Source organism: Capra hircus, chromosome 18, assembly GCF_001704415.2.
Source record: "Capra hircus breed San Clemente chromosome 18, ASM170441v1, whole genome shotgun sequence".
In the NCBI taxonomy this organism is placed as follows: Eukaryota; Metazoa; Chordata; class Mammalia; order Artiodactyla; family Bovidae; genus Capra; species Capra hircus.
In genome coordinates, this window is record NC_030825.1 from 52,284,877 (window position 1) to 52,424,928 (window position 140,052).

Consider the following 140,052-nt stretch of genomic DNA (forward strand, 5'->3'; position numbering starts at 1 on the left):
AAGTTTGTATTCTTTTACCAAGTTTTCCCTATTTCCTCCAACCCTAGCCCCTGGCAACCACTTTTTGAATCTCTGTTTCTACAAGTTCAGCTATTTTTAGAATTTCACAAGTGATATCAGGCAGTATTTTTTGTTGTTGTTGTTGCCTTTTTTCTTTTTTAATTGAAGTAAAGTTTGTTTACAATCGTGTGTTAGTTACTGCTGTCCCGCAAAGTGATTTACTTATGCATAGCTTTTCGGGTGGCTCTAGTGGTAAAGTACCCACCTGCCAGCGCAAGAGAGGTAAGAGACACGGGTTCAACCCCTGGGTCGGAAAGATGCCCTGAGGAGGAAATGGCAACCCACTCCAGTATTCTTGCCTAGAGAATCCCACGGACAGAGGAGCCTGGCGGGCTACAGACTACAGTCCATGGGGTCGCAAAGAGTTGGACATGACACACACACATATATGCATATATATACATATATATATATATGTTCTTTTAAAAATATTCTTTTCCATTTGGTCTATCATAGGACATTGAATACAGGTCTGTGTTCTATATAGTAGGACCTTGTTGTTTATCTGTTCTGTCTATTAAAGTTTACAACAGCTAACCCCACCTTCATTCCTCCCCTAACCCCGTCCCCCTTGGCAACCACCAGTCTGTTATCTATATTCTGTTTCATAGATAGGGTCATCTGCGTCATGTTTTCGCTTCCACGCAAAAGTGATACCATATGGTATTTGTTTTCCTCTTTCTGATTTACTTCACTTAGTCTGCTAATTTCTAGTTGCATCCATGTTGCTGCAGATGGCATAATTTCATTCTTTTCCTGTGGCTGAGGAGTGTTCCATTGTATACATGCATCACTGTGCTGTCCTGTGCTAAGTCGCTTCAGTCATGTCCTATTCTTTTTGATCCCATGAACTGTGGCCCACCAGGCTCCTCTTTCCATGAGATTCTCCAGGCAAGAATACTGGAGTGGGTTGCCATGCCCTCCTCCAGGGAACTTCCTGAGCCAGGGATGGAACCTGCGTCTCCTACGGTGCCTCCTGTATTCACAGGTGGGTTCTTTACCTCTAGTGCCGCCATTTTTATCCATTTATCTCTGATGGATATTTAGCTTGTTTCCATGTCCTGCCTATTGTAAATAGTGCTGGTATGAACATAGGGGTACATGTATCTTTTTGAATTAGAGTTTTATCTGAGGCTAGGGTTTTAAATACAGGATTTCATTCAACTCTCACGAAAGCCCAGTGAGATCGGTTTTATCCCCTTTTTGCAAATAAGAAACTGGCTCTGGAAGGTTAAGCGACCTGTCCAGCGTAGAATCCCTCTTGCCTCCTGGGAAGATCTCTGTCCCTACTGAGGGGATTTTGTTGAGACATTTGGAGATCTGGGAAGACTTCCTCTGCCAGCTAGTTGCTTTTTTGTGCGTGCAAGCTGGCAGATAGGAGGAAAGAGTGCTGGGGGTGGCTAGTTCTCACCTAAGGTTCAAGTTGTAGGCTCCTAGGAGAGGACTATGTAAGTCCCCTTTCTGGCCATAAGGGGGCGGCAGATACACCAGACCCTGCAACTTCGGGCCTTCAAAATAGGGTAGGGTTTTGTAGAGGAGGAAGCGGGTGTCCGAAGAAGCTGAGGGATAAAGAGTCCGTCTGCAATGCTGGAGACACAGGAGATGCAGACTCGATTCCTGAGTCAGATAGATCCCCTGGAGGAGGAAATGGCAACCTGCTCCAGTATTCTTGCCTGGAAAATTCCACAGACAGAGGAGCCTGGAGGGGCTGCCATCCATGGGGTCGCAGACGTGACTGAGCACAGGTAAGAAATAGTGATGGGAGACTCTGTGCTAGGCTATTTACCTGTGGAGTCTCAGTGTAACTCTGCACTCTGTTACGAGGTGGGGAGGTAGACACTTAGGGTACGTTTACTGTTCAGTTCAGTGGCTCAGTCGTATCTGACTCTTTGCCACCCCATAGACGGCAGCACTCCAGGCTTCCCTGTCCATCACCAGTTCCCTGAGCCTGCTCAAACTCATGTCCGTCGAGTCAGTGATGCCACCCAACCATCTCATCCTCTGTCATCCCCTTCTCCTCCTGCCTTCAATCTTTCCTGGCATCAGGGTCTTTTCAAATGAGTCAGTTCTTTACATCAGGTGGCCAATATATTGGAGTTGCAGCTTCAGCATCTGTCCTTTCAATGAATATTCAGGACTGATCTCCTTTAGGAGTGACTGGTTGGATCTCCTTGCAGTCCAAGGGACTCTCAAGAGTCTTCTCCAACACCATAGTTCAAAAGCATCAGTTCTTTGGTGCTCAGCTTTCTTTATAGTCCAACTCTCACATCCATACATGACTACTGGAAAAACCACAACTTTGACTAGACGGACCTTTGTTGGCAAAGTAATGTCTCTGCTTTTTAATATGCTGTCTAGGTTGGACACTTGCTCTTTGAAGGATCAAGTGTCTTTTAATTTCCTGGCTGCAGTCACCATCTGCAGTGATTTTGGAGCCCCCCCAAAATAAAGTCTGTCACTGTTTCCATTGTTTCCCCATCTATTGGCCATGAAGTGATGGGACCAGATGCCATGATCTTAGTTTTTTGAATGTTGAGTTTTAAGCCAACTTTTTCACTGTCCTCTTTCACTTTCACTGAGAGACTTTTTAGTTCTTCGCTTTCTGCCATAAGGGTGGTGTCATCTGTGTATCTGAGGTTACTGATATTTCTCCTGGCAATCTTGATGCCAGCTTGTGCTTCATCCAGCCCAGCATTTTACATGATATACTCTGCATATAAGTTAAATAAGCAGGGTGATAATATACAATCTTGACATACTCCTTCCCTGATTTGGAACCAGTCTGTTGTTCCATGTCCGGTTCTAAATATTGCTTCTTGACCTGTGTACAGATTTCTCAGGAGAGAGGTCAGGTGGTCTGGTATTCCCATCTCTTTAAGAATTTTCCAGTTTGTTGTGATACACACAGTCAAAGACTTTGGCATTAAGCATTTTCTGTGCCTTACCTCATTCATTCTTAGTACAATACTATGAAGAAGATATTGTCACTTCTGTGTTTCCATTTTGCAGTGGAAGAAATAGGTTTAACTACCTGAGGCCTCAAATCCTACCTCTGTTAATGACTTGGAGAAGTGAGATCTGAAATGCCTGCCATTGACCTCAGAAGTTGGACTGTCATGAGGACCTTGATTACTATGAATGAGTTTTGGAAGGGTGGTTGGGGAGCCAAAGGAGGTCATGGGAAGTGAGTCAGGTCTGAATGGAGACCAGAGAGAGCCTGTGGCAAGAGGCTGCGAGGTGACATTTATCCCTGGGCTTCTCCTCGTCTGTACTTCTGACCAGCTGAGCTAGTAGATCCTTTTAGAGGGCTGAGCCAGGGCGTGGGTGGGCCAAGGCGTATGTGTGTATATTCCCTCTCTCTTTTTAAAAATGATTTTATTTATTTTTGGCTGTGCTGGGTCTTTGTTGCTGCCAGGGTTTTTCTCTAGTTGTGGTGAGCAGGGGCTACTCTCTTGTTGCAGAGCATGGGCTCTAGGGTTTGCAGGCTTCCGTTGTGGCAGCAAGCAGCCTCCGTAGTTGCAGCTCCTGGGTTCTAGAGCACAGGCTCAGTAGTTGTGGCTCACTGGCTTAGCTGCTCTGTGGCGTGTGAGATCTTCCTGGACCAGGGACTGAACCTGTGTGTCCCACACTGGCAGGCAGATTCTTTATCACTGAGCCACCAGGGAAACCCCCATAGATTCTCTTATTTCATTAGGCCAAATGGCTTGAGAACATCAGTAACCTTCAAAGGGGACTGGTGAGTCAGAAGCATGGTATCTTTAGGTGGATGGGAGGCCAATCACGATGTGAGAGATGGGACATATTTACCGTGTACAGAAGATTATATGTAGCAAGACGACTGGCTATGGAGTGCAATTTAATGAACCCCGCAAACATATCACTCAACCTAAGAAATAGGCTATCAAGAGGAACTTGCATCTTACCTATATAGCGCTTCCTATCACGTCTCTTTGACTTCTCTCATGAAGTAACCACCGCCCTACATTTTACTTGGCTTGGGTTTTTAATACTTTGGTCATATATGCATAATATATATTTATTTTAAAATATTTATTTAATTTTTAGCTGCACTGGGTCTTCGTTGCTGTGTGAGGGCTTTCTCTAGTTGCCACAAGCAGGGGCTACTCTCTAATTGCAGTGTGCAAGCTTCTCATTGCAGTGGCTTCTCTTGTTGCGGAGCATGGGCTGTAGGGTGCTGAGGCTCAGTAGTTGCGGCTCACAGGCACTAGAGCATGGGCACAGCCTTAGCTGCCTGGTAGTATGTGGAGTATTCTCAGACCAGGGATTGAACCTATGTCTCCTGCATTGGCAGATGGATTTTTAACCACTGGAGCACCAATGAAGTTTAAGCAACAAATGTTAGAATTGTTTCCTTTTGTAAAATGGTTTATTATCGTAGTTTTCTGGAACTTTAAATAATGCATATATATAATATTCATCCATGTTCCAGTGTGTGGTTTTGTTCCTGCATTTTCACTGATATATTATCTCCTGTTGTGCTATTTGTATCACAATTTAATTCTTGTCAATTATGCTTGGATTTCCCCTCTCCCCACCCTCCCAGTTTTGGGACACTTACTGGTGCTATGAATGTTCTTGTACACGTCCCCTAGTGCTATGTGTAAGATTCTCCTGGGTGTACAACCAGGTATGGAAATACTGGGCTGTAGGTTTGTTTGGCTTTGGAAAATAATGCCAAATTGTTTTCCCAGGTGTTTGTAGCAATTATACATTACTGGTACAGAGTAAAGAATTCTTGTTCATCCACATGACCTCCAACTTTTCCAACTTTAAAACTTTTGCCAATCTGGTGGATGTAAAATGGCATCTCATTGTGGTCTGAATTTATATCTCCCTGATTACTAAGCTGTTATTGTTCAGATGGACTGCAGCACGCCAGGCTTCCGGGTCCCTCACTGTCTCCCCGAGTTTGCTCAAATTCATGTCCAGTGAGTTGGTGATACCATCCAACCATCTCATCCTCTGTCGTCCCCTTCTCTTCCTGCCCTCAATCTTTCCTAGCATCCAACCATCTCATCCTCTGTCGTCCCCTTCTCCTCCTGCCCTCAATCTTTCCCAGCATCAGGGTCTTTTCCAGTGACTTGGCTCTTCACATCAGGTGGCCAAAGTATCAGAGCTTCAGCTTCAGCATCAGTCCTTCCAATGAATATTCACGGCTAATTTCCTTTAGGGCTGACTGGTTTGATCTCCTTGCTATCTAAGGTACTCTCAAGTAGGTTGAGCATTTTTTCAGATGTGTATTGCCTGTGCTTCATCTGTAAAATGCCTATTTATTTTATTTTATTTTTTGTATTCTTTTTCTATACGATCGTTTAACCTTTTTGTCTGGATACATAGGATTTCCTTAGGTATGCATATATCTTATGTACTAATTCTTTGTCAGATGATTTGTCTTTATATCTTATGGTCTGTTTTGAAGAAAAGGATTTTAATGTTGAACTTATCAACCTTCCAGTTTTATGGTGATTCTTTTTGTGCTTTGCTTAAGAGATCCTTCTTGGTGATTCCCCAGTGGTCCATTGGTTAGGACTCAGTACCTTCACTGCCAGGACCCGGGTTCAATCCCTGGTCAGGGAACTAAGATCCTGTAAGACACAGAGTGGGACACCACCCCCCCCCAAAAAAAAATTAAAACAAAATAAAGGCTGCATGCTTAATATGACAGTACAGCCCTTGACAGTCTGATTCCATTCTTGTTTCAGACTGTCTTCCACAATAAGATACACTGTGTCTTATTAACTATCTCATGATGAAATAACATTAAAAAAAGAGATTCTTATTTATCCCAGAATCCAAAAAATGCTCTCCTTTGTTTCCTCCAAAAAAGTAAGTTTGAATTTTTGCATTTATGTTCTTAATTTATTTAGAATTGATTTTTGTATGTCTTTAAGATATTTGCATTTTTTCATATAGACAATTAATTGCCCAGCTCCTTTTATTGAATAATTCTTTCTTTCCCCATTTATCTGCAATGGCATCTTGGTTGTATTTCAAAGTTTCGTGTTTGCGTGAGTCTATTTCTGGAATTCCTATCTTCCCATCGATCAATTTATCTACTTTTGTGCCAACAGTTCACTGTATTATTTTTATAGCTTTTTAATAAGTCATTTTACCTGATAAGGCAAGTCATTCCCCCTCCCCACTTGTTCTTCATCTTCAGGAGAACCTTGGTTATTCTTGGACTTTTTGCACTTCCATGTAAATTTGGACCAACTTGTCAAGTTCCAAGAAATTCTTGTTGGGATTTTGGTTGGAATTTCATTGACTAACTGCTAATTTAGGGGAGAGTCTATATCTTTACGAAGCTGAACCCTTCTATCCATGAACATGGGACAACTCTTTATTTAGGTCTTCCTTAATATTTTTCAGGGGAGCTTAACATTTTTTGCATTAGGATCTTGCACATCTTTTATTAATTTATTCCAAAATAATCTATAGTGTTCATTGTTATAAATGATGTCATTTAAAAGTTACATTTTCTGTTTGTTTCTAACACGGAAATGCAATAAATGTTTGTACAGTTTATTGATCTTAAAGATAGACACGTTGCTAGACTATATTATTACTTCTAATAATTTGTTTACAGGGTTTTGGGCAGAGCTTTCTGTGTAGATAAAAAGCATCTGTGGATAATGACAGTCGATCTGTGCTGGTTGGGACATCCCAGGACAGTGACGGCGCTGGGCACTCTTGGGTTGTTCTTGACTTTCAGTGCAATACTGCCATTTTTCTAGAAAACAATGTTGCTGAGTCTTGTTTGTTTGCTTTTCTGAAGGGGATAGATAAAAAAAATTTTTTCTTCCCAGCCTTTTTGAGATATGTCTCAGTTGCTCAGTCATGGCCGACTCTTTGCAACCCTGTGGATGGTAGCCCGCCAGGCTCCTCTGTCCATGGGATTCACCAGGCAAGAATTCTGGAGTGGGTTGCCATTTCCTTCTCCAGGGGATCTTCCCAGACCAGGGATGGAAGCCGAGTCTCTTGCGTCTCCTGCATTGGAAGGCAGATTCCTTACCACTGAGCCACCAGGGAAACCCCATATGATGGAGAGGCGACGCTTATTCAGGTTGCACACTGTGGTGATTTGAAACACAAGTGTATTGCAAAACGGTTGCTACCATAGCATTAGCTAACACGTCGGTCTCACCACATAATTACCATTTCTTGCTTGTGGTGAGACCGTTTAAAGTCTACTCTCTTAGCACTTTCAAGTATACGAAACGGTTTTATTAACTATAATCAGCGTGCTGTACGCAAGATTCCTAGAACCTGTTTATTTTACCACTGGAAGTTCGTGCGCTTTGAGCAACATTTCCTCATCTCCCTACCCCTCAACTCCTGGTAACTGCCATCCTACTTTCTGTTTCTAGGCATTGGCTTTTTTTGGTACTCCACATGTAAGTGATATCATATAGCATGGGCCCCCCAAACTCTGAGATCTAATGCCTGATGCTGAGGTGGAGTTGATGTAATAATAGAAATAACATGCACAAAAGAGGTAATGTGTTTGAATCATTCCAAAATGATCCCCCAGCCCCCATCTGTGGAAAAATTGTCTTCCATGAAACCAGTCCCTGGTGCTAAAGAAGGTTGGGGCCACTGTCATATAGTATGTATCTTTGCCTGTCTGACTTATTTCCGTTAGCATGCTGCTACTGCTAAGCCACTTCTGTCGTGCCCGACTCTGTGCGACCCCATAGACGGCAGCCCACCAGGCTCCCTCGTCCCTGGGATTCTCCAGGCAAGAACACTGGAGTGGGTTGCCATTTCCTTCTCCAGTGCATGAAAGTGAAAAGTGAAAGTGAAGTCACTCAGTCGTATCCGACTCTTAGCGACCCCATGGACTCAGACCACTAGGCTCCTCCGTCCATAGGATTTTCCAGGCAAGAGTACTGGAGTGGGGTACCATTGCCTTCTCCATAGTCACTTCAGTTGTGTCCGACTCTGTGCTACCCCATAGATTGCAGCCCACCAGGCTCCACCGTCCCTGGGATTCTCCAGGCAAGAACACTGGAGTGGGTTGCCATTTCCTTCTCCAGTGCATGAAAATGAAAAGTGAAAGTGAAGTCACTCACTCGTATCCGACTCTTAGCGACCCCATGGACTGCAGCCTACCAGGCTCCTCCGTCCATAGGATTTTCCAGGCAAGAGTACTGGAGTGGGGTACCATTGCCTTCTCCATAGTCACTTCAGTTGTGTCTGACTCCGTGCGACCCCATAGATGGCAGCCCCCCAGGCTCCACCGTCCCTGGGATTCTCCAGGCAAGAAGACTGGAATGGGTTGCCATAATGCCATCAAAGTCCATCAACCTTTTTTTTGTGTTCTTGCAAATGGCAAGCTTTCTTTCTTTTGCATAGCTGAATGATATTTCACCTTTCTGTCTCGCATCCTCTTTCTAACTTTATCCAGTCATCCACCGATGGACACTTAGCTTGTTTCCAAGTCTTGGCTATTGTGAACAATGCTGCAAAAAACACGAGAAGGTAGATGTTGTTAGGTATTCTTAATCGGATTAAGGAGTTTCCCTTGTGTTCCTAGTGCAACAGTTTACAAATATAAGCTGATGGCAGATATTATCAAATTATTTTTCTATATCTGCTGAGATAATCAAGAGTTTTCCCTTTGATATTAATATGGCACACAATGTAGATTTTTTAAAACTTTAAAAAACTGATGTATTACATGCAAAGACACGTACAAGTCATATGTGTATTGCTTAATAACTTCTAAGAAATTCGACACCCCCATGTATCTAGCAGTTAGATCAGGAAACGAAACATTGCTTGCACCCTAGAAGCTCCTGCGCACTTCCATTTACAGATTTATAATGCTAAATAACCTTTACTTTTCTGGGGCCAACAAAACTTGGTCATGGTGTGTTATCTGTTTTCACATACTGCTGGATTTGGTTTGCTAAAACCTTGTTTAGGATTTTTGCCTCTCTGTTCATAAGTGTGACTGGCCTGACAGTCTCCTTTTGGTTCTGGTTTTAATCTCAGAATGAGTTGGGAACTGTATCTCTTTTTCTATTCTGTGGAAGAATTTGACGTGTGAACAGAGTCCCAGAGCCTTTGGCGGTACTAATAAAAAGATGTAACTTTTGTACCATTGAAATTCCAGAAGCAGAGGAGAAGAAAACAAGGACTGAAAAAATGAAACAATAATGGCTCACGAAGCTGAGTGAACTCAAAGCAGGACCAGTCTAAACAGATTCACACTCAGATACATGGTAAACTCGTGAGAACTGACACCAAAGGAAAACTGTCTTTACAACCTAGAGGAGTGGGTTGGGGAGGGAGGCGAGAGGGAGGATCAGAGGGAGGGGACATAGGGATACCTATGGCTGATTCATGGCAGAAACCAATACAATACAGTAAAGCAATCATCCTTCAATTTAAAAAAATTCAGAGAAACAACCCATTTCCTATTCAGGATTTTTTTTTTTCTTGGCCACGAGGCATGGAGGATCTTAGTTCCCTGACCAGGGATTGAAACCCTGCCCCTTGCAGTGGAAACTCAGACTCTTAACCACTGGACCACTAGGGAAATCCCAGAAACTCTAATTTAATTGACAGTAGATTTTGTACCTGAAAATATGGAAGGAAGTGGCGTATTTTTCAAGTACTGAAAGGAAAGAACTGTCAACTAAGAATTCTACATCTGGCAAATTTATCCTTTGGGAATGAAAGGAGAATCAGGAAATTCTCTGATGAAGGAAAACTAAGGGGATTTGCTGCTAACTGACCTTTCAAAGACTGGCCAAAGAGAAGAATGTCCAGTTCATCCTCTTTCATTGCTTAGGCTTGGTATCATATCTAAACTCTAACCAATGTAAAATAAAATAAAAATAATAAATAAAAATAAAACAAATCCAACAGAGTATGTTCTCTGACAATAATACAGTCACGGTAGAAATCAGAGACAGAAAGACAACATGAAAATCTCTGAAACATATAGAAAATAAATAACATATTTCTGAATAATCTATGGCCAGAGATGAAACCTCAAAGGAAATTAAAAAAAAGAATTGAGTTAACTACTGAATTAAAAAACCTCCAACCATTTGTAGAATGCAGCTTATGTAATGCTGAGAAGGGTACTTATGCAACAAAATGCTTATATTAGCAAACAGGAAACACCACCTAAATTAATAATCTAAGATTCTATGACAAGAAACTAGAAAAATGACAGCAAAAAGAATCCAACCCAAAGCAGAAGAATTAATAAAAATAAGAGCACCCGTGATCCTTACACTAGGTTCTGTGAATGGATGACTGGAGCCACTGGGAAGGGCAGGGCTGAGTCTGGAGGGTCAGATTTAGTTTTGTGAGTGTGAGGTGGATGGAAACAAGGAGATGGGATGACTGTGAGGGTCCCAGTCTTTTCTCTTCATCTAAGGGTTGCGGCAGATGGAACAGTTCTTTGGTGTTCTGCCCTGGAAAATATGTCTTCATGCTCCACTGTTCCCTCAGGAAAAATGTCTGCTCTGCTGGGAAGGACACCCGGCACAGGGCTCTCAGCCTGGAGTAGCTGGGAAAGTAGCCTAGAGCTCTGCTCAGCCTGCTGTCTGGGGAGCTCAGCTGGGGCTCAGGGAACAGAAGGCTGTGCTCAGGTGGTGCTCCAGGCTGGGTGATGGATGGGTGTGTTTCCAAGGTCAGGCACCAAGGTTCATAAGTTAATCATGAAATATTCCCTTAATGTTGTAGGCAAGACAGTTGCCTGACTCTCATGGGTGGGAAGATTCCCTGAGATGCCAGAGTCAAGTTCTCAGCCTCCCCAGGGCCATACTGTGGGTGCAGGGTCAGCAGGATTGTGGCGAGCTGTAAAAGATGTGCCAATAAGTACTGTCCAGACATGCGCAAAATGTTCACAGCTCATAAACTGGAGCAAAGCAGGCTCTGCCTTAACTGTTCTGCCTCGTTGCATCTTTCTCATAGAAAGAATAGAAATGGGCTGGGTTTCCAGTCATTCCTTTTCGTTGGGTCCTTTCTGTGCAGCCCCTGGGATGAGCACAGTGAAGCCCCTGTCCATGGTGCTGACCATCACTGGCTACCCAAAGGAGCTGCATCTGCTTTCTTTATAGTCTTAACACAGCGTTCTAACAAGAAAGAGGTGGAGAGGGCTTCAGGGAGTGTTGACTGGCTTCTGTTCCATGGCTAAAGGACAGTGAGGGTGCTGTGCACATCAAATCAGGAACTAACCCCACAGTCAGGAAGACCAATTCCAGATTGCCCGTGAGTAGTGGTTTTGTAGATCAGTTGGTAAAGAATCTCCCTGCAATGCAGGAGACCCAGGTTCGATTCCTGGGTTGGGAAGACCCCCTGGAGAAGGAAATGGCAACCTGTTCTAGTATTCTTGCCTGGAGAATCTCATGAACAGAGAAGCCTGGTAGGTTCCCAGTCCACGGGGTCGCAAAAGTCAGACACAACTTATTGACTAAACCACGATAAGGAGTTTGCAGTGAGAGAAGATGATGACCACAACCTTGAGAGATGTGATAGAGAGAACAATGGCCCCTCAAAATTGACACATATTTTTTAAAATTTTATTTATTTGGCTGCATTGAGTCTTAGTTGTGACATGCAGGATCTTTTGTTGCAGTGCACTGACTCTCTAGTTGTGGTGTGTGGGTTCAGTAGTTGAGGCATGCTGGCTTAGGTGGCTTAAGTGGGATCTTAAGTTTCCCAACTAGGGATTGAACCCATGTCCTTTGCATTGCAAGGCAGATTCTAAATCAACTGGGCCACCAGGGAAGTCCCTGTCCACATCTTAATACCCAGAATCTTTGCAGATGTCCCAAGATAAAGGGAATTTATAAATTAAGGCTCATGTGATTAGGAGATTATGGTGAGTTATCTGATTGGGCCCAACATAATCAGAAGGGTGGTCCTTATAAAGAAAAAGGAAGGCAGGAGAGGCAGAGCCAGAGAAAGACATGTGATGATGGAAGCAGAGCATGAATTTAAGATAGTCCACTGCTGACTTTTGAAGATGGAGGAAGGGGCCACAAGCCAAGGAAAACAGGTAGCCTTTCACAGCTTGGAAAGGCAAGGAAACAAACTCTCTCCTAGACTATCCAGAAAGAACAGAGCTGTGTTGACATCTTGATTTGTGTTGTTTTATACCACAGGTTTGTGGTAAGTTGCTACAGCAGCAATAGGAAACAACAAGAGGTGTCACCTTCTCTAACCCAACATTGTGTGCATACGAGATAAGGAGTATCTTAGAGCCCAATCAGGATGTGAAACTTGGCAGGTTTTGTAACTGTCTCTTATCTCATAACAAACAACACTCAGGCAATGGCCAGACATCCTCCTGAACTCTGGGCTCTGTGCCTTAGTGCACAGACCACTTTTGTTTGGGTGAATGTGGGTAAACTGACCCATGTGAACTTACATGGGAAGATCACCCTTCCCAGGTGACCTCAGTTCTTCAGGTGTGTGGAGGGGGCTGCAGATGAGGCCCAGGTGGGAGGAGGCCCATGGGCCACATCAAGGAGGAGACAGTTTGTCCCACTGCTGTGGAACCTGAGTGAGTTTAGGTGGGAGGAGCCCACGTGCACAAAAAGAGCAAACGAGAGGAAAGTCCTCTTTATTCAGACCTCTCAGGTGGTCCACAGTGGGTCACAGGCCCAGCCACTTTCCTTGGAAGCCCTCAGTTCCTTGGGGAATGGAAGTCCTTGTCTTCATCCATCCAGGGCTCAGGGCAGCCTTGTCAGGGCCTCCAGAAGGCCAGAAGGGACACTAAGGCTGAGCCCAGGCCCCCCAGTATCTTCAGGGGTCACAGCTGTTTCTCTGCTTTGGGTGTCTGACCTCACTCAGACTCTGGGGTCTCAGGTGGGCTCTTCACACCCATTAAGGGGAAGTTCCTGGAGCAAACTAAGAAACCACATCTACTTTGGGGTTGATCTGGCAGTAGATATCTGTGTTGGGATAGAGTAATTCCTGTAGAGAAAGAAGAGGCCTTTGAGCCCCTGTAAACTTCTCAGAACAGGTCCCAGGATCTCCCTGGCCCAGGGTCCACGGGGCTCCTTCGTGGGGGGCCCGGCTGTGCTGGAGGCTTTCTGGGTCCAGATACATCACTCCTCTTCATCCATTTTCCCATTTTTGCTGCTGTTTCCTGGAAAGTACCCTTAAAAGTGCAGGATCAGACCATTCATCCCCAACACTCACCTCATAGATGGGAACAGCTGGCTTGGGGCTGGGTAGGGAGGCCTGGGTAGGGGAGAAAGTGGGTGTCAGGGGAACAGGGAAGAGAGTCATTTCTCCTCAGAAGTGACCAGCCCTGCCTCCCAAGCAGCCACCTCCAAGCCTGAAGCCCTCACCTCAGTCCCCATCTGGCTGCATGCTCCACCCTCGATAGCCCGAGACCCCTGTCTGAAGCTCCTAGTGCCCACTCTATTCCTGGCTGGACTCCAGGGTTAACTGTGAAGGGACCAGGCAGGCTCAGGGCAGGGCATGGGGGTGTCCTGCCCCTGAAGTGAGTCCCAGTCCTGACCAGGATAGGGTTCATATTGCTGGCTACCCTGGAGTGAAGGGTGTCTGTACTGTGAAATGTTGGACAGTCCCACTGCCCTGAGTCTGCACAGCTGGGACCACAGGGAGAAGAGACAAGGAAAGAATGTGCTTACCGGGGAGACAGAGCTGCCAGAGGGACCATGTCCTAGGAGCAGAGACAGCAGTTAGCACCAGGGGTGTGAGGAAGCTTAGCCCACCCTCCAGGAGAGGCTGGGGGTCCTCAGCTTCCAGAGAACCATGGGAGAAGGGGCATCACCAGGGAGAGACCTTCTGGGCATTTAGGGTCCAGTGAGGTGACCCGTGACTCAGAACTCGCACATCTAGCAGACCAGTCAGTGCGGATCCCCTGTGATGAAGCCCCAGCGGGCAGCTGGCTGGAGCAGATGCTGGAGGATAGGACCAGGGTGTCCCAGCTGCACCCAGGCTGAGAAGACACTCACCCAGGGTGGTTGCTGGAGGCCGGTGCTCTCTGAGGTCATTCTGGCCACTGGCCCTAGAAAAGGTCAAGATTATTTTTGAGGGTTGCAGGAGGCAGGAGGAGGTCACAGCTTTGGTGTCAAAACAGGGAACAAGGAAGGTTCCCTTTTCTAAACAGGGAGTGTGTACATATGCGGTCAGATGCACAGTCGTGTCCAGCTCTTTGGGATCTCGTGGACTGTGGCCCTCCAGGCTTCTCTGTCCATGGGGTTCTCCAGGCAAGAATACTGGAGTGGGTTGCCATTTCCTTCTCCAGGGGAATCTTCCTGACTCAGGGATCAAACCTGCGTCTTCTTCGTCTCTGCATTGCAGGTGGACTCGTTACTATGGAGCCACCAGGGAAGCCCAATCAGGGAATGGAGAGACCTCCATTCTCCACCAATGCTGTTTAGGGGGAGAGGGCCCAGCAGAGAGGAGCTAGGGAAAGTCCTTAAGAAGCCACATCCATCCTGGGCTCAGAGAGGAAGGACGTGCAGGTCAGTGGCAGTCTGGGAGAAAGTGACCTGAGAAGGGACAAAGGACCCAGTAAAGGAATCAGCCCAAAGGCTTTGAGCGGAAGGGTCAGGTCCTCAGAGGAGAGCAGGGCCAGAACACACGGAGGATGCCTGGAGAGCCGGTGCATCTTGGGTCCTGTGACTTGGGGGGGGGGGTGCTCTGCGGTGGCCAGCCTAGCCCCTCAGGCTGAGAGATGCTGAAATTAGACAATGGCCTCTTTCTCTACCTTCATCTGCCTGGAAAGAGGCATAAAGCTCATCTCCCGACCTGCTGTCCTGGCCAGGTCCATGTTCTCCCATCTCACATATCACAGGCTGTGGTTAACGCATCTGCCTCCTGGGAGACTCTGACCCGACCTGGCCTGTCCAGGTGGCTTCAGTCTCTTTGGTCACGATGACGCTCAGGTTCTGAGGCTGTCAACCTCTCCTTTCAGGGTGACTGGATTTAAATAAACTGCAGGATGTACTGCTTACTGAGCATTTACTGCCTGCCAGCACGCCTGCAGGTCTGCTCCGGGAGCTAGGACAGCAGTGGGCTGTTCTTGTTGTTCAGTCGCTCAGTCGTGTCCGATGCTTTGTGACCCCATGAGCTCTAGCCCGCCAGGCTCCTCTGCCCATGGGATTTCCCAAGCAAGAATACTGGAGGGGGTGCCCATTTCCTTCAGGGGATCTTCCCGACCCAGGGATTAAACCCACATCTTCTGCATAGCAGGCAGATTCTTTACCACTGAGCCAGCGGGGAAACCCTGGACAACAGCAGTGGGGAGTGTCTAATTTACTGATGCAGAAGGTGTTGGGAAGCTACCCCAGGTCAGCATCTGGTGAAGGAGGGGCCGATGGATGAGAGGGAATGCCCTTGGGGGAAGTGGAGAGGCTGTGGAGAGCCAGGCCCAGAATCCAAGGGTAGGATGTCTCTCTTCCTGGCTTAGCATCAGCCTGGGGGACAGGATTAGCATCGGGCATTGCCATTTGTACCTTCTAGTCATCTTGAGGAAAACAAAGCACCCCACAATGGTCACCAGTGCCAGCCTAACCAGGATCCCAATCATGATGACGATAACGATCTCCCTATTGAGGGCTGGGCTGTTTTCTCCGCCTGAAAGGAGAAGACAGAGAGGGAGATGAAGGCCTGAGTTCACCTGACCAGGAAAACCACAAGAGGTCTCACAGGGGAGAGGGCCTGTTAGGGAGGAAGGGGATGCTTTGAGGTCTGTGTGGCTGTGTGTTTGGTCATCACAGTATCTTCCCAACCCTCCTGCTGCAGGGGGTTGCATCTCTCTCTCTATTTTAATCACGTTTGAAACCTCGGACTTTCTCTAACTCAACACTCTCTCACTGTAGCCAGCTCCGTGTCCTATCGGTATTCCTGTTAAGGACTCTTTCCTCTTACATTATGCACTCCCGCCCTTGTTTTTCCTTCCCATCCCCATTGTCAGTCTTAGAGGGAAGGTCTGCTCAACTCCTGCCCAGTAATAATAATATTAGCCAACTGTTTCCAGTTCATTCTGTGTGGCTGGCACTGTGGGAAAATCCTTTACGTCCATCTGTTCTGATCCTTCCCTCCCCATGACGGAGGGGGTGTCATCCTTGCTGTGTGTACATACATCTGAGACCCACGGCGCTTAAATAAATCAACAGAGTTCATAGAACTTCCCTGCTGGCTCAGATAGTAAAGAATCTGCCTGCAATTCAGGAGACCTGGCTTTGATCCCTGGGTTGGGGAAGATCCCCTGGAGAAGGGAATGGCAATTCATTTCAGTATTCTTGCCTGGAAAATTCCATAGACAGAGGAGGCTGGTGGGCTACAGTCCATGGGGTTGCAAACAGTCGGACACAACTGAGCAACTGAGTACGTAGCATATTTCATCTGGTAAGAGATTAATACCCATTTCTTCAGTTCAACAACAACAAAAGGCACTTGGCCCTGGGGACCCTTCTTTGTTTCCTGTCTCCCCCTACATGAGGCTGTCAGGAGCTCAGAGAATCCCCTCCCCGCATTCCAGGCTGGACCCAAGGTCTGCCAGGAGAAATCAGGCAGCAGGGGGAAGAAGGGTCTGCTGAGATGTAGTGGGAGGGTTCAGGGGCTGATTCGCAATTTGCTTGTAACTTCTGGGAAGTTAGGAGGTAAGTTCTTTCAGATTTGTTTCTGAAAACCTACAGGCTCTACCACAAAGCTTGGTACTGATGGGCCAGGGGCCATTTACCAGAGACTGTCATAGCCTTGACTGTGGTTTTACTGGGACCAGTGATGAAGTTATGGACAAGGCAGTTACAGGGTCTACTCTTATCTGCAGTGATATCGGGGATAAAGAGCTCCTGTATGGATTGTGGGGGCCTGCCAGTGATAAGCCAGGGACACGGTGTGGCTGGGGTTAGAGGCTGTGTGGTGGGAGAGGTTGAGCCCAACAGGAAGTGGTGGGGGTGTCCGGGCCATCTGAAGCAAAGAGCATAAAGCCACACGTGATGCAATCAGAGGGAAAGGAAATTCCTGGTCTGTATTAGGGCCCCAGCGTCCTTCTGTCTGGATCACAGCCTTGTTGTAGAAAGTCTCAACCATTACCTCTCATGTTCACTCATCCTGAGTCTGAGATATTAACCTGTTTCTTCCGTCACAGGCTGGTGACCCTGAGCCTCTCAAGACACAGCAGCCCATCCCCTCCTAGTCTTGGTTCAAGGTGGGCCTGCCTGGGCTTGCCTGGGATAGGAAGTCATGGCCAGCCTGGGTGTCCAAAGGTGAGGGTCCATGTACCTGGACCTGAGAGGGATGGGTACGGCCTGGCCTCTGGCACTGCAGATTCAGCCAGGAGGCCTGGACCATGTAGGAACAGAGGTTACTCACTGAGGCCATTCTGGGTGGATGGGTCATCATGGGTGACATTCTCTGGATCCCCAGCTTCACGCACACAGGGTCCTGTGTCATGCCTTTTCACATTGAACACAGTGAGAGTCCTGTTTCCCTTGCACAGTTCCAGCTCCATGCTGTTGGGGAGGCTCTGATTGTTGACTGAACACATGTAGAAGACGTCGCAAGTCTCAAACCTACACGTTAACACCACAGTGTCCTCGTGCTGCCTGGGGTTGGAGTTGTTGCTGGTGATGACGGGTGTAGGCAACAGCGCTGTGCAGATAACAGAGAGAACATTGCCCCTTTTCTACCTTTGGCTTCTCTACAAGCATCTTCAATCAGAATTGGCGTCTCTCACCTCTCAGCCAGACTGAGCCCTTCAATAAGGCAGGTCTGTGCATCGAAGACAAATGCATGGGGACCTGAGCCCAGAGAGTGTGAGGCCATGTGCTCTACGTCTGGGAGAAGCACAGGCTTCCTCGGGGGTCGATTGTGCAGCAGCGTTTAGTGCTGGACAGACCTGGGTGGGATTCAGAGACCACCTGGCGTCTGTCCTGGTTTTTATCAACCAGCCTCGGGAGAGAGCTCCCTGGGTGGCACTCTGGGGAACGAGAAACTTCTAGGAGTGTCTTCCTTCCTCTGCTCCTCCCTGGGGGTGCTGAGATTTCTCTGGAGTCTCCAGGTCCCCCAGGGCAGTTGACTGACGGCCTGGGGACCTTGTACCTGTGTGCTCTCCATGCCGAGTCTCAGGAGTGGGACCAGGCTGTGCCCCTGTGCGGATGTGGCTCTCGGGGCTGAGCCCTGGCTGGTGACCAGCTTGGCAGCCTCGGGATTTGGCTCAGTGTTACTGGAGGCAGGAGCCCTGGGACAGGGTGTGGGAGGGGCTTCCTGGGGCTGAGCTTCTCTGTGAGGATCCCTGGGGCCCTCAAGCCGGGGTCTTCCCTGAGTCCTGCAGGGTCTTCCTCAGGGTCCTGGTCATGGGGAGGGGCCAGGGGGCTGGACTGAGAGTGCTGTCCCTCTGCTGAGTCCCTCCATCAGCCCGTCCTTCTCTCTACAGTGTCTGCAGGGCCTGGCTTCCTGGGAGCATTTCTGACCCTTTGGAGTTTGTCTCCACAGCGTGTGTCCTGCACTGAATGTTCAAACCCCGACACGGGACATAATGCAGAGGAGGATGGGGGCAACATCCGGGGCTGTAAGTCCTGCAAATGTGAACAGAATTCATCCCGACCCATAGCTCAGTTGGTAAAGAGTCTGCCTGCAACGCAGGAGACCCTGCTTTAGTTCCTGGATCAGAAAGATCTGCTGGAGAAGGGATAGGGTACCCACTCCAGTATTCTTGGGCTTCCCTGGTGGCTCAGCCAGTAAAGAATCTGCCTACAGTGTGGGAGACTTGGGTTTGATTCCTGGGTTGGGAAGATTCCCTGGAGAAGTGAAAGGCTACCCACTCCAGTACTCTGGCCTGGAGAATTCCATGGACTGTGTAGTCCATGGGGTCACAAAGAGCTGGACACGACTGAGCGACTTTCACTTTCACTTTCCCACCCAGTACGCCGAGGTCAGAGAGGAAGCACTCACTGTATATGCAGAGATGTCCAGTTAGTCTTTCTGTCTGTAAATCCTTCTTTGTAACGAGCAGGGTGTAGGATCCTGTGTCTTTCTGGGTGACGTTCTGGATCAGCAGGGTTCCGTTGGGGTAAAGTGTCTCCCGTCTGCTGTACACAGCCCCATTGGTAGTTGCATTAGTGGCTACCCTATATGATGCAATTAGCTGGGTGTTGTCTACACTCTCTCCTCTGTACCAGGCATAGCCTAGAGGATTTTCTGATATGTTGTGGGCAAGTAGAACATGCGACCCTTCTGCAGCAAGGAGGGGCAACGTTTTAACAGCGAGCTGGGCAGTGGTGGGCGGGGTCCAGAAAGTTGAGAGTGAGACTAAGAGAGAAGAGAGAGAAACCAGTTAATTTCTGACCTGTGTGGGGGATGGGAAAATGGTGCCCTGGGTCCCGAGCAGGTCTCTTCATCCCTCAGCCTTGGTGTGTGTGTGCACGTGTGTGCATGTGTGTGTGCTTATGTGCATGGTATCTAGGTATATGTATGTGTGTGTGTCCTACTGGTTCAAGATCAGCAGCATGACCCCCGTCACTTCAGCGCCTCTGGGCTCCTTTTTTCCTCTGCTTCCCCAGCTGTCCCCTGGCTCACCCCCTCGCTGCCCTCACACGCCTGCTCACATTCAGGGCCTCTTGGGAGATGCCCCTCCCCTTGACCAGCGGCTGTAAAGACCCTCCGTGCTCACTGCTGACCCTTCCCGGCTCCGGTTCCTGCGTGATGCCTAAAGACCTGCCAGCACACTCTCCATCTCTCTGCTTGTGTGTCTTCCTCCCCACAGAGTGCGGGCTCCGTGAGGGCAGGGGCTTGTCTGATCCTGCTTGAAACCTAGGACCTGGACCAGGCTCCAGACATTAGTACCTGGGGATGAAGGAAGGAGAGTTCCCAGGAATTCCACAGTCTGGTTTTATTTGTCAGTTTCTAAGGGTGCCGGGTAAAGACAGTGTTTACTGTCCTGGTTATGTCTTTTTCTGTAGTGACATAATAAATTGTTATTATTGTCATCACTTAGCAACAAACTGCTCAGTGAAGAATAACTGATAAAACCTACAGCAGTTGAGTCCTCCCGCCCCTCGCCAGCTCTAGCTCATGCAGAGTCTCCTGTGGCTGAGCCCCTCCCTCCCCCGTCCCCTGCCCTCTGCCCTCAGGTCTGAACGGCAGCCCCCTGTCCCCTCTCAGAGCCCCGTCTCCCCCAGAGACCAGCCAGGCTCTTGTTCTCCAGTCCCCGCCCCCTCCCTGAAAATTGTCCCCTCTCACCTGCCAGCAGGAGCCTGCTCCAGGGCACATGCCACCTGCTTGCAGAGCCTGATGGGGGCTCCATGGTGCCTGCGGTCTGCTGTGTCCCTCTCTCTGTGAGGAGAACTTTCTCTCCAGAAACGCTCACAAGCCCTGCAGTCCTTGCAGGAGCTCTGCTGTCCTTTCCCCTGTGTGCTGGGCCTGCCCCGGGGCAGGAGCACTTGGCTGGGTCACGTGGCCCAGGGGCGGGGTCTCTGCCCAGGCCCCACCCTCTGCCTCCCCTCTCCTCCTTCCCTCCCTCGTGGCCCCCATCCCCCTTCCCCCTCTGTCTGTATTTCTATTCCCTGAACTCTGCTGAGTCCTCTGCCTTCTAGAGCAGGGATTCTCCACCTACACACACACACACACCCCTACACACCCCTACACACACCTACACACAACACCCCACACACACATACCTACATCTCAGCTACACACAGACACCTAGATACACACACATCTATACACACGCACACACACACCCTTGTCTGGAAAAGCACAACCTTGGGGTGTCCAGGTCCGGGGTCCCCACTGCTTTGGATCAGATGCACACTCAGCCTCCCCGACGGCCCTCCCTCATCCCCTTCTGGCTTTTCCCTTCAGAGGAGGAGCCTGAGGGTGCGGGGTGCATCAGGAATGCTTGTCACAGGGACGTCCTCCCCACGGTGCATGGGAATCACCTGTGGAGCTTCATGAAGACTGCGAACCCCCTGGTGACACCTTAGAAATGCTGTTTCAGCAGCTGCCAGGTCACACGCTGTCCCAGCCTGGCTGAGACCCCAGAACAGCAGTTAGCCCGCCCCACACACCCCAGTTTTGGCCTCTGCTGGGTTTTGGTCTGGGGTCTCTCAGCACAATCACAGATCCAGGGGTTTCCAAATTTTGGTGGTAATTGTTCCTGTGACACAGAAACCCAGCTGGATGCCCAGGGTCTTCCTGTTGTTCTCAAATATCTGGGAAGATTGCAGATATTTGACCTGCCTGAAGGTCACACTGACTCTTGAGGAGAGAAAGGGGTCACATGAGTGATGACTGGAGAGGGGACCTGACCTCTACTTTAGCTTGTCACCAGCCTGGCGTCTGTTCTCAGGGACTGCTGCTGTTGCTGCTGCTAAGACACTTCAGTCGTGTCTGACTCTGTGGCACCCCATAGACAGCAGCCCACCAGGATCCTCCCTCCCTGGGACTCTCCAGGGAAGAGTACTGAAGTGAGTTGTTATTTCCTTCTCCAATGCATGCATGCGTGCTAATTCTCTTCAGTTGTGTCCGACTCTGTGCGACCCTATGGGCAGAAGCCCATCAGGCTTCTCCATCCACAGGGTTCTCCAGACAAGCATACTGAAGTGGGTTGCCATTGCCTTCTCCAGGAACAGAGACCCAGAATCGGGTGTCAGGAGGAGCTGCAGTTGGTAGGTGAGAAGGGAAAGGTTTCCTGTGTGTCCTGGGAATAGAGGAACCTGGTGCTGAGGGTGGGCTGACTCTGGGCTCCCTGGTCCTCAGGGCAAGTTCTGGGAGACTCTTCCTCTGTGTGTCTCTTGCCTGAGCCTTGGTTCAGAAACTGTCCACGTCCTCCTTGTCATTCCAGGGCCTCCTCTGTCACCCTGGCTGATCTTTCTGTGGTCACTGTGATCTTTCCCATGGGTGCTTGCAGGCAGGGATGGGAGCTGGCATGGGTGCCCATAGGCCCCTAGAAGGTTGGGCATGGTAGTGTGGGCACCCCGGAGGGGCTCTGAGGGTCTGTTAGAGGAGGGGTCCCCTGGGGTCTAACGCCTAATGACCTGAGGTGAAGCTGATGTAATAATAATAGGTATAAGTGCACAGTAATTGTAACGCACTTGAATTATCCTCAAATCATCTCCACCACTCCGCAGTTGTCTTCCATGAAACCGGTCCCTGGTGCCCTTAAGGTTGGAGACCGCTGTATAGAAGGAGGGATGGAAATCAGGCTCCTTCTCCACTTCCTTAGGGAAAACAAAGTTCACCTGTTAATTTCCTGTTAATTTTCTGTTTGGCCCAATGTTTTACCCTGGAGGTCATGAGCAGACCTGGGGACAATGTAACTGGCTGCACAGGGATGCCAACGTCAAAGGGTGTGAGCTGGCTCTGCGCCCTGGGCAGAGGTGGGCGCTGACCTCCAGACTAGAGGCTATCAGCCGGAGTTAAGGTCACTGTGGGTCCCCAGGCTTCCCGACCTCATCCCAGTGCAGGGTGAGCCCAGGGAGACGATGGGCATTGTTCAGTGGCAGGAGAAGCATCCATCCAGGTGGACGTGTGCTCAGGAGGAGCTCTCAGTCCCTGAGGCTCCAAAGGAAGGGCCGACGGGGGGTCTCTGGGGCTTTGGGGAGAGGGTGGCGGCCTGTGGGCTGGACCCCAGAAGGCCCTGTCCTTCTCCACCTCACGGCACTGGGCCTGCACCCTAGTTCTCTGTGTCCCCATCAGTGGTCTGCTCTCAGCCTCCCCACAGTGCCAGGACCTGGGGCAGCTCCACCTGGAGACTCTGACAGGGGAGGGGTGCTGGCGACAGAATGAAACACCAACACTGCAGAGTGGTTTAAATCTTTATATTTTTAACACTTGCTTCTTACAGCTGCTTTATTTTATATCCCTTGCACAACAACCTACAGGGCAAGCTGCCAAGCACTATGATTCAGAGACTATACAGTGCGCAGGTGCAGGGCGAGATAACCTTTACCTTGACTTATTTACTGCAGCTAAGACTTTGTTTTGGGGAACTTCCTTATCAACTTAGAATCTGTTTTGTCCCAGGGTCTGTTCCTTTTGAGGGATCAGAGAAACATCCTTGTGTGCAAGCAATGTTCTTTTCCCATGGGAACAAACAGGATTCTTAGCTGAACATCTCGTTTGCAAGAATGTTCAGCCCTGGTTGAGAGTCTCGTTTGCAAGCACTTCTCAAGCTTCCTTAAACCTAGTTCCCTACACTGGGCAGAACATCTCGTTTGCAAGAATGTTCAGCCCTGGTTGAGAGTCTCATTTGCAAGCACTTCTCAACCTTCCTTAAACCTAGTTCCCTACACTGGGCAGAACATCTCGTTTGCAAGAATGTTCAGCCCTGGTTGAGAGTCTCTTTTGCAAGCACTTCTCAACCTTCCTTAAACCTAGTTCCCTACACTGGGCAGAACATCTCGTTTGCAAGAATGTTCAGCCCTGGTTGAGAGTCTCGTTTGCAAGCACTTCTCAAGCTTCCTTAAACCTAGTTCCCTACACTGGGCAGAACATCTCGTTTGCAAGAATGTTCAGCCCTGGTTGAGAGTCTCATTTGCAAGCACTTCTCAACCTTCCTTAAACCTAGTTCCCTACACTGGGCAGAACATCTCGTTTGCAAGAATGTTCAGCCCTGGTTGAGAGTCTCTTTTGCAAGCACTTCTCAACCTTCCTTAAACCTAGTTCCCTACACTGGGCAGAACATCTCGTTTGCAAGAATGTTCAGCCCTGGTTGAGAGTCTCGTTTGCAAGCACTTCTCAACCTTCTTTATACCTTGTTCTCTACATCTCCCCCTTTCTTTTCTTGTAGATGCTGAATAAGCGCTTGAATACGCAAAGCTTTTTCTTTCAATTGTTTCCCTTTTCGCCAGCGCTGGTAGACTATAAAAGCAATAAAACATAAAGCAACAATTAACAAAGTATTCACAAAGGATGTTGTTAACAATGTAGATACATGCCCTAAAGGATTAAGGTTATCTAATCCTTCTTGAAGACTCTTCAGTATATCAGAACCAAGAATATCAGGCAGCGTCTTACTAAAAGTTGACAATATAGTTTGTTCCAATTCCATAATTTCAGCAGTTAAATTCTGGTGTCCCACTAAAGACCTTTTCACCTTTTCTTAACCCTCACTCATATTAAAGGGAACAGGGGTTACACATAGGTGAGATGAGTTCCAATCACATTTTAACACACTCTTTGTAGCTAACACAGTCACTTGATCTCCTAACCAGGAAACAGTGTGCTGTAAATTCAATACATCAGTAGCCAATTGAGCGTCCAAATCATGCTGTTGTTGCCACAATAAATGAGCATCTTTATGCCACTCCCTGACAAAATCAGCCGTCTGTATGCCCTGATGCAAAGCAAGAGCTGCTACAGTTGCTGTTGCTGTTACTGAAGCCACGGCGGGAACTGATGCGATGACGACGCCAAGCATTCTTGGGGATCGATGGAGAAGAGTGTGAACAGCGTTCACAAGAGGAGCGGCAGCACAAGAGCCCGACCACGGCCGAGTGAGGTTCCCAGGCAACCAGAGCCCAGCCCGTGCTTTCACAGTGACCGAAGAGCGATTACTGGAATGGACCATCTTGTTTTCAACATTTTCCCACCAAGAACGATTTATACACTGAGTCAAGTTACAATCAGAACATGATATAACTCCCAAAATTTCATTCCAAATCCATTGCCCATACAGTAAAGAATAAGGAAATTTTACACATGCTATAGCAGAGTAAGATTTATTAATATGCAAATGAACTTGAAATGGCCCCTTAGGATCATTAATATTTAAAGTAAAGTTTCCTGTCCATATAGTAAGGTCACCTGACACTGCCCATAATTTCCATATATCTCCTTGTAATTGAGGGTGCCCATCCATTTGTAATTGAGGTGGAACCAATGCAAAATGTTGCCATATTACAGCTTCATTTCCTTGACCACTCAAGGTACCATTTATGCGAAGCCATTTTAAAGATCGATTAGACCATTTTTCTAAAAATTCTCCATGAGTAGGACTCCAATCTACAATTACATGATTTGAAAAATTCATAACTAGACGAGGGTCATGATCCCTGCAATGTTTTCTCAGCTTCTTGAGTCAGTTTCTTCAACTGTCCCCATGTCGGTGGACCTGCCTCTCTTGTCACAAAGGTGAAAGTCCTCTGCATTGACAGTTCCTGAAACTGGCACATGATTGGGTCGCTCATCCTGCAACTTCACCAATCTCAATGGAACCCGGATCCTGGAATTATTCACAGAAATAAAAGCATACCCTCGCCCCAAGAAGTGAAGTACTGCTGGAATCCATCCCTTTATCTCATCCTTATACCATACCTGGGAATGTTCAAAGCTTTTTGTCTTCTTTTCTGAATTGCCAAAATGCTGTTCTGCTGGAGTAATCTTACTTTTTCCCCAGACGTTCAAAAAGTTAAGAGTTAATAGTGTTTTATTTAATACATCCCTTGGTGATATCACACCTTTTCCCCCCTTTCTAATTTTTTTCAATGTATTCTCGAAGAGTCCGATTAGGTCTTTCAATTATAGCTTGTCCTTGACTATTATAAGGAATACCAAAAGTGTGCTTAATATGATACTGTTTTAAAAATTGAGTTAATTTAGAGGATTGATATGCGGGAGCATTATCAGTTTTTAATTCTATAGGCATGCCCATAATAGCAAAACAAAATAGTAAATGAGTAATAACAGAATCTGCCTTTTCTGAACTTAAAGCTGTAGCCCACTGAAAGTGAGACTAAGTATCTATAGTATGATGAACACATTTCTGTTTACCGAATAAGGAAATAAAAACAACATCCATTTGCCAGATTTGGTTAGATTGTAGTCCCCTGGGATTTACTCCAGGAGGGGCAAAGGGCAAAATAAACGGTGCACATATGGAACAGGAACGAACAATGCGTTGAGCTTGCTTTCGTGTTAACGAATAAGTTTTTTGTAACCCTTTAGGATTAGTATGATGTAAGCAATGTTCTTGTGTTGCAGACTGTAAAGGATAAAGTAAGGCATCTATATTTGCATTTCCTTGAGATAATGGTCCGGGGAGAGAAGAATGAGCTCCAATATGAGTAAAAAAGACAGGGTTAGTTCGCCTAATTAATAATTGTTGAACCTGAAAAAATAATTTATCAATATTAGTTTTTAAAGTTACCGGTAGAGTGGCTTCAGGAAGATAAATACATGAAAAGACTGCATATTTAGAATCAGAAACAATATTAATAGGAATATTAAAAAAATCCTGTAATGCCAAACAAATGGCCCGAAGTTTAGCAGGCTGCACAGAAGAAAAGGAATGTGGAACAACTTTAGATGTAGTATCAGTCCAATAGCCAGCAGTATTTTTATTGCAATCTGTAAAAATAGTTTTTCCTTCAACTGGAATATTAGATATAGGAGATTTACAAACCATTGATGTATGTCGAAGAAAATCTATCATTTTAGATTGAGGATATTGATTAGAAAAAGTCCCTGAATAAGATGCAAGAGCTATCTGCCAAATTTTATTAAACTGTAAGCAATTAGAAATTTGGGTGGAAGTAAGTTGAGTAATAATTGTTTGAGGGTCACTTCCAATTAACTGAGTAATACGGCCTCGACCTTTCAAAATAAGGAAAGCAATTCTATCTATATAAGTAGTAAGCTTTTTTGTATAGTTTTTGGGTAAAAATACCCACTCAATCAACCCTGCAGATTGAGCAATAACTCCAGTAGGAGAATAGGGAGTATGGAACACTATGAAATATATAGGTTGATCCTGTTGTAGATAAGTAAGAAACCCTTCATTCAACCGTTGCTCTACAAAGTGTAATTCCTCTTTTGCTTGAGAAGTAAGAGATCGAGGACTGTTAAGAGCAGTATCACCCTCTAAAGTAGAAAATAAATGACGCAATTGATGTGTAGGAATCCCTAACATGGGACGTAACCAGTTAATATCACCCAAAAGCTTCTGAAAATCATTAAGAGTTTTCAAATTATCTCGTCTAATTTGGACCTTTTGAGGTTTTATTCTTTGTCGTTCCAAAATAGCACCTAAATATGAAATAGGAAATTCAGTTTGAATTTTTTCAGGAGCAATTTGAAGATTAAAATCACTTAAGGCTTTCTTCACATGAATAAAAAATTATCTCATTCCTCTTTACTAGGAGCTGCCAATAGAAGATCATCCATATAATGATAGAGAAGACAATTAGAAAATTGTTGTCTCACAGTAATAAGAGCACGATCAACAAACTCCTGACAAAGTGTAGGGCTATTAATCATTCCTTGAGGCAACAACTGTCCATTGATAACGTTTTACGGGCTGCCTATGATTATACACTGGAATAGTAAAAGCAAATTTATTTCTATCTTTTATTTGCAAAGGAATATTAAAAAAACAATCCTTCAAATCTAAAACCATCAAAGACCAATCCTGTGGAATCAAAGCAGGAGAAGGGAGACCTAATTGCAAAGCTCCCATAGGTTCTATACATTTGTTAACTTCCCTTAAATCAGTCAACATTTTTCATTTACCAGATTTTTTCTTAATGACAAAAACAGGAGAATTCCAAGGAGACGTAGAAGGTTCAATATGGCCAGATTGAAGCTGTTCTTTTACTAATTGTTCTAAAGCCTCGAGCTTCACTTTTGGAAGCGGCCACTGCTCAACCTATTTAGGGACATCAGTTGACCATTTCAATGGGAGAGCTCGAGGAATCTGAGCAGTGGCTACAAGTTTTCCGACGAGATGGTGAGCGTTGTTCCTAAAGAAAATAAAAGATCTCTTCCCCAGATAGTAATAGGTATATTAACAATGTAAAAAGAAATAGATACTTTCTTTCCATTAGACAATTGGCATGACAAAGGTTGAGCGCTTCTCCACACATCTGCTATTGATCCTAAGCCTGTTAAAACAAGAGGAATTTTTTTCTTTTTTCCAGTCATTAGGCCACTGCTGGAGAGAAATAACTGAAACATCTGCTCCTGTATCCACTATTCCTTCAAACTGTTTACCTTCAATAATCAGTGACATTAAAGGACGAGAGTCATTAATAAGCATTCCCCAAAATATACTTTTTCCCATACTTTTAAAACTATTGACTCTCCCTATCTCAGCCTTGTCAGCAGCTACCAGAAATAGGGATGCGTAAGGTGGTGCAGGATTAACAGCCTTGGAAGTTTGTTTTTTATTTAATAAAACCTTTCAAAAGGCAGCAGTCATTGCCTCTACAGAATCTGAATCCTCCCCAGAACTCACATCTCTATCTGACTCAGTGGATGAATTTTTACTATCACCCGGAGGTTTGGGCAGAGGCCGAGGTGAAGCCCCCTCCTCAAGATAACATGAGGCGGCCTCACTATCAGCAGCCATTAATTTTAAAACCTGTGTTATAGCGCTACATAGAGTCCACAGCCTTAAAGGAATCACATTTCCTTTTTGATGCTGCCTTCTTAACTCTTTCTGCACCGTTTTCCATTCTTTCAAATTTAGCTGTACTTTTGTTTAATACTGAAACCAATAGCAATGCTGCTCTATAAGACAGAATAACTCACTCAAACGGCAAGTAGACGTTTTAATTCCTATAGAATGCAGGAGCCCCTTAACCAGCTCCATATATTGTGACTTTAAAGACGGGGAATTCCCCATAGTTTTTTCTTTTTCTTTTCTCTTTTCTCTGTTCTTTTTCTCTTATTTTTCTTTTTCTCGAAAGTCCCCCTTTCAGCGTTTCGCTCCGGGGTGCTCTCCCTTTTGGATTTTTATTCTTTTCTCTTTTTCTCGAAAGTCCCCCTTTTAGCCTTTTGCTCCGGGGTGTTCACCCTTTCGGATTTTTATTCTTTTCTCTTTTTCTCTATTTCCTGAAAGTCCCCCTTTCAGCCTTTTGCCCTGGGGTGCTTACCCTTTCGGTTCCGTCGAGCCCCGCGCTGGGCGTCAGATGCTGGCGACAGAATGAAACACCAACACTGCAGAGTGGTTTAAATCTTTATATTTTTAACACTTGCTTCTTACAGCTGCTTTATTTTATATCCCTTGCACAACAACCTACAGGGCAAGCTGCCAAGCACTATGATTCAGAGACTATACAGTGCGCAGGCGCAGGGCGAGATAACCTTTACCTTGACTTATTTACTGAAGCTAAGACTTTGTTTTGGGGAACTTCCTTATCAACTTAGAATCCGTTTTGTCCCAGGGTCTGTTCCTTTTGAGGAATCAGAGAAACATCCTTGTGTGCAAGCAATGTTCTTTTCCCATGGGAACAAACAGGATTCTTAGCTGAACATCTCATTTGCAAGAATGTTCAGCCCTGGTTGAGAGTCTCATTTGCAAGCACTTCTCAGGCTTCCTTAAACCTAGTTCCCTACACTGGGCAGAACATCTCGTTTGCGAGAATGTTCAGCCCTGGTTGAGAGTCTCGTTTGCAAGCACTTCTCAACCTTCTTTATACCTTGTTCCCTACAGAGGGGAGACCCCCATGGGACCCCAGTCCCCCTGAGTTGGAGCAACTGCAGAAGCTGGGTTCCTCTGTTCTGGAAGTTCCCCTCATTTCCCAGGATGCCTTAGGGGGAGGGGCTGAGATGTCTCCAGGGACCAGACCCAGGTGTCCCCACAGATGAAGGGCCTTGGGATGAGGAGCTGCTCCCCAATTCCTGAGTTCAGCTGGGGCTCCCGCCTCCCCTGTGACGACTCCCTTGGGATGGAGGATCGGGAGTCTGAGCCAGCTCAGGTCTCTGAGAGAAGGGGAAGGACTCAAGCTGCCAGCCCAGGCCCTCCAGGGAGACTAGAAGATTCTCCTGAGTGGAGACGGGAGGGGGTGTGATTATCTGGGAATGAGCCAGAGGTCTGACCCGTCACAGTTAAGAGGCCCCTGTCCTCACTCCTGACTCCAGGAGGAATAACGTCCCACCCTGGAGCAGCTGTGGGCTCTTGCAGGTCTCCACCCAGTCTGAAGCCAGGGCCCCTCTGTCCACAAGGAATATTCTCTGACCCCTCGGTGTCACACTGGGTGGGGGGTGGGGTGGTTTCTGTTATGTAGATTCCCTTATCTATTTCAGTTCAGTTCAGTTGCTCAGTCGTGTCCGACTCTTTGCAACCCCATGAACTGCAGCACACCAGGTCTCCCTGTCCATCACCAACTCCCTGAGTTTACCCAAATGTCCATTGAGTTGGTGATGCTATCCAATCATTTCATCCTCTGTTGTCCCCTTCTCCTGCCCTCAATTTTTCTCAGCATTAGGGTCTTTTCAAATGAGTCAGCTCTTTGCATCAGGTGGCCAAAGTACTGGAGTTTCAGCTTCAACATCAGTCCTTCCAATGAACACCCAGGACTGATGTCCTTTAGGATGGACTGGTTGGATCTCCTTGCAGTCCAAGGGACTCTCAAGAGTCTTCTCCAGCACCACAGTTCAAAAGCATCAATTCTTCTGTGCTCAGCTTTCTTCACAGTCCAACTCTCACATCCATACATGACTACTGGAAAAACCATAGCCTTGACTAGACGGACCTTTGTTGACGAAGTAATGTCTCTATTGTTTAACATGATGTCTCGGTTGGTCATAACTTTCCTTCCAAGGAGTAAGTGTCTTTTAATTAGATGGCTGCAATCACCATCTGCAGTGATTTTGGAGCCCCCCCAAATAAAGAGTATTTATTGAGCATGTGTGACCTGTCCGACCTGGGTTGTGTCTTGGTCTCCAGAGAATAGGATAGACTTGGACTCCGGGCTCACACACCTGACCTTGTGACAGGGAGACAGACACTCAGAGAAAATCCTGGAAATAAGGAGCTAATTATGATGGAGGGATGGCCTGAAAGGGAAGCGTCTGGTGCATCCGGAGTCTGTCACGGAATCTCAGCTGGACTGGGTGTCATGGAAGGCACCCCTGAGAAAGTGATCTTTTGACTTAGATGTGAAGGGTCAGCACACCCTCAGCAGAGAGGGACAGGGGGCTCAGAGGGCAGAGCTACCTGAGGGGAGTCTGGCCTTCAGGTGGGCCTGGCTGGGAGGAGCGGCTGACAGAGTCCAGTGTGGGGAACTGGGAGACTGGGGAGGACTGTGGACGGAGTCGGTTGGTGAGGGTCAGAGGCTGCTGGGCGGTGCGAGCTGTTAAGTGGGACGGAGGTGGGCAGCCCTGTGGAGGCTCCGGACTGTGGAGGAGCTCTGCCGCCCTCTGGTGGCCATGGAGGGGAGTGTCGAAGGGAAAGTATCTCAAGGAGGTTTTCTCCTGACAACTCAAGCATATGTCAAGAGTTTACATATCATTTTAGGAATCCCAGTGACAGAGGATGCTGGCAGGCTACAGACGTGAGGTCGCAAAGGATCGTATACGACCTAGCGACTCACCCTTTCCACACTGCATATCATTAATGCTGAATCGTGTCCCACTCTGAATTTCCAACATCTCTCATCCAAGATCTCCTCTTATACACCCCACTCCGAGATTTCATCCGGTTGAGATGTGTGTTGACACCAGGCCTGTTTCTCTCTGTGGAAGAAGATGCAGACGCAACATTCTCAGTCCTTGGGCAGGACTGGAGCATCTGTGAGTAGGAGGAGGGTGAGGAACGTCCGTGTGTCCTGCCTGTGCTGGAGGGTCCATGCCGACATGAAAAGGCTGCATTTCCCTCCCCCGTGCCCCTCAGTGTCTTCATGGGGCAGGGCCAGGTGGAATCGGAAGACCAGGGTGGTGCAGTGATTCTGAACCTCGTCTTCCCGCCTTCTCTGTGTCTGCCCCCATCAGGGGACCTGGTCTTCATGGAGGAAGGAAGGTGGGGCGGCTCCATAGGCCCCTGATCAGAGATTCTTTCAGCAAAAGGGACACAGGGGTCATACCCGCTAGCTCTGTCCTCAGTGTCCCCTCACCCTGTGTGATTGTAGGAACTGAATTATTAGGGTCTAATGGCCTATTTTGTATTCTAATTTATTAGATTGCTTTTACTTCTTTTTACCTTTTGATATTTGAAGTTTCAATGGTGAATTTCCATCTTCCTTGAACATGAGCAGGGTTGGTGCCAGGGTAGTTCAGTTGTCTTAAAGGTTATTTTTTATTGTAGCTTCAGTTTCACACTAAAAGTGAGGATAAGGGATGAAACCCATGTTCCGTGCTTTGGCAGGCAGATTCCTATCCACTGAACCATCGGAAAAGTCCTCTAAACAATGCTGAAATCGTAGGAGACACTGGTTCATCAGGTCACCGCACACACGAGGTTTCTGTATTTGAGCATGGGTAAATAAACAAGCGATGTATGTCATCCTTTTTGAACTTACAGGCACAGAACCATCAGCTCCGTGCTCACTAGCCCTTCAGACTCACAACCACCTGCGCTGGGCTCACTAGCCCTGCAGACTCACAACCACCTGCTCTGTGGTCACCAGCCCTGCAGACTCACACTACCTGCTCTGCGCTCACTAGCCCTGCAGACTCACACCACCTGCTCTGCGCTCACTAGCCCTGCTGGTGTGACTTGGGCAGCAGGACTCTTCCTGACCTTGCGGTTGTTCTAGTTGCTAAGTCAGGTGCAACTCTCCCGTGACCCCATGGACTGGAGCCTGCCAGGCTCCTCTATCCATGGGATTCCCAGGCAAGAACACTGGAGTGGGTTGCCATTGGTTCTCCAGGAGATCTTCCTGAGCCAGAAATCACACCTGGGTCTCCTGAACTGGCAGGAGGATCTTTACCACGCGCCACTGGGAAGCTCATGCTGCAGCTGATCACTTGCTCAAACCCACGCAAGTTACGGTGCCAAGTGTGAGCCTAATGGAAGCTATGGAAGCTGGGTCATGTTCATGTATTCACGTGGGTTCATCAATTGATAAAATGTACACGTCGGGTGGAAAATGTTGAATATTGAGGAGGCCCTACACTTGTGGGCGGCACGTATCTAGGAAAACCTCATGTGTGAGGCGGCCATGATGAACCAGTGTCTACCTACAAGTTAAGCATGGTTTACAGGATTTTCCCGGTGGCTCAGTGGATAGAAATCTGCCTGAAAAAGCGTGGGACACGGGTTTGATCCCTGGTCAGGAGGATTTCACATGCTTCTGAGCAACTAAGGCCATGCGTCAGAACTGCTGAGTCTGTGCTCTAAAGCCCATGAGCGGCAACGACTGAAGTGTGCTTGCCGAGCGCCCATGCTCGGGAAGAGAGAAGCCCCCGTGATGAGCAGCTGGCATATCGCAGCGAAGAGTAGCCCCTGCTCACCGCACTAGAGGAAACTGGTGGAAAACAGTGAGGACCCAGTGCAGCCAGAAATAAAAAATAAACAAAAATGTTTCCTAAGAGAAGTTCAGAATTAAATGTTATTCCCGAAGCTGTCATGTCTTCTTTTCATGTCCTTCTTTCTCAAGCATCCAGAACACCATTGAAACATTGATTTTCCACAGGCTGAGGACATGCTCTGCCACTGGGGTGACTTCACTACAAATTTGTTTTCAGTCTGGAACAGCCACTAGCGAGCATCCCGCCTTTCACATTGACCATCTGCTCTGCAGTGAACATCCTCACCACAAATCTCGGCCCCCATGGAGTATGATCCAGGGGCTCATTCATTCGACCCGCAGGTATGCAGCTCCCTGCCCCAGATCTGGAGCTGGCCAGTGGACTCAGCAGGATAGGTGAATCCTTGCATGTCCGAGCTCCCAGCTCAGGGATCCTCTTAGAACTGGAGTCCTGGTCAACCTGTGTGTACACTGAATGCCACTGTATCCACTAAACTGCGTTTGCCTGGGAAGTATAGGAAAATGTTAACTTCCAACATCCTCACCGTTTACGGAAAAATCCTGTGAGGAGACAGCACCTGTGTCCATATGTCCATCCCTCTGCCACACCCCATCCCTCCTTTATCCCCTACCCGTCCTTTTATCCATCTTTTCATGAAGTCCTGCGGCTGTGCCTCTGTGGTTGGCCAGATGCCAGGACCCCTGAGATACCCTCAGTAGCTCCCTCTGCGGCTCCCTTTAGACACCGTGGTTCCACAGGTGGTGCACCTGAGCCCAGGTGATTCCTGCAGAGTCTGTCCCCATGGAAGGTAAGGGAGGCCCCAGGTAACCCGGTGACCATTATACTGGGTATCTCAAGCCTTTTGCATGACTGTTAAGGATGCTGGATGGGTTAGACCCGAGTCGATGACAAATATAGTGCTGGGTTTCGGTGTCAGGGTTACCCCTGTCAATGGTATATTTATGGAGAAGAGGAAGTTTGGGGAGACTGTGGAGCCCTAGTTCCTTCTCTCCCTGGGGTTCACAGGCAGATGGATGAGCCCTCAGGTGACGGATTGTACCCTGGAGACTGGTCTTCAGGCCCCACTTGTTTTCAGCAGGACCCTTGCTCTGTTGGAAGCATGGAGACATGGCAAAAGCTCTCACACTAGGCTAGGGGCTTGGCATGGAGGAGCTGGGAGGGTAGCCCAGGCATTCTGCTCAGCCTTGCTCTGTGGGGGAGGGGGAATCATTTTGAGAATGAGGGAAGAGGAGGCTGTGCTCAAGGGGCCTTCAGGCCAGGTGATGGCTGTCTCCAAGGTCAGGTACCAAGGGTCAGGACCTAATCATGAAACGTTCCCTCCAAGTTGTAGACAAGCCAGTTATCTGACACTCAGCGGTGGGGAGATACTCTGAGAGGACAGAGTTAGCTCCCAGCCTCCTTGAGGACCCCCTCCGGGTGCAGGATCATTCACCCGGGAGTTATCATGGGTGTAGCTACAGCTAATACACAGACAGGAGAAAGTGCTCCCGATTCATAAACTGGAGCAAGTGGGTTATCCCTGGACACATTCTACCATGTTCCTCTTTGTCATAGAATAGAAATGGGCAGGATATCCAGCCGTCCCTTCCCATTGAGCCCTTCTTGCTGCAGCCTGGGGGCTGAGCACAGCAGAGACACTGTCCATGGTGCTGATGAACACAGGCCACCTGGAGACTTGAGAGTTGTGGTTTTTGAGTCACATCTGCTTCCTTTTCATTCAGAAAAATTGGGCATTGCTAGAAAAGAAGAGGCTTCCATGGTGGCTCAGACAGTAAAGAATCTTCCTGCAATGCCAGAGACCTGGGTTTGATGAGCCCTCAGAGATGGCAATGGCTACCCACTCCAGTATTCTTGCCTGGAGAATCCCATGGCAGATGTGCCTGGAGGGTTACAGTCCATGGGGTTGCAAAGAGTTGGACAAACTGAGCAACGTTCACTTCACAGGAAAGAAGAGGTGGGGAGAGCTGCAGGGAGTGAGGACTGGCCTCGATCTCCAGGGCTCAGGGCCAGTGAGATTGCTGTGGATGTCATGGCAGGACTTGACCCCACATCAGCAAGACAAAGTCCAAGCTGCCCAGAGCAGATTGGAGTGAGGGAAGATGATGACCCCAGCCTTGAGAGGAGTGGTAGGCAGAGCACAGAACCCTAAGACATGTCCACAACCTCAAGCCCACAATCCGAGAAATGTGTCCCATGATGAAGGAAACCTACAGACGAAATCCAGATCACGTGACTGGGAGATGATGGTTGGGAATGTTCGGGCTGAGTGTAATACTTTCACAATATTCCTTATAAATGAAAGAGGAAGGCAGGAGAGGCAGAGCCAGAGGAGATGGGGTGATGGAAGGAGAGCTTGGGGAGCTTTAAGACGTTCCACTGCTGGCTTTGAAGATGCAGGAAGGGGCCACGAACCCAGGAAAGCAGGCAGCCTCTCACAGCTTGGAAAGGCAAGCAAATGAATCGTCTGTAGAATCCAGAAAGAATGGGGTCATATTGACACCTTGACTTGGGTAGATTTGTGCCAGTAAATTTGTGGTCATTTGCTACAGAACAATAAGGAACATCAAGAGGTGTCACCTTGTCTCATCCGAGGCTGTGTGCAGGGGGATGAGGAGTAATGTAGACCTCAGTCATGACCGGAAGTTTGCAGGTGGTCTCTTCTGCTTCACGTCTCATCTCAGCACACACGAATCTGGCCACTGGCTGAGCACACCTGTCTTCTGTGGGCTCTGTGCCCTGTGCACACGCCTGCTGCATGTGTGTGAGTGTGGCACCTATCACAGTGGGCCTATGTAAGAGCAGCACCTATCGCAGGGGCCTCAGGGAGAGACTGAGAACTGCTAGCCCAGGTGTGTGGTGGGGGCTGCAGGTGAGATCCGGGTGGGGAGGCCCTTGGGACACTTTGAGGAGGGGACAGGTGGGCCCTTTGCCGTGGTAGCCAGGTTGAGTTTTAGGTAGAGGCTCGTGTATGCGTGTGTGTGTGTGTGTGTGTGGTGGGGGAAGACTCACAATTCGCACTGGAGAGCAAAGTGGAAACCAGCAGGAAGTGGAGAGAGGTCACAGGAAGTTCCCAGGAGGACCTTGCTCAGAGCATGGCTTCTCGGTCCCTCTTACTTTGGTGACTCTGATTGCTCCTCTGTCCCCCCGAGAGGGAATGATGTCCTCAGGGCTTAGGCCCTTAGGGAAGCAACAGAAACCCATGGAGAGAGAAGGCATTCTGGATCTTAGATCTGGGGACAGACAAAAGTTCCTGTGCCATCGCTGACTCAGCGGAGATTAGTTGAAGCAAACTCCAGGGGATAGTGAAGGACAGGGAAGCCTGGCGTGCTGCAGTCCACGGGGTCCCAAAGACTCAGACACAACTTAGCAACTGAACAACAAAAACTCATTGGAGGCAGCACCATTGGGGCCAGCAGGGCCTGGACAGGAGGGCCAGAGGGCTCAGGACACCAAGAGGCTGCAATGGGGCCTCACCCATAATAGCTGTCTCACCCACGCCTCGTCCTTCCTGACTTGGGTTCTAGTGGGTCTCAGATGGTCCCATATTCTGTGCTCCAGAGACCCCATGCCAGGTGAGCAGGCACTGGGAGGTGCTGGGACCCCAGGGCACTGTGAGGACTGCCGATGCCCACGTGGCTGCGAAGGGTCTGGTGACCTTCCTTTCCTGTTAGCATGCTCCCTCCCTCCATTCTCACAATCTTCCCCTTCGTTTCCTCCAGGAAATAGATGGGGAGGTCAGGTAACTAGAGCTAATGCATTCCCTGAGGAACCATGGAGAGACCGGAGCACAGATTCAGGTGAATTTTTTGCTGGACAGGACGCAAGGGCAGTACATTTTCCAGCCAGAAGGAAAGTGCTCTTTATTCAGACCTCTCCGGTGGTCCACAGTGGGTCACGGGCCCAGTCACTTGCCCTGTTGAAACCTCCCCCAACTGCGGGAATCGCAGCCTGAGTTCTGGTCCATCCAGGGTTCAGGGCAGCCTGTCAGGGTCTCCAGGAATAAACCCTGAGCCTGGGCCCAGGTTCCTGAATAGCCGCAGGTCCCAGAGCTGGTTCTCTGCCTCAGGCTCTCCCTCTTGACCTCACTCGGGTCTTGGGTCTCAGGTAAGGTCTTTCTCAAGTCTGTTAAGGAGACGTGTCTGGAGGAACTAAGATCCAGATCTGTGTGGCTGTTATCACAGTAAATGTCTGTGTCGGCGCGTAATAATTCCTGCAAAAGAAAACCGATGCCTCCAAGCTCATGTAACCTTCTCAGATGACTTCCCAAGGACTTCCCAGCCCTGGGTCACCCAGGGTCTGTTTGTGTCAGAGGTATCTGGTCCAGACCCACCTCCCCTTCACCCCCTTTACATCTTTCCTGCTATTCCTTGGACCTTCAAACACAGCCTGGGGGCATTTCCTTTGCCCCTTGGGCTTATGGGACCAGAACTTGGATCCCCACACTCAGCTGGTAGATGGGAGCTGGTGGCCTGGCATCACGTAGGGAGGCCTGGGCATGGAGGAAGCAGGCATCAGAGGAGAGGGAAGGAGAGTCATTTCTCCCGAGCAGCCATCTCCAAGCCTGCAGCCCCCACCCCAAATCCTGTCTGGGCTGTTTCCCACCCTTGTTAGCCTGGCTCCCCTGACTGATGATCCAGTGCCCACTCTCCTCCTGGCTCGACTCCAAGGTTCTCCTGAGGTCAAGTCAGGGGACCAGGGCAGCCCCAGGATAAGGTGGTGGGTGGTCATGTTCCTGAAGTGGATCCAGCTCCCAGCTTGGTGGGACTTGCCACGTCCTAACTACTCTTACGAGCCTCCCTGGTGGCTCAGAAGGCAAAGAATCTGCCTGCAATGCAGGAGACCAAGGCTCGATCCTGGGTCAGGGAGATCCCCTGGAGAAGGCAATGGTGACCCAATCCAGTATTCTTGCCTGGAGAAATCCATGGACAGAGAAGACTGTCAGGCTACCGTCCCTGGGGTCTCATTAGTCGGACACGACTGAGCGACTGTCAACTACCCTCGAGTGAAAGGGGTCTGCACAGTGCATCAGGGTTGGACAGGCCCCCTGCCCTGAGCCTGTGAAGCGGGGATGCTGGGGAAAAGGGATGTACTCACCTGGGACACAGAGATGCCAGAGGGACCACGTCCTGGGAGGAGACAGGAGTTAGCACCGAGCATGTCAGGAAGCTTAGCCCATTCTCCTAGGAGAGGCTGAGAATCTACCTTCCAGAGAACCATGGGAGAAAGAGCCCCACCAAGGGAGAGACACTGGTAATTTCAGTCCCCAGTGAGGGCGAGGGAGCCTCCCAGGATTATAAGCCACAGGACAAGCAGACTAGCCAGTCGGGGTCCCCTGTGCTGAAGCCCCAGAGAAAGGGCCAGAGATCCTGGGGGAGCCAGGCAGGAACAGACACGGCAAGGCCTGCCTGGGGCTCCCCACTGTCCTGGGCTGAACAGACACTCACCTGAGGTGGACACTGGGGGCCGCTTCCCTCTGTTGTGCAGGCAGCAGGGGGTAGGAAAGAAAACAGGCTTATTTGTAAGGAATGTAGAGAAAGGTCAAGGCTTTGGTGTTAGAACATGGGACAGGAGGATCCCCATGTCCAAGCAGAGGCTGGACACCTCCTTTCTCCACCAAGGCTGCTTAGAGGGGAGGGCCCAGCAAGGAAGCTGAGGGAAGTCCTTAAGAAGCTGTATCTGCCCTGAGTCCAGAGGGGCAGGACCATAGGCTAATAGGGTTCAGAAGGAAGTGGCCACCGAAGGGACCAGGGCTCTGGGAAAGGCATCCATCCATCCAGAGCTTTGTCTGAGTGGACGCATCATGCTTATGGGGAGAGCAGGGCCAGTGCGTGGGGAGGAAAGGGAAGCCAGCGACTCTGGGGTCTCACTGAGGGCAGTGTCGCTGCTGTGGCCCCCTGCCCTCACCCAGGAGCTGCTGAAATGTGACAGCGGCCTTGTCCTCTGTCTCCATCACCTGGACCTGAAGTGTAAAGACATCCCCCCCCCGCTGACCCGGCACGATGTTCTGTCTCGTGCGCCAGGGGTGTCGCTAATGCATCTGCCAGCTGGGGGCATTTGACCACACCTGGCCTGTCCAGACTTCCACTCTCTGGCCAAGCATGACCTTGGTCAGGATGCCCCTCAGATCCTGGCCCTGTGACTGCCCCTCATAGAGTACCTGGATTTGAATATACAGGAAGAGATACCTTTTCTCTGAGTACTTACTACCTCCAGCGTACATATAGGGAACTAGGACATGGAGGGGTCTTAGTTGTTTTAACTGATAGATGAGGCTTCCCTGGTGGCTCAGAGGTAAAGAATCCGCCTGCCAATGCAGGAGACGCAGGTTTGATCCCTGGGTCAGGAAGATTCCCTGGAGAAGGAAATGGCAACCCACTCCAGTATTCCTGCCTGGAAATTCCATGGACAGAGGAGTCCATGGAGTGGCAAAGGAGATGGACACAACTGCGCAACTAAATAACAAAATAAATGAGGATGGTGTTAAGGAAGCTGCCACAGGTCAATACCAGGTGAGGCAGGAACTGAAGGACGAGAGAGAGTATCCGTGGGGAAGTGGGGAGGTCCTGGAGATCCAGGCCGGAAATTGGAGGAGGGGTGTCCCTCCTCTAGGACTAGGGTCAGCCTGGGGCAGGAGCAGCATCTGGGAATGCCGCTGTACCTGTGAAGGAAAATGAAACGCCCCAGGCCAGCCAGCGGCGTCAGCACAAGCAGGACCGCAACCATGATGCCAATTACGGCCCCTACACCGAGGGCTCGGCTGTTTTCTTGCACTGAAAGCAGAAGAGAAAGAGAGAGGGGAAATGGGGTCCGAGTTCACTGGGGGGGATATCCAGAGGAGTCTTACAGGGAGAGGGCCTGGTTAGGAGGAAGGAAGTGCTCTGAGCCCTGTGTGGTTGTCTGTGTTTTCATCACGGCGTCTTCCCGACTCTCTCACCGCACGTGGTTGCATCATTTTACTCTTTATCAGATTTCAAACCCTGGACTTGCTCTAACTCTCCATTCTCTCACTATAGCCATTTCCATGTCCTGTTCATTTTCCTTTGAAGGACTCTTTTCTTCTCACACTATGACCCCGCCCTCTGATTTTTTGTTTCCATCACAATTGTCGGCCTTAGAGGGCAGGTCCTCTCCAGTCCACTAACACTGATTCGTAGTAATCATATTAGTGAACTGTTTCCAGGTCCTCCTGTGGGACTGGCACAGGGGGAAATCCTTTACACCCATGGTTTTCTGATCTTTCCATCCCCACGAGGGAGGGGTTGTCCTCCCCGCTGTGCATACATAGATTTGAGACTCACAGTTCTTCAGTAAAGGATTGGAAGCCACAGAACTAGGACCAGCTGAAACAAAGATGGAACCAAGTTGTCTGACTCTACAGCCCAAACCCACAGTGTTGGAAACTAAAATATCACCTGTGAACATTTCTTGCATGCTGACTCTGTGTAGGTAAGAATTTTACCTACAGGAAGAATTTTAATCTCATTCACTTCCTAGTGAACATCCTCACAGCAGCCCTAAGATCCAGCTCTTCTCCAGTTTTACAGAAGGGGAAATGGAGGCAGAAGATCCAGTGCCTTGCCTGATGCTGCTGCTAAGTTGCTTCAGTCGTGTCCGACTCTGTGTGACCTCATAGACGGCAGCCCACCAGGCTCCACCGTCCCTGGGATTCTCCAGGCAAGAACACTGGAGTGGGTTGCCATTTCCTTCTCCAATGCATGAAAGTGAAAAGTGAAAGTGAAGTCGCTCAGTCGTGCCCGACTCTGTGCGACCCCTACAGTCAAAAAATTCTCACACACAATAACCAAACTATGACAAAATTAGCTAAGTTTTGCATAATTAATTAACACATTGTTCTACAGCCTCTGAAAGGAGACTACCCACGTCCTCATTATTTGCATTCATTACGCACCCACTTCCAGGGAAATTACAAGGGATGGTGTAAAGGTGTTGAAGGTCACTCTAGTGCTCAGCTGGGGAGTTGGGGTCTCATCTGCAGACTCTGACTGGGAGGAGACCCTACACTGATGGGACCCTGCATCCTCCGTCCTGACACTGTTGCTTGTCTGGGACAGCATCGCCTTCTCAGTGAGCCGTAAACTCTGCTCATTGATTCACTGACCATTGGATGCATGTCCCCATATCACTTGGCCTGTTTGCACCCAGATTGGAAGGCTCATGGGATTTCTAAGAGGGAGGGACTGACTACCAAAGAGCACCACCTTTGTCTGTGGTTCCAGATCATTTGGACTGGCCCCTCTGTCCACGGAATTCTTCAGGCAAGAATACCGGAGTGGATTGCCATTTCTTCCTCCAGGGGATCTTCCTGACCCCCAGGGATCAAACCTGCATCTCAGTCTCCTGCATTAGGACTGGCAGGCAGATTCTTTACCACCAGCTTCACATGAGAAGCCCCTAGAGAGGGAAGAGAGTACGTCCAACTTGAGGAGATGTCCAGTTCCTTGACTGATGCCATCTGAGAGCTCCGTGGGATAAGCCTTCCTTCTCAGGGTCCAAAAGTAGCCTCCTCTCTGCTGTGGTTTCTGCTCCTAATGTGCTTGTCTGAGATTGACCCAGGAGCTACAGAATCAGTGTCCATGTCTAAAGCACTGGAGTCCAGAGTGTGAGGGGATGGCTGGCTCCATATTGGGGAGGTCTGAGGAGAACCTGCTTCTCAAGAAAGATGTGTTCGTCCTCATTTCTAAAGAATTTAAACAGGGTTGAAGAAAATCTGGAGCTGAAGTATAAGAAGTGGAAACAATAACTGAGAAGGGTGATTCCTCAGCACGTTTGAGCAGGTAGAAGAAAGCATCAGTGAACATGAGGATAGAAAAAAAAGAAGCTATTCAGACTGGGGAGTAGAAAGGGGGAAAAAAAAATGGCATATAGTGTCTCCAGGCAAAGTATTATGCAGAACTCCATCAAGTGGACAAACATGTGCAGTATGGCAGTTCTTGAAGTAGAAGAGAGAGGAAAAAGCAATGAAAAAAAATATATAAATTAATGGTCAAAAACTTCCGAAACTAGATGAGATCACATACTACAGATGGTTAAGGAACTCCAAAGATATAGACATTGAATAGAGTCAAATTGTTGATAGACCGAGGGAAAGAGGAAGTGAAAAACGCAGCAAGAGAGAAGTGACTTAGCATGCACAGTGCATTTTCAACAAGGCGAAAGCGAATTCGACATCAGAAGGTATTGGGATGACCGACTGAAGTCCTAAAAGGAAGACTGTCAACCAGGAAAGCAATGCACAGAGAAACTCCTTCAGTGAAGCTCCAATTAGGACTTTCCCAGATAAACAACAGTCGAGGGAGCTTACTCCTTGGAGACACGGCATATACGAAGTGTGAAAGGAATCCTTTAAGATGACCGAAGAAGCATTACACGGCAACTCAGAGCCACAGGCACACACAGAGAGAGTGGTCAAAAGGACACAATAGGCAGCTATCTTATTTCAGCTGGTATCATTGTCTTCTACGTAATCACTTGTTTTTGTCTTTCATTCAAAGGCATTACATAAAACTAAATCTATACAGCGGGCATATATTGTACAAGGATGGCTGAAATGTATGACAATAAGTGTATAATACGGAGGGGATGGAGAGGCATCGGAGCGCCTTGTCTCTATTCCACATCATAGAATCTAGTTGGTGTTTCAACTCGATAGTTATATCTTTAAGATGTAACTGTCATCTTCAAGTCAGGCACTAGAAAAGAACTGAAATACATTGGGGAGGGGAACACGAGAAGCAAAACGACACATATGAAAGGAAATGACCTAAACAGGAAAGAGGAAGTAATAGAGCAATTAATGAATGAAGCATGTAAGAGAAATAACAAATGCTAGATGGCAGAAGCTCTTTCTTATCAGGAAGTATCTGACTCATAGATAGCCTCAACCTTCAAATTAAAGGCCGAGGTTGACAGAATGGATTAAAATTATGACCCATCTCTATAGTCTCGTCAAGAGACTCACTTTAGATACAAAGACATAGAAGGTTGAAGTAAGGTTGGAAAAAGATATTCTATGCAAATAGTAATAAAAGAAGAATTGTGGTGGCTGTATGAGTGTCTAATATAATAATTTCTAAATCAAAAAAGCCTGCAAGAGACATTAGGACCTTGCATATCAAGAAAAGTTTCCATTCACCAAGGAAATCGAAGAATTATAAGCATCATGCACCTAACACCACCAGATTTGTGAATCAAAATGGACAGCATCGAGGGGAGAAACAGCTCGGTCACACAGTGACACGACAACACCCAGCTTTCAATGATGGATGCGGCAGTCAGAGGGAATTTCAGTGAGAAACTAGAGGCCGTGAGAGAACTGCAAACCAGAGACCTAACCGGCCAACAGACAACACACAATCCTAGGCGTTTATGTTGCCCAAATTACAGTCCTCACGGCCCCCATCTCTCACCACACACGACCACCGCCCATCCTGGGGAGAAATGGTGTCAGTTCCACTGTAGAGACGACGGCGCAACTAAGAAAGACAGGGGGAGGGACGTGGGGTCGAGTGTGCCAGCAAGCCCTCAGTCACAGCAGTGCCAGCTAGCATGCGGACACTTCCTGCCTGAACACGGCTGCTGTGTTCCCACCTTCACTGGGTGCGTATTCACAAAGCTCTATAGAGTGCATACCAAACACCACGGTACACATAAGGAAAAGGAGGTTTAGCCTTTCTGACCCACCGGGGCTTCCCAGCAGGCACTAGTGGTAAAGATGTCACCTGCTAATCAGGAGACATAAGAGACACCCAGTCCCCAGATGGGGAAGATCCCCTGGAGGAGGTCACGGCAACCTCTGCAGTGGAAGGTGCAGTCTTCACGGCTGGGCTGCCCAGGAAGTCCCAGGGACTGATTTTAGTGCTGCTTCCAGCGGTCCTGGCCACGAGGCTTCACAGCAGAGGGCCAGGAGAACTCAGGGGGTGAGGAGGGGAGAGACAGCACACGTTCCAATTGCTTGAAGTGGAGGAAATGAGAGGACAGGCTAATCGTTGGTGGAATTAATAAAGGAAGGTTGTCCAGGTTAGAATGGGCTTCCCTGGTGGCCTATACGGGAGGAGCGCCTGCAGTGCAGCAGACTCGGGTTCCATCCTTGGGTCGGGACGATCCCCTGGAGTAGCGAATGGCACCCACTCCAGGGCTCTTGCCTGGGAAATCCCATGGACAGAGTAGCCTAGTGAGCTCAAGTGTGTGGTGCCACAAAGAGTCGGACACCACTGAACGACTAAGACAGGAGGCGATGATGGCCACTCACAGGTCACACGCAGCCTGAGGGGGTCGCTTCTGCTGGAGTTGCCCCTGTTGAAGGCCTCACACTGATAATCCCCGGCGTCCTCTCTGCTGACGGGGTCTATGGTGAGGGTGCTCTTGTCTGAGGACAGTGTCATCCTCTCTGCGAGGAGGAGACTCTGGCCTTTGAAGAACCAGCGTATGGAGACCCCAGTCTCATCTGCGAGGCAGGTCAGGACCACAGGGCCCTCGTGTTCTGTGACTGTGGCGTTGCTGGCTTGGAGGGAGGGCTGTGCCACTGGGGCTGTGGAGAGAGAGTGGGGTGACTGCTGAGAGTGGATCGGGGGCCTGGGCCTTGCTCCCTCCGCAGTCTCGGGGCCCAGGGACCTCTGTAAAGGCGACTGTGAGGAAGGCCCTGGGTCTTTGTTCAGGTGACAACGGGAAAGAGACGAACGTACATCTCCTCTGACCCCCAGATCACGCCAGGGGGACCCTTGCCTGGTCGCTGGGACAACACTCTAGTACTGGAGAGCTCTGTGCTATCAGCCCTGGGAACCTTGGTGCTTTCCAGGCCAGACAGGGAGTGCAGGACCTGAGAGTACTTGTTGTGATTGGGGATAGAGAGCCTGGGCGCATTGCCGGGGCCTCACACTGAGAGGCCGGGAGCGCTGTGTGGCTGGGTGAGAGGCTGTGTTGCAGGAGAGCTTGAGGTTCCCCTCTGGATGGTCAGAGGAGTCTGAGGGGGACGTGGTGGGGTGTCCGGACCATTTGGAGCATAGAGCAGAAAGCCACACATGGTGCAATCAGAGGGAAGGGAAGTTCCTGGTCTGTACTGGGGCCCTGGGTCCTTTATGCTCACTCACTGTGAGTCTGACGTTAATTTGTTTGTCCCATCATATTCTGGTGATCCTCAGCCACCAACACAGAGCAGCCCATCCCCTCCCTGGCTTCATTCAAGGTGGACCTGCCTGGACTTGCCTGGGACCGGAAGTCATGGCCAGTCTGGGTGTCCAGGGGTGATGGCCCATGTACTTGGACCTGAGAGGGATGGGTGTGGCCCGGTCTCAGGCACTGTAGATTCAGCCAGTCAGCCTGGACCACACAAAAACAGAGGACTTCCAGGGTGAATGGGTCACTGCGGCTGACACTCGCTGGGTTCCGGGCTTCACACACATAGGGTCCTGTGTCATTCCTTGTCACACTGACTATAGTGACAGTCCTCTTGTCCTCGGACAGTTCCAGCCTGGTGCTCTTGGGGAGGCTCTGACTGTTGATCCACCACATGTAGGAGGTGTTCTGAGTCTCAGCTCCACATGTTAACACCAAAGTGTCTTTGTGCTCCCTGGGGCTGGAGTTGCTGCTGGTGATGACGGGTGAGGGTAGCACCGCAGTGGAAATAACAGAGAGTACACACCCCTGAGCCTCCCTGGTGGCTCAGACAGTAGAGAATCAGCCTGCCCGTGCAGGAGCCCTGGGCTCAATCCCTGGGTCAGGAAGATCCCCTGGAGAAGGGAACTGCCACCCAGGCAATACTCTTGCCTGGAGAATTCCATGGACAGAGGAGCCTGGTGGGCTACATACAGTCCATGGGGTAGGAAAGAGTAGGACACGACTGAACGACTAACACTCTCACTTTCTTTATACCTTTAGCCCCTCTAACAGCATCTTTCAACAAAACTGGCATCCTTCACCTCTCAGCCAGACAGTCTTTGAAGGCATGCTTGTGTATGGCAAGACGAATGCATGGGGATCTGAGCTCAGAGAGTGTGAGGCCCCCTGCTCTGTGTCTGGGAGAAGCACAGGCTTCCTCCGGGGTTGATTGTGCAGCAGCGTTTAGTGGTGGACAGACCTGGGTGGGATTCAGAGACCACCTGGCATCTATCCTGGTTTCATCAACCAGCCTGGGGAGAGAGCTCCCTGGGCGGCACCCTGGGGTCGAGGAGCTGCCAGGAGAGTCTTCCTTCCTCTGTTCCTCTCTGGGGTGCTGAGACTTCTCTGGCGTCTCCAAGTCCCCCTGGGCATTTGGTTGATTCCTGGGGACCTTGTACCTGTGTGCTCTCCATGCCGAGTCTCAGGAGTAGGACCAGGCTGTGCCCCTGCACGGATGTGGCTCTCGGGGCTGAGCCCTGGCTGGTGACCAGCTTAGGAGCCTAGGGATTTGGCACAGGCTTCCCGGTGTCACTGGAGGCAGGAGCCCTGGGACAGGGTGTGGGAGGGGCTTCCTGGGGCTGAGCTTCTCTGTGAGGATCCCTGGGGCCCTCAGGCCAGGGTCTTCCCTGAGTCCTGCACGGTCTTCCTCAGGGTCCTGGTCACGGGGAGGGGCCAGGGGGCTGGACTGAGAGTGCTGTCGCTCTGCTGAGTCCCTCCATCAGCCCGTCCTTCTCTCTGCACACTGTCTGCAGGGCCTGGCTTCCTGGAAGCATTTCTGACTCTTTGGAGTTTGTCTCCACAGCGTGTGTCCTGCACTGAATGTTCAAACCCCGACCCGGGACATAATGCAGAGGAGGATGGAGGCTCCTTCCGGGGCTGTCAGTCCTGTGTGAACAGAATTCAACCGCAACACTCCACCCCCGGCCCCGCCTGCAAAACATCCCGTGGTCTGACAGGAAGTACTCACGGTGCACGTGGAGGTGTCCAGTTTGTGTTTCTATCCATAAATCATTCTTTTTAACGAGCAGGGTGTAGGGTCCTGTGTCTCTCTGGGTGACGTTCCGGATCAGCAGGGTTCCATTGGGGTAAAGTGTCTCCCGTCTGCTGTATGCAGGCCCTTTAGTAGTTGTATTAGTGTCTCCCAAATATAATATAATTAGCTGGGTGTTGTCTACCCTTTCTCCTCTGTGCCAGGCATAGCAGAGAGGATTCTTTGTCACGTTGTGGAGAAGGAGAAGAACATCCGAGCCTTCTGCAGCAAAGGGGGGCACCGTTTCAATAGTGAGCTGGGCAGCGGTGGGCAGGGTCCGGAAGGAAAAGAGTGAAACTAGGAGGGAAGAGAGGGAAAGCAGTCAATGTTCTGACTTTTGTGTTGCGATGGGAAAATGGTGCCCTGGGTCCCGAGCAGGTCTCTTCATCCCTCAAGCTTGGTGTGTTTTTATACTGTGTAGGGTGTGTGTGTATGTGGTGTGTGTGTGTGCATGTGTTTGCATGTATGTGTGTATGTTTGTGTGTCCTACAGGTTCAACATCAGCAGCATGACCCCCATCACTTCAGCCACTCTGGGCTCAGTTTTCCCTCTGCTTCCCCAGCTGTCCCCTGGCGAGGCCTCTTGGGAGATGCCGCTCCCCGCTCCCTGTAAAGACCCTCCGTGCTCACTGCTGACCCTTCCCCACTCTGGTTCCTGTATGACGCCTGGAGCACCCGCCAGCACTCTCTCCATCTCTCTGCTTGTGTGTCTTCCTCCCCACAGAGCGCGGGCTCTGTGAGGGCAGGGGCTTGTCTGATCCTGCTTGAAACACTGGGCCTGGACCAGGCTCCAGACATTAGTACCTGGGGATGAAGGAAGGAGAGTTCCCAGGAATTCCACAGCGTGGTGTTTATTTGTCAGTTTCTAAGGGTGCCGCGTAAGGACAGTGTTTACTGTCCCGGTTATGTCTTTTTCTGTAGTGACACCCAGATAGAAATTGTTATTATCATCATCAGTCTTCAACAGTTACTGCTCAGTGAAGAATTGCACATAAAACCTACAGCAGTTGAGTCCTCCCGCCCCTCACCAGCTCTAGCTCATGCAGAGTCTCTGTGGCTGAGCCACCTCTCCCCTGGTCCTCTGTCCTCTGTCCTCAGGTCTGAACAGAAGCCCCCTGTCCCCTCTCAGAGCCCCGTCTCTCCCAAGGACCAGCCATTCTCTCGTTCTCCAGTCTCCACCCCCTCCCTGAAAACTGTACCCTCTCACCTGCCAGCAGGAGCCTGCTCCAGGGGACATGCCGCCTGCTTGCAGGGCCTGACGGGGGCTCCATGGTGCCTGCTGTCTGCTGTGTCCCTCTCTCTGTGAGGAGAACTTCCTCTCCAGAAACGCTCACAAGCCCTGCGTCCTTGTGTGAGCTCTGCTGTCCTTCCCGCTCTGTGCTCTGTGCTGGATCTGCCGCGGAGCAGAACTTCTCTGGGTCACGTGGCCCGGGGGCGGGGTCTCTGCCCAGGCCCCTCCCCCTCCTCTCCTCCATCCCTCCCTAATGCCCCCCTCCCCCTTCCCCCTCTGTCTGTATTTCTGTTCCCTGAACTCTGCTGAGTCCTCTGCCTTCTAGAGCAGGGATTCTCCACCTACACACACACACACACACACACACACAAACCTACACCCAACAGCCCCCTACACACACCCCTACTCACACATACCTACATCTCAGCTACACACAGACACCCAGATACACACACATCTACACACACACACACACACACACACACACACACACACACACACACACCCTTGTCTGGAAAAGCACAACCTTGGAGTGTCCGGGTCTGGGGTTCCCACTGCTCTGGATCAGATGCACACTCAGCCTCCCCGACAGCCCTCCTTCATCCCCTCTGGCTTCCCCTTCAGAGGAGGAGCCTGAGGGTGGGGGTGCATCAGGAATGCTTGTCACAGGGACGTCCTCCCCACGGTGTGCGGGAATCACCTGTGGAGCTTCAAGAAGACTGCGAACCCCCTGGTGACACCTTAGAAATGCTGTTTCAGCAGCTGCCAGGTCACACGCTTGCCCAGCCTGGCTGAGACCCCAGAACAGCGGTTAGGCCGCCCCACCCACCCCAGTGTTGGCCTCTGCTGTGTTTTGACCTGGGGTCTCTCAGCACAATCACAGATCCAGGGGTTTCCAAATTTTGGTGGTAATTGTTCCTGTGACACAGAAACCCAGCTGGATGCCCAGGGTCTTCCTGTTATTCTCAAGTATCTGAGAAGATTGCAGATAATTGACCCGCCTGAAGGTCACACTGACTCTGGAGGGGAGAAAGGGGTCACATGAGTGATGACTGGAGAGGGGACCTGGTCTCTACCTTAGCCTGTCACCAGCCTGGCGTCTGTTTTCAGGGACTGCTGCTGTTGCTGCTGCTAAGACACTTCACTCGTGTGTGACTCTGTACGACCCCATAGACAGCAGGCCAGCAGGATCCTCCCTCCCTGGGACTCTCCAGGCAAGAGGACTGGAGTGGGTTGCCATTTCCTTCTCCAATGCATGCATGCATGCTAATTCTCTTCAGTTGAGTCCGACTCTGTGCGACCCTATGGGCAGAAGCCCACCAGGCTCCTCCGTCCGCAGGATTCTCCAGGCAAGAATACTGAAGTGGGTTGCCATTGCCTTCTCCAGGAACAGAGACCCAGAACCGGGTGTCAGGAGGAGCTGCAGTTGGCAGGTGAGAAGGGAAAGGTTTCCTGTGTGTCCTGGGAAGAGAGGAACCTGGTGCTGAGGGTGGGCTGACTCTGGGCTCCCTAGTCCTCGGGTCAAGTTCTGGGAGACTCTCCCTCTCTGTGTCTGTTGCCTGAGCCTTGGTTCAGAAACTGTGCAAGTCCTCCTTGCCATTCCAGGGCCTCCTCTGTCAGTCTGGCTGAACTTTTTGTGGTCGCTGTGATCTTTCCCGTGGGTGGTTGCAGGCAGGGATGGAGGCTGGGATGGGGGCTTGCATGGGTGCCCATAGGCCCCTAGAAGGTTGGGCAGGGTAGTGTGGGCACCCAGCAGGGGCTGTGAGGGTCTGTTAGAGGAGGGGTCCCCTGGGATCTAATGCCTAATGACCTGAGGTGAAGCTGATGTAATAATAATAGGTATAAGTGCACAGTAATTGTAACGCACTTGAATTATCCCAAAATCATCTCCACCACTCCGCAATTGTCTTCTATGAAACCATTCCCTGATGCCCTTAAGGTTGGAGACCGCTGTTTAGAAGGGGGGATGGAAATCAGGCTCCGTCTCCACTTCCTTAGGCAAAACAAAGTTCACCTGTTAATTTCCTGTTAATCTTCTGTTTGGCCCAATGTTGCCCCCTGGAGGTCATGAGCAGACCTGGGGACAATGTAACGGGCTGCACAGGGGTGCCAATGTCAAAGGGTGTGAGCTGGCTCTGCGCCCTGGGCAGAGGTGGAGGCTGACCTCCAGACTAGAGGCTATCAGCCGGAGTTCAGGTCACTGTGGGTCCCCAGGCTTCCCGACCTCATCCTAGTGCAGGGTGAGCCCAGGGAGTCGATGGGCATTGTTCAGTGGCAGGAGAACCATCCATCCAGGTGGACATGTGCTCAGGAGGAGCTCTCAGTCCCTGAGGCTCCAAAGGCAGGGCCGACGGGGGGTCTCTGGGGTTTTGGTGAGAGGGCGGCGGCCTGTGGGCTGGACCCCAGAAGGCCCTGTCCTTCTCCACCTCACGGCACTGGGCCTGCACCCTAGTTCTCTGTGTCCCCATCAGTGGTCTGCTCTCAGCCTCCCCACAGTGCCAGGACCTGGGGCAGCTCCACCTGGAGACTCTGTCAGTGGAGGAGAGACCCCCATGGGACCCCAGTCCCCCTGAGATGGAGCAACTGCAGAAGCTGGTTCCTCTGTTCCGGAAGTTCCCCTCCTTTGCCAGGATGCCTTTGGGGAGGGGCTGTCTCCAGGGACCAGACCCAGGTGTCCCCACAGATGAGGGGCCTTGGGATGAGGAGCTGCTCCCCAATTCCTGAGTTCAGCTGGCGCTCCCCCCTCCCCTTGGTGACTCCCTTGGGATGGAGGATCGGGAGTCTGAGCCAGCTGAGCTCTCCGAGAGCAGGGGAAGGACTCAAGCTGCCAGCCCAGGCCCCCCAAGGGGACTACAAGATTCTCCTGGGTAGAGACGGGAGGGGGTGTGATTATCTGGGAATGAGCAGAGGTCTGACTCGTCACAGTTAAGAGGTCCCTGTTCTTACTCCTGACTGTAGAAGGAATAACGTCCCACCCTGGAGGAGCTGTGGGCTCTTGCAGGTCTCCTCGACTGTGATGCCAGGGCCCCTGTGTCCACAAGGAATATTCTCTGACCCCTCGGTGTCACACTGGGTGGGGCATGTGAGTTCTGGCTTCTGTTATGCAGATCCCCTTATCTATTTAAAGAGTATTTATTGAGCATGTGTGACCTGTCAGCCCTGGTTTTTGTCCTGGTCTCCAGAGAATAGGGTAGACTTGGACTCCGGGCTCACACACCTGACCTTGTGACAGGAAGAAGGACATTCATAGAAAATCCTGGAAATAAGGAGCTAATTATAATGGAGGGATGGACTGAAGGGGAAGCGTCTGGGGCATCCGGAGTCTGTCACGGAATCTCAGCTGGACTGGGTGTCATGGAAGGCACCCCTGAGAAAGTGATCTTTTGACTGAGACGTGAAGGGTAAGCAGCCCCTCAGCAGAGAGGGACAGGAGGCTCAGAGGGCAGAGCTACCTGAGGGGAGTCTGGCCTTCAGGTGGGCCTGGCTGGGAGGAGCGGCTGACAGAGTCCAGTTGGGGAACTGGGAGAGTGGGGAGGACTGTGGACGGAGTCGGTTGGTGAGGGTCAGAGGCTGCTGGGCGGTGGGAGCTGCCAAGTGGGAAGGAGGTGGGCAGCCCTGTGGAGGCTTGGGACTGTGGAGGAGCTCTGCCGCCCTCTGGTGGCCATGGAGGGCAGTGTCGAAGGGAAAGTCCTCCAGGAGGTTTTCTCCTAAGACAACTCAAGCATATGTCAAGAGTTTACATATCATTTTAGGAATCCCAGGGACAGAGGATGCTGGCAGGCTACAGACATGAGGTCGCGAAGGTTCGTATACGACCTAGCGACTCACCCTTTCCACACTGCATATCATTAATGCTGAATCGTGTCCCACTCTGAATTTCCAATGCCTCTCATCCAAGATCTTCTCTTATATACCCCGCTCCAAGATTTCATCCGGTTGAGATCTGTGTTGATGCCAAGCCTGTTTCTCTCTGTAGAAGAAGATGCAGACGCAACATTCTCAGTCCTTGGGCAGGACTGGAGCATCTGTGAGTAGGAGGAGGGTGAGGAACGTCCGTGTGTCCTGCCTGTGCTGGAGGGTCCATGCTGACATGAAAAGGCTGCATTTCCTTTCCCCCGTGCCCCCTCAGTGTCTGCATGGGGCAGGGCCAGGTGGAATCGGAAGACCAGGGTGGTGCAGTGATTCTGAACCTCGTCCTCCTGCCTTCTCTGTCTCTGCCCCCATAAGGGGACCTGGTCTTCTTGGTGGGAAGGAAGGTGGGGTGGCTCCATAGGCCCCTGATCAGAGATTCTTTCAGCAAAAGGGACACAGGGGTCATGCCCGCTAGCTCTGTCCTCAGTGTCCCCTCACCCTGTGTGATTGTAGGAACTGAATTATTAGGGTCTAATGGCCTCTTTTGTATTCTGATTTATTAGATTGCTTTTAGTTCTCTTTACCTTTTGATATTTGAAGTTTCAAAGGTGAATCTCCACCTTCCTTAAGCCTGAGCAGTGTTGGTGCCAGGGTGGTTCAGTTGTCTTAAAGGTTATTTTTTATAGTAGCTTCAGTTTCAGAGCAAAAGTGAGGGTAAGGGATGAAACCCATGTCCTGGGCTTTGGTAGGCAGATTCCTATCCACTGAGCCATCGGGAAAGTCCTCTAAACAATGCTCAACTTGTAGGAGACACTGGTTAATCATGGCCACCTCACACATGAGGTTTCCATATTTGAGCAAGGGTAAATAAACAAGCGATGGATGTCATCCTTTTTGAATTTACAGACACACAACTACCTCCTCTGTGCTCACCAGCCCTGCAGACTCACAACCACCTGCTCTGCACTCACTAGACCTGCAGACTCACAACCACCTGCTCTGCGCTCACTAGCCCTGCAGACTCACAACCACCTGCTATGCTCTCACTAGCCCTGCAGACTCACAACCACCTGCTCTGTGCTCACTAGCCCTGCAGACTCGCAACCACCTGCTATGTTCTCACTAGCCCTGCAGACTCACAACCACCTGCTATGTTCTCACTGGCCCTGAAGACTCACACCACCTGCTCTGTGCTCACTAGACCTGCAGACTCACAACCACCTGCTCTGTGCTCACCAGCCCTGCAGACTCACAACCACCTGCTCTGGGCTCACTAGCCCTGCAGACTCACAACCACCTGCTCTGGGCTCACCAGCCCTGCAGACTCAAAACCACCTGCTCTGTGCTCACTAGCCTTGCAGACTCACAACCACCTGCTCTGGGCTCACCAGCCTTGCAGACTCACAACCACCTGCTCTGGGCTCACCAGCCTTGCAGACTCACAACCACCTGCTCTGTGCTCACTAGCCCTGCAGACTCACAACCACCTGCTCTGTGCTCACTAGACCTTCAGACTCACAACCACCTGCTCTGTGCTCACCAGCCCTGCAGACTCACAACCACCTGCTCTGTGCTCACCAGCCCTGCAGACGCACAACCACCTGCTCTGGGCTCACCAGCCCTGCAGACTCACAACCACCTGCTCTGGGCTCACCAGCACTGCAGACTCACAACCACCTGCTCTGGGCTCACTAGCCCTGCAGATTCACAACCACCTGCTATGCTCTCACTAGCCCTGCAGACTCACAACCACCTGCTCTGTGCTCACTAGCCCTGCAGACTCACAACCACCTGCCTGCTCACACCCTGCAGACTCACAACCACCTGCTCTGTGCTCACTAGCCTGCAGACTCACACCACCTGCTCTGGGCTCACTAGCCCTGCAGACTCACAACCACCTGCTCTGGGCTCACTAGCCCTGCAGACTCACAACCACCTGCTCTGGGCTCACCAGCCCTGCAGACTCACAACCACCTGCTCTGGCTCACCAGCCCTGCAGACTCACAACCACCTGCTCTGGGCTCACCAGCCCTGCAGACTCACAACCACCTGCTCTGTGCTCACTAGCCCTGCAGACTCACAACCACCTGCTCTGTGCTCACTAGCCCTGCAGACTCACACCACCTGCTCTCCACCCCTGCAGACTCACACCACCTGCTCTGTGCTCACTAGCCCTGCAGACTCACAACCACCTGCTCTGTGCTCACCAGCCCTGCAGACTCACAACCACCTGCTCTGGGCTCACTAGCCCTGCAGACTCACAACCACCTGCTCTGGGCTCACTAGCCCTGCAGACTCACAACCACCTGCTCTGGCTCACTAGCCCGCTCACAACCACCTGCTCTGGCTCACTAGCCCTGCAGACTCACAACCACCTGCTCTGGCTCACTAGCCCTGCAGACTCACAACCACCTGCTCTGGGCTCACCAGCCCTGCAGACTCACAACCACCTGCTCTGTGCTCACTAGCCCTGCAGACTCACAACCACCTGCTCTGTGGCTCACCTAGCCCTGCAGACTCACAACCACCTGCTCTGTGCTCACTAGCCCTGCAGACTCACAACCACCTGCTCTGGCTCACTAGCCCTGCAGACTCACAACCACCTGCTCTGTGCTCACTAGCCTGCAGACTCACAACCACCTGCTCTGGCTCACCCCAGACCCCCCCTGCTCTGCTCACGCCCTGCAGACTCACAACCACCTGCTCTGGCTCACCTAGCCCTGCAGACTCACAACCACCTGCTCTGTGCTCACTAGCCCTTGCAGACTCACAACCACCTGCTCTGTGGCTCACTAGCCCTGCAGACTCACACCACCTGCTCTGCTCCCAGCCTGCAGACTCACAACCACCTGCTCTGGCTCACTAGCCCTGCAGACTCACAACCACCTGCTCTGTGCTCACTAGCCCTGCAGACTCACAACCACCTGCTCTGTGCTCACTAGCCTGCAGACTCACAACCCACCTGCTCTGCCTCCACCAGCCCTGCAGACTCACAACCACCTGCTCTGGCTCACTAGCCCTGCAGACTCACAACCACCTGCTCTGTGCCTCACTAGCCCTGCAGACTCACAACCACCTGCTCTGTGCTCACTAGCCCTGCAGACTCACAACCACCTGCTCTGGGCTCACTAGCCCTGCAGACTCACAACCACCTGCTCTGGGCTCACTAGCCCTGCAGACTCACAACCACCTGCTCTGGCTCACTAGCCCTGCAGACTCACAACCACCTGCTCTGGCTCACTAGCCCTGCAGACTCACAACCACCTGCTCTGGCTCACTAGCCCTGCAGACTCACAACCACCTGCTCTGGGCTCACCAGCCCTGCAGACTCACAACCACCTGCTCTGGGCTCACTAGCCCTGCAGACTCACAACCACCTGCTCTGTGCTCACTAGCCCTGCAGACTCACAACCACCTGCTCTGTGCTCACTAGCCCTGCAGACTCACAACCACCTGCTCTGTGCTCACTAGCCCTGCAGACTCACAACCACCTGCTCTGTGCTCACTAGACCTGCAGACTCACAACCACCTGCTCTGTGCTCACTAGCCCTGCAGACTCACAACCACCTGCTCTGTGCTCACTAGCCCTGCAGACTCACAACCACCTGCTCTGTGCTCACTAGCCCTGCAGACTCACAACCACCTGCTCTGTGCTCACCAGCCCTGCAGACTCACAACCACCTGCTCTGTGCTCACTAGCCCTGCAGATGCACAACCACCTGCTCTGGGCTCACCAGCCCTGCAGACTCACAACCACCTGCTCTGCCCGGCCTCCCCCCCCCTCACTATATCCCCTGCAGACTCACAACCACCTGCCTCTGCGCTCACTACCCTGCAGACGCACAACCACCTGCTCTGGGCTCACCAGCCCTGCAGACTCACAACCACCTGCTCTGGGCTCACCAGCCCTGCAGACTCACAACCACCTGCTCTGGGCTCACTAGCCCTGCAGACTCACAACCACCTGCTCTGGGCTCACCAGCCCTGCTGGTGTGACTTGCGCAGCAGGACTGTTACTGACTTTGCGGTTGTTCTAGTTGCTAAGTCATGTGTAATTCTCTTGTGACCCCATGGACTCTAGCCCGCCAGGCTCCTATATCCATGGCATTTCCCAGGCAAGAACACTGGAGTGGGTTTCCATTTCTTCTCCAGGAGATCTTCCTGAGCCAGAAATCACACCTGGGTCCTCTGAACTGGCAGGAGGATCTTTACCACGGCGCCACCGGGGAAGCCCATGCTGCTGCTGATCACTTGCTCAAACCCACGCAAGGTACGGTGCCAAGTGTGAGCCCCAGTGAAAGCTGTGGAAGCTGGGTCTTGTTCATGTATTCACATGGGTTCATCAGCTGATAAAATGCACACCTCGGGGGTGGAACGTTGAATAGTAAGGAGGCCCTACACTTGTGGACGGCAGGTATCAGGAAAACTCCATACCTTCCCTCACTTTTGCTGTGAAACTGAAGCTACTATAAAAAATAACCTTTAAGACAACTGAACAGCCCTGGCACCAACCCTGCTCAAGCTCAAGAAAGATGGAGATTCACCTTTGAAACTTCAAATATCAAAAGGTGAAAAGAAGTAAAAGCAATCTAATAATTAGAATACAAAAGAGGCCATTAGACCCTAATAATTCAGTTCCTACTGTCATGGGGTGTCAGGGACAATGAGGCCAGAGCAGGCGGGCTTGATCCCTGTGTCCCTTTTGCTGAAAGAATCTCTGATCAGGGGCCTATGGAGCCGCCCCACCTTCCTTCCCACCAAGAAGACCAGGTCTCCTGATGGGGGTAGAGACAGAGAAGGCAAGAAGACGAGGCAGAATCAGTGTACCACCCTGGTCTTCTGATTCCACCTGGCCCTGCCCCATGAAGACACTAAGGGGGCACGGGGGAAAGGAAATGCAGCCTTTTCATGTCAGCATGGACCCTCCAGCACAGGCAGGACACTGGACATTTCCTCACCCTCCTCCTACTCACAGATGCTCCAGTCCTGCCCAAGGACTGAGAATGTTGCATCTGGATCCTCTTCGACAGAGAGAAATTGGCCTGTCATCAACACAAATCTCAACCGGATTAAATCTTGGAGTGGGGTATATAAGAGGACATCTTGGATGAGAGACATTGGAAATTCAGAGTGGGACATGATTCAGCAAAAATGATATGCAGTGTTGAAAGGGTTAGTCGCTAAGTCGTATACGATCCTTCGCGACCTCAGGTCTGTAGCCTGCCAGCATCCTCTGTCCCTGGGATTTGTAAAATCTTATGTAAACTCGACATATGCTTGAGTTGTCTTAGGAGAAAACCTCCTTGAGGTACTTTTCCTTCGACACTGCCCTCCATGGCCACCAGAGGGCGGCAGAGCTCCTCCACAGTCCGGAGCCTCCACAGGGCTGCCCACCTCCTTCCCACTTAGCAGCTCCCACCGCCCAGCAGCCTCTGACCCTCACCAACCGACTCCGTCCACGGTCCTCCCCAGTCTTCCAGTTCCCCACACTGGACTCTGTCAGCCGCTCCTCCCAGCCAGGCCCACCTGAAGGCCAGACGCCCCTCAGGTAGCTCTGCCCTCTGAGCCCCCTGTCCCTCTCTGCTGAGGGTCTGCTCATCCTTCACATCTCAGTCAAAAGATCACTTTCTCAGGGGTAATTCCATGACACCCAGTCCAGCTGAGATTCCGTGACAGACTCCGGATGCACCAGACGCTTCCCCTTCAGTCCATCCCTCCATTATAATTAGCTCCTTATTTCCAGAATTTTCTCTGAATGTCTGTCTCCCCGTCACAAGGTCAGGTGTGTGAGCCCGGAGTCCAAGTCTATCCTATTCTCTGGAGACCAGGACACAACCCAGGGCTGACAGGTCACACATGCTCAATAAATACTCTTTATTTGGGGGGGCTCCAAAATCACTGCAGATGGTGATTGCAGCCATGAAATTAAAAGACACTCCCTCCTTGGAAGGAAAGTTATGACCAACCGAGACAGCATGTTAAAAAGCAGAGACATTACTTTGTCAACAAAGGTCTGTCTCGTCAAGGCTATGATTTTTCCAGTAGTCATGTATGGATGTGAGAGTTGGACTGTGAAAGCTGAGTGCCGAAGAATTGATGCTTTTGAACTGTGGTGTTGGAGAAGACTCTTGAGAGTCCCTTGGACTGCAAGGAGATCCAAACAGTCCATCCTAAAGGACATCAGTCCTGGGTGTTCATTGGAAGGATTGATTTTGAAGCTGAAATCCAGTACTGTGGCCATCTGATGCAAAGAGCTGACTCATTGGAAAAGACCCTAATGCTGGGAAAGATTGAGGGCAGGAGGAGAAGGGGACAACAGAGGATGAAATGATTGGATAGCATCACCAACTCAATGGACATTTGGGTAAACTCAGGGAGTTGGTGATGGACAGGGAGACCTGGCGTGCTGCGGCTTATGGGGTTGCAAAGAGTCGGACACGACTGAGCAACTGAACTGAGCTGAACTCAAATAGATAAGGGAATTTACATAACAGAAACCACCCCACCCCCCACCCAGTATGACACCGAGGGGTCAGAGAATATTCCCTGTGGACACAGGGGCCCTAGCTTCAGACTGGGGGGAGACCTTCAAGAGCCCACAGCTGCTCCAGGGCGGGACGTTATTCCTCCTGGAGTCAGGAGTGAGGACAGGGGCCTCTTAACTGTGACGAGTCAGACCTCTGCTCATTCCCAGATAATCACACCCCCTCCCGTCTCTACTCAGGAGAATCTTCTAGTCTCCCTGGAGGGCCTGGGCTGGCAGCTTGAGTCCATCCCCTTCGCTCAGAGAGCTGAGCTGGCTCAGACTCCCGATCCTCCATCCCAAGGGAGTCACCAAGGGGAGGGGGGAGCCCCAGCTGAACTCAGGATTTGGGGAGCAGCTCCTCATACCACGGCGCCTCATCTGTGGGGACACCTGGGTCTGGTCCCTGGAGACATCTCAGCCCCTCCCCCTAAGGCGTCCTGGGAAACGAGGGGAACTTCCAGAACAGAGGAACCCAGCTTCTGCAGTTGCTCCATCTCAGGGGGACTGGGGTCCCATGGGGGTCTCCCCTCCCCTGACAGAGTCTCCAGGTGGAGCTGCCCCAGGTCCTGGCACTGTGGGGAGGCTGAGAGCAGACCACTGATGGGGACACAGAGAACTAGGGTGCAGGCCCAGTGCCATGAGGTGGAGAAGGACAGGGCCTTCTGGGGTCCAGCCCACAGGCCGCCACCCACTCCCCAAAGCGCCAGAGACCCCCTGCCGGCCCATCCTTTGAAGGCGCAGGGACTGAGAGCTCCTCCTGAGCACACATCCACCTGGATGGATGGTTCTCCTGCCACTGAACAATGCCCATCGTCTCCCTGGGCTCACCCTGTACTGGGATGAAGTCGGGAAGCCTGGGGACCCACAGTGACCTGAACTCCGGCCGATAGCCTCTAGTCTGGAGGTCAGCCTCCACCTCTGCCCAGGGCGCACAGCCAGCTCACACCCTTTGGCCTTTGCACCCCTGTGCAGCCCGTTACATTGTCCCAAGGTCTGTTCATGACCTCCAGGGGACAACATTGGGCCAAACAGAAAATTAACAGGAAATTAACAGGTGAACATCGTTTTGCCTAAGGAAGTTGAGTAGGAGCCTGATTTCCATCCCTCCTTCTAAATAGCGGTCTCCAACCTTAAGGGAACCAGGGACCGTTCTCATGGAAGACAATTGCGGACTGGTGGAGATGATTTTGGGATAATGCAACTGCGTTACAATTATTGTGCACTTATATCTGTTATTATTACATCAGCTTCACCTCAGATCATTAGGTGTTAGGTCCCAGGGGACCCCTTCTCTAACAGACCCTCAGAGCCCCTCCTGGGTGCCCACACTACCCTGCCAACCTTCTAGGGGCCTATGGGCACCCAAGCCAGCTCCCATCCCTGCCTGCAGCCACCCATGGGAAAGATCACAGCGACCTCACAAAGATCAGCCAGGTTGACAGAGGAGGCCCTGGAATGGCAAGGAAGACCTGTACAGTTTCTGAACCAAGGCTCAGGCAACAGACACAGAGAGGGAGAGTCTCCTAGAACTTGACCCGAGGACCAGGGAGCCCAGAGTCAGCCCACCCTCAGCACCAGGTTCCTCTCTTCCCAGGACACACAGGAAACCTTTCCCTTCTCACCTGCCAACTGCAGCTCCTCCTGACACCCGGTTCTGGGTCTCTGTTCCTGGAGAAGGCAATGGCAACCCACTTCAGTATTCTTGCCTGGAGAATCCTGTGGATGGAGGAGCCTGGTGGACTGCTGCCCATAGGGTCGCACAGAGTGGGAGAATTAGCATGCATGCATGCATTGGAGAAGGAAATAGCAACACACTCCAGTACTCTTGCCTGGAGAGTCCCAGGGAGGGAGGATCCTGCTGGGCTGCTGTCTATGGGGTCGTACAGAGTCACACACGAGTGAAGTGTCTTAGCAGCAGCAACAGCAGCAGTCCCTGAAAACAGACGCCAGGCTGGTGACAGGCTAAGGTAGAGACCAGGTCCCCTCTCCAGTCATCACTCACGTGACCCCTTTCTCTCCTCCAGAGTCAGTGTGACCTTCAGGTGGGTCAAATATCTGCAATCTTCTCAGATATTTGAGAACAACAGGAAGACCCTGGGCATCCAGCTGGGTTTCTGTGTCACAGGAACAATTACCACCAAAATTTGGAAACCCCTGGATCTGTGATTGTGCTGAGAGACTCCAGACCAAAGCACAGCAGAGGCCAAAACTGGGGTGGGTGGGGCGGCCTAACCGCTGCTCTGGGGTCTCAGCCAGGCTAGGCAAGCGTGTGACCTGGCAGCTGCTGAAACAGCATTTCTAAGGTGTCACCTGGCGGTTCACAGTCTTCAAGAAGCTCCACAGGTGATTCCCGCACACCGTGGGGAGGAAGTCCCTGTGACAAGCATTCCTGATGCACCTCCCACCCCCAGGCTCCTCCTCTGAAGGGAAAAGCCAGAGGGGATGAAGGAGGGCTGTCGGGGAGGCTGAGTGTGCATCTGATCCAGAGCAGTGGGGACCCCGGACCCGGACACTCCAAGGTTGTGCTTTTCCAGTCAAGGGTGTGTGTGTGTGCATATGTGTGTGTGTATAGATGTGTGTATATCTAGGTGTCTGTGTGTAGCTGTGTGTGTAGGTATGTGTGAGTAGGGGTGTTGTGTGTAGGGGTGTGTGTGTGTGTGTGTGTGTGTGTGTGTGTAGGTGGAGAATCCCTGCTCTAGAAGGCAGAGGACTCAGCAGAGTTCAGGGAACAGAAATACAGACAGAGGGGGAAGGGGGAGGGGGGCCACTAGGGAGGGAAGGAGGAGAGGGGAGGCAGAGGGCGGGGCCTGGGCAGAGATCCCGCCCCCGGGCCACGTGACCCAGAGAAGTTCTGCTCCCTGGCAGGCCCAGCGCAGAGCACAGAGCGGGAAGGACAGCAGAGCTCACACAAGGACGCAGGGCTTGTGAGCGTTTCTGGAGAGGAACTTCTCACGGAGAGAGGGACACAGCAGACCGCAGGCACCATGGAGCCCCCGTCAGGCCCTGCAAGCAGGCGGCATGTCCCCTGGAGCAGGCTCCTGCTGGCAGGTGAGAGGGGACAGTTTTCAGGGAGGGGGCGGAGACTGGAGAACGAGAGCCTGGCTGGTCCCTGGGGGAGACGGGGCTCTGAGAGGGGACAGGGGGCTTCTGTTCAGACCTGAGGGCAGAGGACAGAGGACCAGGGGAGAGGGGGCTCAGCCACAGAGAGTCTGCATGAGCTAGAGCTGGGGAGGGGCGGGAGGACTCAACTGCTGTAGGTTTTATGTGTAATTCTTCACTGGGCAGTAACTGTTGAAGACTGATGATGATAATAATTATTTCTATCTGGGTGTCACTACAGAAAAAGACAGAACCAGGACAGTAAACACTGTCCTTACCCGGCACCCTTAGACACTGACAAATAAGAAGCAGGCTGTGGAATTCCTGGGAACTCTCCTTCCTTCATCCCCAGGTACTAATGTCTGGAGCCTGGTCCAGGCCCAGTGTTTCAAGCAGGATCAGACAAGCCCCTGCCCTCACGGAATCCGCGCTCTGTGGGGAGGAAGACAGACAAGCAGAGAGATGGAGAGAGTGCTGGCAGATGCTCCAGGCGTCACGCGGGAAGCAGAGCGGGGAAGGGTCAGCAGTGAGCACGGAGGGTCTTTACAGCAGCTGGTTGTTGTGGGGTCATCTCCCAAGAGGCCCTGAATGTGAGCAGGCGTGTGAGGGCAGCGAGGGAGTGAGCCACGGACAGCGAGGGGAGCAGAGGGAAAAACAGCCCAGAAGGGGCAGATGTGACGGGGGTCAGGCTGCTGACCTTGAACCACACACACACAAACATACACACACACACACCCACACTAAGGCTGAGGGATGAAGAGACCAGCTCAGGACCCAGGGCACCATTTTCCCATCCCCCACGCAGGTCACAATAGTAACCGATTTCTCTTTCCCTCCCAGTCTCACTGTTAACTTTCTGGACCCCGCCCACCACTGCCCAGCTCACTATTGAAATGGTGCCCCCCCTTGCTGCAGAAGGGTTGGATGTTCTTCTACTTGGCCACAACGTGACAAAGAATACTCTAGGCTATGCCTGGCACAGAGGAGAAAGGGTAGACAACGTCCAGCTAATTGCATCGTATAGGGTAGATACTAATGCAACTACCAATGGGCCTGAGTACAGCGGACGGGAGACACTTTACGCCAACGGAACCCTGCTGATCCAGAACGTCACCCAGAGAGAAACAGGACCCTACACCCTGCTCGTTACAAAGAATAATTTACAGACAGAAATACAAACTGGACGCCTCCATGTGCACCGTGAGTGCTTCCTCTCTGACCTCGAGGTGTTTGGCAGGCGGGGGCGGGGGTGGAGGGTTGCAGTTGAATTCTGTTCACACTCGAAGGACTGACAGCCCCGGAAGTTGCCCCCATCCCCCTCTGCACTATGTCCCGGGTCGGGGTTTGAACATTCAGTGCAGGACACACACTGTGGAGACAAAGTCCAAAGGGTCAGAAATGCTTCCAGGAAGCCAGGCCCTGCAGACAGTGTGCAGAGAGAAGGACGGGCTGATGGAGGGACTCAGCAGAGGGACAGCACTCTCAGTCCAGCCCCCTGGCCCCTCTCTGTGACCAGGACCCTGAGGAAGACCCTGCAGGACTCAGGGAAGACCCTGGCCTGAGGGCCCCAGGGATCCTCACAGAGAAGCTCAGCCCCAGGAAGCCCCTCCCACACCCTGTCCCAGGGCTCCTGCCTCCAGTGACACTGGGAAGCCTGTGACAAATCCCTAGGCTTCTAAGCTGGTCACCAGCCAGGGTTCAGCCCTGAGAGCCACGTTCGCTCAGGGGCACAGCCTGGTCCTACTCCTGAGACTTGGCATGGAGAGCACACAGGTACAAGGTCCCCAGGAATCAAGCAAATGCCCTGGGGGACTTGGAGACGCCAGAGAAGTCTCAGCACCCCCAGAGAGGAACAGAGGAAGGAAAACTCTCCTGGCAGCTCCTCGACCCCAGGGTGCCACCCAGGGAGCTCTCTCCCGAGGCTGGTTGATGAAAACCAGGAGAGACGCCAGGTGGTCTCTGAATCCCACCCAGGTCTGTCCACCACTAAACGCTGCTGCACAGTCGACCCCCGAGGAAGCCTGTGTTTCTCCCAGACATAGAGCAGGTGGCCTCACACTCTCAGCTCAGGTCCCCATGGATTCATCTTGCCATACACAAGCATGCCTTATCTTTAAAGACTCTGTCTGGCTGAGAGGTGAAGGATGCCAGTTTTGTTAAAGGTGTTTCTAGAGGAGGCTAAGGTATAAAGAAAGGGAAAGTGTTAGTCGCTCAATCACGTCCCACTCTTTGCTACCCCATGTGCTATAGCCCAGCAAGTTCCGCTGTCCTTGGAATTCTCCAGGCAAGAATGCTGACTGGGTAGCAATTCCCATCTGCAGGGGATCTTCCCAACCCAGGGATTGAGCCCAGGGCTCCTGCACTGGCAGGCTGATTCTTTACTGTCTGAGCCACCAGGGAGGCTCAGGGCAATGTTCTCTCTGTTATCTGCACAGCGGTGCTACCCACACCCGTCATCACCAGCAACAACTCCAACCCCAGGGAGCATGAGGACACTGTGGTGTTAACATGTGGATCTGAGACCCAGAACACCTCCTACATGTGGTGGATCAACAGTCAGAGCCTCCCCAAGAGCACCAGGCTGGAACTGTCCAAGGACAAGAGGACTCTCACAGTAGTCACCGTGACAAGGAATGACACAGGACCCTATGTGTGTGAAGCCCGGAACCCAGTGAGTGTCAGCCGCAGTGACCCATTCACCCTGGATGTCCTCTGTGAGTAACCTCTGTTCCTAGGTGACCTGAGCTGCCCACCCAAATGCACGTTGCCAGAGGCCAATCCACACCCATCCCTCTCAGGTCCGAGTACATGGGCCATCACCCCTGGACACCCAGACTGGCCATGACTTCCTGTCCCAGGCAAGTCCAGGCAGGTCCACCTTGAATGAAGCCAGGGAGGGGATGGGCTGCTCTGTGTTGGTGGCTGAGGATCACCAGAATATGATGGGAGAAACAAATTAACGTCAGACTCACAGTGAGTGAGCATGATGGTAATGATTGCAAGTTTTTCAGACAAGCGTGTGAACAGCCCAGAAGGACCCTGGGGCCCCAGTACAGACCAGGAACTTTCCTTCCCTCTGATTGCACCACGCGTGGCTTTCTGCTCTTTGCTCCAAATGGTCCGGACACCCCACCACTTCCCCTCAGACTCCGCTGACCATCCAGAGGGTACCTCAAGCTCTCCTGCCACACAGCCTCTCACCCAGCCACACAGCGCTCCTGGCTTGTCAGTGTGAGGCCCCGGCAATGTGCCCAGGCTCTCTATCCCCAATCACAACATGTACTCTCAGGTCCTGCACTCCCTGTCTGGCCTGGATAGCACCACAGTCAGGAAACCAAGGTTCCCAGGGCTGATAGCTCAGAGCTGTCCAGTACTAGAGTGTTGTCCCAGCGACCAGGCAAGGGTCCCCCTGGCATGATCTGGGAGTCAGAGGAGATGTGTGTTCGTCTCTTTCCAGTTGTCACCTGAACAAAGACCCAGGGCCTTCCTCACAGTCGCCTTTACAGAGGTCACTGGGCCCCGAGACTGCGGAGGGAGCAAGGCCCAGGCCCCCGACCCACTCTCAGCAGTCACCCCTCTCTCTCTACACAGCCCCAGTGGCACGGCCCTCCCTCCAAGCCAGCAACACCAATCACAGAACACAAAGGCCCCGTGGTCCTGACCTGCCTCGCAGATGAGACTGGGGTCTCCATACGCTGGTTCTTCAAAGGCCAGAGTCTCCTCCTCGCAGAGAGGATGACACTGTCCTCAGACAAGAGCACCCTCACCATAGACCCCGTCAGCAGAGAGGACGCCGGGGATTATCAGTGTGAGGCCTTCAACAGGGGCAACTCCAGCAGAAGCGACCCCCTCAGGCTGCATGTGACCTGTGAGTGACCATCATCGCCTCCTGTCTTAGTCGTTCAGTGGTGTCCGACTCTTTGTGACACCACACACTTGGGCTCACTAGGCTACTCTGTCCATGGGATTTCCCAGGCAAGAGCCCTGGAGTGGGTGCCATTCGCTACTCCAGGGGATCGTCCCGACCCAAGGATGGAACCCGAGTCTGCTGCACTGCAGGCGCTCCTCCCGTATAGGCCACCAGGGAAGCCCATTCTAACCTGGACAACCTTCCTTTATTAATTCCACCAACAATTAGCCTATCATCTCATTTCCTCCACTTCAAGCAATTGGAACGTGTGCTGTCTCTCCCCTCCTCACCCCCTGAGTTCTCCTGGCCCTCTGCTGTGAAGCCTCGTTGCCAAGACCACTGGAAGCAGTGCTAAAATCAGTCCCTGGGATTTCCTGGGCAGCCCAGCGGTGAAGACTCCACCTTCCACTGCAGAGGTTGCTGTGACCTCCTCCAGGGGATCTTCCCCACCCGGGACTGGGTCCCTGTGTCCTATGTCTCCTGATTAGCAGGTGGGATGTTTACCACTAGTGCCTCCTGGGAAGCCCCGGTGAGTCACAAAGGCTAAATCTCCTTTATCTTATGTGTCCCGTGGTGTGTGGTATGCACTTTATAGAGCTTTGTGAATACGCGCCCCAGTGAAGGTGGGATCACAGCAGCAGTGTTCAGGCAGGAAGTGTCCGTATGCTAGCTGGCACTGCTGTGACTGCAGGCTTGCCAGCACACTCGACTCCACGTCCCTCCACCTGTCTTTCTTATTTGCGCTATCGTCTCTACAGTGCAAGTGACACCATTTCCCCCCAGGATGGGCGGTGGTCATGTGTGGAGAGATGGGGCCTTGAGGACTGTTAATTTGTGCAACATAAACGCCTACGTCTGTGTGTTGTCTGTTGGCCGGTTAGGTCTCTGGTTTGCAGTGCTCTCACGGCCTCCAGTTTCTCACTGAAATTCCCTCTGACTGCCGCGTCCATCATTGAAAGCTGGGTGTTGTCGTGTCACCGTTGTGACCGAGCTGTTTCTCCCCTCGATGCTGTCCATTTTGATTCACAAATCTGGTGGTGTTAGGTGCATGGGGCTTATAATTGTTCGATTTCCTTGGTGAGTGAAACTTTTCTTGATATGTAACGTCTTACTTTATCTCTTGTAGGCTTTTTTGATTTAGAGATTATTGTATCAGACACTCATACAGCCACCACAATTCTCTTTTTATTACTATTTGCATAGAATATCTTTTTCCAACCTTACTTCAACCTATGTCTTTGTATCTAAAGTGAGTCCCTTGAAGAGAGTTAGAGATGGGTCATAATTTTAATCCATTCTGTGATTCTGTGCCTTTAATTTCAAGGTTGAGGCTATATATGAGTCAGATACTTCCTGATAGGAAAGAGCTTCTGCCATCTCACTACTTGGTATTTGTCCTATGAATTCCTCTATTTCTTCCTCTTTGGTAGTTAAGTGATTTCCTTTCTTAGGTGTCATTTTGATTCTATCTTTCCCTTTCCACATACATTTCAGTTCTTTTCTTAGGGGCTAACTTAAAGATGACAATTAATATCTTAAACATGTATCTATCTAGTTGAAATATCAACCAGATTCTATGATGTATAAAACAGACGAGGTGCTCCTATACATCTCCATCCCCCCGATTTTATACACGTATTGTCATAAATTTCAGCCACCCTTATACAATGTGTGTCCATTATATAGATTTATAAATATTGTTCCAAGAAATACCTTTGAAATGAGAAAGAAAACCAAGTGATTGCAAGAAAGACAAAAATATTGGCTTAAATGAGCTAGCTACCTTGGATCACTCTTAGCACTGTCCTTTTTTCTTTAATTAGTTTTTTATTGGAGGATAATCGCTTTACAGAATTCTGTTGTTTCCGTCAAACCTCAACATGAATCAGCCATAGGCGTACATTTACCCCTCCCTTTGGAACCTCCCTCCCCATCCCCTCTAATCTGATACACAGCGGCTGTCTGAGTTTCCTGAGCCATACAGCAATTTCCCGTTGGCTATCTGTTTTGCATATGGTAATGTCAGTTTCCATGTTACTCTTTCCACACATCTCACCCTCTCCTCCTCTCTCCCCGTGTCCATAAGTTTGTTCTCTATGTCTGTTTCTCCATTGCTGCCCTGTAAGTAAATTCTTCAGGACCATTTTTCTAGATTCCGTATATATGCGTTAGAATACGGTATTTATCTTTCTTTTTCTGACTGACTTCCCTCTGTATAATAGGTTCTAGGTTCATCCACCTCATTAGAACTGACTCAAAGGCGTTCCTTTTTGTGGCTGAGCATATTCCATTGTGTCTGTGCACCACAATTTCTTTATCCATTCATCTGTCAATGGACATCTAGGTTGCTTCCATGTTCCAGCTCTTGTAAATAGTGCTGCAATGAACAATGGGTTACAGGTGTCTTTTTCAGTGTTGGTTTCTCGGGATATGTGCCCAGCAGTGGGATTGCTGGGTCACATGGTGGTTTTATTCCTAGTGTTTTAAGGAGTCTCCATTCTGTCTTCCACAGTGGCTGTATCAATTTACATTCCCACCAACAGTACAAGAGCATTCCCTTTTCTCACACCGTCTCCAACAGTTATTGTTTGTCGACTTTTTGATGATGGCCATTCTGACTGGTGTGAAGTGATGTCTCATTGTAGTTTTGATTTGCATTTCTCTAAGAATGAGCCATGTTGAGCTTCTTTTCATATGTTTGTTAGCCATCTCTATGCAACCTAGATAGCATATTCAAAAGCAGGGACATTACTTTGCTGACTAAGGTCTGTCTAGTCAAGGCTATGGTTTTTCCAGTGGTCATGTATGGATGTGAGAGTTGGACTGTGAAGAAAGCTGAGCACCGAAGAATTGATGCTTTTGAACTATGGTGCTGGAGAAGACTCTTGAGAGTCCCTTGGACTGCAAGGAGATCCAACCAGTCCATTCTGAAGGAGATCAGTCCTGGGATTTCTTTGGAAGGAATGATGCTACTGTGGCCACCTCATGAGAAGAGTTGACTCATTGGAAAAGACTCTGATGCTGGGAGGGATTGGGGTCAGGAGGAAAAGGGGACAACAGAGGATGAGATGGTTGGATGGCAACACTGACTCGATGGGCGTGAGTTTGAGTGAACTCTAGGAGTTCGTGATGGACAGGGAGGCCTCGCGTGCTGTGATTCATGAGGTCGCAAAGAGTCGGACACGACTGAGCAACTGAACTGACTGACTCATGTCTTCTTTGGAGAAGTGTCTGTTTAGGTCATTTTCCCACTTTTTGATTGGGTTGGGTGTTTTTTTTTTTTTTCTGGTATTGAGTTGTATGAGCTGCTTGTATATTTTGGAGATTAACCCTTTGTCAGTTATTTAATTTGCTATTATTTTCTGCCATTCTGACAGCTGTATTTTCACCTTGCCATCAAAGGTCTGTCTAGTCAAGGCTATGGTTTTTCCTTGGTCATGTATGGATGTGAGAGTTGGACTGTGAAGAAGGCTGAGCGCCGAAGAATTGATGCTTTTGAACTGTGGTGTTGGAGAAGACTCTTGAGACTCCCTTGGACTGCAAGGAGATCCAACCAGTCCATTCTGAAGGAGATCAGTCCTGGGATTTCTTTGGAAGGAATGATGCTAAAGCTGAAACTCCAGTACTTTGGCTACCTCATGCGAAGAGATGATTCATTGGAAAAGACCCTGATGCTGGGAGGGATTGGGGTCAGGAGGAGAAGGGGACGACAGAGGATGAGATGGCTGGATGGCATCACGGACTCGATGGACGTGAGTCTAAGTGAACTCCGGGAGTTGGTGATGGACAGAGAGGCCTGGCGTGCTGCGATTCATGGGGTTGCAGAGAGTCGGACATGACTGAGCAACTGAACTGAACTGAACTGGTATTTTTCTTTGCTGTGTAAAAGCTTTTAAGTTTAATCAGGTCCCACTTTTTTGCTTTTGTTTTTATTTCCATGACTCTAGGAGGTGGGTCATAGAGGATCTTGCTTTGGTTTATGTCATCGAGTGTTCTGCCTATATTTTCCTCTAAGAAAATTATAGTTTCTGGTCTTATATTAAGGTCTCTAAACCATTTTGAGTTTGTGTGTGGTGTTGGGAATTGTTCCTATTTCATTCTTTTACCTGTAGCTGTCCAGTTTTCTCATCACCGTTTATTGAAGAGGCTGTCTTTGCCCCATTCTATATTTTTTCCTTCTTTTTGAAAAAACAAAACAAAACAAAACAGGGTACCCATAGTTGCCTGTGTTTATTTGGGGGCTTTCTGTCTTGTTTCATTGGCCTATGTTTCTTTCTATGTATGGTACTGGCACACAAAAAATCATGTCTTTTTGTGTGCCAGTACCATACTGTCTTGATGACTGTAGCTTTGTAGTATAATCTGAAGTCAGGAAGGTTGATTCCTCCTGCTCCATTCTTCTTTCTCAAGACTGCTTTGGCTATTTGGGGTCTTTTGTGTTTCCATATGAATTGTGAAATTTTTTTGTTCTAGTTCTGTGGAAAATGTCATTGGTAGTTTGATAGGGATCACATGGAATCTGTAGATTGCATTTGGTAGTATCATCATTTTCACAGTATTGGTTCTTCCTACCCAGGAACATGGAGTATCTCTCCACCTGTTTTTGTCGTCTTTGATTTCCTTCATTAGTGTCTTATACTTTTCTGGGTACAGTTCTTTTGTCTCCTGAGGTAAGTTTATTCCTAGATATTTAATTCTTTTTGTTGGAATGATGAATGGGATTGATTCCTTAATTTCTCTTTCTGAGTTTTCAATGTTAGTTTATAGAAATGCAAGTGGTTTCTGTGTATTGATTTTTTATTTGCAACTTTGCTAAATTCACTGATTAACTCTAGTAATTTACTGATAGTGTCTTTAGGGTTTGCTATGTACATTATCCTGTCATCTGCAAACAGTGAGAGCTTTACTTCTTTTTCCATCTGTATTGTCTGTTTTAACCTCTCCTTTTTCATTTCTAATTTTGTTGATTTGGTTCTTCTGTTTTTCCCTTGATCAGTCTGGCTAAAAGTCTGTCAATTTTATTTTCTCAAAGAACGACCTTTTAGTTTTATTGCTCTTTACTATTGTTTCTTTCATTTCTTTTTCATTTATTTCTGCTCGGATCTTGATGATTTATTTCCTTCTACTAATTTTGGGGGTTGTTTGTTCTTATTTTTCCAGTTGTTTTAGGTGTAATGTGAGGTAGTCTATTCAATGTTTCTTGTTTCGTGAGGTAGGATTGTATTGCTATCAACTTCCCTCTGAGAACTGGTTTTGGATTATAAGAGACTATTATGAAAACTATATGGCAATAAAATGGCTAACCTGGAAGAAATGGACAGATTCTTAGAAAAGTTCAGTCTTGGACTGAACCAGGAAGACTGGTTCAGTCTTCCTGACTCAACCAGGAAGAAATAGAAATCACAAACAACCCCATTACAAGCACTGAAATTGCAGCTGTGAAAATCTCCCAAAAAAGAAAAGTCCAGGACCAAATGGCTTCACAAGAACATTCTATCAAACATTTAGAGAAGAGCGAATGCCTATCCTTCTAAACCTCTTTCAAAAAATTGCAGAGGAAGGAACACCTCCAATTTCATTCTATGAGGCTACCATTACTCCGATACCAAAACCACACAAAGACAACACTAAAAAAGAACACTATGGCCAATATCACTGATGGGCAGAGACGCAGAAATCCTCAACAGAATTTTAGCAAACAGAATTCAGCAACACATCAAGAAGTTTGTAAGCCATGATCAGGTTGGGTTTATTCCAGTGATGCAAGGATTCTTCAATATATGCTAAGCAGTCAATGTGATATATCATAGTAATAAATTGAAAGATAAAAACCATGTGATCATCTCAATAGATGCAGAAGAAGCCTTTGACAAAATTCAGCACCCATTTATGATGACAACTCTTCAGAAAATGGGCATAGAAGGAACCTACCTCAACATAGTAAAGGCCACATATGAGAAGCCTACAGCAAACATTATTCTCAATGGTGAAAAACTGAAAGCATTCCCCCTAAGATCAGAAACAAGACAAGGGTGTCCACTTCCACCACTATTATTCAGCATCGATCTGGAAGTCCTAGCTACAGCAGTCACAGAAGAGAAAGAAATAAAAGGAATCCAGATGGGAAAGGAAGTAAAGCTCTCACTGGAATGTATTTTTCCATCCTCTCCCTTTCAGTCTGCCTGTGTCTTTAGGTCTGAAGTGGGTTTCTGGGACCGCGTATATATGGGTCTTGTGTTTGCATCCATTCAGCCAGTGTGTCTTTTGGTTGGAGCTGCCAGCGATCAGCTGTTTCGCTGTCCGCGTCCGTGTTCTGCGTAGATCTGTATATTCTTCTCCGCTGGTCAGGTCCTCCTCTCCACTCTCAGCTGGTGTTGTGCATGCACTCCTGTCTCTGAAGGTGAGTTCCTGATGCATCTGTGCAGAGAGACGTACTCCACGTCCCCCACCTTGGTCTTCTCCTGACCACTGTTCTTTATACATTCCTATGGCTTTGAGTTACTGTCCAGTGTTTGAACAGTCATCTTAAAGGATCCCCTTTACGTTTCATATGAGGCACGTCTCCAAGGAATAAACTCCCTTGACTATTGTTTATCCACGGAAGTCTTAATTTGAGCTTCATTGAAGAAGACTTTTTCTGTGCATTGCTTTCCTGGCTGAAATCTTCCATGTAGGACTTAATTCAGTCATCCCAATATCTTCTGGCCCCCAGTCTCTGATGTGAAATTTGCTTTTCACCTTGTTGAAGATCCATTGTAAGTGATGAGCCACTTCTCTCCTGCAGCTTTAATCATTTCCTCTTTCCCTCAGTATTTCAGCAATTTGACTAAATTGTGTCACAACATCTGTATCGTGAAAGATCCTTTCGTGGAGTCCTAAACCACCCTTGATAGGTAATCTCCCATCTAGCTTGGAAAGTTTTAAGCCATTAATTTTAAACATTTTTTTCAGTGCTATCCTCTCTCTTCTACCTCAAAAACTGCCATTCTGCACATGTTTGTCCACTTGATGGAGTTCTGCATAATACTTTGCCTGGAGTCACCAGTCCTCATTTTTTTTTTCCTTTCTAATCCCCAGTCTGAATAATTTCTTTCTTTTTTTTTTGTTTTTTTGTTTTTTTCCCCTACACGTTCATGGGTTCTTTCTTCTACCTGCTAAAATGTGCTGAGGAATCACCCTTCCAAGTTACTGTATTCACTTGTTATACTTCAGCTCCAGATTTTCTTCAACCCTGTTTAAATAATTTAACAACAAGGAAGAAAACATCTTTCTTGAGAAGCAGGTTCTCCTTAGACCTGCCCAGTATGGAGACAGCCATCCCCTCACACTGAGGACTCCAGTGCTTTAGACATGGACCTTGATTATATAGCTAGCTGAGTCAGTCTCAGACAAGCACATTAGGAGTGTAAAAGCAGAACAGAGAGGAGGCTAGTTGTGGACCCTGAGAAGGAAGGCTCATCCCACGGAGCTCTCAGGTGGGATCAGGCAAGGAACTGGACTTGTCCTCAAGTTTGATGTCCCCTCTTCCCTCTCTGGGGCTTCACAGGTGGGGCTAGTGGTAAAGAACCAAAGAACCTGCCTGCCAGTGCCTATCCCTGAGACTAAGAGATGCAGGTTCAGTCCCTGGGTTGGGAAGATCCCCTGGAGGAGGAAATGGCAACTCACCCCAGTATTCCTACCTGGAGAATTCCATGGACAGAGGCATCCGTCCAAGAGATCTGGAACCACAGGCGAAGGTCATGCTCTTCGGTAGTCAGTCCCTACCTCTGAGAAAGCCCATGAGCATTCCAGGCCAGGGGCAAACAGATCAGGTGACATGGGGACACGCATCCACTGGTCAGTGAATTGATGAGCGGAGTTTACGGCTCCCTGAGAAGGCGATGCTGCCCCACACAGTCAACAGTGTCAGGACAGAGGATGCAGGATCCCCACAGTGTAGAGTCTCCCCACGTCAGAGTCTGCAGAGGAGACCCCAGCTCCCCAGCTGGGCACTCTAAGTGACCCTCAGCACCTCTACACCTTCCCTCATGATTTCTCAGGAAGTGGGTGTGTAATGAAAGCAAATGATGAGGATGTGGTCTCCATTCAGAGCCTGTAGAACAATGTGTCCAATTAATTGTTCAAAACTTAGCTCATCTTGTCCTAGTTTGGTTGCTATTTGTGAGAGTTGTTTGACTGTGGGCAGCACACTGGATCTTGTGCCTCAGTTTCCTCATCTGTAAACCTGGAGAAGAACAGCTGGATGTTAAGGCTGTTCAGAGGCTGTTCACCAGGAAGTTGATGAGATATAAAATCCTTCCCCGTGTCCTTCCACAGAGTCAGCATGCAAGAAACATTTTCACTGGTGATATTTTGGTTTTCAACACGGTGGTTTTTGACTGTAAAGCCAAACAACTTGCTTGCATTTTGTCGCACCCGCTACTAGTTCTGTGGCTTCCGATGATCTACTGAACTACTGTGTGTCTCAGATCTGTGTGTACAGTGGGGATGACAGCCCCTCCCTCATGCGGACGGAAAGAGCTGGGTGCGAAGGATTTCCCCCTGTGCCAGTCGCACAGGAGGAGCTGGAAACATTGGCTCGTATGATTAACCAGTCAGTGTTAGTGGACTGGAGAGGACCTGCCCTCCACCACCCACAATAGTGACGAAACGAAAAAATCAGAGGGCGGGGGCATAATGTGAGAAGAAATGAGTCCTTCAGAGGAAAATGAACAGGACATGGAAATGGCTACCGTGAGAGAATGGAGAGTTAGAGCAAGTCCAGGGCTTCAAATCTGAATAAGAGGAAAATGATGCAACCACGTGCGGTGGGAGAGTTGGGAGGACACCGTGATGACAAAACATGCACCCACACGGGGCTCAGAGCATTTCCTTCCTCCTAACCAGGCCCCCCCATCAGACTCCTCTGGGTGTTCCCTCCAGTGAACTCGGACCCCATTTCCCCTCTCTCTTCCTCTTCTGCTCTCAGGGCAAGAAAACAGCCGAGGCCTCGGCGTGGGGGCCATTACTGGCATCATGGTTGCGGTCCTGCTTGTGCTGACGCCGCTGGCTGGCCTGGGGCGTTTCATTTTCCTTCACAGGTACAGCGGCATTCCCAGATGCTGCTCCTGCCCCAGGTTGACCCTAGTCCTAGAGGAGGGACACCCCCTCCTCCAATTTCCGGCCTGGATCTCCAGGACCTTCCCACTTCCCCATGGATATTCTCTCTTATCCTTCAGTTCCTGCCTCACCTGGTATTGACCTGGGGGAGATTCCTTAACACCGTCCTCATTTATTTTGTTATTTAGTCACGAAGTTGTGTCCATCTCTTTTGCCACTCCATGGACTCCTGTGTCCATGGAATTTCCAGGCAGGAATACTGGAGTGGGTTGCCATTTGCTTCCCCAGGGAATCTTACTGACCTAGGGATCAAACCCGCGTCTCCTGCATTGGCAAGTGGATTCTTTACCTCTGAGCCACCAGGGAAGCCTCATTTATCAGTTAACACAACTAAGACCCCTGCATGTCCTAGTTCTCTATATGTAGGCTGGCAGGTAGTAAGTACTCAGAAAAAGGTATCTCTTCCTGTATATTTAAATGCAGCTACTCTATGAGGGGCAGTCACAGGGCCAGGATCTGAGGGGCATCCTGAACAAGGTCACGCTTGGCTAGAGAGTGGAAGTCTGGATAGGCCAGGTCGGGTCAAATGCCCCCAGCTGGCAGATGCGTTAACAACAGCCAGGATCATGAGACAGAACATCGTGCCGGGTCAGCAGGTGGTGGGATGTCTTTATGCTTCAGGTCCAGGTGATGGAGACAGAGGACAAGGCCGCTGTCACATTTGAGCAGCTCCTGGGTGAGGGCAGGGGCCCTCAGCAGCGACACTGCCCTCAGTGAGACCCCAGAGTCGCTGGCTTCCCTTTCCTCCCCCCGCACTGGCCCTGCTCTCTCCATAAACATGATGTGTCCACTGAGACAAAGCCTTGTGTGGATGGATGCCTTTCCCAGAGCCCTGGTCCCTTCAGTGGCCACTTTCTTCTGAACTCTATTAGCCTATGGTGCTCCCCCTCTGGACTCAGCCAGATACGGCTTCTTAAGGACTTTGCTCAGCTTCCTTGCTGGGCCCTCCCCTCTAAGCGGCCTTGGTGGAGAAAAGAGGTGTCCAGCCCCTGCTTGGAGGTGGGGATCCTCCTGTCCCATGTTCTAACGCCAAAGCCTTGACCTCCATCTACACTCCTCACAAATATGCATGTTTTTCTTCCCTAACCCCGGCTGCCTGCACAACAGAGGGAAGTGGCCCCCAGCGTCCACCTCAGGTGAGTGTCTGTTCAGCCCAGCACAGCGGGGCGCCCGGGAAGGCCCTGCCCTGTCTGTTCATGCCTGCTTCCCCCAGAGTCACTGGCCCTTTCTCTGGGGCTTCAGCACAGGGGACCCTGACTGGCTAGTCTGCTTGTCCTGTGAATTATAATCCTGGGAGGCTCCCTCGCCCTCACTGGGGTCTGAAATTACCAGTGTCTCTCCCTTGGTGGGGCTCTTTCTTCCATGGTTCTACAGAAGGTGGACTCTCTCAGCCTCTCCTGAGAGAATGGGCTAAGCTTCCTCACATGCTCGTTGCTAACTCCTGTCTCCTCCCAGGACGTGGTCCCTCTGGCAGCTCTGTCTCCCTGGTAAGTACATTCCTTCCTTGTCTCTTCTCCCCAGGGTCCCCGCTTCACAGGCTCAGGGCAGGGGGCCTGTCCAACCCTGATGCACTGTGCTGACCCCTTTCACTTGAGAGTAGTTGAAAGTCGCTCAGTCGTGTCCAGCCTTTGTGACCCCATGGACTGTAGACCGCCAGGCTCCTCTGTCCATGGATTTCTTCAGGCAAGAATTCTGGAATGGGTTACCATTGCCTTCTCAAGGGGATCTCCCTGACCCAGGGATCGAGCCTGGGTCTCCTGCATTGCAGGCAGATTCTTTGTCTTCTGAGCCACCAGGGAAGCTCGTAAGAGTAGTTAGGACATGGCTAGTCCCACCAAGCTGGGAGCTGGATCCACTTCAGGGACGGGACCACCCACCACCTTATCCAGAGGCTGCCCCGGTCCCCTCACTGGACCTCAGGAGAACCTTGGGGTCGAACCAGGAGGAGAGTGGATACTGGATCATCAGTCAGGGGAGCCAGGCTAACAAGGATGGGAAACAGAGCCCAGAGAGGATTGGGGTGGGGGCGGCAGGCTTGGAGATGGCTGATCGGGAGAAATGACTCTCCTTCCCTCTCCTCTGATGCCTGCTTCCTCCATGCCCAGGCCTCCCGACCTGATGCCAGGCCACCAGCTCCCATCTACCAGGTGAGTGTGGGGATCCAGGGTCTGGTCCCATAAGCCCAAGGGGCAGAGGAAATGCCCCCTGCACAGCTGGCTGTGTTTGAAGGTCCAAGAAATAGCAGGAAAGATGGAAAGGGGACGAAGGTGAGGTGGGTCTGGACCAAAAGCCTCTGATACAAACAGACCCTGGGTGACCCGGGGCTGGGAAGTCCCTGGGAAGCCATCTGAGAAGGTTACATGAGCTTGGAGGCATCGGTTTTCTTTTGCAGGAATTACTACGCCCCGACACAGACGTTTACTGTCGTATCAGCCACAAAGCAGATGTGGGACCTTAGTTCCTCCAGACACATCTCTTTAACAGACTGTGGGAAAGAGCTTACCTGAGACCAAAGACCTGAGTGAGTTCAAGAGGAAGAGCTTGAGGCAGAGAACCAGCTCTGAGACCTGAGGCTATTCGGGAACCGGGGCCCAGGCTCAGGGTCCTCCTGGATTCCTGGACACCCTGACAGGCTGCCCTGAACCCTGATGGACCAGAACTCAGGCTGCGATTCACACAATGGGAGGAGGTCCCAACAGGGCAGCTCTGGGCTTGTGACCCACTGCAGACCACCGGAGAGATCTGAATAAAGAGCACTTTCCTTCTGGTTGCAAAATATAGTGCCCTTGGGTCCTGTCCAGCAAGAAATTCACCTGAATCTCTGCTTCGGTATCGCCATGGTTCCTCAGGGAACGCAATAGCTCTAGTTACCTGACCTCCCCATCTATTCCCTGGGGGAAAGGAAGGGGAAGATTGTGAGAATGGAGGGAGGGGGCATGCTAACAGGAAAGGAGGGTCACCAGACCCTTCGCAGCCACGTGGGCATCGGCAGTCCTCACACTGCCCTGGGGTCCCAGCACCTCCCAGTGCCTGCTCACCTGGCATGGGGTCTCTGGAGAATAGAATATGGGTCCATCTGAGAGCCCCTAGAACCCGAGTCAGGAAGGACTAGGCGCGGGTGAGACCATATTATGGGTGAGGCCCCTTTGCAGCCTCTTGGTGTCCTGAACCATCTGGCCCTCCTCTCCAGGCCCTGTTGGCCCCCACTGGTGCTGCCTCCAATGAATTTTTGTTGTTCAGTTGCTAAGTTGTGTCTGAGTATTTGGGACCCCGTGGACTGCAGCACGCCAGGCTTCCCTGTCCTTCACTATCCCTGGGAGTTTGCTTCAACTAATGTCCACTGAGTCAGCGATGGCACAGGAACTTTTGTCTGTCCCCAGATCTAGGATCCAGAATGCCTTCTTTCTCCATGGGTTTCCATTGTTTCCCTAAGGGCCTAGGCCCTGAGGACACCATTCCCTCTCAGGGGACAGAGGAGCAATCAGAGTCAGCAAAGTAAAAGGGACTCAGAAGCCATGTTCTGAGCAAGGCCCTCCCGGGAACTCCCCATGACCTCTGTCCACTTCCTGCTGGTTTCCACTTTGCTCTCCATTGTAAATTGTGAGTCTCCCCCCATCACACAGACACACATGTCAGCCTCAAGTCAGAGTTGCAGGCTCTACCTAAAACTCAACCTGGTTACCACGTCAAAGGGCTCACCTGTCCCCTCCTCAGTGTGTCCCGAGGGCCTTCCCACCGGGATCTCACCTGCAGCCCCCACCACACACCTGGGCTAGCGGTTCTCCGTCTCTCCCTGAGGCCCCTGTGGTAGGTGCTGTTCTCACATAGGGCCCTGGGGTAGGCGCCACACTCACACACATGCAGCAGGCGTGTGCACAGGGCGCAGAGCCCACGGAAGACAGGCGAGCTCTGCCAGTGCCAGTGCCGTGTGTGCTGAGATGAGACGGCAGGCAGGAGAGACCGCCTGCAAAGCTTCCGGTCATGACTGAGGTCTACATGACTCCTCATCCCCCTGCACACAGTCTTGGATGAGACAAGGTGACACCTCTTGGTGTTCCTTATTGTTCTGTAACAAGTGACCACAATGTTAGTGGCACAAATCAAGGTGTCAGTATGACCCTGTTCTTTCTGGATTCTACAGACAGTTCATTTCTTTGCCTTTCCAAGCTGTGTGAGGCTGCCTGCTTTCCTGGGTTGTGGCCCTTTCCTCCATCTTCAAAGCCAGCAGTGGAGCATCTTAAAGCTCCCCAAGCTCTCCTTCCATCACCCCATCTCCTCTGGCTCTGCCCCTCCTGCCTTGGAACATCATGAATGTATTGGACTCAGCCCAAACATTCCCGACCGTAATGTCCAAGTCACCTCACCATATCTCCCATATACCCCACCATAATCTCCCAGTGACATGATCTGGATTTCATCTGTAGGTTTCCTTCATCATGGGGCACATTTCTTGGATTGTGGCTGGAGGTTGTGGACATCTCTTAGGGTTCTGTGCTCTGCCCACCACTCCTCTCAAGGCTGATTTCATCATCTTCCCTCACTGCAATCTGCTCTGGGCAGCAGAGACTTTGTCTTGCTGATGTGGGGTCAAGTCCTGTCATGACGTCCACAGCAATCTCACTGGCCCTGAGCCCTGGAGATCGAGGCCAGTCCACACTCCCTGAGTCTCTCCCCACGTCTTCTTTCCTGTGAAGTGAACGTTTCTCAGTCTGTCCAACTCTTTGCAACCCCATGGACTGTAACCCTCCAGGCACATCTGCCATGGGATTCTCCAGGCAAGAATACTGGAGTGGGTAGCCACTGCCATCTCTGTAGGCTCATCAAACCCAGGTCTCCCGGATTGCAGGAAGGTACTTTACTGTCTGAGCCACCACAGAAGCCTCTTCTTTTCTAGCAATGCCTAATTTTTCAGAATGAAAAGAAAGCAGATGTGATTTAAAGACCACAGCTCCCAAGTCTCCAGGTGACTTGTGTTCATCAGCACCATGGACAGTGTCTTTGCAGTGCTCAGCCCCTGGGCTGCAGCAGGAAGGGCTCAATGGGAAGGGACGGCTGGATATCCTGCCCATTTCTATTCTATGACAGGGATGAACATGTTAGAATGTGTCCAGGGATAACCTACTTGCTCCAGTTTATGAATCGGGAGCACTTTCTCCTGTCTGTGTATTAGCTATAGCTACATCCATGATAACTCCCGGGTGAATGATCCTGCACCCGGACGGGGTCCTCAAGGAGCCTGGGAACTAACTTTGTCCTCTCAGAGTATCTCCCCACCGCTGAGTGTCAGGTAACTGGCTTGTCTACAACTTGGAGGGAACGTTTCATGATTAAGTCGTGACCCTCGGTACCTGACCTTGGCGACAGCCATCACCTAGCCTGGAGGCCCCCTGAGAACAGCCTCCTGTTCCCTCATTCTCCAAATGATACCCCCTCACTCACGGAGCAAGGCTGAGCAGAATGCCTGGGCTACCCTCCCAGCTCCTCCAGTCTGAGCCTCAAGCCTGGTGTGAGAGTTTTTGCAATCTCTCCATGCTTCCAACAGAGCAAGGGTCCTGCTGAAGAACAAGTGGAGCCTGAAGACCAGTCTCCAGGGTAAATCGATCACCTGAGGGCTCCTCCATCTGCCTGTGAACCAGAGGGAAGAGAAATCACAGTCACCCCAAATTTCCTGTTCTCCATAAATGTACCATTGACAGGGGTAACTCTGACAGCCAAACCCAGCACTATACTTCCCAAGGGCTCAGGTCGAACCCATCCATCATCCCTAACACTCATGCAAAAGGCTCGAGATACCCAGTATAATGGTCCCCTGGGTCCCAGGGGCCTGCCTTATCTTCCATGGGGACAGACTCTGCAGGAATCACCCGGGCTCAGGTGCACCACCTGTGGAACCATGGTGTTTAAATGGAGCAGCAGAGGGAGCTACTGAGGGTATCTCAGGGGTCCTGGCATCTGGTCAACTACAAAGGCCCAGCCACAGGACTTCGTGAAGAGATGAATAAAAGGATGGGTAGGGGATAAAGGAGGGATGGGGTGTGGGCAGAGAGATAGACGTATGGACACAGGTGCTGTAATCTCACAGAATTTTCCCGTAAAGGGTGAGGATGTTGGTAATGAACATTTTCCTATACTCCCCATGCAAACGCAGTTTAGTGGATACAGTGGCATTGAGTGTGCACACAGGTTGACCAGCACTCCAGTTCTAAGAGGATGCCTAAGCTGGGAGCTCGGACATGGAAGGATTCACCTGCCCTGCTTCTGCTGAGTCCACTGGCCAGCTCCAGGCCTGAGGCAGGGAGCTGCGTACCTGTGTGTCGAATGAATGAGCCCCTGGATCATACTCCACGGGGGCCGAGATTTGTGGTGAGGATGTTCACTGCAGAGCAGATGGTCAGTGTGAAAGGCGGGATGCTCGCTAGTGCCTGTTCCAGACTGAAAACAAATTTGCAGTGAAGTCACCCCAAAGGCAGAGCATGTCCTCAGCCTGTGGAAAATTAGTGTTTCAATGGTGTTCTGGATTCTTGAGAAAGAGGGACATGAAAAGAAGTGCTGACAACCTCGGGAACAACATTTAATTCTGAACTACTCTTAGGCAACATTTTTATTTATTTATTTATTTCTGGATGCACTGGGTCTTCATTGTTTTCCACCAGTTTTCTCTAGTGCAGTGAGCAGGGGCTACTGTTCGCTGCGATGCACCAGCTTCTCTTCGCGGTGGTTTGTCTCCTCCAGAGCATGGGCGCTTGGCAAGCACACTTCAGTCGTTGCAGCTGGTGGGCTCTAGAGCACAGACTCAGCAGTTCTGATGCATGGCCTTAGTTGCTCAGAAGCATGTGAAATCCTCCTGACCAGGGATGAAACCCATGTCCCATGCTTTTTCAGGCAGATTTCTATCCACTTAGCCACCAGGAAAGTCCTCTAAACAATGCTTAACTTGTAGGTAGACACTGGATCATCATGGCCGCCTCACACAAGAGGTTTTCGTAGATACCTACTGCCCTTAATATTCAACATTCCACACCCGAGGTGTGCATTTTATCCATTGATGAACCCACGTGAATACATGAACATTACCCAGCTTCCATAGCTTCCATTAGGGTTCATACTTGGTGCCATAACTTGCATGGGTTTGAGCAGTGACCATCAGCAACATGGGCTTCCCCGGTGGCGCCGTGGTAAAGATCCTCCTGCCAATTCAGGAGACCCAGGTGTGATTTCTGGCTCAGGAAGATCTCCTGGAGAACAAATGGCAACCCACTCCAGTGTTCTTGCCTGGGAATCCCATGGATAGAGGAGCCTGGCGGGCTACAGTCCATGGGGTCACGGAAGAGTTGCACCTGACTTAGCAACTAGAACAACCACAAAGTCAGGAAGAGTCCTGCTGCGCAAGCCACACCAGCAGGGCTAGTGAGCGCAGAGCAGGTGGTGTGAGTCTGCAGGGCTAGTGAGCACAGAGCAGGTGGTGTGAGTCTGCAGGGCTAGTGAGCACAGAGCAGGTGGTTGTGAGTCTGCAGGGCTAGTGAGCGCAGAGCAGGTGGTGTGAGTCTGTAAATTCAATAAGGATGACATACAGCGCTTGTTTATTTACCCATACTCAAATACAGAAACCTCATGTGTGGGGCGGCCATGATGATCCAGTGTCTACCTACAAGTTAAGCATTGTTTAGAGGACTTCCCTGGTGGCTCTGTGGATAGGTATCCACTTGCCATAGCGCAAGACATGGGTTTCATCCTTGGTCAGGAGGATTTCATATGCTTCTGAGCAACTAAGGCCATGCATCAGAACTGCAGAGTCTGTGCTCTAGAGCCCACGAGCTGCAACGACTGAAGTGTGCTTGCCAAGAGCCCACGCTCGGGAGTAGAGAAGCCACCGCGATGAGAAGGCAGCGTATCGCAGCGAAGAGTAGCCCCTGCTCACCGCATTAGAGGAAACTGGTGGAAAACAATGAAGACCCAGTGCATCCAGAAATAAATCAATAAATAAAAATATTTCCTAAGAGTAGTTCAGAACTAAATGTTATTCCCGAAGTTGTCAGGTCTTCTTTTCATGTCCCTCTTTCTCAAACATTCAGAACACCATTGAAACACTAATTTTCCACAGGCTGAGGACATGCTCTGCCATTGGGGTGACTTCACTGCAAATTTGTTTTCAGTCTGGAACAGGCACTAGCGAGCATCCCGCCTTTCACACTGACCATCTGCTCTGCAGTGAACATCCTCACCACAAATCTCGGCCCCCGTGGAGTATGATCCAGGGGCTCATTCATTCGACACACAGGCACGCAGCTCCCTGCCTCAGGCCTGGAGCTGGCCAGTGGACTCAGCAGAAGCAGGGCAGGTGAATCCTTCCATGTCCGAGCTCCCAGCTTAGGCATCCTCTTAGAACTGGAGTGCTGGTCAACCTGTGTGCACACTCAATGCCACTGTATCCACTAAACTGCGTTTGCATGGGGAGTATAGGAAAATGTTCGTTTCCAACATCCTCACTCTTTACGGGAAAATTCTGTGAGGAGACAGCACCTGTGTCCATACGTCCATCTCTCTGCCACACCCCATCCCTCCTTTATCCCCTACCCATCCTTCTATCCATCTCTTCACGAAGTCCTGTGGCTGTGCCTCTGTGTTAGGCCAGATGCCAGGACCCCTGAGATACCCTCAGTAGCTCCCTCTGCTGCTCCATTTAAACACCATGGTTCCACAGGTGGTGCACCTGAGCCCGGGTGATTCCTGCAGAGTCTGTCCCCATGGAAGATAAGGCAGGCCCCTGGGACCCAGGGGACCATTATACTGGGTATCTCGAGCCTTTTGCATGAGTGTTAGGGATGATGGATGGGTTCGACCTGAGCCCTTGGGAAGTATAGTGCTGGGTTTGGGTGTCAGAGTTACCCCTGTCAATGGTACATTTATGGAAAAGAGGAAGTTTGGTGTCTCTGTGGGAGCCCTAGTTCCTTCTATTTCCTGGGGTTCACAGGCAGACAGATGAGCCCTCAGGTGACAGATTGTACCCTGGAGACTGGTCTTCAGGCCCCACTTGTTCTTCAGCAGGACCCTTGCTCTGTTGGAAGCATGGAGAGATGGCAAAAGCTCTAACACCAGGCTTGAGGCTCAGACTGGAGGAGCTGGGTGGGTAGCCCAGGCGTTCTGCTCAGCCTTGCTCTGTGGGGAAGGGTGTATCATTTGGAGAATGAGGGAACAGGAGGCTGTGCTCGGGGGGCCTCCAGGCTAGGTGATGGCCACGAGATTTTGCCACGAGAATCCCATGGCAGATGTGCCTGGAGGGTTACAGTCCATGGGGTTGCAAAGAGTTGGACAGACTGAGAAACGTTCACTTCACAGGAAAGGAGAGGTGGGGAGAGACTCAGGGAGTGTGGACTGGCCTCGATCTCCAGGGCTCAGGGCCAGTGAGATTGCTGTGGACGTCATGGCAGGACTTGACCCCACATCAGCATGACAAAGTCCAAGCTGCCCAGAGCAAATCACAGTGAGGGAAGATGATGACCGCAGCCTTGAGAGGAGTGCTCAAACGAGCACAGAACCCTAAGAGATGTCCACAGCCTCAAGCCCACAATCCGAGAAATGTGCCCCATGATGAAGGAAACCTACAGACGAAATTCAGATCACGTGACTGGGAGATTATGGTGGCGTATATGGGAGATATGGTGGGTGACTTGGAGATTATGGTGGGAAATGTATTGGGCTGAGTCAGTACATTCATAATGTTCTAAGGCAGGAGAGGCAGAGCCATAGGAGATGGGGTGATGGAAGGAGAGCTTGGGGAGCTTCAAGAGGTTCCACTGCTGGCTTTGAAGATGGTAGAAGGGGCCACGAACCCAGGATAGCAGGCAGCCTCTCACAGCTTGGAAAGGCAAAGAAATGAACTGTCTGTAGAATCCAGAAAGAACAGGGTCATACTGACACCTTGATTTGTGCCACTAACATTGTGGTCACTTGTTACAGAACAATAGGGAACACCAAGAGGTGTCACCTTGTCTCATCCAAGACTGTGTGCAGGGGGATGAGGAGTCATGTAGACCTCAGTCATGACCGGAAGCTTTGCAGGCGGTCTCTCCTGCCTGCCGTCTCATCTCAGCACACACGGCACTGGCACTGGCAGAGTTCGCCTGTCTTCCGTGGGCTCTGTGCCCTGTGCACACGCCTGCTACATGTGTGTGAGTGTGGCGCCTACCCCAGGGCCCTATGTGAGAACAGCACCTACCACAGGGGCCTCAGGGAGAGACGGAGAACCGCTAGCCCAGGTGTGTGGTGGGGGCTGCAGGTGGGAAGACCCTTGGGACTTTGAGGAGGGGACAGGTGAGCCCTTTGCCGTGGTAGCCAAGGTTGAGTTTTAGGTAGAGCCGGCACCTCCGCCCTGAAGCTGACGTGTGTGTGTGTGTGTGTGTGTGTGTGTGTGTGTGTGTGAGGAGCAGGATCACGATCCGCACCAAAAAGCAAAGTGGGAGCCAGCAGGAAGTCGACAGAGGTCACGGGGAGTTCCTGGGAGGACCTTGCTCAGAGCATGGCTTCTGAGTCCCTTTTACTTTGCTGACTCTGATTGCTCCTCTTTCCCCTGAGAGGGAACGGTGTCCTCAGGGCCTAGGCTCTTAGGGAAACAATGGAAACCCATGGACACAAGGCATTCTGGATCCAGTATCTGGGGACAGACAAAAGTTCCTGTGCCATCGCTGACTCAGTGGACATTAGTTGAAGCAAACTCCAGGGGATAGTGAAGGACAGGGAAGCCTGGCATGCTGCAGTCCACGGGGTCCCAAATACTCAGACACAACTTAGCAACTGAACAACTAAAATTCATTTGAGGCAGCACCATTGGGTCCAGCAGGGTCTGGACAGGAGGGCCAGAGGGCTCAGGACACCAAGAGGCTGCAAAGGGGCCTCACCCATAATAGCTGTCTCACCCACGACTTCTCCTTCCTGACTCGAGTTCTAGTGGGTCTCAGATGGTCCCATATTCTGTGCTCCAGAGACCCCATGCCAGGTGAGCAGGCACTGGGAGGTGCCTGGGACCCCAGGGCACTGTGAGGACTGCCGATGCCCACGTGCCTGCGAAGGGTCTGGTGACCCTCCTTTCCTGTTAGCATGCCCCCTCCCTCCATTCTCACAATCTTCCCCTTCCTTTCCCCCAGGGAATAGATGGGGAGGTCAGGTAACTAGAGCTAATGCGTTCCCTGAGGAACCATCGAGAGGCCGAAGCAGAGATTCAGGCGAATTTCTAGCTGGACAAGACCCAGGGGCAGTACATTTTGCAGCCAGAAGGAAAGTGCTCTTTATTCAGATCTCTCCGGTGGTCCGCAGTGGGTCACAGGCCCAGTTACTTGACTGTTGAAACCTCCTCCAACTGTGGGAATCGCAGCCCAAGTTCTGGTCAACCCAGGGTTCAGGGCAGCCCGTCAGGGTCTCCAGAAATCAACCCTGAGCCTGGGCCCAGGTTCCTGAATAGCCTCAGGTCTCAGAGCTGGTTCTCTGCCTCAAGCTCTTCCTCTTGACCTCACTCGGGACTTGGGTCTCAGGTAAGCTCTTTCCCACAGTCTGTTAAGGAGACGTGTCTGGAGGAACTAAGGACCCACATCTGCTTTGTGGCTGATACGACAGTAAACGTCTGTGTCGCGGCATAGTAATTCCTGCAAAAGAAAACCGATGCCTCCAAGCTCATGTAACCTTCTCAGATGACTTCCCAGGGACTTCCCAGCCCTGGGTCACCCAGGGTCTGTTTGTGTCAGAGGTTTTTGGTCCAGACCCACCTCCCCTTTATCCGCTTTCCATCTTTCTGCTATTTCTTGGACCTTCAAACACAGCCAGGTGTGTAGGGGGAATTCCTCTGCTCCTTGGGCTTATGGGACCAGAACGTGGATCCCCACACTCACCTGGTAGATGGGAGCTGGTGGCCTGGCATCAGGTAGGGAGGCCTGGGCATGGAGGAAGCAGGCATCAGAGGAGAGGGAAGGAGAGTCATTTCTCCTGAGCAGCCATCTCCAAGCCTGCAGCCCCCACCCCAATCCTGTCTGGGCTCTGTTTCCCACCCTTGTTAGCCTGGCTCCCCTGGCTGATGATCCAGTGCCCACTCTCTTCCTCCCTCGACTCCAAGGTTCTCCTGAGGTCAAGTCAGGGGACCAGGGCAGCCTCTGGATAATGTGGTGGGTGGTCACGTCCCTGAAGTGCATCCAGCTCCCAGCTTGGTGTGGCTTGCTATATCCTAACTACTCTTATGAGCTTCCCTGGTGGCTCAGAAAGCAAAGAATCTGCCTGCAATGCGGGAGACCCAGGCTCGATCCCTGGGTCAGGGAGATCCCTGGGGAATGCAATGGGAACCCATTCCAGTATTCTTGCCTGGAGAAATCCAAGGCCAGAGGAGCCTGGTGGTCTACAGTCCCTGGGGTCACAAAGGCTGGACACAACTGAGCGACTTTCAACTACCCTCAAGTGAAAGGGGTCTGCACAGTGCATCAGGGTTGGACAGTCCCCCTGCCCTGAGCCTGTGAAGCGGGGACACGGGGAGAAGAGACAAGGAAGGGATGTACTCACCTGGGAGACAGAGCTGCCAGAGGGACCACGTCCTGGGAGGAGACAGGAGTTACCACTGAGCATGTGAGGAAGCTTAGCCCATGCTCTCAGGAGAGGCTGAGAGTCCACCTTCTGGAGAACCATGGGAGAAAGAGCCCCACCAAGGGAGAGACACTGACAATTTCAGGCCCCAGTGAGGGCGAAGGAGCCTCCCAGGATTATAAGCCACAGGACAAGCAGACTAGCCAGTCGGGGTCCCCTGTGCTGAAGCCCCAGAGTTAGAGCCAGAGACCCTGGGGGAGCCAGGCAGGAACAGACAGGGCAGGGCCTGCCTGGGGCGCCTGCTCTGCTTGGCTGAACAGACACTCACCTGAGGTGGACACTGCAGGCCAGTTTCCTCTGTTGTGCAGGCAGCCGGGGTTAGGGAAGAAAAAAAAAAAACACAGGCATATTTGTGAGGAGTGTAGAGGGAGGTCAAGGCTTTGGTGTCAGAACAAGGGACAGGAGGATCCCCATGTCCAAGCAGGGGCTGGACGCCTCCTTTCTCCACCAAGGCTTCTTAGAGGGGAGGGCCCTGCAAGGACGCTGAGGAAAGTCCTTAAGAAGCCGTATCTGCCCCGAGTCCGGAGGGGCAGGACCATAGGCTAATAGGGTTCAGAAGGAAGTGGCCACTGAAGGGACCAGGGCTCTGCGAAAGGCATCCATCCATCCAGAGCTCTGTCTGAGTGGATGCACCACGCTTATGGAGAGAGCAGGGCCAGTGCATGGGGAGGAAAGGGAAGCCAGCGACTCTGGGGTCTCACTGAGGGCAGTGTCGCTGCTGTGGCCCCCTGCCCTCACCCAGGAGCTGCTGAAATGTGACAGCGGCCTTGTCCTCTGTCTCCATCACCTGGACCTGAAGTATAAAGACATCCCACCACCCGCTGACCTGGCACGATGTTCTGTCTCAAGCATCAGGGGTGTTGTTAACGCATCTGCCAGCTGGGGGCATTTGACCCCACCTGGCCTGTCCAGATTTCTTTCTCTGGCCAAGCGTGACCTTGATTATGATGCCCCTCAGGCCCTGGCCCCGTGAATGCCCCTCATAGACTAGCTGGATTTAAATATACAGGAAGAGATACCTTTTCTCTGAGTACTTACTACCTCCAGCCTACTTATAGGGAAATGGGACATGGAGGGGTCTTAATTGTGTTAACTGATAGATGAGGCTTCCCTGGTGGCTCAGAGGTAAAGAATCCGCTTGCCAATGCAGGAGACATGGGTTCGATCCCTGGGTCAGGAAGATCCCCTGGGGAAGCAAATGGCAACCCACTCCAGTATTCCTGCCTGGAAATTCCATGGACACAGGAGTCCATGGAGTGGCAAAAGAGATAGACACAACTTTGCAACTAATTAACAAAATAAATGAGGATGGTGTTAAGGAAGCTCCCACAGGTCAATACCAGGTGAGGCAGGAACTGAGGACGAGAGAGAATATCCATGGGGAAGTGGGGAGGTCCTGGAGATCCAGGCCTGAAATGGAGGATGGGGTGTCCCTCCTCTAGGACTAGGGTCAGCCTGGGGCAGGAGCAGCATCTGGGAATGCCGCTGTACCTGTGAAGGAAAATGAAACGCCCCAGGCCAGCCAGCAGTATCAGCACAAGCAGGACCCCAATCACGATGCCAGTAATGGCCCCCACACCGAGGGCTCGGCTGTTTTCTTGCCCTGAAAGCAGAAGAGAAGGAGAGAGGGGAGATGGGGTCCGAGTTCCCTGGAGGGAACACCAAGAGGAGTCTTCCGGGAGACGGCCTGGTTAGGAGGAAGGAAATGATCTGAGGCCTGTGTGGCTGTCTGTTTTGTCATCACGGTGTCCTCCTGACCCTCCCACTGCATGTGGTTGCATCGTTTTCCTCTTTATCAGATTTGAAACCCTGGTTTTGCTCTAACTCGCCATTCTCTCACTGTAGCCAGTTCCATGTCCTGTTCACTTTCCTCTGTGGAGGGACCCGGAGAAGGATTTTAATCTCATCAACACCCTGGTGAACGGCCTCTGAACAGCCCTAAAATCCAGCTGCTCTTCTCCAGGTTTAAGATGAGGAAACTGAGGCACAAGATCCAGTGTTCTGCCCACAGTCAAACAACTCTCACAAATAATAACCAAACTACGACAAGATGAGCTAAGTTTTGCATAATTAGACACATCGTTCTACAGGCTCTGAAAGGAGACCACATCCTCATCATTGGCATTCATTACACACCCACTTCCTGTGAAATCACAGGGGAAGGTGTAGAGGTGTTGAGGGTCACTTAGAGTGTTCAGCTGGGGAGTTGAGGTCTCATCTGCAGACTCTGATGGTGGGGCGACTCTACACTGATGGGATCCTGCATCCTCTAACCTGACATTGTTGATTGTGTGGGGTAGCATTGCCTTCTCAGGGAGCCGTAAACTCCGCTCATCAATTCAGTGACCAGTGGATGCGTGTCCCCATGTCACCTGATCTGTTTGCCCCTGGCCTGGAATGCTCATGGGCTTTCTCAGAGGTAGGGACTGACTACCGAAGAGCATGACCTTCGCCTGTGGTTCCAGATCTCTTGGATGGATGCCTATGTCCATGGAATTCTCCAGGTAAGAATACTGGAGTGAGTTGCCATTTCCTCCTCCAGGGAATCTTCCCCACCCAGGGATCAAACCTGCATCTCTTAGTCTCAGGGATAGGCACTGTCAGGTAGGTTATTTGTTTGTTTACTACTAGCCCCACTTGTGAAGCCCCTAGAGAGGGAAGAGGGGACATCAAACTTGAGGACAAGTCCAGTTCCTTGGCTGATCGCATCTGAGAGCTCCGTGGGATGAGCCTTCCTTCTCAGGGTCTAAAACTAGCCTCTTTTCTGTTCTGGTTTTTTATTCGTAATGTGCTTGTCTGAGACTGACTCAGCTAGCTATATAATCAAGGTCCATGTCTAAAGCACTGGAGTCCTCAGTGTGAGGGGATGGCTGTCTCCATACTGGGCAGGTCTAAGGAGAACCTGCTTCTCAAGAAAGATGTTTTCTTCCTCATTGTTAAATTATTTAAACAGGGTTGTAGAAAATTTGGAGCTGAAGTATAAGAAGTGAAAACAATAACTTGGAAGGGTGATTCCTCAGCACATTTGAGCAGGTAGAAGAAAGAATCCATGAAAGTGGAGGAAAAATACAAAAGAAATTATTCAGACTGGGGATTAGAAAGGAAAAAAAAATGAGGACTGGTGACTCCAGGCAAAGTATTATGCAGAACTCCATCAAGTGGACAAACATGTGCAGAATGCCAGTTTTTGAAGTAGAAGAGAGAGGAAAGCACTGAAAAAAATGGTTAAAATTAATGGCTTAAAACTTTCCAAGCTAGATGAGAGATTACCTATCAAGGGTGGTTTAGGAACTCCACGAAAGGATCTTTCACGATACAGATGTTGTGACACAATTTAGTCAAATTGCTGAAATACTGAGGGAAAGAGGAAGTGATTAAAGCTGAAAGAGAGAAGTGGCTTATCACGCACAATGGATCTTCAACAAGGTGAAAAGCAAATTTCACATCAGAGACCAGGGGGCCAGAAGATATTGGGATGACTGAATTAAGTCCTACATGGAAGATTTCAGCCAGGAAAGCAATGCACAGAAAAAGTCTTCTTCAGTGAAGCTCAAATTAAGACTTTCCTAGATAAACAATAGTCAAGGGAGTTTATTCCTTGGAGACGTGCCTCATATGAAACGTATAGAGGATCCTTTAAGATGACTGTTCAAACACTGGACAGTAACTCAAAGCCATAGGAATGTATAAAGAACAGTGGTCAGGAGAAGACCAAGGTGGGGGACGTGGAGTACGTCTCTCTGCACAGATGCATCAGGAACACACCTTCAGAGACAGAAGTGCATGCAGAACACCAGCTGAGAGTGGAGAGGAGGACCTGACCAGCGGAGAAGAATATACAGATCCACGCAGAACACGGACGCGGACAGCGCAACAGCTGATCGCTGGCAGCTCCAACCAAAAGACACACTGGCTGAATGGATACAAACACAAGACCCATATATACGCGGTCCACCAGAAACCCACTTCAGACCTAAAGACACAGGCAGACAAAGTGAGAGGATGGAAAAATACATTCCAGTGAGAGCTTCACTTCCTTTCCCATCTGGATTCCTTTTATTTCTTTCTCTTCTCTGACTGCTGTAGCTAGGACCTCCAGATCGATGCTGAATAATAGTGCTGGAAGTGGACACCCTTGTCTTGTTTCTGATCTTAGGGGGACTGCTTTCAGTTTTTCACCATTGGGAATAATGTTTGCCTTAGGCTTCTCATATGTGGCCTTTACTATGTTGAGGCAGGTTCCTTCTATGCCCATTTTCTGAAGAGTTGTCATCATAAATGGTGCTGAATTTTGTCAAAGGCTTCTTCTGCATCTATTGAGATGATCACGTGGTTTTTATCTTTCAATTAGTTAATACGATATATCACATTGATTGCTTAGCGTATATTGAAGAATCCTTGCATCACTGGAATAAACCCAACCTGATCATGGTTTATGAACTTCTTGATGTGTTGCTAAACTCTGTTTGCTAAAGTCTTGTTGAGGATTTCTGCGTCTCTGCCCATCAGTGATATTGGCCCATAGTGTTCTTTTCTAGTGTTGTCTTTGTCTGGTTTTGGTATCAGAGTAATGGTGGCCTCATAGAATGAGTTTGGAAGTCTTCCTTCCTCTGCAATTTTTTGAAAGAGTTTTAGAAGGAAAGGCATTAGCTCTTCTCTAAATGTTTGACAGAATTCTCCTGTGAAGCCATTTGGTCCTGGACTTTTCTTTTTTGGGAGATTTTTTTTATCACAGCTTCAATTTCAGTGCTTGTAATGGGGTTGTTTGTGATTTCTATTTCTTCCTGGTTGGGTCAGGAAGACTGAACCAGTTTTCCTGGTTCAGTCCAAGACTGGACTTTTCTATGAATCTGTCCATTTCTTCCAGGTTATCCATTTTATTGCCATATAGTTTTCATAATAGTCTCTTATAATCCAAAACCAGTTCTCAGAGGGAAGTTTATAACAGTACAATCCTACCTCAAGAAACAAGAAAAACATTGAATAGACTACCTCACTTTACACCTAAAACAACTGGAAAAAGAAGAACAAAAAAACCCCCAAAATTAGTAGAAGGAAATAAATCATCAAGATCCGAGCAGAAATAAATGAAAAAGAAATGAAAGAAACAACAGTAAAGGAGAATAAAACTAAAAGGTCGTTCTTTGAGAAAATAAACAAAATTGACAAACCTTTAGCCAGACTCATCAAGAAAAAAAGAGAGAAGAATCAAATCAACAAAATTATAAATGAAAAAGGAGAGGTTAAAACAGACTTTACAGATGGTAAAAGAAGAAGTAAAGCTCTCACTGTTTGCAGATGACAGGATAATGTACATAGCAAACCCTAAAGACACTATCAGAAAATTACTAGAGTTAATCAGTGAATTTAGCAAAGTTGCAAATGAAAAATCAGTACACAGAAAGCACTGCTGCTGCTGCTGCTGCTGCTGCTGCTGCCAAGTCGCTTCAGTTGTGTCCGTCTCTGTGCGACTCCATAGACGGCAGCCCACCAGGCTCCGCCGTCCCTGGGATTCTCCAGGCAAGAACACTGGAGTGGATTGCCATTTCCTTCTCCAATGCATGAAAGTGAAAAGTGAAAGAGAAGTCACTGAGTCATGTCCAACTTTCAGCGACCCCATGGACTGCAGCCTACCAGCCTCCTCCGTCCATGGGATTTTCCAGGCAGGAGTACTGGAGTGGGGTGCCATTGCCTTCTCCCAGAAACCACTTGCATTTCTATAAGCTAACATTGAAAAATCAGAAAGAGAAATTAAGGAATCAATCCCATTCATCATTACAACAAAAAGAATTAAATATCTAGGAATAAACTTACCTAAGGAGACAAAAGAACTGTACTCAGAAAAGTATAAGACACTAATGAAAGAAATCAAAGACAACAGAAACAGATGGAGAGATACTCCATGTTCCTGGGTAGGAAGAACCAATACTGTGAAAATGATGATACTACCAAATGCAATCTACAGATTCCATGTGATCCCTATCTAACTATCAATGACATTTTCCCCAGAACTAGAAGAAAAAATTTCATAATTCATATGAAAACACAAAAGACCCCAAATAGCCAAAGCAGTTTTGAAAAGGAAGAATGGAGCAGGAGGAATCAACCTTCCTGACTTCAGATTATACTACAAAGCTATAGTCATCAAGACAGCATGGTAGTGGCACAAACAAACATAATTTTGTGTGTGCCAGGACCATACATAGAAAGAAACATAGGCCAATGAAACAAGACAGAAAGCCCCCAAACAAACCCAGGCACCTATGTGTACACTTTTTCTTTTACAAAGAAGGCAAGAAGATAGAATGAGGCAAAGACAGCCTCTTCAATAAATGGTGCTGGGAAAACTGGACAGCTACAGGTAAAAGAATGAAATTAGAACAATTCCTAACACCACACACAAAGACATACTCAAAATGGATTAAAGACCCTAATATAAGACCAGAAAGTATAAAACTCTTAGAGGAAAACAAGGCAGAACACTCGATGACATAAACCAAAGCAAGATCCTCTATGACCCACCTCCTAGAGTCATGGAAATCAAAACAAAAATAAACGAGTGGGACCTGATTAAACTTAAAAGCTTTTGAACAGCAATGGAAACTACAAGCAAGGTGAGAATACAACTCTCAGAATGGGAGAAAATAATAGCAAATTAAATAACTGACAAAGGGTTAAGTTCCAAAATATACAAGCAGCTCATACAACTCAATACCAGAAAAAAAAACCCAACCCAATCAGAAAGTAGGAAAAAGAACTAAACAGACAATTCTCCAAAGAAGACATCAGTCAGTCAGTCAGTTCAGTTGTTCAGTCATGTCCGACTCTTTGCGACCCCATGAATTGCAGCATGCCAGGCCTCCCGGTCCATCACCAACTCCTGGAGTTCACTCAGACTCATGTCCATTGAGTCAGTGGTGCCATCCAGCCATCTCATCCTCTGTCGTCCGTTCTCCTCCTGCCCCCAAATCGCTCCCAGCATCAGAGTCTTTTCCAATGAGTCAACTCTTCGCATGAGGTGGCCAGGTACTGGAGTTTCAGCTTTAGCATCATTCCTTCTAATGAACACCCAGGACTGATCTCCTTCAGAATGGACTGGCTGGATCTCCTTGAAATCCAAGGGACCCTCAAGAGTCTTCTCCAACACCACAGTTCAAAAGCATCAATTCTTCGGCGCTCAGCTTTCTTCACAGTCCAACTCTCACATCCATACATGACCAAGGAAAAACCATAGCCTTGACTAGACAGACCTTTGTTGGCAAAGTAATATCTCTGCCTTTGAATATGCTGTCTAGGTTGCATAGAGATAGCTAACAAACACATGAAAAGAAGCTCAACATGGCTCAGTCTTAAAGGAATGCAAATGAAAACTACAATGAGACATCACTTCACACCAGTCAGAATGGCCATCATCAAAAAGTCGACAAACAATAACTGTTGGAGACGGTGTGAGAAAAGGGAATGCTCTTGTACTGTTGGTGGGAATGTAAATTGATACAGCCACTGTGGAAGACAGAATGGAGACTCCTTAAAACACTAGGAATAAAACCACCATGTGACCCAGCAATCCCACTGCTGGGCACATACCCCAAGGAAACCAAAACTGAAAAAGACACCTGTAACCCATTGTTCACTGCAGCACTATTTACAAGAGCTGGAACATGGAAGCAACCTAGATGTCCATCGAGTGATCAATGGATAAAGAAATTGTGGTGCGCAGACACAATGGAATATACTCAGCCACAAAAAGGAATGCCTTTGAGTCAGTTCTAATGAGGTGGATGAACCTAGAACCTATTATACAGAGTGATGTAACCCAGAAAAAGAAAGATAAGTACCGTATTCTAATGCATATATACGGAATCTAGAAACATGGTCCTGAAGAATTTACTTACAGGGCTGCAATGGAGAAACAGACACAGAGAATCGACTTATGGACATGGGGAGAGGGGAGGAGAGGGTGAGATGCATGGAAAGAGTAACATGGAAACTTACATTACCACATGCAAAATAGACAGCCGACGGGAATTTGCTGTATGGCTCAGGAAACCCAGACAGCGGCTGTGTATCAACCTATAGGGGGTGGGGAGGAGGTTCCAAAGGGAGGGGTAAATGTACACCTACGGCTGATTCATGTTGAGGTTTGACAGAAAACAACAAAATTCTGTAAAGCAATTACCCTTCAATAAAAAAATTAATTAAAGGAAAAAGAACAGTGCTAAGAGTGATCCAAGGTAGCTATCTCATTTAAGCCAATATTTTTGTCTTTCTTGCAATCGCTTGCTTTTCCTTCTCATTTCAAAGATATTTCATGAAACAATATTTATAAATCTATATAATGGACACACACTGTATAAGGATGGCTGAAATTGATGACAATAGGTGTAATAAAATCGGGGGGATGGAGATGTATAGGAGCACCTTGTTTGTCTTATGCATCATAGAATCTAGTTGATACTTCAACTAGATAGATACATGTTTAAGATATTAAGTGTCATCTTCAAGTTAGCCCCTAAGAAAAGAACTGAAATATATGTGGAAAGGGAAAGATAGTCTCAAAATGACACCTAAGAAAGGAAATCACTTAACTACCAAAGAGGAAGAAATAGAGGAATTCATAGGACAAATACCAAGTAGCGAGATGGCAGAAGCTCTTTCCTATCTGGAAGTATCTGACTCATAGATAGTCTCAACCTTGAAATTAAAGGCAGAAGTTGACAGAATGGATTAAAATTATGACCCATCTCTATACTCTCTTCAAGGGACTCACTTTAGATACAAAGACATAGAAGGTTGAAGCAAGGTTGGAAAAAGATATTCTATGCAAATAGTAATAAAAAGAGAATTGTGGTGGCTGTATGAGTGTCTGATACAATAATCTCTAAATCAAAAAAGCCTACAAGAGACAAAGTAAGACCTTACATATCAAGAAACGTTTCATTCACTAAAGAAATCAAACAATTATAAGCATCATGCACCTAACACCACCAGATTTGTGAATCAAAATGGACAGCATCGAGGGGAGAAACAGCTCGGTCACAACGGTGACACGACAACACCCAGCTTTCAATGATGGACGCGGCAGTCAGAGGGAATTTCAGTGAGAAACTGGAGGCCGTGAGAGCACTGCAAACCAGAGACCTAACCGGCCAACAGACAACACACAGTCGTAGGAGTTTATGTTGCGCAAATTACAGTCCTCAAGGCCCCCATCTCTCACCACACACGACCACCGCCCATCCTGGGGAGAAATGGTGTCACTTGCACTGTAGAGAAGACGGCGCAACTAAGAAAGACAGGGGGAGGGATGTGGAGTTGAGTGTGCCGGCAAGCCTGCAGTCACAGCAGTGCCAGCTAGCATGCGGACACCTCCTGCCTGAACACGTCTGCTGTGGTCCCACCTTCACTGGGGCGCGTATTCACACAGCTCTATAGAGTGCATACCAAACACCACGGTGCACTTAAGGAAAAGGAGGTTTAGCCTTTGTGATTCACCGGGGCTTCCCAGCAGGCACTAGTGGTAACGATCCCACCTGCCAATCAGGAGACATAGGACACAGGGACCCAGTCCCGGGTGGGGAAGATCCCCTGGAGGAGGTCACAGCAACCTCTGCAGTGGAAGGTGCAGTCTTCACGGCTGGGCTGCCCAGGAAGTCCCAGGGACTGATTTTAGTGCTGCTTCCAGCGGTCCTGGCCACGAGGCTTCACAGCAGAGGGCCAGGAGAACTCAGGGGGTGAGGAGGGGAGAGACAGCACACGTTCCAATTGCTTGAAGTGGAGGAAATGAGAGGACAGGCTAATTGTTGGTGGAATTAATAAAGGAAGGTTGTCCAGGTTAGAATGGGCTTCCCTGGTGGCCTATACGGGAGGAGCGCCTGCAGTGCAGCAGACTCGGGTTCCATCCTTGGGTCGGGACGATCCCCTGGAGTAGCGAATGGCACCCACTCCAGGGCTCTTGCCTGGGAAATCCCATGGACAGAGTAGCCTAGTGAGCTCAAGTCTGAGGTGTCACAAAGAGTCGGACACCACTGAACGACTAAGACAGGAGGCGATGATGGTCACTCACAGGTCACACGCAGCCTGAGGGGGTCGCTTCTGCTGGAGTTGCCCCTGTTGAAGGCCTCACACTGATAATCCCCGGCGTCCTCTCTGCTGACGGGGTCTATGGTGAGGGTGCTGTTGTCTGAGGACAGTGTCATCCTCTCTGCGAGGAGGAGACTCTGGCCTTTGAAGAACCAGCATATGGAGACCCCAGTCTCATCTGCGAGGCAGGTCAGGACCACGGGGCCCTCGTGTTCTGTGACTGTGGCGTTGCTGGCTTGGAGGGAGGGCTGTGCCACCGGGGGTGTAGAGAGAGAGGGGTGACTGCTGAGAGTGGGTCGGGGGCCTGGGCCTTGCTCCCTCCGTAGTCTCGGGGCCCACTGACCTCTGTAAAGGCGACTGTGAGGAAGGCCCTGGGTCTTTGTTCAGGTGACAACAGGAAAGAGACGAAGGCACATCTCCTCTGACCCCCAGATCACGCCAGGGGGACCCTTGCCTGGTCGCTGGGACAACACTCTAGTACTGGACAGCTCTGTGCTATCAGCCCTGGGAACCTTGGTTTCCTGACTGTGGTGCTATCCAGGCCAGACAGGGAGTGCAGGACCTGAGATACATGTTGTGATTGGGGATAGAGAGCCTGGGCGCATTGCCGGGTCTCACACTGACAAGCCGGGAGCGCTGTGTGGCTGGGTGAGAGGCTGTGTGGCAGGAGAGTTTGAGGTACCCTCTGGATGGTCAGAGGAGTCTCAGGGGGAAGTGGTGGGGTGTCCGGACCATTTGGAGCAAAGAGCAGAAAGCCACACGTGGTGCAATCAGAGGGAAGGGAAGTTCCTGGTCTCTACTGGGGCCCCTGGGTCCTTCATGCTCACTCACTGTGAGTCTGACGTTAATTTGTTTCTCCCATCATATTCTGGTGATCCTCAGCCACCAACACAGAGCAGCCCATCCCCTCCCTGGCTTCATTCAGGTGGACCTGTTTGGACTTGCCTGGGACAGGATTCACGTCCAGCCTGGGTGTCCAGGGGTGATGGCCCCTGTACTCGGATCTGAGAGAGATGGGTGTGGACTGGCCTCTGGCAACGTGCATTTGGGTGGGCAGCTCAGGTCACATAGGAACAGAGGTTACTCACAGAGGACATCCAGGGTGAATGGGTCACTGCGGCTGACACTCACTGGGTTCCGGGCTTCACACACATAGGGTCCTGTGTCATTCCTTGTCACGGCGACTAGTATGAGAGTCCTTTTGTCCTTGGAGAGTTTCAGCCTCATGCTCTTGGGGAGGCTCTGATTGTTGATCCACCACATGTAGGAGGTGTTCTGGGTCTCAGATCCACATGTTAACACCACAGTGTCCTCGTGCTCCCTGGGGTTGGAGTTGTTGCTGGTGATGACGGGTGTGGGTAGCACCGCTGTGCAGATAACAGAGAGAACATTGCCCTGAGCCTCCCTGGTGGCTCAGACAGTAAAGAATCAGCCTGCCAGTGCAGGAGCCCTGGGCTCAATCCCTGGGTTGGGAAGATCCCCTGCAGATGGGAATTGCTACCCAGTCAGCATTCTTGCCTGGAGAATTCCAAGGACAGCAGAACTTGCTGGGCTATAGCACATGGGGTAGCAAAGAGTGGGACGTGATTGAGCGACTAACACTTTCCCTTTCTTTATACCTTAGCCTCCTCTAGAAACACCTTTAACAAAACTGGCATCCTTCGCCTCTCAGCCAGACAGAGTCTTTAAAGATTAGGCATGCTTGTGTATGGCAAGATGAATCCATGGGGACCTGAGCTCAGAGAGTGAGGCCACATGCTCTATGTCTGGGAGAAACACAGGCTTCCTCGGGGGTCGACTGTGCAGCAGCGTTTAGTGGTGGACAGACCTGGGTGGGATTCAGAGACCACCTGGCATCTATCCTGGTTTCATCAACCAGCCTGGGGAGAGAGCTCCCTGGGCGGCACCCTGGGGTCGAGGAGCTGCTAGGAGTGTCTTCCTTCCTCTGTTCCTCTCTGGGGGTGCTGAGATTTCTCTGGAGTCTCCAAGTCCCCCAGGGCATTTGGTTGATTCCTGGGGACCATGTACCTGTGTGCTCTCTATGCCGAGTCTGAGGAGTGGGACCAGGCTGTGCCCCTGCACGGATGTGGCTCTCGGGGCTGAGCCCTGGCTGGTGACCAGCTTGGGAGCCTCGGGATTTGTCACAGGCTTCCCGGTGTCAGTGGAGGCAGGAGCCCTGGGACAGGGTGTGGGAGGGGCTTCCTGGGGCTGAGCTTCTCTGTGAGGATCCCTGGGGCCCTCAGGCCAGGGTTTTCCCTGAGTCCTGCAGGGTCTTCCTCAGGGTCACGGGGAGGGGCCCAGGGGGCTGGACTGAGAGCGCTCTCCCTCTGCTGAGTCCCTCCATCAGCCCGTCCTTCTCTCTGCACAGTGTCTGCAGGGCCTGGCTTCCTGGAAGCATTTCTGACCCTTTGGAGTTTGTCTCCACAGCGTGTGTTCTGCACTGAATGTTCAAACTGCGACACGGGACATAATGCAGAGGGGATGGGGGCAACTTCCGGGGCTGTCAGTCCTGCGAGTGTGAACAGAATTCAGCCGCCACCCTCCACCCCTGCCCCTGCCTGCCCAACACCCCAAGGTCAGACAGGAAGCACTCACGGTGCACGTGGAGGTGTCCAGCCTGTCTTTCTGTCTGTAAATCCTTCTTTGTAACGAGCAGCGTGTAGGATCCTGTGTCTTTCTGGGTGACGTTCTGGATCAGCCGGGTTCCGTTGGGATAAAGTGTCTCCCGTCCACTGTATACAGACCCATTGGTAGTTGCATTATTATCTACCCTATACGATGCAATTAGCTGGGTGTTGTCTACGCTTTCTCCTCTGTGCCAGGAATAGGCTAGAGGATTCTCTGACACGTTGTGGGCAAGTAGAACATCTGACCCTTCTGCAGCAAGGCGGGGCACCGTTTCAATAGTGACCTGGGCAGTTGTGGGCGGGGTCCAGAAAGTTAACAGTGAGACTAGGAGGGAAGAGAGAGAAATCAGTTAATATTGTGACCTCCGTGGGGGATGGGAAAATGGTGCCCTGGGTCCTGAGCTGGTCTCTTCATCCCTCAGCCTTAGTGTGGGTGTGTGTGCATGTATGTGTGTGTGTGGTTCAAGGTCAGCAGCATGACCCCCGGTCACTTCAGCCCCTCTGGGCTTGTTTTTCCCTCTGCTTCCCCAGCTGTCCCTGGCTCACTCCTTCGCTGCCCTCACACGCCTGCTCACACTCAGGGCCTCTTGGGAGATGCCCCCAAAACGACCAGCTGCTGTAAAGGCCCTGTGTGCTCACTGCTGACCCTTCCCGCTCGGGTTCCTGCGTGACGCCTGGAGCACCTGCCAGCACACTCTCCATCTCTCGGTTGTGTGTCTTCCTCCCCACAGAGCGCGGGCTCCGTGAGGGCAGGGGCTTGTCTGATCCTGCTTGAAACCCAGGGCCTGGACCAGGCTCCAGACATTAGTACCTGGGGATGAAGGAAGGAGAGTTCCCAGCAATTCCACAGTGTGGTGTTTATTTGTCAGGTTCTAAGGGTGCCGGGTAAGGACAGGGTTTACTGTCCTGGTTCTGTCTTTTTCTGTAGTGACACCCAGATAGAAATAATTATTATCATCATCAGTCTTCAACAGTTACTGCTCAGTGAAGAATTACTCATAAAACCTACAGCAGTTGAGTCCTCCCACCCCTCGACACCTCTAGCTCATGCAGAGTCCCCTGTGGCTGAGCCCCCTCCCTCCCCTGTCCGGTGTCCTCTGCCCTCAGTCTGAACAGAAGCCCTCTGTCCCCTCTCAGAGCCCCGTCTCCCCCAGGGACCAGCCAGTCTCTTTTCTCCAGTCTCTGCCCCCTCCCTGAACACTGTCCCCTCTCACCTGCCAGCAGGAGCCTGCTCCAGGGGACATGCCGCCTGCTTGCAGGGCTGGTCGGGGACTCCATGGTGCCTGCTGTCTGCTGTGTCCCTCTCTCTGTGAGAACTTCCTCTCCAGAAACGCTCACAAGCCCTGCGTCCTTGTGTGAGCTCTGCTGTCCTTCCCGCTCTGTGCTCTGTGTTGGGCTTCCTCCGTGGGCAGGAGCATTTCCCTGGATTACGTGGCCCGGGGGCGTGGTCTCTGCCCAGGCCCCGCCCTCTGCCTCCCCTCTCCTCCTTCCCTCCCTAGAGGCCCCCCTCCCCCTTCCCCCTCTGTCTGTATTTCTATTCCCTGAACTCTGCTGAGTCCTCTGCCTTCTAGAGCAGGGATTCTCCACCTACACACACACACACAGACACACACACACACACACACACACCCCTACACACAACACCCCTACTCACACATACCTACATCTCAGCTACACACAGACACCTAGATACACACACATCTATACACACACATGCACACACACACACCCTTGTCTGGAAAAGCACAACCTTGGAGTGTCCGGGTCTGGGGTCCCCACTGGTCTGGATCAGATGCACACTCAGCCTCCCCGACAGCCCTCCCTCATCCCCTTCTGGCTTCCCCTTCAGAGGAGGAGCCTGGGGGTGGGGGTGCATCAGGAATGCTTGTCACAGGGACGTCCTCCCCACGGTGCGTGGGAATCACCTGTGGAGCTTCATGAAGACTGCGAACCCCTGGGTGACACCTTAGAAATGCTGTTTCAGCAGCTGCCAGGTCACACGCTTGCCCAGCCTGGCTGAGACCCCAGAACAGTGGTTAGGCCGCCCCACCCACCCCAGTGTTGGCCCCTGCTGTGCTTTGGTCTGGGGTCTCTCAGCACAATCACAGATCCAGGGGTTTCCAAATTTTGGTGGTAATTGTTCCTGTGACACAGAAACCCAGCTGGATGCCCAGGGTCTTCCTGTTGTTCTCAAATATCTGAGAGGATTGCAGATATTTGACCCACCTGAAGGTCACACTGACTCTGGAGGAGAGAAAGGGGTCACGTGAGTGATAACTAGAGAGGGGACCTGGTCTCTACTTTAGCTAGTCACCAGCCTGGCATCTGTTTTCAGGGACTGCTGCTGTTGCTGCTGCTAAGACACTTCAGTCATGTCTGACTCTGTGTGACCCCATAGACAGCAGGCCAGCAGGATCCTCCCTCCCTGGGACTCTCCAGGCAAGAGGACTGGAGTGGGTTGCCATTTCCTTCTCCAATGCATGCATGCGGGCTAATTCTCTTCAGTTGAGTCCGACTCTGTGCGACCCTAGGGCAGCAGCGCACCAGGCTCCTCCACCCACAGGATTCTCCACGCAAGAATACTGAAGTGGGTTGCCATTGCCTTCTCTAGGAACAGAAACCCAGAACCGGGTGTCAGGAGGAGCTGCAGTTGGCAGGTGAGAAGGGAAAGGTTTCCTGTGTGTCCTGGGAAGAGAGGAACCTGGTGCTGAGGGCGGGCTGACTCTGGGCTCCCTAGTCCTCGGGTCAAGTTCCGGGAGACTCTCTCTCTGTGTGTCTGTTGCCTGAGCCTTGGTTCAGAAACTGTCCACGTCCTCCTTGCCATTCCAGGGCCTCCTCTGTCAACCTGGCTGATCTTTCTGTGGTCACTGTGATCTTTCCCATGGGTGGTTGCAGGCAGGGATGGGAGCTGGCATGGGTGCCCATAGGCCCCTAGAAGGTTGGGCAGGGTAGTGTGGGCACCCAGGAGGGGCTCTAGGGTCTGTTAGAGGAGGGGTCCCCTGGGGTCTAATGCCTAATGACCTGAGGTGAAGCTGATGTAATAACAATAGGTATAAGTGCACAATAATTGTAACGCACTTGAATTATCCCCAAATCATCTCCACCACTCCGCAACTGTCTTCCATGAAACCGGTCCCTGGTGCCCTTAAGGTTGGAGACCGCTGTATAGAAGGAGGGATGGAAATCAGGCTCCTTCTCCACTTCCTTAGGCAAAACAAAGTTCACCTGTTAATTTCCTGTTAATTTTCTGTTTGGCCCAATGTTTTACCCTGGAGGTCATGAGCAGACCTGGGGACAATGTAACGGGCTGCACAGTGGTGCCTACGCCAAAGGGTGTGAGCAGGCTCTGCACCCTGGGCAGAGGTGGGCGCTGACCTCCAGACTAGAGGCTATCAGCCGGAGTTCAGGTCACTGTGGGTCCCCAGGCTTTCCGACCTCATCCCAGTGCAGGGTGAGCCCAGGGAGACAATGGGCATTGTTCAGTGGCAGGAGAACCATCCATCCAGGTGGACGTGTGCTCAGGAGGAGCTCTCAGTCCCTGAGGCTCCAAAGGAAGGGCTGGTGGGGGGTCTCTGGGGCTTTGGGGAGAGGGTGGCGGCCTGTGGGCTGGACCCCAGAAGGCCCTGTCCTTCTCCACCTCACGGCACTGGGCCTGCACCCTAGTTCTCTGTGTCCCCATCAGTGGTCTGCTCTCAGCCTCCCCACAGTGCCAGGACCTGGGGCAGCTCCACCTGGAGACTCTGTCAGGGGAGGGGAGACCCCCATGGGACCCCAGTCCCCCTGAGATGGAGCAACTGCAGAAGCTGGGTTCCTCTGTTCTGGAAGTTCCCCTCGTTTCCCAGGAAGCCTTAGGGGGAGGGGCTGAGATGTCTCCAGGGACCAGACCCAGGTGTCCCCACAGATCAGGGACCTTGGGATGAGGAGCTGCTCCCCAATTCCTGAGTTCAGCTGGGGCTCCCGCCTCCCCTGTGGCGACTCCCTTGGGATGGAGGATCGGGAGTCTGAGCCAGGTCATGTCTCTGAGAGCAGGGGAAGGACTCAAGCTGCCAGCCCAGGCCCTCCAGGGAGACTAGAAGATTCTCCTGAGTGGAGACGGGAGGGGGTGTGATTATCTGGGAATGAGCCAGAGGTCTGACCCGTCACAGTTAAGAGGCCCCTCTCCTCACTCCTGACTCCAGGAGGAATAAAGTCCCGCCCTGGAGCAGCTGTGGGCTCTTGCAGGTCTCCCCCCAGTCTGAAGCCAGGGCCCCTGTGTCCACAAGGAATATTCTCTGACCCCTCGGTGGCACACAGGGTGGGTGGTGGGGTGGTTTCTGTTATGTAGATTCCCTTATCTATTTCAGTTCAGTTCAGTTGCTCAGTCGTGTCCGACTCTTTGCAACCCCATGAACCGCAGCACACCAGGTCTCCCTGTCCATCACCAACTCCCTGAGTTAACCCAAATGTCCGTTGAGTTGGTGATGCTATCCAATCATTTCATCCTCTGTTGTCCCCTTCTCCTCCTGCCCTCAATTTTTCTCAGTATTAGGGTCTTTTCAAATGAGTCAGCTCTTTGCATCAGATGGCCAAAAACTGGAGTTTCAGCTTCAACATCAGTCCTTCCAATGAACACCCAGGACTGATGTTCTTTAGGATGGACTGGTTGGATCTCCTTGCAGTCCAAGGGACTCTCAAGAGTCTTCTCCAGCACCACAGTTCAAAAGCATCAGTTCTTCTGTGCTCAGCTTTCTTCACAGTCCAACTCTCACATCCATACATGATACTGGAAAAACCATAGCCTTGACTAGACGGACCTTTGTTGACAAAGTAATGTCTCTATTGTTTAACATGATGTCTCGGTTGGTCATAACTTTCCTCCAAGGATAAGTGTCTTTTAATTAGATGGCTGCAATCACCATCTGCAGTGATTTTGGAGCCCCCAAAATAAAGAGTATTTATTGAGCATGTGTGACCTGTCCGACCTGGGTTGTGTCCTGTTCTCCAGAGAATAGGGTAGACTTGGACTCCGGGCTCACACACCTGGCCTTGTGACAGGGAGACAGACACTCAGAGAAAATCCTGGAAATAAGGAGCTAATTATGATGGAGGGATGGACTGAAGGGGCAGCGTCTGGTGCATCCGGAGTCTGTCAAGGAATCTCAGCTGGACTGGGTGTCATGGAAGGCACCCCTGAGAAAGTGATCTTTTGATTGAGATGTGAAGGGTCAGCAGACCCTCAGCCCAGAGGGAAGGGGGCTCAGAGGGCAGAGCTACCTGAGGGGATTCTGGCCTTCAGGTGGGCCTGGCTGGGAGGAGGGGCTGACGGAGTCCAGTGTGGGGAACTGGGAGAGTGGGGAGGACCGTGGACGGAGTCGGTTGGTGAGGGTCAGAGGCTGCTGGGCGGTGGGAGCTGCTAAGTGGGACGGAGGTGGGCAGCCCTGTGGAGGCTCGTGACTGTGGAGGAGCTCTGCCGCCCTCTGGTGGCCATGAAGGGGAGTGACGAAGGAAAAGTACCTCAAGGAGGTTTTCTCCTGACAACTCAAGCATATGTCAAGAGTTTACATATCATTTTAGGAATCCCAGTGACAGAGGATGCTGGCAGGCTACAGACGTGAGGTCGCAAAGGATCCTATACGACCTAGCGACTAACCCTTTCAACACTGCATAACATTTATGCTGAATCATGTCCCACTCTGAATTTCCAATGCCTCTCATCCAAGATCTCCTCTTATATACCCCACTCCAAGATTTCATACGGTTGAGATGTGTGTTGACACCAGGCCTGTTTCTCTCTGTGGAAGAAGATGCAGACGCAACATTCTCAGTCCTTGGGCAGGACTGGAGCATCTGTGAGTAGGAGGAGGGTGAGGAACGTCCGTGTGTCCTGCCTGTGCTGGAGGGTCCATGCCGACGTGAAAAGGCTGCATTTCCCTCCCCCGTGCCCCCTCAGTGTCTGCATGGGGCAGAGCCAGGTGGAATCGGAAGACCAGGGTGGTGCAGTGATTCTGAACCTCGTCCTCCTGCCTTCTCTGTCTCTGCCCCCATCAGGGGACCTGGTCTTCTTGGTGGGAAGGAAGGTGGGGCGGCTCCATAGGCCCCTGATCAGAGATTCTTTCAGCAAAAGGGACACAGGGGTCATACCCGCTAGCTCTGTCCTCAGTGTCCCCTCACCCTGTGTGATTGTAGGAACTGAATTATTAGGGTCTAATGGCCTCTTTTGTATTCTGATTTATTAGACTGCTTTTACTTCTTTTTACCTTTTGATATTTGAAGTTTCAATGGTGAATTTCCATCTTCCTTGAACATGAGCAGGGTTGGTGCCAGGGTAGTTCAGTTGTCTTAAAGGTTATTTTTTATTGTAGCTTCAGTTTCACAGTACAAGTGAGGATAAGGGATGAAACCTATGTTCCGTGCTTTGGCAGGCAGATTCCTATCCACTGAGCCATCGGAAAAGTCCTCTAAACAATGCTGAACTTGTAGGAGACACTGGTTCATCAGGTCACCACACACACGGGGTTTCTGTATTTGAGCATGGGTAAATAAACAAGCAATGTATGTCATCCTTCTTGAATTTACAGGCACAGAACCATCAGCTCTGTGCTCACTAGCCCTGCAGACTCACAACCACCTGCTCTGTGCTCACCAGCCCTGCAGACTCACAACCACCTGCTCTGTGCTCACCAGCCCTGCAGACTCACAACCACCTGCTCTGTGCTCACCAGCCCTGCAGACTCACAACCACCTGCTCTGTGCTCACCAGCCCTGCAGACTCACAACCACCTGCTCTGCGCTCACCAGCCCTGCAGACTCACAACCACCTGCTCTGTGCTCACCAGCCCTACAGACTCACAACCACCCGCTCTGTGCTCACTAGCCCTGCAGACTCACAACACCTGCTCTGCGCTCACCAGCCCTGCAGACTCACAACCACCTGCTCTGTGCTCACCAGCCCTGCAGACTCACAACCACCTGCTCTGCGCTCACCAGCCCTGCAGACTCACAACCACCTGCTCTGTGCTCACCAGCCCTGCAGACTCACAACCACCTGCTCTGCGCTCACCAGCCCTGCAGACTCACACCACCTGCTCTGTGCTCACTAGACCTGCAGACTCACAACCACCTGCTCTGCGCTCACTAGCCTTGCTGGTGTGACTTTGGCAGCAGGAGTCTTCCTGACCTTGGCGTTGTTCTAGTTGCTAAGTCAGGTGCAACTCTCCCGTGACCCCATGGACTGGAGCCCGCCAGGCTCCTCTATCCATGGGATTCCCAGGCAAGAACACTGGAGTGGGTTGCCATTGGTTCTCCAGGAGATCTTCCAGAGCCAGAAATCACACCTGGGTCTCCTGAACCGGCAGGAGGATCTTTACCACGGCGCCACTGGGAAGCCCAAGCTGCAGCTGATCACTTGCTCAAACCCACGCAAGTTACGGTGCCAAGTGTGAGCCTAATGGAAGCTATGGAAGCTGGGTCAAGTTCATGTATTCACGTGGGTTCATCAGTTGATAAAATGTACACGTCGGGTGGAGAATGTTGAATATTGAGGAGGCCCTACACTTGTGGGCGGCACGTATCTAGGAAAACCTCATGTGTGAGGCGGCCATGATGAACCAGTGTCTACCTACAAGTTAAGCATGGTTTACAGGATTTTCCCGGTGGCTCAGTGGATAGAAATCTGCCTGAAAAAGCGTGGGACACGGGTTTGATCCCTGGTCAGGAGGATTTCACATGCTTCTGAGCAACTAAGGCCATGCGTCAGAACTGCTGAGTCTGTGCTCTAGAGCCCATGAGCGGCAACGACTGAAGTGTGCTTGCCAAGCGCCCATGATTGGGAAGAGAGAAGCCCCCATGATGAGCAGCTGGCGTATCGCAGCGAGAGTAGCCCCTGCTCACCGCACTAGAGGAAACTGGTGGAAAACTATGAAGACCCAGTGCAGCCAGAAATAAAAAAGAAATAAAAATGTTTCCTAAGAGTAGTTCAGAATTACATGTCCTTCCCGAAGTTGTCAGGTCTTCTTTTCATGTCCCTCTTTCTCAAGCATCCAGAGCACCATTGAAACACTGATTTTCCACAGGCTGAGGACCTGCTCTGCCATTGGGGTGACTTCACTGCAAATTTGTTTTCAGTCTGGAACAGCCGCTAGCGAGCATCCCGCCTTTCACACTGGCCATCTGCTCTGCAGTGAACATCCTCACCACAAATCTCGGGCCCCGTGGAGTATGATCCAGGGGCCCATTCATTCGACACATAGGTATGCAGCTCCCTGCACCAGGCCTGGAGCTGGCCAGTGGACTCAGCAGGACAGGTGAATCCTTGCATGTCCGAGCTCCCAGGCCAGGGATCCTCTTAGAACTGGAGTCCTGGTCAACTTATGTGCACACTGAATGCCACTGTATCCACTAAGCTGCGTTTGCCTGGGGAGTATAGGAAAATGTTCATTTCCAACATCCTCACCCTTTCCGGAAAAATCCTGTGAGGAGACAGCACCTGTGTCCATACGTCATCTCTCTGCCCACAACCCATCCCTCCTTTATCCCATACCCTTTTATTCATCATTTCACGAAGTCCTGTGGCTGTGCCTCTGTGGTTGGCAAGATGCCAGGACCCCTGAGATACCCTCAGTAGCTCCCTCTGTGGCTCCATTTAGACACCGTGGTTCCACAGGTGGTGCACCTGAGCCCGGGTGATTCCTGCAGAGTCTGTCCCCATGGAAGATCAGGGAGGCGTCTGGGACCCAGGTGATTATTATACTGGGTATCTCGAGCATTTTGCATGACTGTTAGGGATGCTGGATGGGTTAGACCTGAGCCCTTGGGAAGTATAGTGCTGGCTTTGGGTGTTAGAGTTACCCCTGTCAATGGTATATTTATGGAGAACAGAAAGTTTGGTGTGACTGTGGAGCCCTAGTTCCTTCTCTTCCCTGGGGTTCACAGGCAGACAGATGAGTCCTCAGGGGACAGATTGTACCCTGGAGACTGGTCTTCAGGCCCCACTTGTCCTTCAGCAGGACCCTTGCTCTGTTGGAAGCATGGAGAGATGGCAAAACTCTCCCACCAGGCTTGAGGCTCATACAGGAGGAGCTGGGAGGGTAGCCCAGGCATTCTGCTCAGTCTTGCCCCGTGGGGTAGGGGGGATCACTTGGAGAATGAGGGAACAGGAGGCTGTGCTCAGGGGGCCTCCAGGCTAGGTGATGGCTGTCGCCAAGGTCAGGTACCGAGGGTCAGGACTTAATCATGAAACGTTCCCTCCAAGTTGTAGACAAGCCAGTTGCCTGACACTCAGCGGTGGGGAGATACTCTGAGAGGACTAAGTTAGTTCCCAGCGTCCTTGAGGACCCCCTCCGGGTGCAGGATCATTCACCCGGGAGTTATCATGGGTGTAGCTACAACTAATACAGACAGGAGAAAAGTGCTCCCGATTCATAAACTAGAGCAAGTGGGTTATCCCTGGACACATTCTACCATGTTCATCCCTGTCATAGAATAGAAATGGGCAGGATATCCAGCCGTCCCTTCCCATTGAGCCCTTCTTGCTGCAGCCCAGGGGCTGAGCACAGCAGAGACACTGTCCATGGTGCTGATGAACACAGGCCACCTGGAGACGTGGGAGTTGTGGTTTTTGAGTCACATCTGCTTTCTTTTCATTCTGAAAAATTGGGCATTGCTAGAAAAGAAGAGGCTTCCGTGGTGGCTCAGACAGTAAAGAACCTTTCTGCAATCCGGGAGACCTGGGTTTGATGAGCCTACAGAGATGGCAATGGCTACCCACTCCAGTATTCTTGCCTGGAGAATCCCATGGCAGATGTGCCTGGAGGGTTACAGTCCATGGGGTTGCAAAGAGTTGGACAGACTGAGCAACGTTCACTTCACAGGAAAGGAGAGGTGGGGAGAGCCGCAGGGAGTGTGGACTGGCCTCGATCTCCAGGGCTCAGGGCCAGTGAGATTGCTGTGGACGTCATGGCAGGACTTGACCCCACATCAGCAAGACACAGTCCACGCCGCCCAGAGCAGAAGGCAGTGAGGGAAGATGACGATCTCGGCCTTGAGAGGAGTGGTGGGCAGAGCACAGAACCCTAAGACATGTCCGAACTTCAAGCCCACAATCCGAGAAATGTGCCCCATTATGAAGGAAACCTACAGACGAAAATCAGATCACGTGACTGGGAGATTATGGTGGGGTAATGAGAGATATGGTGGGTGAGTTGGAGATTATGGTGGGAAATGTATTGGGCTGAGTTCAATACATTCATAATGTTCCAAGGCAGGAGAGGCAGAGCCAGAGGAGATGGGGTGATGGAAGGAGAGCTTGGGGAGCTTCAAGATGCTCCACTGCTGGCTTTGAAGATGGAGGAAGGGGCCATGAACCCAGGAAAGCAGGCAGCCTCTCATAGCTTGGAAAGGCAAAGAAATGAACTGTCTGTAGAATCCAGAAAGAACAGGGTCATACTGACACCTTGATTTGTGCCACTAACATTGTGGTCACTTGTTACAGAACAATAAGGAACACCAAGAGGTGTCACCTTGTCTCATCCAAGACTGTGTGCAGGGGGGTGAGGAGTCATGTAGACCTCAGTCATGACCGGAAGCTTTGCAGGCGGTCTCTCCTGCCTGCCGTCTCATCTCAGCACACACGGCACTGGCAGAGCTCGCCTGTCTTCCGTGGGCTCTGCGCCCTGTGCACACGCCTGCTGCATGTGTGTGAGTGTGGCGCCTACCCCAGGGCCCTATGTGAGAACAGCACCTACCACAGGGGCCTCAGGGAGAGACGGAGAACCGCTAGCCCAGGTGTGAGGTGGGGGCTGCAGGTGAGATCTGGGTGGTGAGGCCCTCAGGACGCTTTGAGGAGCGGACAGGTGAGCCCTTTGCCGTGGTAGCCAGGTTGAGTTTTAGGTGTAGCCTGCAACTCCGCCCTGAGGCTCACGTGTGTGTGTGTGTTTGGAGCAGGCTCACGATCCGCATCAAAAAACAAAGTGGGAGCCAGCAGGAACTGGGTAGAGGTCATGGGGAGTTCCAGGGAGGACCTTGCTCAGAGCATGGCTTCTGAGTCCCTCTTACTTTGCTGACTCTGATTGCTCCTCTGTCCCCCAAGGGAATGATGTCCTCAGGGCTTAGGCCCGTAGGGAAACAATGGAAACCCATGGAGAAAGAAGGCATTCTGGATCCTAGATCTGGGGACAGACAAAATTTCCTGTGCCATTGCTGATTCAGTGGACATTAGTTGAAGCAAACTCCCAGGGATAGTGAAGGACAGGGAAGCCTGGCGTGCTGAAGTCCATGTGGTCCCAAAGACTCAGACACAACTTAGCAACTGAACAACAAAAATTCATTGGAGGCAGCACCACTGGGGCCAGCAGGGCCTGGAGAGGAGGGCTAGAGGGCTCAGGACACCAAGAGGCTGCAAAGGGGCCTCACCCATAATATGGTCTCACCCACGCCTAGTCCTTCCTGACTCGGGTTCTACTGGGTCTCAGATGGACCCATATTCTATTCTCCAGAGACCCCATGCCAGGTGAGCAGGCACTGGGAGGTGCTGGGACCCCAGGGCAGTGTGAGGACTGCCGATGCCCACGTGCCTGCGAAGGGTCTGGTGACCCTCCTTTCCTGTTAGCATGCCCCCTCCCTCCATTCTCACATTCTTCCCCTTCGTTTCCTCCAGGAAATAGATGCAGAGGTTAGGTAACTAGAGCTGATACTTTCCCTGAGGAACCATGGAGAGACCAGAGCAGAGATTCATGTGAATTTCTTGCTGGACTGGACCCAAGGTCACTATATTTTGCAGCCAAAAGGAAAGTGCTCTTTATTCAGATCTCTCTGGTGGTCCGCAGTGGGTCACGGTCCCAGTCACTTGCCCTGTTGAAACCTCTCCCCACTGTGGGAATCACAGCCTGAGTTCTGGTCCATCTAGGGTTCAGGGCAGCCTGTCAGGGTCTCCAGGAATCCAGGAGGACCCTGAGCCTGGGCCCAGGCTCCTGAATAGCCTCAGGTCTCAGAGCTGGTTCTCTGCCTCAGGCTCTTCCTCTTGACCTCACTCAGGATTTGGGTCTCAGGTAAGCTCTTTCCCACAGTTTGTTAAGGAGACGAGTCTGGAGGAACTAAGGACCCACATCTGCTTTGTGGCTGATATGACAATAAACATCTGTGTTCGGGTGTAGTAATTCCTGCAAAAGAAAACCGACGCCGCCAAGCTCATGTAACCTTCTCAGATGGCTTCCCAGGGACTTCCCAGCCCCGGGTCACCCAGGGTCTGTTTGTGTCAGAGGCTTTTGGTCCAGACCCACCTCCCCTTCATCCCCTTTCCATCTTTCCTGCTATTTCTTGGACCTTCAAACACAGCCAGCTGTGCAGGGGGCATTTCCTCTGCCCCTTGGGCTTATGGGACCAGAACCTAGATCCCCACACTCACCTGGTAGATGGGAACTGTTGGCCTGGCATCAGGTCGGGAGGCCTGGGCATGGAGGAGGCAGGCATCAGAAGAGCGGGAAGGAGAGTCATTTCTCCCGAGCAGCCATCTCCAAGCCTGCAGCCCCCATCCCAAATCCTGTCTGGCTCTGTTTCCCACCCTGGTTAGCCTGGCTCCCCTGACTGATGATCCAGTGCCCACTCTCCTCCTGGCTCAACTCCAAGGTTCTCCTGAAGTCAAGTCAGGGGACCAGGGCAGCCCCAGGATAAGGTGGTGGGTGGTCACATCCCTGAAGTGGATCCAGCTCCCAGCTTGGTGGGACTAGCCATGTCCTAACTACTCTTACGAGCTTCCCTGGTGGCTCAGAAGGCAAAGAATCTGCCTGCAATGCAGGAGACCCAGGCTCAATCCCTGGGTCAGGGAGATCCCCTGGAGAAGGCAATGGTGACCCATTCCAGAATTCTTGCCCGGAGAGATCCATGGACAGAGGAGCCGGCGGTCTACAGTCCCTGGGGTCACAAAGGCTGGACACGACTGAGCGACTTTCAACTACCCTCGAGTGAAAGGGGTCAGCACAGTGCATCAGGGTTGGACAGGCCCCCTGCCCTGAGCCTGTGAAGCGGGGACCCTGGGGAGAAGAGACAAGGAAGGCATGTACTCACCTGGGAGACAGAGCTGCCGGAGGGACCACGTCCTGGGAGGAGACAGGAGTTAGCAACGAGCATGTGAGGAAGCTTAGCCCATTCTCTCAGGAGAGGCTGAGAGTTCACCTTCTGGAGAACCATGGGAGAAAGATCCCCACCAAGGGAGAGACACTGGCAATTTCTGACCCCAGTGAGGGCGAGGGAGCCTCCCAGGATTATAAGCCACAGGACAAGCAGACTAGCCAGTGGGGGCCCCTGTGCTGAAGCCCCAGAGAAAGGTCCAAAGCCCCTGGGGGAGGCAGGCAGGAACAGACAGGGCAGGGCCTGCCCAGGCGCCACGCTGTGCTGGGCTGAACAGACACTCACCTAGGTGGACGCTGGGGGCCAGTTCCCTCTGTTTTGCAGGCAGCCGGGGTTAGGGAAGAAAAACCTGCATATTTGTGAGGAGGGTAGAGGGAGGTCACGGCTTTGGTGTCAGAACAAGGGACAGGAGGATCCCCATGTCCAAGCAGGGGCTAGACACCTTCTTTCTCCACCAAGGCTGCTTAGAGGGGAGGGCCCAGCAAGGAAGCTGAGGAAAGTCCTTAAGCAGCCATATCTGCCCCGAGTCGAGAGGGACAGGACCATAGGCTAATAGGGTTCAGAAGAAAGTGGCCACCGAAGGGACCAGGGCTCTGGGAAAGGCATTTATCCATCCAGTGCTTTGTCTGAGTGGACGCATCATGTTTATGGGGAGAGCAGGGCCAGTGCGTGGGGAGGAAAGGGAAGCCAGCGACTCTGGGGTCTCACTGAGGGCAGTGTCGCTGCTGTGGCCCCCTGCCCTCACCCAGGAGCTGCTGAAATGTGACAGCGGCCTTGTCCTCTGTCTCCATCACCTGGACCTGAAGTATAAAGACATCCCACCACCCGCTGACCCGGCACGATGTTCTGTCTCATGATCCGTGGCTGTTGTTAACACATCTGCCAGTGAGGGTGTCTGACCCCACCTGGCCTGTCCAGATTTCCACTCTCTGGCCAAGCGTGACCTTGGTCAGGATGCCCCTCGGACCCTGGCCCCTCATAGAGTAGCTGGATTTAAATATACAGGAAGAGATACCTTTTTCTGAGTACTTACTACCTGCCAGCCTACATATAGGGAACTAGGACATGGAGTGGTCTTAATTCTGTTAACTGATAAATAAGGCTTCCCTGGTGGCTTAGAGATAAAGAATCCGCTTGCCAATGGAGGAGACACGGGTTCGATCCCTAGGTGAGGAAGATCCCTGAGGAAGGAAATGGCAACCCACTCCAGTATTCCTGCCTGGAAATTCCATGGACACAGGAGTCCATGGAGTGGGAAAAGAGACGGACACAACTTCGTGACTAAATAACAAAATAAATGAGGACGGTGTTAAGGAATCTCCCCCAGGTCAATACCAGGTGAGGCAGGAACTGAAGGACGAGAGAGAATATCTGTGGGGAAGTGGGGAGGTCCTGGAGATCCAGGCCGGAAATTGGAGGATGGGGTGTCCTTCCTCTAGGACTAGGGTCAGCCTGGGGCAGGAGCAGCATCTGGGAATGCCGCTGTACCTGTGAAGGAAAATGAAACACCCCAGGCCAGCCAGCGGCGTCAGCACAAGCAGGACCGCAATCACGATGCCAGTAATGGCCCCCACGCCGAGGGCTCGGCTGTTTTCTTGCCCTGAAAGCAGAAGAGAAAGAGAGAAGGGAAATGGGGTCCGAGTGCCCTGGAGGGAACACCCAGAGGAGTCTTCCGGGAGGGCCTGGTCAGGAGGAAGGAAATGCTCTGAGCCCCATGTGGCGGTCTGCTTTGTCACCACGGTGTCCTCCTGACACCCCCACCACACGTGGTTGCATCATTTTCCTCTTAATCAGATTTGAAACCCTGGACTTGCTCTAACTCTCCATTCTCTCACTATAGCCATTTCCATGTCCTATTCATCTTCCTCTGAAGGACTTTTTTTCTCACATTATGCCCCCTCCTTGTGATTTTTTGTTTCCAGCACAATTGTCGGCTCTTAGCTACCCCTACAATCAAACAGTTCTCACAAACAATAACCAAACTATGAAAAAATTAGGTAAGTTTTGCATAATTAATTAAGCATTGTTATACAGGCTCCGAAAGGAGACTACCCACGTCCTCGTTACTTGCATTCATTACGCACCCACTTCCAGTGAAGTTACAAGGGAAGCTGTAAAGGTGTTGACGGTCACTCTAGCGCTCAGCTGGGGAGGTGGGGTCTCATCTGCAGACTCTGACTGGGAGGAGACCCTACACTGATGGGACCCTGCATCCTCCGTCCTGACACTGTTTCTTGTCTGGGACAGCATCACCACTGGAGTCCATAGTCTGTGGGGGAAGTGGTGGGGTGTCCGGACCATTTGGAGCAAAGAGCAGAAAGCCACACGTGGTGCAATCAGAGGGAAGGGAAGTTCCTGGTCTGTACTGGGGGCCCTGGGTCCTTCTGAGCTGTTCACACACTTGTCTGAAAAATTTGCAATCATTACCATCATGCTCACTCACTGTGAGTCTGACGTTAATTTGTTTCTCCCATCATATTCTGGTGATCCTCAGCCACCAACACAGAGCAGCCCATCCCCTCCCTGGCTTCATTCAAGGTGGACCTGCCTGGACTTGCCTGGGACCGGAAGTCATGGCCAGTCTGGGTGTCCAGGGGTGATGGCCCATGTACTCGGACCTGAGAGGGATGGGTGTGGATTGGCCTCTGGCAACGTGCATTTGGGTGGGCAGCTCAGGTCACCTAGGAACAGAGGTTACTCACAGAGGACATCCAGGGTGAATGGGTCACTGCGGCTGACACTCACTGGGTTCCGGGCTTCACACACATAGGGTCCTGTGTCATTCCTTGTCACGGTGACTAGTGTGAGAGTCCTCTTGTCCTTGGACAGTTCCAGTCTCATGCTCTTGGGGAGGCTCTGACTGTTGATCCACCACATGTAGGAGGTGTTCTGGGTCTCAGATCCACATGTTAACACCACAGTGTCCTCGTGCTCCCTGGGGTTGGAGTTGTTGCTGGTGATGACGGGTGTGGGTAGCACCGCTGTGCAGATAACAGAGAGAACATTGCCCTGAGCCTCCCTGGTGGCTCAGACAGTAAAGAATCAGCCTGCCAGTGCAGGAGCCCTGGGCTCAATCCCTGGGTTGGGAAGATCCCCTGGAGATGGGAATTGCTACCCAGTCAGCATTCTTGCCTGGAGAATTCCAAGGACAGCGGAACTTGCTGGGCTATAGCAAAGAGTGGGACGTGATTGAGCGACTAACACTTTCCCTTTCTTTATACCTTAGCCTCCTCTAGAAACACCTTTAACAAAACTGGCATCCTTCGCCTCTCAGCCAGACAGAGTCTTTAACGATAAGGCATGCTTGTGTATGGCAAGATGAATCCATGGGGACCTGAGCTGAGAGTGTGAGGCCACCTGCTCTATGTCTGGGACAAGCACAGGCTTCCTCGGGGGTCGACTGTGCAGCAGCGTTTAGTGGTGGACAGACCTGGGTGGGACTCAGAGACCACCTGGCGTCTCTCCTGGTTTCATCAACCAGCCTCGGGAGAGAGCTCCCTGGGCGGCACCCTGGGGTCGAGGAGCTGCCAGGAGAGTTTTCCTTCCTCTGTTCCTCTCTGGGGGTGCTGAGATATCCCTGGCGTCTCCAAGTCCCCCAGGGCATTTGGTTGATTCCTGGGGACCTTATACCTGTGTGCTCTCCATGCTGAGTCTCAGGAGTGGGACCAGGCTGTGCCCCTGTGCGGATGTGGCTCTCGGGGCTGAGCCCTGGCAGGTGACCAGCTTAGGAGCCTAGGGATTTGTCACAGGCTTCCCGGTGTCACTGGAGGCAGGAGCCCTGGGACAGGGTCTGGGAGGGGCTTCCTGGGGCTGAGCTTCTCTGTGAGGATCCCTGGGGCCCTCAGGCCAGGGTCTTCCCTGAGTCCTGCAGGGTCTTCCTCAGGGTCCTGGTCACAGGGAGGGGCCAGGGGGCTGGACTGAGAGTGCTGTCCCTCTGCTGAGTCCCTCCAACAGACCGTCCTTCTCTCTGCACAGTGTCTGCAGGGCCTGGCTTCCTGGAAGCATTTCTGACCCTTTGGAGTTTATCTCCACAGCGTGTGTCCTTCACTGAATATTCAAACACCGACACGGGACATAATGCAGAGAGAAATGGGGGCAACTTCCGGGGCTGTCAGTCCTGTGTGAACAGAATTCAACCACCACCCTCACGCCCACCCTCGCCTGCCAAACACCCTGAGGTCAGAGAGGAAGCACTCACGGTATACATGGAGGTGTCCAATCTGTCTTTCTGTCTGTAAATCATTCTTTGTAACGAGCAGGGTGTAGGATCCTGTGTCTTTCTGGGCAACGTTCCGGATCAGCAGGGTTCCGTTGGGGTAAAGTGCCTCCCGTTTGCTGTACAGAGGCCCATAGACAGTTGCATCATTATCTACTCTATATGATGCAATTAGCTTGATGTTTTCTACCCTTTCTCCTCTGTGCCAGGAATAGGCTAGAGGAATCTTTGTCACGTTGTGGGCAACTAGAAAAACATCCGACCCTTCTGCAGCAAGCCGGGGCACCGTTTCAATAGTGAGCTGGGCAGAGGTAGGCGGGGTCCAGAAAGTTAAGAGTGAGACTAGGAGGGAAGAGAGAGAAATCGGTTACTATTGTGACCTGCGTGGGGGATGGGAAAATGGTGCCCTGGGTCCTGAGCTGGTCTCTTCATCCCTCAGCCTTAGTGTGGGTGTGTGTGCATGTATGTGTGTGTGTGGTCAAGGTCAGCAGCATGACCCCCGTCACTTCAGCCCCTCAGGGCTCGTTTTTTTCCTCTGCTTCCCCAGCTGTCCCTGGCTCACCCCCTTGCTGCCCTCACACGCCTGCTCACACTCAGGGCCTCTTGGGAGATGACCCCACAACGACCAGCTGCTGTAAAGACCCTGTGTGCTCACTGCTGACCCTTCCCCGCTCCGGTTCCTGCGTGACGCCTGAGGCACCTGCCAGCACACTCTCCATCTCTCTGCTTGTGTGTCTTCCTCCCCGCAGAGCGCAAGCTCTGTGAGGGCAGGGGCTTGTCTGATCCTGCTTGAAATCCAGGGCCTGGACCAGGCTCCAGACATTAGTACCTGGGGATGAAGGAAGGAGAGTTTCCAGGAATTCCACAGCCTGGTTTTAATTGTCTGTTTCTAAGGGTGCCGGGTAAGGACAGTGTTTACTGTCCTGGTTATGTCTTTTTCTGTAGTGACACAATAAAATGTTATTATTGTCCTCAGTTATCAGCAAACTCAACAGTGAAGAATTACACATAAAACCTACAGCAGTTGAGTCCTCCCGCCCCTCACCAGCTCTAGCTCTTGCAGAGTCTCCTGTGGCTGAGCCCCTCCCTCCCCAGTCCCCTGCCCTCTGCCCTCAGGTCTGAACAGAAGCCCCCTGTCCCCTCTCAGAGCCCCGTCTCCCCCAGGGACCAGCCAGGCTCTCGTTCTCCAGTCTCCGCCCCCTCCCTGAAAACTGTCCCCTCTCACCTGCCAGCAGGAGTCTGCTCCAGGGCACATGCCTCCTGCTTGCAGGGCCTGAAGGGGGCTCCATGGTGCCTGCCATCTGCTGTTTCCCTCTCTCTGTGAGGAGAACTTCCTCTCCAGAAACGCTCACAAGCCCTGCGTCCTTGTGTGAGCTCTGCTGTCCTTCCCCCTGTGTGCTGGGCCTGCCCCTGGGCAGGAGCACTTGGCTGGGTCAGGTGGCCCAGCCCCATGGGGCGGAGTCTCTGTCCAGGCCCCTCCCCCTCCTCTCCTCATCCCTCCCTCGTGGCCCCCTCCCCCGTCCCCCTCTGTCTGTATTTCTATTCCCTGAACTCTGCTGAGTCCTCTGCCTTCTAGAGCAGGGATTCTCCACCTACACACACCTACACACAACACCCCCCACACACACCCCTACTAACACATACCTACATCTCAGCTACACACAGACACCTAGATACACACACATCTATACACACACACACGCACACACACACCCTTGTCTGGAAAAGCACAACCTTGGGGTGTCCGGGTCGGGGTCCCCACTGCTCTGGATCAGATGCACACTCAGCCTCCCCGACAGCCCTCCCTCATCCCCTCTGGCTTTTCCCTTCAGAGGAGGAGCCTGGGGGTGGGGGTGGGGGTGCATCAGGAACGCTTGTCACAGGGACGTCCTCCCCACGGTGCGTGGGAATCACCTGTGGAGCTTCATGAAGACTGCGAATCCCCAGGTGACACCGTAGAAATGCTGTTTCAGCAGCTGCCAGGTCACACGCTTGCCCATCCTGGCTGAGAACCCAGAAGTCTGGTTAGGCTGGCCCCCCCCGACCCCAGTGTTGGCCTCTGCTGTGTTTTGGTCTGGGATCTCTCAGCACAATCACAGATCCAGGGTTTCCAAATTTTGGTGGTAATTGTTCCTGTGACACAGAAACCCAGCTGGATGCCCAGGGTCTTCCTGTTGTTCTCAAATATCTGAGAAGATTGCAGATATTTGACCCGCCTGAAGGTCACTGACTCTGGAAGAGAGAAAGGGGTCACATGAGTGATGACTGGAGAGGGGACCTGACCTCTCCCTTAGCTTGTCACCAGCCTGGCGTCTGTTTTCAGGGACTGCTGCTGTTGCTGCTGCTAAGACACTTCACTCATGTGTGACTCTGTGCGACCCCATAGACAGCAGGCCAGCAGGATCCTCCCTCCCTGGGACTCTCCAGGCAAGAGTACTGGAGTGGGTTGCCATTGCCTTCTCCAGGAACAGAGACCCAGAACCGGGTGTCAGGAGGAGCTCAGTTGGCAGGTGAGAAGGGAAAGGTTTCTGTGTTTCCTGGGAAGAGAGGAACCTGGTGCTGAGGGCGGGCTGACTCTGAGCTCCCTGGTCCTCGGGGCAAGTTCTGGGAGACTCTCCCTCTTTGTGTCTGTTGCCTGAGCCTTGGTTCAGAAACTGTCCAGGTCTTCCTTGCCATTCCAGGGCCTCCTCTGTCAGCCTGGCTTATCTTTCTGTGGTCACTGTGATCTTTCCCATGGGTGGTTGCAGGCAGGGATGGGAGCTGGCATGGGTGCCCATAGGCCCCTAGAAGGTTGGGCAGGGTAGTGTGGGCACCCAGGAGGGGCTCTAGGGTCTGTTAGAGGAGAGGTCCCCTGGGGTCTAACACCTAATGACCCGAAGTGAAGCTGATGTAATAATAACAGGTATAAGTGCACAGTAATTGTAATGCACTTGAATTATCCCAAAATCATCTCCACCACTCCGCAGTTGTCTTCCATGAAGCCGGTCCCTGGTGCCCTTAAGGTTGGAGACCGCTGTTTAGAAGGGGGGATGGAAATCAGGCTCCTTTTCCACTTCCTTAGGCAAAGTTCACCTGTTAATTTCCTGTTAATTTTCTGTTTGGCCTAATATTTTCCCCTGGAGGTCATGAGCAGACCTGGGGACAATGTAAGGGGCTGCACAGGGATGCCAACATCAAAGGGTGTGAGCTGGCTGTGCGCCCTGGGCAGAGGTGGGCGCTGACCTCCAGACTAGAGGCTATCAGCCGGAGTTCAGGCCACTGTGGGTCCCCAGGCTTTCGGTCCTCATCCCAGTGCAGGGTGAGCCCAGGGAGACGATGGGCATTGTTCAGTGGCAGGAGAACCATCCATCCAGGTGGACGTGTGCTCAGGAGGAGCTCTCAGTCCCTGAGGCTCCAAAGGAAGGGCCGCCAGGGGGTCTCTGGGGCTTTGGGGAGAGGGTGGCGGCCTGTGGGCTGGACCCCAGAAGGCCCTGTCCTTCTCCACCTCACGGCACTGGGCCTGCACCCTAGTTCTCTGTGTCCCCATCAGTGGTCTGCTCTCAGCCTCCCCACAGTGCCAGGACCTGGGGCAGCTCCACCTGGAGACTCTGTCAGGGGAGGGGAGACCCCCATGGGACCCCAGTCCCCCTGAAATGGAGCAGCTGCAGAAGCTGGTTCCTCTGTTCCGGAAGTTCCCCTCCTTTCCCAGGAAGCCTTAGGGGGAGGTGCTGAGATGTCTCCAGGGACCAGACCCAGGTGTCCCCACAGATGAGGGGCCTTGGGATGAGGAGCTGCTCCCCAATTCCTGTGAGTTCAGCTAGGGCTCCCCCTCCTCTGTGGCGACTCCCTTGGGATGGAGGATCGGGAGTCTGAGCCAGGTCATGTCTCTGAGAGCAGGGGAAGGACTCAAGCTGCCAGCCCAGGCCCTCCAGGGAGACTAGAAGATTCTCCTGAGTGGAGACGGGAGGGGGTGTGATTATCTGGGAATGAGCAGAGGTCTGACCTGACACAGAGGCCCCTGTCCTCACACCTGACTCCATGAGGAATAAAGTCCCGCCCTGGAGCAGCTTGGGCTCTTGCAAGTCTCCTCCCAGTTTGAAGCCAGGGCCCCTGTGTCCACAAGGAATATTCTCTGACCCCTCGGTGTCACACTGGGTGGGGCGTGTGAGTTCTGGCTTCTGTAATGTAGATTCCCTTATCTATTTCAGTTCAGTTCAGTTCAGTTGCTCAGTCGTGTCCGACTCTTTGCGACCCCATGAATCGCAGCACGCCAGGCCTCCCTGTCCATCACCATCTCCCAGAGTTCACTCAGACTCACGTCCATCGAGTCAGTGATACCATCCAGCCATCTCATCCTCTGTCGTCCCCTTCTCCTCCTGCCCCCAATCCCTTCCAGCATCAGAGTCTTTTCCAATGAGTCAACTCTTCTCATGAGGTGGCCAAAGTACTGGAGTTTCAGCTTTAGCATCATTCCTTCAAAAGAAATCCCAGAGCTGATCTCCTTCAGAATGGACTGGTTGGATCTCCTTGCAGTCCCAGGGACTCTCAAGAGTTTTCTCCAACACCACAGTTCAAAAGCATCAATTCTTCGGTGCTCAGCCTTCTTCACAGCCCAACTCTCACATCCATACATGACCACAGGAAAAACCATAGCCTTGACTAGAGGGACCTTAGTCGGCAAAGTAAAGAGTATTTATTGAGCATGTGTGACCTGTCAGCCCTGGGTTGTGTCCTGGTCTCCAGAGAATAGGATAGACTTGGACTCTGGGCTCACACACCTGACCTTGTGACGGGGAGACAGACACTCAGAGAAAATCCTGGAAATAAGGAGCTAATTATGATGGAGGGATGGCCTGAAAGGGAAGGGTCTGGTGCATCCGGAGTGTGTCACGGAATCTCAGCTGGACTGGGTGTCATGGAAGGCACCCCTGAGAAAGTGATCTTTTGACTGAGACGTGAAGGGTGAGCAGACCCTCAGCAGAGAAAGACAGGGGAATCAGAGGGCAGAGCTACCTGAGGGGCGTCTGGCCTTCAGGTGGGCCTGGCTGGGAGGAGCGGCTGACAGAGTCCAGTGTGGGGAACTGGGAGAGTGGGGAGGACCGTGGACGGAGTCGGTTGGTGAGGGTCAGAGGCTGCTGGGCGGTGGGACCTGCTAAGTGGGAAGGAGGTGGGCAGCCCTGTGGAGGCTCCGGACTGTGGAGGAGCTCTGCCGCCCTCTGGTGGCCATGGAGGGGAGTGTCGAAGGGAAAGTCCTCAAGGAGGTTTTCTCCTAAGGCAACTCAAGCATATGTCAAGAGTTTACATATCATTTTAGGAATCCCAGGGACAGAGGATGCTGGCAGGCTACAGACATGAGGTCGCAAAGGATTGTATATGACCTATGACTCACCCTTTCCACACTGCATATCATTAATGCTGAATCGTGTCCCACTCTGAATTTCCAATGCCTCTCATCCAAGATCTTCTCTTATACACCCCACTCCAAGATTTCATCCAGTTGAGATTTGTGTTGATGCCAGGCCAATTTCTTTCTGTCGAAGAGGATCCAGATGCAACATTCTCAGTCCTTGGGCAGGACTGGAGCATCTGTGAGTAGGAGGAGGGTGAGGAACGTCCGTGTGTCCTGCCTGTGCTGGAGGGTCCATGTGGACGTGAAAAGGCTGCATTTCATTTTCCCCCGTGCCCCCTCAGTGTCTTCCGCATGGGGCAGGGCCAGGTGGAATCGGAAGACCAGGGTGGTGCAGTGATTCTGAACCTTGTCTTCCCTCCTTCTCTGTCTCTGCCCCCATCAGGGGACCTGATCTTCATGGAGGGAAGGAAGGTGGGGCAGCTCCATAGGCCCCTGATCAGAGATTCTTTCAGCAAAAGGGACACTGGGGTCAAGCCCGCTAGCTCTGCACTCAGTGTCCCTGACACCCTGTGTGACTGTAGGAACTGAATTATTAGGGTCTAATGGCCTCTTTTGTATTCTGATTTATTAGATTGCTTTTACTTCTTTTTACCTTTTGATATTTGAAGTTTCAAAGGTGAATTTCCATCTTCCTTGAGCATAAGCATGGTTGGTGCCAGGGCAGTTCAGTTGTCTTAAAGGTTATTTTTTATAGTAGCTTCAGTTTCACAGCAAAAGTGAGCGTAAGGGATCAAATCCATGTCCTGGGCTTTGACAGGCAGATTCCTGTCCACTGAGCCATGGGAAAAGTCCTTTAAACATTGCTTAACTTGAAGGTAGACACTGGTTCATCACGGCCACCGCACACACGAGGTTTCCATATTTGAGCATGGGTAAATTTTGGGCTCCAAAATCACTGCAGATGGTTGCAGCCATGAAATTGAAAGACGCTTAATCCTTGGAAGAAAAGTTATGACCAACCTAGATAGTATATTCAAAAGGAGAGACGTTACTTTGCTGACTAAGGTCCATCTAGTCAAGGCTATGGTGTTTCCTGTGGTCATGTACGGATGTGAGAGTTGGACTTTGAGAAGGCTGAGCACCGAAGAATTGATGCTTTTGAACTGCGGTGTTGGAGAAAACTCTTGAGAGTGCCACGGACTGCAAGGAGATCCAACCAGCCCATTCTGAAGGAGATCAGCCCTGGGATTTCTTTGGAAGGAATGATGCTGAAGCTGAAACTCCAGTACTTTGGCCACCTCATGCGAAGAGTTGACTCACTGGAAAAGACTCTGATGCTGGAAGGGATTGGGGGCAGGAGGAGAAGGGGACGACAGAGGATCAGACGACTGGATGGCATCACGGACTCGATGGACGAGAGTCTGAGTGAACTCCAGGAATTGGTGATGGACAGGGAGGCCTGGCGTGCTGCGATTCATGGGGTCACAAAGAGTCGGACACCACTGAGCAACTGAACTGAACTGAACTGAAATTAAAAAAGTGATGTATGTCATCCTTTTTCTATTTACAGACACACAACCACCTGCTCTGAGCTCACTAGCCCTGCTGGTGTGACTTGCACAGCAGGAATGTTCCTGACATTGTGGTTGTTCTAGTTGCTAAGTCATGTGAAACATTTTTGTGACCCCATGGACTGGAGCCCGCCAGGCTCCTCTATCCATGGGATTTCCCAGGAAAGAACAATGGGGTGGGTTGCCATTTCTTCTCCAGGAGATCTTCCTGAGCCAGAAATCAAACCTGGGTCTCCTGAACTGGCAGGAGGATTCTTTACCACGGTGCCACCGGGGAAGCCCAAGCTGCTGAAGATCACTTGCTGAAACCTCACAAGTTACGGTACCAAGTGTGAGCACCAATGGAAGCTGTGGAAGCTGGGTAGTGTTCATGCATTCACGTGGGTTCATCAGCTGATAAAATGCACACCTCGGGGGTGGAATGTTGAGTATTAAGGAGGCCCTACACTTGTGGATGGCAGGTATCTAGGAAAACTCCATATCTTCCCTCACTTTGCTGTGAAACTGAAGCTACTATAAAAAATAACCTTAAAGACAACTGAACCGCCCTGGCACCAACCCTCCTCATGCTTAAGGTAGATGGAGATTCACCTTTGAAACTTCAAATATCAAAAGATAAAAAGAAGTAAAAGCAATCTAATAAATCAGAATACAAAAGAGGCCATTAGACCCTAATAATTCAGTTCCTACAGTCACAGGGCATCAGGGACACTGAGTGCAGAGCTAGCGGGCTTGACCCCTGTGTCACTTTTGCTGAAAGAATCTCTGATCAGGGGCCTATGGAACCGCCCCACCTTCCTTCCCATCAAGAAGACCAAGTCCCCTGATGAAGGCAGAGACAGAGAAGGTGTGAAGACGAGGTTCAGAATCACTGCACCACCCTGGTCTTCCGATTCCACCTGGCCCTGCCCCATGCAGACACTGAGGGGGCACGGGGGAGGGAAATGCAGCCTTTTCATGTCAGCATGGACCCTCCGGCACAGGCAGGACACACGGACGTTCCTCACCCTCCTCCTACTCACAGATGCTCCAGTCCTGCCCAAGGACTGAGAATGTTGCATCTGCATCTTCTTCTACAGAGAGAAACAGGCTTGGTATCAACACAGATCTCAAACGGATGAAATCTTGGAGCAGGGTATATAAGAGAAGATCTTGGATGAGAGGCATTGGAAATTCAGAGTGGGACACGATTCAGCATTAATGATATGCAGTGTGGAAAGGGTGAGTCGCTAGGTCGTATACGATCCTTCGCGACCTCATGTCTGTAGCCTGCCAGCATCCTCTGTCCCTGGGATTCCTAAAATGATATGTAAACTCTTGACATATGCTTGAGTTGTCTTAGGAGAAAACCTCCTTGAGATACTTTTCCTTCGTCACTCCCCTCCATGGCCACCAGAGGGCGGCAGAGCTCCTCCACAGTCTGAAGCCTCCACAGGGCTGCCCACCTCCTTCCCACTTAGCAGGTCCCACCGCCCAGCAGCCTCTGACCCTCACCAACCGACTCCGTCCACGGTCCTCCCCACTCTCCCAGTTCCCCACACTGGACTCTGTCAGCCGCTCCTCCCAGCCAGGCCCACCTGAAGGCCAGACTCCCCTCAGGTAGCTCTGCCCTCTGAGCCCCCTGTCCCTCTCTGCTGAGGGTCTGCTCACCCTTCACATTTGAGTCAAAAGATCACTTTCTCAGGGGTGCCTTCCATGACACCCAGTCCAGCTGAGATTCTGTGACAGACTCCGGATGCCCCAGAGGCTTCCCTTTCAGTTCATCCCTCCATCATAATTAGCTCCTTATTTCCAGGATTTTCTCTGAGTGTCTGTCTCCCTGTCACAAGGTCAGGTGTGTGAGCCCGGAGTCCAAGTCTATCCTATTCTCTGGAGACCAGGACACAACCCAGGCCTGACAGGTCACACATGCTCAATAAATACTCTTTATTTTGGGGGGCTCCAAAATCACTGCAGATGGTGATTGCAGCCATGAAATTAAGAGACACCCAATTGGAAGGAAAGTTATGACCAACCGAGACAGCATGTTAAAAAGCAGAGACATTACTTTGTCAACAAAGGTCTGTCTAGTCAAGGCTATGGTTTTTCCAGTAGTCATGTATGGATGTGAGAGTTGGACTGTGAAGAAAGCTGAGCACAGAAGAACTGATGCTTTTGAACGGTGGTGCTGGAGAAGACTCTTGAGAGTGCCTTGGACTGCAAGGAGATCCAACCAGTCCATCCTAAAGGACATCAGTCCTGGGTGTTCATTGGAAGGACTGATGTTGAACCTGAAACTCCAGTACTTTGGCCACCTGATGCAAAGAGCTGACTCATTTGAAAAGACCCTAATGCTGGGAAAGATTGAGGGCAGGAGGAGAAGGGCACAACAGAGGATGAAATGACTGGATAGCATCACCAACTCAATGGACATTTGGGTAAACTCAGGGAGTTGGTGATGGACAGGGAGACCGGGCATGCTGCGGTTCATGGGGTTGCAAAGAGTCGGAAACGACTGAGCAACTGAACTGAACTGAACTGAAATAGATAAGGGAATCTACATAACAGAAACCACCCCCACCCCCCACCCAGTGTGCTACCGAGGGGTCAGAGAATATTCCTTGTGGACAGAGGGGCCCTGGCTTCAGACTGGGAGGAGACCTGTAAGAGCCCACAGGTGCTCCAGGGTGGGACGGTATTCCTCCTGGGTCAGGAGGGAAGACAGGGGCCTCTTAACTGTGATGAGACAGCCCTCTGCTCATTCCCAGATAATCACACCCCCTCCCGTCTCCACTCAGGAGAATCTTCTAGTCTCCCTGGAGGGCCTGGGCTGGCAGCTTGAGTCCTTCCCCTTCTCTCAGAGACCTGAGCTGGCTCAGACTCCCGATCCTCCATCCCAAGGGAGTCGCCACAGGGGAGGCGGGAGCCCTAGCTGAACTCAGGAATTGGGGAGCAGCTCCTCATCCCAAGGCCCCTCATCTGTGGGGACACCTGGGTCTGGTCCCTGGAGACATCTCAGCCCCTCCCCCTAAGGTGTCCTGGGAAAGGAGGGGAACTTCTGGAACAGAGGAACCAGCTTCTGCAGCTGCTCCGTCTCAGGGGGACTGGGGTCCCATGGGGGTCTCCCCTCCCCTACAGAGTCTCCAGGTGGAGCTGCCCCAGGTCCTGGCACTGTGGGGAGGCTGAGAGCAGACCACTGATGGGGACACAGAGAACTAGGGTGCAGGCCCAGTGCCGTGAGGTGGAGAAGGACAGGGCCTTCTGGGGTCCAGCCCACAGGCCGCCACCCTCTCCCCAAAGCCCCAGAGACCTCCCGCCGGCCCTTCCTTTGAAGCCTCAGGGACTGAGAGCTCCTCCTGAGCACACGTCCACATGGATGGATGGTTCTCCTGCCACTGAACAATGCCCATCGTCTCCCTGGGCTCACCCTGCACTGGGATGAGGTTGGGAAGCCTGGGGACCCACAGTGACCTGAACTCCGGCTGATAGCCTCTAGTCTGGAGGTCAGCGCCCACCTCTGCCCAGGGCGCAGAGCCAGCTCACACACTTTGGCCTTTGCACCCCTGTGCAGCCCGTTACATTGTCCCCAGGTCTGTTCATGACCTCCAGGGGGCAACATTGGGCCAAACAGAAAATTAACAGGAAATTAACAGGTGTACTTTGTTTTGCCTAAGGAAGTGGAGAAGGAGCCTGATTTCCATCCCCCCTTCTAAACAGCGGTCCCCAACCTTAAGGGCACCAGGGACCGGTTTCATGGAATACAATTGCGGAGTGGTGGAGATGATTTTGCACCGGGGTCCAGCCCCTTCAGGATCCAGGGAAACCCGAAGGAGAAACGGCGTCGGCGATTGATTTAGAGAGAGAAGGAAAGAAAGTTGAAGATAAGAAAATAGAGGAGAGAAAGAAAAGAGGCTGCTGTTCCTTGGTTTATACAGAAAATCAATAAAGTCTCAAGACAAGAGACTTGTACCGTCTACGTGAGGCCACAGGTGCCCTCCCGGTCTCCCGAGGGAGTGAAGGCGCAGGGCACCTTCCCCTTCGGGTCTTAGAAACCCAGGCAAATAAGTAGACACGGCGGATCTCTGTACTGCAGACGGGAACCAGCCTGAAAGAGAGAGGAAGAAGAGAAAGATGATTGACACGAGGAGACCAAGCTGCTTTGATGAGCGAGATCCAAAGCTTTATTTTTAAACGGTACTTATATACTCTTTTGTACATAGAGGGAAATGAAAGACTCAAGGTCATACAGTCAGCCCAACATTCCAGCAGTATTGCCCTTATCGAAACCATGATTTTTCTGCATACCTTTTCCACAAAAGATGGTGTGTACAGTATCTTCTGGCCTAGGAGGCCTGTGAACATTTTATGATCCTCTTTTGATAAAGGCTGCTCAACCAGAAAACTTATTTTCCCTCAAAGTGTTTTTTCTTTATATTTCTAATCTATGTCAGCCTCAGAAAATGCCAAACAGAGTTACCTTTTTCACAGAGCAAAGGTGCAGTAAGTTACAAGAAAGAACCACTTAGCTCAAAAGTCTGATATGGTTACATTCAAGGCTACACGTGTTTTTCTAGCATTCTCACCATGTTAACTAATGCACTCCCAGGTGCACAGTGGATAAGAGATATGGGAACTTAGCAACAGGCATTGGCCCAATAATGAAATCCTACATCAGCACTAGCACTACTCTAATAACTTTTAACTCTTTCAAAGGCTCTATGTTTAAGGCTTTCCGTGCTTCTCACAGTTGGGAGGCTGTAAATAATTCTATGCATAGCTGCAAGAGTCTGGATAACCTGCCAAGCAAGCTAGAATGTTAACAGAGGGGGTTTGATTTGAAATATTCCTCTCATGTCCAGGAGACTTATTAGCTATAGCCCTAAGTTGATTTTCTCCAGAGAAAGGTGGTCAGGGTTAGCCCCCTGTTAACGTCAGAGGAGTTGGTGAAAGTCATGAAACAGTAAAACAGAGAGATTCTGGTCTTGGGGAAGATGCTCGAGAAAGCCTAGGGAGCCCCTTGAGTTCCGAAGCCTTGCTTAACAGTTCTTTTCCACATGACCTTGTCATGGGTGGGATCTCCCATGGCGGCTCCCGGCAATTTTGGGATAATTCAAGTGCGTTACAATTACTGTGCACTTATACCTATTATTATTACATCAGCTTCACCTCAGGTCATTAGGCGTTAGACCCAAGGGGACCCCTCCTCTAACAGACCCTCAGAGCCCCACCTGGGTGCCCACACTACACTGCCCAACCTTCTAGGGGCCTATGAGCACCCATGCCAGCTCCCAGCCCTGCCTGCAACCACCCATGGGAAAGATCACAGTGACCACAGAAAGATAAGCCAGGCTGACAGAGGAGGCCCTGGAATGGCAAGGAGCACTTGGACAGTTTCTGAACCAAGGCTCAGGCAACAGACACAGAGAGGGAGAGTCTCCCGGAACTTGACCCGAGGACCAGGGAGCCCAGAGTCAGCCCACCCTCAGCACCAGGTTCCTCTCTTCCCAGGACACACAGGAAACCTTTCCCTTCTCACCTGCCAACTGCAGCTCCTCCTGACACCCAGTTCTGGGTCTCTGTTCCTGGAGAAGGCAATGGCAACCCACTTCAGTATTCTTGCCTGGGGAATCCAGTGGACGGAGAAGCCTGGTGGGCTGCTGCCCATAGGGTGGCACAGAGTCGGACTCAACTGAAGAGAATTAGCACGCAAGCATGCATTGGAGAAGGAAATGGTAACCCACTCCAGTACTCTTGCCTGGAGAGTCCCAGGGAGGGAGGATCCTGCTGGGCTGCTGTCTATGGGGTCGCACAGAATCAGACACGACTGAAGTGTCTTAGTAGCAGCAACAGCAGCAGTCCCTGAAAACAGACGCCAGGCTGGTGACAAGCTAAGGTAGAGGTCAGGTCCCCTCTCCAGTCATCACTCATGTGACCCCTTTCTCTCCTCAAGAGTCAGTGTGACCTTCAGGCAGGTCAAATATCTGCAATCTTCTCAGATATTTGAGAACAACAGGAAGACCCTGGGCATCCAGCTGGGTTTCTGTGTCACAGGAACAGTTACCACCAAAATTTGGAAACCCCTGGATCTGTGATTGTGCTGAGAGACCCCAGACCAAAACCCAGCAGGGGCCAACACTGGGGTGGGTGGGGCGGGCTAACCGCTGTTCTGGGGTCTCAGCCAGGCTGGGCAAGCATGTCACCTGGCGGCTGCTGAAACAGCATTTCTAAGGTGTCACCTGGGGGTTCACAGTCTTCATGAAGCTCCACAGGTGATTCCCACGCACCGTGGGGAGGACGTCCCTGTGACAAGCATTCCTGATGCACCCCCACCCCCAGGCTCCTCTGAAGGGAAAAGCCAGAAGGGGATGAGGGAGGGCTGTCAGGGAGGCTGAGTGTGCATCTGATCCAGACCAGTGGGGACCCTGGACCCAGACACCCCAAGGTTGTGCTTTTCCAGACAAGGGTCTGTGTGTGCATGTGTGTGTATAGATGTGTGTGTATAGATGTGTGGGTATCTAGGTGTCTGTATGTAGCTGTGTGTGTAGATATGTGTGAGTAGAGGTGTGTGTGTGTAGGTGTGTGTGTGTGTGTGTGTGTAGGTGTGTGTGTGTGTGTGTAGGTGGAGAATCCCTGCTCTAGAAGGCAGAGGACTCAGCAGAGTTCAGGGAACAGAAATACAGACAGAGGGGGAAGGGGGAGGGGGGCCACGAGGGAGGGAAGGAGGAGAGGGGAGGCAGAGGGCGGGGCCTGGGCAGAGACCACGCCCCCGGGCCACGTAATCCAGGGAAATGCTCCTGCCCACGGAGGAAGCCCAACACAGAGCACAGAGCGGGAAGGACAGCTGAGCTCATGCAAGGACAACAGGGCTTGTGAGCGTTTCTGGAGAGGAAGTTCTCCTCACAGAGAGAGGGACACAGCAGACCGCAGGCACCATGGAGCCCCCGTCAGGCCCTGCAAGCAGGAGGCATGTCCCCTGGAGCAGGCTCCTGCTGGCAGGTGAGAGGGGACAGTTTTCAGGGAGGGGGCAGAGACTGGAGAATGAGAGACTGGCTGGTCCCTGGGGGAGACGGGGCTCTGAGAGGGGACAGGGGGCTTCTGTTCAGACCTGAGGGCAGAGGACAGAGGACCAGGGAGGGAGGGGGCTCAGCCACAGGGGACTCTGCATAAGCTAGAGGTGTCGAGGGGTGGGAGGACTCAACTGCTGTAGGTTTTATGTGTAATTCTTCACTGAGCAGTAACTGTTGAAGACTGATGATGATAATAATTATTTCTATCTGGGTGTCACTACAGAAAAAGACAGAACCGGGACAGTAAACACTGTCCTTACCCAGCACCCTTAGAAACAGACAATTAAAACCAGGCTGTGGAATTCCTGGAAACTCTCCTTCCTTCATCCCCAGGTACTAATGTCTGGAGCCTGGTCCAGGCCCTGGGTTTCAAGCAGGATCAGACAAGCCCCTGCCCTCACGGAGCCCGCGCTCTGTGGGGAGGAAGACAGACAAGCAGAGAGATGGAGAGTGTGCTGGCGGGTGCTCCAGGCGTCACGCGGGAAGCAGAGCGGGGAAGGGTCAGCAGTGAGCACGGAGGGTCTTTACAGCAGCTGGTCGTTGTGGGGTCATCTCCCAAGAGGCCCTGAATGTGAGCAGGCGTGTGAGGGCAGCGAGGGGGTGAGCCAGGGACAGCTGGGGAAGCAGAGGAAAAAACAAGCCCAGAGGGGCTGAAGTGACGGGGGTCATGCTGCTGACCTTGACCACACACACACATACATGCACACACACCCACACTAAGGCTGAGGGATGAAGAGACCAGCTCAGGACCCAGGGCACCATTTTCCCATCCCCCACGCAGGTCACAATAGTAACCGATTTCTCTCTCTTCCCTCCTAGTCTCACTCTTAACTTTCCGGACCCCGCCCACCTCTGCCCAGCTCACTGTTGAAACGGTGCCCCGCCTTGCTGCAGAAGGGTCGGATGTTCTTCTACTCGCCCACAACGTGTCAAAGAATCCTCTAGGCTATGGCTGGTACAGAGGAGAAAGGGTAGACAGCCCCCAGCTAATTGCATCGTATAGGGTAGACACTAATGCAACTACCAATGGGGCTGTGTACAGCGGACGGGAGACACTTTACCCCAACGGAACCCTGCTGATCCGGAACGTCACCCAGAGAGACACAGGACCCTACACCCTGCTCGTTACAAAGAATGATTTACAGACAGAAAGACAGACTGGACACCTCCACGTGCACCGTGAGTGCTTCCTCTCTGACCTCGGGGTGTTTGGCAGGCGGGGGCGGGGGTGGAGGGTGGTGGTTGCATTCTGTTCACACAGGACTGACAGCCCCGGAAGTTGCCCCCATCCCCCTCTGCACTATGTCCAGGTCGGGGTTTGAACATTCAGTGCAGGACACACACTGTGGAAACAAACTCCAAAGGGTCAGAAATGCTTCCAGGAAGCCAGGCCCTGCAGACAGTGTGCAGAGAGAAGGACGGGCTAATGGAGGGACTCAGCAGAGGGACAGCACTCTCAGTCCAGCCCCCTGGCCCCTCTCTGTGACCAGGACCCTGAGGAAGACCCTGCAGGACTCAGGGAAGACCCTGGCCTGAGGGCCCCAGGGATCCTCACAGAGAAGCTCAGCCCCAGGAAGCCCCTCCCAGACCCTGTCCCAGGGCTCCTGCCTCCAGTGACACCGGGAAGCCTGTGCCAAATCCCTAGGCTCCTAAGCTGGTCACCAGCCAGGGCTCAGCCCCGAGAGCCACATCCGTGCAGGGGCACAGCCTGGTCCTACTCCTGAGACTCGGCATGGAGAGCACACAGGTACAAGGTCCCCAGGAATCAACCAAATGCCCTGGGGGACTTGGAGACGCCAGAGAAATCTCAGCACCCCCAGAGAGGAACAGAGGAAGGAAAACTCTCCTGGCAGCTCCTCGACCCCAGGGTGCCACCCAGGGAGCTCTCTCCCGAGGCTGGTTGATGAAACCAGGATAGATGGCAGGTGGTCTCTGAATCCCACCCAGGTCTGTCCACCACTAAACGCTGCTGCACTATTGACCCCCGAGGAAGCCTGTGCTTGTCCCAGACATAGAGCAGGTGGCCTCACACTCTGAGCTCAGGTCCCCATGCATTCGTCTTGCCATACACAAGCATGCCTTTTCTTTAAAGACTCTGTCTGGCTGAGAGGCGAAGGATGCCAGTTTTGTTAAAGGTGTTTCTAGAGGAGGCTAAGGTATAAAGAAAGGGAAAGTGTTAGTCGCTCAATCACGTCCCACTCTTTGCTACCCCGTGTGCTATAGCCCAGCAGGTTCCGCTGTCCTTGGAACTCTCCAGGCAAGAATGCTGACTGGGTAGCAATTCCCATCTGCAGGGCATCTTCCCAACCCAGGGACTGAGCCCAGGGCTCCTGCACTGGCAGGCAGATTCTCTACTGTCTGAGCCACCAGGGAGGCTCAGGGCAATGTTCTCTCTGTTATCTGCACAGCGGTGCTACCCACACCCGTCATCACCAGCAACAACTCCAACCCCAGGGAGCACGAGGACACTGTGGTGTTAACATGTGGATCTGAGACCCAGAACACCTCCTACATGTGGTGGATCAACAGTCAGAGCCTCCCAAAGGGCACCAGGCTGGAACTGTCCAAGGACAAGAGGACTCTCACAGTAGTCACTGTGACAAGGAATGACACAGGACCCTATGTGTGTGAAGCCCGGAACCCAGTGAGTGTCAGCCGCAGTGACCCATTCACCCTGGATGTCCTCTGTGAGTAACCTCTGTTCCTAGGTGACCTGAGCTGCCCACCGAAATTCACGTTGCCAGAGGCCAATCCACACCCATCCCTCTCAGGTCCGAGTACATGGGCCATCACCCCTGGACACCCAGACTGGCCATGACTTCCTGTCCCAGGCAAGTCCAGGCAGGTCCACCTTGAATGAAGCCAGGGAGGGGATGGGCTGCTCTGTGTTGGTGGCTGAGGATCACCAGAATATGATGGGAGAAACAAATTAACGTCAGACTCACAGTGAGTGAGCATGAAGGACCCAGGGGCCCCAATACAGACAAAGAACCTCCCTTCCCTCTGATTGCACCACGTGTGGCTTTCTGCTCTTTGCTCCAAATGGTCCGGACACCCCACCACTTCCCCCTGAGACTCCTCTGACCATCCAGAGGGTACCTCAAGCTCTCCTGCCACACAGCCTCTCACCCAGCCACACAGCGCTCCCGGCTTGTCAGTGTGAGGCCCCGGCAATGCGCCCAGGCTCTCTATCCCCAATCACAACATGTACTCTCAGGTCCTGCACTCCCTGACTGGCCTGGATAGCACCACAGTCAGAAAATCAAGGTTCCCAGGGCTGATAGCACAGAGCTGTCCAGTACTAGAGTGTTGTCCCAGCGACCAGGCAAGGGTCCCCCTGGCGTGATCTGGGGGTCAGAGGAGATGTGCGTTCGTCTCTTTCCTGTTGTCACCTGAACAAAGACCCAGGGCCTTCCTCACAGTCGCCTTTACAGAGGTCCCTGGGCCCCAAGACTGCGGAGGGAGCAAGGCCCAGGCCCCCGACCCACTCTCATCAGTCACCCCTCTCTCTCTACACAGCCCCAGTGGCAAAACCCTCCCTCCAAGCCAGCAATGCCACAGTTACAGAACACGAGGGCCCCGTGGTCCTGACCTGCCTCGCAGATGAGACTGGGGTCTCCATACGCTGGTTCTTCAAAGGCCAGAGTCTCCTCCTCGCAGAGAGGATGACACTGTCCTCAGACAACAGCACCCTCACCATAGACCCCGTCAGCAGAGAGAACACCGGGGATTATCAGTGTGAGGCCTTCAACAGGGGCAACTCCAGCAGAAGCGACCCCCTCAGGCTGCATGTGACCTGTGAGTGGCCATCATTGCCTCCTGTCTTAGTTGTTCAGTGGTGTCCGACTCTTTGTGACACCACAGACTTGGGCTCACTAGGCTACTCTGTCCATGGGATTTCCCAGGCAAGAACCCTGGAGTGGGTGCCATTCGCTACTCCAGGGGATCATCCTGACCCAAGGATGGAACCTGAGTCTACTGCACTGCAGGCGCTCTTCCCGTATAGGCCACCAGGGAAGCCCATTTTAACCTGGATAACCTTCCTTTATTAATTCCACCAACAATTAGCCTATCATCTCATTTCCTCCACTTCAAGCAATTGGAACGTGTGCTGTCTCTCCCCTCCTCACCCCCTGAGTTCTTCTGGCCCTCTGCTGTGAAGCGTCGTGGCCAGGACCGCTGGAAGCAGCACTAAAATCAGTCCCTGGGACTTCCTGGGCAGCCCAGCGGTGAAGACTCCACCTTCCACTGCAGAGGTTGCCGTGACCTCCCCCGGGGGATCTTCCCCACCTGGGACTGGGTCCCTGTGTCCTATGTCTCCAGATTGGCAGGTGGGATCGTTACCACTAGTGCCTGCTGGGAAGCCCCGGTGAGTCACAAAGGCTAAACCTCCTTTTCCTTATGTGCACCGTGGGGTGTGATGTGCACTCTATAGAGCTGTGTGAATACGCGCCCCAGTGAAGGTGGGATCACAGCAGTCGCGTTCAGTCTGGAAGTGTCCACATGCTAGCTGGCACTGCTGTGACTGCGGGCTTGCCGGCGCACTCTACTCCACGTCCCTCCCCCTGTCTTTCTTAGTTGCGCCGTCGTCTCTACAGTGGAAGTGACACCATTTCTCCCCAGGATAGGCGGTGGTCGTGTGTGGTGAGAGATGGTGGCCTCGAGGACTGTAATTTGCGCAACATAATCTCCTACGACTGTGTGTTGTCTGTTGGCCGGTTAGGTCTCTGGTTTGCAGTGCTCTCACGGCCTCTAGTTTCTCACTGAAATTCCCTCTGACTGCCGCACCCATCATTGAAAGCTGGGTGTTGTCGTGTCACTGTTGTGACCGAGCTGTTTCTCCCCTCAATGCTGTCCATTTTGATTCACAAATCTGGTGGTGTTAGGTGCATGATGCTTATAATTGTTCGATTTCCTTGGTGAATGAAACTTTTCTTGATATGCAAGGTCTTACTTTGTCTCTTGTAGGCTTTTTTGATTTAGAGATTATTGTATTAGACACTCATACAGCCACCACAATTCTCTTTTTATTACTATTTGCATAGAATATCTTTTTCCAACCTTACTTCAACCTTCTATGTCTTTGTATCTAAAGTGAGTCCCTTGAGGAGAGTATAGAGATGGGTCATAATTTTAATCCATTCTGTCAACCTCTGCCTTCAATTTCAATGTTGAGGCTATCTATGAGTCAGATACTTCCCGACAGGAAAGAGCTTCTGCCATCTCACTACTTGGTATTTGTCCTATTAATTCCTCTATTTCTTCCTCTTTGGTAGTTAAGTGATTTCCTTTCTTAGGTGTTGTTTTGATTCTATCTTTCCCTTTCCACATATATTTCAGTTCTTTTCTTAGGGGCTAACTTGAAGATGACAATTAATATCTTAAACAGGTATCTATCTAGTTGAAATATCAACTAGATTCTATGATGTATAAAACAGACAAGTTGCTCCTATACATCTCCATCCCCCTGATTTTATACACATATTGTCATAAATTTCAGCCATCCTTATATAATGTGTGTCCATTATATAGATTTATAGTTATTGTTCCACGAAATACCTGTGAAATGAGAAAGAAAACCAAGTGATTGCAAGAAAGACAAAAATATTGGCTTAAATGAGATAGCTACCTTGCATCACTCTTAGCACTGTCCTTTTTTCTTTAATTAGTTTTTTATTGGAGGATAAGCGCTTTACAGAATTCTGTTGTTTCCATCAAACCTCAACATGAATCAGCCATAGGCATACATTTACCCCTCCCTTTGGAACCTCCCTCCCCATCCCCTCTAAGCTGATACACAGCCGCTGTCTGAGTTTCCTGAGCCATACAGCAATTTCCCATTGGCTATCTATTTTGCATGTGGTAATGTAAGTTTCCATGTTACTCTTTCCATGCGTCTCACCCTCTCGTCCCCTCTCCGCATGTCCATAAGTCTATTCTCTGTGTCTGTTTCTCCATTGCTGCCCTGTAAGTAAATTCTTCAGGACCATTTTTCTAGATTCTGTATATATGCGTTAGAATACGGTATTTATCTTTCTTTTTCTGACTGACTTCACTCTGTATAATAGGTTCTAGGTCCATCCACCTCATTAGAACTGACTCAAAGGCGTTCCTTTTTGTGGCTGAGTATATTCCATTGTGTCTGTGCACCACAATTTCTTTATCCATTCATCAGTCGATGGACATCTAGGGTGCTTCCATGTTCCAGCTCTTGTAAATAGTGCTTCAGTGAACAATGGGTTACAGGTGTCTTTTTCAGTTTTGGTTTCCTCGCGGTATGTGCCCAGCAGTGGGATTGCTGGGTCACATGGTGGTTTTATTCCTAGTTTTTTAAGGAGTCTCCATTCTATCTTCCATAGTGGCTGTATCAATTTACATTCCCACCAACAGTACAAGAGCATTCCCTTTTCTCACACCGTCTCCAACAGTTCTTGTTTGTCGACTGTTTGATGATGGCCATTCTGACTGGTGTGAAGTGATATCTCATTGTAGTTTTGATTTGCATTTCTCTAAGAATGAGCCATGTTGAGCATCTTTTCATGTGTTTGTTAGCCATCTCTATGCAACCTAGACAGCATATTTAAAAGCAGAGACATTACTTTGCTATAAAGGTCTGTCTAGTCAAGGCTATGGTTTTTCCAGTGGTCATGTATGGATGTGAGAATTGGACTGTGAAGAAAGCTGAGCACCGAAGAATTGATGCTTTTGAACTGTGGTGTTGGAGAAGACTCTTGACAGTCCCTTGGACTGCAAGGAGATCCAACCAGTCCATTCTAAAGGAGATCAGTCGTGGGTGTTCTTTGGAAGGAATGATGCTAAAGCTGAAACTCCAGTACTTTGGCCACCTCATGCGAAGAATTGACTCATTGAAAAAGACACTGATGCTGGGAGGGATGGGGGCAGGAGAAGAAGGGGACGACAGAGGATGAGATGGGTGGATGGCATCACCGACTTGATGGGTGTGAGTCTGAGTGAACTCCAGGAGTTGGTGATGGACAGGGAGGCCTGGCGTGCTGCATTTCATGGGGTTGCAAAGAGTCAGACAGGTCTGAGCGTCTGAACTGAACTGAACTGATAGTTTCCTTTGCTGTGTAAATCTTTTAAGTTTAATCAGGTCCCACTTGTTTACTTTTGTTTTTTTTTTTTTTTTTTTGCCATGACTGTAGGAGGTGTGTCATAGAGGATCTTGCTTTGGTTTATGTCATCGAGTGTTCTGCCTATAGTTTCCTCTAAGAATTTTATAGTTTCTGGTCTTATATTAAGGTCTTTAATCCATTTTGAGTTTGTGTGTGGTGTTAGGAATTGTTCTAATCTCATTCTTTTAACTGTAGCTGTCCAGTTTTCCCAGCACTGTTTATTGAAGAGGCTGTCTTTGCCCCATTCTATATTCTTGCCTTCTTTGTTAAAAAAAAAAAGGGTACCCATAGGTGCCTGGGTTTATTTGGGGGCTTTCTGTCTTGTTTCATTGGCCTATGTTCCTTTCTATGTATGGTACTGGCACACAAAAAATTATGTGTTTTTGTGCCAGTACCATACTGTCTTGATGACTGTAGCTTTGTAGTATAATCTGAAGTCAGGAAGGTTGATTCCTCCTGCTCCATTCTTCTTTCTCAAGACTGCTTTGGCTATTTGGGGTCTTTTGTGTTTCCATATGAATTGTGAATTTTTTTGTTCTAGTTCTGTGGAAAATGTCATTAGTAGTTTGATAGGGATCACATGGAATCTGTAGATTGCATTTGGTAGTATCATCATTTTCACAGTATTGGTTCTTCCTACCCAGGAACATGGAGTATCTCTCCATCTGTTTCTGTCCTCTTTGATTTCCTTCATTAGTGTCTTATACTTTTCTGGGTACAGTTCTTTTGTCTCCTGAGGTAAGTTTATTCCTAGATATTTAATTCCTTTTGTTGCTAAGATGAATGGGATTAATTCCTTAATTTCTCTTTCTGATTTTTCAATGTTAGTTTATAGAAATGCAAGTGGTTTTCGTGCACTGATTTTTTATTTGCAACTTTGCTAAATTCACTGATTAACTCTAGTAATTTTCTGCTAGTGTCTTTAGGGTTTGCTATGTACATTATCCTGTCATCTGCAAACAGTGAGAGCTTTACTTCTTCTTTTCCCATCTGTATTGTCTGTTTTAACCTCTCCTTTTTCATTTCTAATTTTGTTGATTTGATTCTTCTCTTTTTTTCCTTGATGAGTCTGGCTAAAAGTTTGTCAATTTTGTTTATTTTCTCAAAGAAGGACCTTGTAGTTTTATTGCTCTTTACTATTATTTCTTTCATTTCTTTTTCATTTATTTCTGCTTGGATCTTGTTGATTTATTTCCTTCTACTAATTTTGGGGTTTTTTTTGTTCTTCTTTTTCCAGTTGTTTTAGGTGTAACGTGAGGTAGTCTATTCAATGTTTTTCTTGTTTCTTGAGGTAGGATTGTACTGCTATAAACTTCCCTCTGAGAACTGGTTTTGGATTATAAGAGACTATTATGAAAACTATATGGCAATAAAATGGC

At 51.0% G+C, this 140,052-nt stretch overlaps 7 protein-coding genes across 11 annotated transcripts in view; 2 read left to right on the forward strand and 5 right to left on the reverse strand.

The window, feature by feature from the left end:
* On the reverse strand, window positions 12,652-20,456 carry LOC102180421 (carcinoembryonic antigen-related cell adhesion molecule 3-like). Of its 2 annotated transcripts, XM_013971349.2 has the most exons (8): window positions 20,275-20,456; window positions 18,988-19,344; window positions 17,407-17,685; window positions 15,543-15,663; window positions 14,037-14,089; window positions 13,710-13,741; window positions 13,252-13,293; window positions 12,652-13,023 (listed from the first exon to the last, which is right to left on the reverse strand). In XM_013971349.2, exons 1-8 carry the CDS (start codon window positions 20,336-20,338, stop codon window positions 12,958-12,960), a joined length of 1,014 nt encoding a protein of 337 aa, XP_013826803.2. In that variant the 5' UTR covers window positions 20,339-20,456; the 3' UTR covers window positions 12,652-12,957. The 2 variants fall into 2 exon arrangements, with proteins under 2 accessions (XP_013826803.2, XP_013826804.2); XM_013971350.2 differs by lacking the exon at window positions 15,543-15,663.
* LOC108637988 (endogenous retrovirus group K member 7 Env polyprotein-like) lies at window positions 23,915-28,985 on the reverse strand. The gene is made up of 2 exons (XM_018062500.1): window positions 28,908-28,985; window positions 23,915-25,258 (listed from the first exon to the last, which is right to left on the reverse strand). Exon 2 carries the CDS (start codon window positions 25,064-25,066, stop codon window positions 24,137-24,139), a length of 930 nt encoding a protein of 309 aa, XP_017917989.1. The 5' UTR covers window positions 25,067-25,258; window positions 28,908-28,985; the 3' UTR covers window positions 23,915-24,136.
* On the reverse strand, window positions 37,107-48,537 carry LOC106501782 (carcinoembryonic antigen-related cell adhesion molecule 6-like). Its single transcript, XM_018063181.1, has 8 exons — window positions 48,377-48,537; window positions 47,108-47,467; window positions 45,600-45,878; window positions 44,516-44,794; window positions 39,859-40,016; window positions 38,691-38,757; window positions 38,341-38,372; window positions 37,107-37,456 (listed from the first exon to the last, which is right to left on the reverse strand). Exons 1-8 carry the CDS (start codon window positions 48,438-48,440, stop codon window positions 37,151-37,153), a joined length of 1,545 nt encoding a protein of 514 aa, XP_017918670.1. The 5' UTR covers window positions 48,441-48,537; the 3' UTR covers window positions 37,107-37,150.
* On the forward strand, window positions 61,673-78,127 carry LOC102180695 (carcinoembryonic antigen-related cell adhesion molecule 7). The gene is given in 10 exon segments (XM_013971361.2): window positions 61,673-61,826; window positions 62,718-63,077; window positions 64,313-64,591; window positions 65,469-65,505; window positions 65,507-65,745; window positions 74,756-74,867; window positions 76,054-76,082; window positions 76,402-76,433; window positions 77,052-77,093; window positions 77,339-78,127. Coding segments are annotated over 10 exon segments (1,260 nt in total). The 5' UTR covers window positions 61,673-61,762; the 3' UTR covers window positions 77,405-78,127.
* Window positions 86,201-101,643, reverse strand: LOC102180959 (carcinoembryonic antigen-related cell adhesion molecule 7). Its single transcript, XM_018062498.1, has 8 exons — window positions 101,489-101,643; window positions 100,243-100,599; window positions 98,736-99,014; window positions 89,056-89,167; window positions 87,833-87,861; window positions 87,484-87,515; window positions 86,826-86,867; window positions 86,201-86,582 (listed from the first exon to the last, which is right to left on the reverse strand). The coding sequence occupies exons 1-8, from the start codon at window positions 101,550-101,552 to the stop codon at window positions 86,517-86,519; spliced, it is 981 nt and encodes a 326-aa protein (XP_017917987.1). The 5' UTR covers window positions 101,553-101,643; the 3' UTR covers window positions 86,201-86,516.
* LOC108633280 (carcinoembryonic antigen-related cell adhesion molecule 6-like) lies at window positions 111,601-118,972 on the reverse strand. 2 transcript variants are annotated; one of them, XR_001919502.1, is made up of 8 exons: window positions 118,817-118,972; window positions 117,574-117,933; window positions 116,078-116,356; window positions 114,864-114,975; window positions 113,661-113,724; window positions 113,313-113,344; window positions 112,654-112,695; window positions 111,601-112,408 (listed from the first exon to the last, which is right to left on the reverse strand). XR_001919502.1 is itself a non-coding variant. In XM_018062501.1 (7 exons), the coding sequence occupies exons 1-6, from the start codon at window positions 118,890-118,892 to the stop codon at window positions 112,682-112,684; spliced, it is 873 nt and encodes a 290-aa protein (XP_017917990.1). In that variant the 5' UTR covers window positions 118,893-118,972; the 3' UTR covers window positions 111,601-112,408; window positions 112,654-112,681. The 2 variants fall into 2 exon arrangements, 1 of the variants encoding a protein (XP_017917990.1); XM_018062501.1 differs by lacking the exon at window positions 113,661-113,724.
* Window positions 131,279-140,052, forward strand: part of LOC108637990 (carcinoembryonic antigen-related cell adhesion molecule 6-like) — a 15,857-nt gene continuing 7,083 nt past the window's right edge. For 2 of the 3 annotated variants that reach the window (XM_018062507.1, XM_018062509.1), the window contains exons 1-4: window positions 131,279-131,466; window positions 132,357-132,716; window positions 133,946-134,224; window positions 135,057-135,335. In XM_018062507.1, the coding sequence (XP_017917996.1) occupies window positions 131,403-131,466; window positions 132,357-132,716; window positions 133,946-134,224; window positions 135,057-135,335 (982 nt within the window). In that variant the 5' untranslated portion in view covers window positions 131,279-131,402. Of the gene's footprint in view, window positions 131,467-132,356; window positions 132,717-133,945; window positions 134,225-135,056; window positions 135,336-135,633; window positions 135,907-140,052 lie in introns of all 3 variants that reach the window. The other variant, XR_001919504.1, reaches the window with a different exon arrangement.

Bases quoted from the DNA above. Each gene is read 5' to 3' on its own strand.
- LOC102180421 (XM_013971349.2), bottom strand. From the start codon at position 20,338: ATGGAGCCCCCATCAGGCTCTGCAAGCAGGTGGCATGTGCCCTGGAGC. The intron at 19,345-20,274 runs GTGAGAGGGGAC...CTTCTCTCTTAG, and splicing joins GAGCAGGCTCCTGCTGGCAG to TCTCACTCTCAACTTTCTGG. The intron at 13,024-13,251 runs GTGAGTGTTGGG...CTTTCTCTACAG, and splicing joins CAGCTGTTCCCATCTATGAG to GAATTACTCTATCCCAACAC.
- LOC108637988 (XM_018062500.1), bottom strand. From the start codon at position 25,066: ATGAATTTTTCAAATCATGTAATTGTAGATTGGAGTCCTACTCATGGA.
- LOC106501782 (XM_018063181.1), bottom strand. From the start codon at position 48,440: ATGGAGCCCCCGTCAGGCCCTGCAAGCAGGCGGCATGTCCCCTGGAGC. The intron at 47,468-48,376 runs GTGAGAGGGTAC...CTTCCCTCCTAG, and splicing joins GAGCAGGCTCCTGCTGGCAG to TTTCACTCTTTTCCTTCCGG. The intron at 44,795-45,599 runs GTTTTTGTGTGG...CTCTCTCCACAG, and splicing joins ATTCACCCTGGAAGTCCTCT to CCCCAGTGGCACAGCCCTCC.
- LOC102180959 (XM_018062498.1), bottom strand. From the start codon at position 101,552: ATGGAGTCCCCGACCAGCCCTGCAAGCAGGCGGCATGTCCCCTGGAGC. The intron at 99,015-100,242 runs GTGAGTGCTTCC...TTATCTGCACAG, and splicing joins TGGACACCTCCACGTGCACC to CGGTGCTACCCACACCCGTC. The intron at 86,868-87,483 runs GTGAGTACATCC...CTCCATGCCCAG, and splicing joins CTGGCAGCTCTGTCTCCCAG to GCCTCCCTACCTGATGCCAG.
- LOC108633280 (XM_018062501.1), bottom strand. From the start codon at position 118,892: ATGGCAGGCACCATGGAGCCCCCTTCAGGCCCTGCAAGCAGGAGGCAT. The intron at 117,934-118,816 runs GTGAGAGGGGAC...CTTCCCTCCTAG, and splicing joins GAGCAGACTCCTGCTGGCAG to TCTCACTCTTAACTTTCTGG. The intron at 116,357-117,573 runs GTGAGTGCTTCC...TTATCTGCACAG, and splicing joins TGGACACCTCCATGTATACC to CGGTGCTACCCACACCCGTC.